The sequence below is a fragment of the Heptranchias perlo genome, chromosome 19 (genome assembly GCF_035084215.1).
Source record: "Heptranchias perlo isolate sHepPer1 chromosome 19, sHepPer1.hap1, whole genome shotgun sequence".
Taxonomy (NCBI): Eukaryota; Metazoa; Chordata; class Chondrichthyes; order Hexanchiformes; family Hexanchidae; genus Heptranchias; species Heptranchias perlo.
The window spans coordinates 27137226-27267994 of NC_090343.1; the positions used below are offsets into that span (position 1 = coordinate 27137226).

Below are 130769 nucleotides of genomic sequence, written 5' to 3' on the forward strand. Positions count from 1 at the left end.
TGAAGGATTTGTCCACCAGCCACGCCAGTCACCATGGACTTGATGCGACCTCTGTCGACAATCTCGATCATGTCCTCTCCCTGTGGGGATAGGACAGGTAAATCTGATCTCCCTCAACCTGTGAGCATCGTCTGGCTTGTATTGTGCGCCAGCTTCTCCTGCAAGGAAGAAAGGAGTGTGTAAGTGGTGGCCTAGTGAGAGTGTACATCATGTTGCATGGAAGATGGCTGAGGGACGGGGAAGTGAGGTAAGTAATTGTGAGGAGAGTAGTAGGTACAGAGTGTAGCAGCAGAAGGAGGTTCCCTGAAGTGTGCTGCAGCGATTGGAGGTGAAGGGAAACGGCGGAGGGAAGGCTTGTGAGTACGGGCTACACATGGTGCAGGGCTCAGCAGAAAGCAACAGATAATCGATTTAGGAGTCTCACATTAGCAATCTGTAAACGTCTACATTGCTGCTACTTCATGACTGCAAGGCTCCTGGCATTGTCCTCTGCCACTGCTTACCACTGCTGCCAGGATGCTTGTTGGGAGACCCTTCGTTCCCAGCAGACAGAGCACCTCTCTCCTCCTCTTGACCACCTATACCAGGACCTCCAATGCAGCATTAGAGAATCTGGGGGCCCTTGCAGTACCAGCTCTTTCTGCCATTTTGACTGTTGTAAAGCAAATTCCAGTTGCCTGTAACCAAAGAGCACCTTCCCTTTAAGAGGTGCAAGCTGCCTTTAAATCGTGTCAGGGATGCCCGATTTTCTCGCTTCCCATTAGGCGATCTGGTAGTCAGCAGCATGAGTAACGCTGGCAGCTTGCCTGCTGTAACCAAATGAGGCATAAGCAAGAAAATCGCTCCGTACATTTTCCTATCAAATGCAGCTTAAATGAATTTCACCCCCTTGTCTTTACAAATGCTCACAGACCTGTGTTTTTGCAATATTTTCTGTTTTTAGTAATATCACAGGTGTATCTTTTGAGTTTAGAGTTATCTCAACTGAGAGATCAGTTGCCACATAGCAACTGCTCACTGCTCCTCCAAAGATTTCCAAGTGATTTTGATGTGCTTAAGGTTTTTTTTCCCTACAGTTACACTTCCCAATTTATTTCATCCACCCCAGGCATAAGGCTGAGCTGGAGACTTAAGGGCTAATTCTGCATTCCCAGTGGGGAAGCTATGCTAACAGGAAGCATGGATTGGAGCTAGAGCTACAGTCTGAAAGCCCTGATTCTCTGACTTGCATTCTGTGTAAATAGGATTGTTGAATTACTTTCATAATTCCAAGCCTCTGCTAATAATTTTTAAAAATGATTTGTTGACAGGATGTAGGCGACGCTAGCAAGACCATATTTATTGCCCTTTCCTACTTGCCGAGATGGTGGTGGTGGACCTCCTTCTTGTACTGTTGCAGTCCTTGTGTTAATGGCACTCCCACAATGGAATTCCAATATATTGACCCAGTGATACTTGATGAAATGCTAATTGACAGGTTAGATGTATCCTATTTTTGTGGATGGGGCACATCTGGGCAATCTTTCACATTAGTGGGTAGATGCCAGTATCATAGCTGCAATGGAACAGCTTGTCTTCAGGGGAGACTAGTTCTGGTGCACAGGTCTCCAGATCTATAAGTGTAGGCCATGGTAACAGAGTCTCTGATCTTTTTTTCCTCCCACACAGTGAGAAAGCCACTGGGCTTCTCTTGGAACTGAAACTCCTCTTTAAACGAAAAACAGGAGAATGGTGTATTATTTTCTGTAATTCTCAATCCTCTAACTGAATAGTATTTTCAGAAATCACATGTTTAAAAACTGCGTTCCCATGCGATGCTAATTAAAGAGAAAAACAGGCATTCTATTTTTTTTTGCTGATGCTCATCACAGGTACAAAAAGAAATCAAAAAGGTTAATGGGATGTTGGTCTTTATCTCAAGGGGGTTGGAATACAAGTGCGGAAGTGCTGCTTCAGTTGTAGAACCTTGGTCAGACCCCATCTGGAGTATTGTGTTCAGTTTTAGGCAGCGCACCTCAGAAAATAAATATTGGCTTTGGAGGGGGTAGAGCGCAGATTCAGAAAGACATTGGGCCCGATATTAGGAGGGAGGCAGGTTGGCAGTGGGGGGTCGACTGCGCCCAGTGAATTTGGGGTGCTCCATACGCAATCGCAGCCTAATTGAAGGTACGTATGCGTGCCTCCGGGTTTCCCATTCCAGACCTGCGCAGCGGGCGCACTGCGCACCCGCATCACAGGCTGTCAGCAGGAGGAGCCCTATTTAAAGGGGCAGTCCTCCAATGCTCCTCCTGCAGCAAAGAACCAATTTTGGAGTATGGAGCAGGCCAGAGGCAAGGCTGCTCCAAGGTTCTCTGACTCCTCACTCCAGGTGCAGCTCGATGGGGTGAGGAGGAGGAGGGAAACTATGTTCCCATCGGATGGGAGGAGGTGGCCTCCTTCCACCACGAAGAAGGCCTGGCTGGAGGTGGCCGAGGAGGTCAGCAGCAGCGGCAATGTGTGCAGAACCTGGGTCCAGTGCAGGAAGTGCTTTAATGACCTAACCAGGTCAGCCAAAGTGAGTATACTTGTGCATTCTCCCACACTCCGTCTTCCACATCACCTCTACCACCACACAACTCCTTCTGCACTGCTCTCGTATCACTCCTCACATCCACTCAACCATCATCCTTACCTTGCCTGCACTTACTCACCGCCCCAGTTTCCATTCGAACGCTACCATGCAACCCAATCCTCATACAATCTCATGGCTAGGTCTCACACACACCCTCCCATGCATCTCCCTCACGCTCACCCCCACCCACACCTATGTATGCAGCGGGTCACCATGCAACCATCACTCAATCACGCCTCTGTGTTTTGCCTTGATAGGAGAAGAGATGCCAGAATGCCCGGGAGAGGGCAAGGACCGGAGGGGGCCCGCCACACCAGGTGGCATTAACAGACGCGGAGCAGCAGGCACTGGAAGTAAGCTAGACGCTGGAGTGCCTGTCCTTGGCGGACGCAGAGACTGGGAGTGCACAAGTGGCTGGTGACAGAAATCTAACACTCAGCACTCATGATAGTGAATGATCTTAGCATCACTTAGCATCTGCAGCACCTCAACATCTGTCCACCTGCTTAATATTGCTTTCTGTTCTCTTGCAGGGCCATCTGCGAGTGCCGTGACTGCGGAGGGCGATTCCTCAGAGGACCTGCCGCCCTCACATACATCACATCTGAGCCAGCCATCCACCAGCGCAAATACACACACCTCGGTGGGTCCCCGTCCTCACTTAGTTGGGCTTGCACATGGTGAGTCACCACGCACGTGAGCACGAGCAGACCCTGGTGGCAGGGGCAGCCGTGGAGAGTCCGCGTCGGTGGGAGCACTCTTCTCCAGGCTCTGCTCAGTTGGACCCAGACGCTGAGCCCTGGGTGCCAGCCATGAAAAGGAGAGTCATCGAGAGCCAGCAGCACATTGCCGAGGTACTGGAACAGTTGCCATGCGCACTCTCCACAATCGCGCAGATGGAGGAGTCCAACTCCTGCATGAGTGGAATGGTGGCACAAGTACAGGAGGGTATCTCTGAGATACTGTCACAGGGATGTGAAGGCATCTCTGAGATAGTGTCGTGGGTAGGTGCGGGAATGTCTGCGATGGAGGAAAGGCTAGCCTCCATCGAGCTTCAAGCACGGCACAACAATGAGTCCATTCAGGCCCTGACAATGGCCATTTGGATTCAGGGTGAGCAACATTCTGCCACCTTAAACAGGCTGAAAGATACCTTACAATTGGCCTTCCAAGGCTTCACACAAGTCCTCCAAACTGTCGTCCAGCAAGGTGGAAGGAGTGATGTGGGCCACGAGAGGGATGATGATGGTGAAAGTGGACATGGAAGTGGGGACGCCACTCAAAGCGCTCCCACGTCTCGCCTGTTGCCCCCCTCTCGACCAGTACCCGCAATACTGCCCCCTCTCCAGGTGGCCGAGTCTGCCCCTGCACAGGTGCAGGTGGAGCAGTCTTTGGAGGGGCCCTCACGGGCACCAAAACCCAGAGGACGTCTGCGTAAAGCACCTCATCAGTCAGGGCATGGACAAGAGCAACCTGCCACTACCTCTGCTAAAGCCACAGGGGTAGCACCACATAGGGGTTCCCGTAAACGTAAGGCAAAGGTTTTATGAGCACAAAGGGGATGCAGAAGGGTGTAAGTCAAAATGCCATGTTTTTGATTTACTTTTGTCTGTTTTGCAAAAAAACATAAAAATTTGTTGTCACCACGACTGCCACGTCTTTGCAAATCTTGTCTGGTTTGTGCAATAATGCCCTTTCCTGAGGATCACCATGAAGACCCACACCTGATGCCACTCATTGTGTCACTGCAGCGTGGGTGCAGGTGTATTTGCAGGGCTCTTTTGTGCAGACGACTGAGACGCCGGCGATGTCCCCGGTGGCACCCTGGAATGATCTGGAGACGTTGTTGAGGGCAGTGGTGACTTTGACAGCGACAGGTAAGAAGATGGTGCTCGGGCCAGCCGGGAGCAGCTCGGCACGAAGGAGGCCGCAGATGTCCACGACTACATGTCGAGTGACTGAGCCTCCATGTGCACTGCTGCTCAGAGAGGTCCAGGAAGCTGAGCCTCGGTCTGTAGACCCTGTGGCGAGGGCAGTACCTTCTGCGACGCATCTCTCTCCGCAGTTGCCTTCCCTCCTGCTGTGCAGATGGATGTGACACAGCACTGTGTTGTGGAACTCCACGTGTCAGAGGTGGACGGCGTTTCGTCCTCCAAGGTCATGACTGCAACAATGGCGGCCCCCAACCAGAAGATGTATGTTTGAGGGGTCCGCAAGGTAGGTAAATGTGTCTACACACCAGGGTTGAGATTGCAAGTTTGTGATTTTTTGTGTTAGGAGGAGGGTGGTGGAGGCCAAACTTTGTCCAAAGTGCCAAAGTAGCCTCCTGCAATGAGTGAGGGTCTCCCCGCCTCCCCCCCATTTGTCAAATGGACCTTTGCTGCTGCCACAGGCCAATGGCCGCAACACGTCCGTTTCAACTGGGAGTGTTTCCCCCAGTACGGGAAACACGTTCAGTTGACCTGAAAATCCCACCCCTCCTAAAATATCCTCCAAATCAGGTCTCCTAATGACCTGAGCTATCAAATTAATTACCTAAAGTGGGATCCCGCCGGCTTTAATAGCCGGTGGGAGTCCCGCATGCAGGGGCTGCGCGCGCATCTAAGCGCATCACCAGGGAACCCGGGAGTGGGTGGGTTGGAGCCGGGCTCCAGACCCGCCCCGGGAATCCCCAATTTTCAGAGCCCCCCCCCCCTGCCACGAACGCACCCACTCGGCCATCCTAAAATCGACCCCTTTGTCTCGGATTTGGCTATATGAATACTGGTGGTTCTCTGCTATCTCTCATAACTAGCCACTATTCATGTGTGAGCTTTGACAGTGAATAGTGACTGTGAAAGGAGGATGTCAAGACTGAGCCAATCCTCAACAGATGTCCGCACATACTTCTAGAAGTGGGGGGGCGGTCACTAGATAGTAAGTAGCAGTGAAAACCCTGACTAGTGTTCCCTCCCCCCCTCCCTCAGGGATGCTGAGGTTAATTAAAGGACCCCTTTTGTCACCCTGCCAGAGATCAGCTAACTCAGCACAGACTGGGGATTAAATCTGGCAGCTTCCTGATCTGTTTGGTTTAGCTACTCTCTGGTTAGACTTGCTCAGGCATTAGGGAAGCTCACAGTGTCAACATTTAACAATATTTGAAATGAAAAGATTTCATGACATTCCAGAAAATCCTTGGGTAGAATTTACAAAAAGTAACAATGAAAATCCGGCAGGGGACACTGACCTCTGCAGCCAGATTCCCGATATATGCACCTGATGGGTGAAGCTATATTTCCACAGTTCTATCCTGCATTCAACAGAGGACATTTATTGAACATTTTTCTGAAGATGACAATGTATGTACACATTTTAAAATTAGTAAATGCTACAAGAATCCATTTGAAGATTTTGAACAAATGATCAATACAAAGAATCCAAAGAAAAATGTTTATTTCAAAGCAGCAGTGAAGAGAAAAATCTGTATGAATTTGAAAAGAAATAAGAAAACAGATTAATATCTCCATAAAGCAAACCAACAAGATTATAGTTTTAGTTTTGATCAGTGTTTACAGTGCGCACACCATCTCCGTAATCTGTAGGGACTTACTTGAGGCTTATTTTTCATCTGGAAGAAGGTTTGGTAATGCAACGTGATTTTTCTTTCATCGCACACACATACATATATAAACAAAGTAACTATTGTTTGGGGTGTGAAGTTACCAAGAATATAAATTATCTGTGCTACTCACCAACCTCACGTTTTATGGGGGAAACTTTGTGGTTAAGTCCCAGCTTTGGCATCACTTGTCTTTACTATGTGTACAGCATTCTCGCTGACTGGCACATATATTTCAGCAATGTCAAAATCCTATCTAATCCTGACCTACAAGATCCAGCTAAATCCTATCAGATATAACAAAAATCCTACGGAGTTTGAAATTGTTCTGTCATATCTTATTAAGTCCTATGCGATGTAATGTAGATCTTATTAAATTTACATATGTTGCTTCATTGGCTTTCTTCCAAAAATCTACAAATATCCTCACTATAGGAAGGATGAGCTAATAACTTTCAATCAAATCTGACCCAAGGCTGAACTGATAACACCAGTGATCTCAGCTCAATGATACAGTGAAAACTTGATGTAGCCCCAAGTTTCCATTAATCCAAAGGAAAACTAATGCAGGCTTTTCCGACTCTACCCCCAACAAGTTTTAATTTTTGGAAGTTTTACCAAACTACCCAAGTATTGTTAAGGTCACTTCTCAGGTTTAGATCTGAACTCATTCCTACCTTGTAGGTTATTTTGTTAAAGAAAGATTTGCATTTATATAGCGCCTTTCACAACGTCAGGACGTCCCAAAGCGCTTTACAATCAATGAAGTACTTTTGATGTGAAGTCACTGCTGTAATGTAGGAAATGCGGCAGCCAATTTCACACAGCAAAGTCCCACAAATAGCAATGTGATAATGACCAGATAATCTGTCTTAAAGACTTAATTGTTGCTCTATTCAGGTATTAATAAAATTAACTGATGTCGGACCTTAGAACCTCATAACAAGAAATTAATGTTACTTTTAATTAACCTCATAATTTACAATAGCTTTACTCATACAATGATTTATTTTAGCCATCTTTAGAAATAATGAAACTGAAAATCCTGATAGCCCTAGCTATTCTTCGCAGAATACATGCAATACAACCAGTTTAAAGAAACAGAGGCCAAATACAGTTAATATTAAGTTAAATCCATGTTTAGTTCTATCTGTAAACGTCTGCAGGTTGTGCACCAGAGTGCTTTATGTCACTGCAGTTTTTAGCCAGGTAAAAGCACAAAATGTACATTGCTGTTGTCCAGAGCAAAATACAAACTGGTATTGGACTCCACTAGGATTTTTTATGTATGGAGAAAAACACACACATACAACATAGACTGACACTGCAGTTAAATCGAAGTGTCTCGTGGTTCCTGCACCTCATGTTTCCTGTACAAGTGACAAAAGCCTTGTCCTGTAACAGGTGAAAATAAGTTCAAAACATGATTAAAGTTCATAAGATCGAGCATAAGTGGAATGTGGACCAAAAGTAGTTTTTGATGTATATATTGTAACAGTAACTTAGAGAGAGCAAGGTTTAATTGCCTATTTATATAATAAAAATTCATATCATTATATTATAAAAGTGTCTAAATGGCTGACGCATTCTACTGTAAATAAACAAGGTTACATTTAAAATAGTGCAACATTTTTTCTGCAGTGTAACTTTGAGAAGACTATTGAACAGTGAGTAATTGGATCTTTGAGTATCATGAAATACTTTGTAAATTACATAAAATAATGAGCATACATGGATATTCCTTTCAGCATCACTTTAATATTAATTGTTGTATGTTCATAATCATTAAAAAATTATATGGAATCATTTAGCCAATGGTAATATTTAACTAATTTAGATGTAAGATTCTCTTTTTGCACTCATTGCTTCTTGTTACTTTTCAGTGACGAATATTGACTACAGCAGGCTCACTGGAGGATCTACGTTTACACCAAAACATGAAATTATCTTTAATTCCATGTTCTGTGTCCTAATCTGATTGTGTTGTGTTAATCCTTTTGTAGGATATAATGAAAGTCATATTTTCTTGTTAAGAGGGACCGCTTGTATGAAATAGAAGACATAATAATCCTGTAAAAATATTCCAATGATTTTTAGCTCAAACACATTTTCTGTTCTTGTAAGCAAAACTAAATAAAATCTCATTGGAAAATCTAGGCTATATTTTTAAAATCAGTTACAATGGATTACCACTGGCCCTAAAATAATGCTGATCAGAAAGTCCAGGTTTATATGTCTAATTAAAACATTCATTGGCCCACAATTGCTGTTAAAATAACGGTGAGGCTGATGGCGCTCACTGTTATTTACGCGCAAATCGCACAACAACTTCAGGCGAGAGCAGATGCGTGGTTAAACGCAGAAATCCAAAAGTTGCTGTCCGAGGTGCGTCACTTGACCGTTAGCTTTGTGAAAACGGGATCTCGCTGTCTGCCTCACCATTGAAATGCATTGAACGGCGTGAAGTTCCTGTATTTGTGCGGTAGATAGGAACTAAACTCACCACAGAAGGTTAGGACTTGTCCATTTTAGTATAAGTACCCTTTTCATGATGTGATAAGTGTTAATTACAAGTATGGAGTCTCCCTCAGGTTTTAATTGTTGTTAGGGATTTTTTTTAAAATGTGAATTAAATTTTTAAAAAACTTTTGCTGGGTCCTGTTTTTTCTCTCTCTTAATCCAATCTTTCCCTCTCTATTTCTCTTTCTGTACCTGATTTGACATTGAATTCACCCACTCCAACTTACACTTCCTTCTCAGTCCTTGCGCTGTTAATTTCACAATCCTTCAATCTGATTGGTTAAGGAGATACACAGTTGCTTGCTCTGTTCACTCCAATCCCAGATGCCCTGTAGAGGGCGGCGCGCCATTTCCATCTCATACTTCCAGCAACTTGCTGCACAAAATATCATGGAGATTAAATGGGTAAGGGCAAGTCTAACTATCATCGGGCACCGTTCGTTGACTGGCTACAGCAAAGTCTGGGCCAATATCTTTGTAATTCAACTACCAGATCAAAAATGAAACTCAAAGATTGTCAGCCTGTTAAAATAGTTTACATGTTCAATCACAACTACCTCAAGCATTAGTGCAGTTGATTGTGGGTCCCACAAAAGGGCAGTAAGTATATTTTCTTTAAATATTCCAGCAAAACTGCTTTGACATTTTTAAGTATACAAAATTATGGTTAAAACTCTAAGTTGTTTAGTTTTCTATCAGTCAGCCACAAAGCCTGTGTCTACTCTTACTTCTGCATATTGCTGAATGCAAAGGATATAATTGGTCTTGTAGAAAAATCCTGATTTCTTTTTCAACGTTATACATTCAATTGCACATTAAAAGAAAAGCATTTTAAAGTTAGATTCCATGTACAGAAACTTTGTTTTTAGCTTTAAAAAAAAAGCTACACACAGTATTTATCAATCATAGCAACATTTACAGTTGGCTTGGCAAAGATCTCTACCACTTCACCTCGATTGACAATTATCGGGGTAATTTTCAACTTCGGAGGGTGTGGAAAATTAGCAGTAACAGATTTTTTAAAATTGAGCCATTAAAATGTGTCTAAAACTTAAGTATAATCTTTGCATCATTTGAAAAATTCTTCTCAACAAGAAAATAAAGGAAACAAAAAGGGTAGATTTTAAACTTGCCAGCCACGTGGCCGGTGGTGCACCCTGACCCCCCATTCCCCCCCACCGTTTTTGCTGGTAGGAGGCCCGAGGCATTTCAAGGCCCGGGTCTGGTTTTCAAACCGCCAGTGAGCTGTACACCCTGAATGGGTATCCTGCTGCAGCTTGCTGGTTTTGGGGTGGCACAAATCGCAGGTGGCACAGATGCTGCGCTGGCCTGTGGGGAGAGGCGAGGCGAAGCGAAGGGTTGGGGGGACGAGGCGAAGCGAAGGGTTGGGGGGGGGGGGGGGGGGAGGGGACGAGGCGAAGCGAAGGGTTGGGGGGGGGGGAGGGGGGGAGGCGAAGCGAAGGGTTGGGGGGGGGGGGGAGGGGACGAAGCGAAGGGTTGGGAAAGAAAAGCGAAGGGTTGGGAGCGGGGGGGGGGGGGGGGGGAAGGAAGGCGAAGGGGTGGGGGGGGAAGAAAGGCGAAGGGGTGGGAGTGGGAGTGGGGGGGGAAGAAAAGCGAAGGGATGGGAGCAGGCGGGGGAGGGGCGGAGAAAAGTGAAGGGGTGAGAATAGAAGGGAAGCAAAGCGAAGGTGGGAGGGGTGGAAGTCCAGGCCAGCAGCGGTCTACAGTATTTTTCTGGAGCTGGGAGGAGCACCCCTGGAATGGCCAGCAGCGGTCCCTTTACAGACCACCGGTTAGGCTGCCCAATGGCAAGACACATGAGTGGACTATGTGCAGTGAATTCTCCCCCAATGTGTCCTTTAAAATTGCGATTGGGGTCCTAACTACGTCATAGACCCCGATTTGCATAATAAAGAGGTCTCCCGCCTGAAATTGGCAGGTGCTTTGGCGCCCATGGGAAGGCCCTTTAAAAATCGTGGCAGTTGGCATATTAGTGTTAATGAGGCGGTAAATCTACCAAAACAATTTTGAGGACATTACCACCTCATTAATGCCAATTTCAGCGAGTTAAAAATCGGCCCCAACTTTTCTCAAGCTCTTTGATTATGACACAATGAAAGAGTCACCAAATTAAACAATAAAACATCTGATTTTAACTTTCGGCGACGGCAGAAAATGGGCAGTGGCAGATCGGCCGCCCGTTGTACTCCCCGCCCGATTTTCTTTGCCATTGGAGTCAATAGCAATGGAAATTAGGCAGGTTGTATCACAGGCAGCCAATCTCCTACTGCCCATTTTCAGCAACAATGCCAAAAGTTAAAATCAGTCCTACTATTTAAAATTGAGAAAATAAATATTCTAGAAAGTACCATGCATTGCAGAGCTCTGGAGTCCGCTGAGTTCATTGCAGTCCATTATAGTTTATAACCTTTACCAGATAGTGTGTTTTCCAGGATACTATTACTTCAGGTTTTGTCATGTTATCTGTTGTATCTTTAGATCCTATGTCATAAAATTATCATACACTTCATTCAATATGAAGCTTTTAAATTCAAACAACATCAACTATATGAAAAAAAACAATTTTAAATGAAAATTCACTATCTGAAGTATTTTTTAAGTGATGACAAATATCTGCAATTTAAGGCACAAATCCTCAAGGTTCTGATAATAAATGTGACTGAACTAAGCTTATCTGTCTTGAGTTATGATGTTAAAACTGCTTAATGCAACAACTGTCTTGCAGATCAGTGACATTAATTTCTATTCATTTCACTTCAGTTAATTATCTCAACATGAGGCAGTGAAAGAAACCACACTCAGAGAATGCTATATACTGTCTTGGATATTCAACTTATGAAGAAATTTTTCTTAAATATTATATGCTGTAAGTTATAAATACATTTTGCTTTACTTAACTATATTCCACAAAATCCTCAATGTGGTAATACCCAACAAGGCAGTATTTAATAACACTTATTTATGGAAATTAATAAATATCTGGAAGATAAATGTTTAGTGTGGCTGGTGAAATTATTCACATTGTAATAAGACCTGAAAATACTAAATAAGCATTTCAATCAAAATTTTGGAGAAGCATGCGTCTCTGAGGTAATTTTATCTTTTTATATATAAATCTTACAAGGCAAAAACAGTCCTGAATGTATATCCACACAAAAGCATACATACCTTGTTATATGTAAAACAAAGCTTAAAACCATCTATGCTAACACTCTACAAAGTGCGCACATGCAGAGAAAGGGAAGATAAACAGCTCATAACATTTTGTACTTTAGCACAAAAAGGGAAAATACTACTCTGCAATCAATCTAGCAGCAAGTGCTGTGTGACGTTGCTGGTTTAAGCTGACTAATGCACTTTGACTATACTGGCAGAAAATACTGTTAGGTGGTTTTTAAATATCTGAAAGAAGAAAAAATGTATATGATTTGTACCTTAAAGATGTACAACTACTCAAAGTGCCAAAAATTCTTGTCAAAAATATATGGTTACAAACTGTAGGTATACAATTTTTTTTAAACTAATATGGACTTCAAAATGTAAAGAAGTGTTAATTTTTTTTTGCAAAGAAGTGTTGGTCTTCCTTGAATTTTTAATCAATTTAATTCTGACAACATTATGATGTTAAGAGCAGATTTGTGCATTTCCCTTTTCACCATAGCTTATTACAGCATTGCTAGAAAATGCATACTGACTGTTTATAATTATGGTAGGATGGCATAATTAGTTTTAAAATGTGATTAAAAACAGCTCATTGATAAACATGCAACAAACATGAATCGTAATTCTCTTACTCATCTGATCAGGATAGTAATACAGAGAGAGAGTAAAATGTATTAAAAATTCACAGTAGACCAATATTTCCCTACATGACATATAAAAAACCCTATGAATGCAGTGCAAAGCATCCATATTCTCTTTTCCAAAAGACAATTTCTGAGGGAGTATTTTCTTCTGTTAACTATTTTTAGTGGTAAAAGATGTGTATAAAATGGGGAACACCCACTCTACTTTTTCCACCAGAAACAGTGAACAGACGAAAATCTACCCCTAAATCTTTTAGATTTAAGTGTTAAATACATACAGTAATATCCATATTGAAAACCTTTTTCGTTTTACGCAGTTTAACCAAAAAAGTCATCAAGCTACAAAAATATGAGAGCAAGATCTCCCTGAACTAACTCAACTTTTTCTTTTTTGTTTATGAAATAGAACCATAAGAATCTTTTTTCTCTCTTTTTCTCCCCCCTCCCTTTGTACAATAGAATAATTCAAGCTTTCAAGCACAATCCTTGGCAGCTAGTACTGTATAATATAAACACAGGCAAAAGGTAAGGCAGCTGTTAGTTTCTACAAATAAATTCAGGTCAGATGTACATCTTTCAATGTATCTCATTTTCAAAATAGTAGGGCACAAACTGGTGACAGAAAACAGATCAGGGAATTCTTCAAAAGGGGCCACTGTAATCAAACTCTGCAGTGTCTCTGAGTGTCAAGTCTTGCAGGATGTACAACTTCCCAAAAGTCTTCTTCCTTATTCTCAGCAGGGAAAGTTGCACAAGGGCTTCTGCAATGAGCGCAAAGAATTTGAGTGACGTCACTCTTGTTTTATGTATAAAATTCTAAAAGTACTGTTATAAGAAAATCTTTGGTTTATATTTTTATTTTTACTATTGTATTAAATTAGTAATTTTTACGATCAGAAATTCTGTGGTGCTTAGTTAACTGAGTAAAATTTGCTTCTTACCTCAGAAATAAGTCATGTGAGGAAATGCACAAACAAGATGGCTAGGCCAATGTTCAGTAGAATGACCATGGCAATCATAATGGTGTTAGGTCCCTGAAATAAATACACATCATTTGTAAACATCCTGGTTTTAGCACACAACTAAAGCTACAGCTTCTAGACTGTAACATTTTTTCACTAATTATTTCAAGCAGATGCAAATATTATTTTTAATTTATAAATTTCACAAGTGTCTTTGGAATTTTTCCAATAATTTTTAGAAGTGTATTTAAAAATGTTTATTTCCTATCAACATGAATTCTGTAATGAGAAAAGCAATTCAGAAATCTGGAATGGATGTCTTCCATTTTATACATCCTCCTATAGGATTAATAACAGTCTGACATGCTTGCAATGACATTTTCTGAGGCAGCAGATATATCACATCACAGGCTAAATTTCTTTAAAAAAATATTAAAATATTTTTGAAAAGACCCATGACCACTTTGTTCAATGGAGATGAGAGGGATTCAATGCAATGCTACTCTTAGAAGATTTTTAAACCACATATGATATCAGTTAAAGTAATGCTGCATTTTAAATAGCTTTCAACACAAGTATAATGTACTTTCAAAAAATACCTACTGCAAACACTGTGAAAATAATTCCACTGTTTACTTTAATGACTTGATGCCACTAAATATAATAGTTTACATTCTACTAATAGTATACATCTCCTATAGGATGGGGTTAACATGGATTGAGGTAACCACCATTGAACAGGGTGTGGTGTGTGTCCATGCTGTGATCAGGAGGATGGTGGCATTGCACTCACATACTTTATGCTTCTCACTATGTCACTCGTCATGAGCTCCCAGCACTTCTGTCCACCCAGCAAGGGCTCAAATCCATGCTTGTCTAATGATTAACTAGTGACTATTCTCCTGGAGGAAAATGTAGATGGGGTATTTTTGAATTTGGAATAGCTCCAGGATAACCTGCCTGGCGATCGAAGCTTAGAACCAAGTCAACCCTCCATGCAGATTTGGTAATCTGACCTGGCAAGTCCGCAGAACACCACTTTAGAGGGGTAGATCGGTCATCGGGGACTGAGATTCTTCCCAGTTAGCTCCACGTAATTTGAAAACGAAAGCATAAATGGGTATCGTGGCTATAGCTAGAAACAACAACACAAAGCTTACCAATGATCTGTTCTGGTAGGCTGCATGATGTGTATTGGTTAAACTCCATCAGTACCACCAAACATAGCCAAGATCTCCCTAAGCCTTGGCTCTGCCAACTTGTATTTAAGTTCTCTGGACTTGAGTAAATGGTGTGTGTCTCTACATAGAGAGTCTGTACTGCATATTGAGCAAACAGAAGCCTTACAGGTGGGTGTAGATTTGGGAAGGGAGTGGACTTATTTATTTTTGGAGGCTTTTATCCCAAACTTTTGCGAGCAAGATTTATCATTGTTACAATCAACATTCTAGAGACGGAAAGTTGAATCAGTCTTCTCTTTTTGTATTATTTGGAGAAGAGGATGAAATGAAGGATGCAAATCAGGTTCCAGTGCATCAGAGAAGGTCTGCCCTTATCCAATCATACACACAGTTGTGTCCATAGATCCAGGTACCTGAGCATGTCCAAGGCAAAATGCCTTCACAAGCTCCACTTCATGAGGGAGGCAATGACAAAGTTGTGGTTTAGCACCAGGACAAGAAAGTCTACCCTTGGCGTTTCTAAACAAATTCTCAGTATCTCGCTGCAGCTGCAGTCGACTTTCCTCCCCCACTTCCTGGCATAAAACCCTGCCAAGGACAGGCCTACACGGTGGATATAATAAACCATAATAATGATCTGGCTCACCAAATTCGGGCATTCCAAGGCCTGGACAGGTGCAAGCTCACTGAGTACACTGTGCCTGGTGCAAGGCCCTCAAGAATATGGGCCCCTAAAGATATTAGTAAAAAATAGGCAGGAATAGATAGAGCGTCTTCATGTGTATTTTAAAGAACATAATTCTGAAAATCTCACAAGACTGTATTTGTGAACCTTGTTTGAGTATTTGTTAGTTCTTTACAAATGAATTTTCAAAGTGCGACAGCATGCTGGAATGAGACTAAATTACATGGGAATACTGGATGCAACTCTAGCATTACACTGACTTCAGCGACATATCCAGAACTGACTTAAAATAATTTTCCTTTTACAACAATGTTGTAAAAATGTCCTATAAAAATTGCTGACTAGCCACTGGCGTGGTTATGGCAACACTGTTTTAGCCACATGCACTAATATTAGTTATCACCTATGTTACACACTATTTTAATAGATAACCAATAAGCAGTAACCAAGGAAGCAAAGCACACACAATGATCATAAAATACTCTGTTTTTCATCTTACCAATTTACCAACGAATGCAGTGAAAGGGTAAAATACAATGCATTGGCATGCAAATATGAGCACTGCAATCACTTGACCAACAATGGGTCTATTACTCATTTTATTATTTACTAATTAAAAGTGCAATTGGCCACACCTAAATTCCCAATTAGCCACATGTGGCTAGTGGCTAACATATTAGACAACACTGTTTTGCAACAGCGTACTACCTTCTGACCAGGCAGTTCTTTTACATTCTCATCTAAATAATGTTTAATTACATGTTTCTTTTTGATTCCTGCCTGAAATCATTTGTGTCACTAGCTTGTTTTTTATATTGCAACTAATTGATCTCAAGGGATGATGGTCCCATGCAATTTTTTAAACTGTATATCTTTCCTGCTATTCTGTTGCTTATGTGCTTCTACTCGATTCATTTTGTAATATAAGTGCTCAAGAAACACTGAGCAGTGTTACCACAGCAACGCTCACATGGTTACCAGGGACTGATCCGGCATTATAATAAATGGGATGAGATTGTTGAACACCCTCCTTCCAAATTAATTTCCATTTAAGGCCGTGGCAACATATTTTTGGAGGCAAGTTGCTATATGATGTTACTCAGTCATTGGGTGTCATGGTAATGTGACTACCAGGGACTAATGAGCAACAGGTACCACAGTCCAATGAAAAGATGAGATTATTCAGTGAAAATATTTCAACAGAACAATCACGTGCTCAAAAACAATGAGCAATGCTTACCATGGAAACAGTTGTATTGTTACCAAAAATAAGCAGAAACCCACAGAATCCCAGTCTCTACTTTGGCGTGGCTATACCAGCATGTGTCCAGAACTTTATCAATCAAATAGCAATCAGATCGGTCACATGATTAGTTGCAGGCAATAAGATTGCTAGAAAGTGACATTAATACAATGACTAAGTGATCACAATTGGCCAGTGAAAATGCTTAAAAGCAGCATGAAAAGTTGAAAGGTCACATAACCAATTTTGGACAATAAATTGCCAGATAGTGTTGTAGAAGATCAGGTGATCACTATAGCACAAAAGAAACATATATAGATATGGAATTATAGATTTATTTTTGAATCTCTTCTCAAACTGCCAGTATTCTTTGTCTGCTGTGATTGTGTCACAAAATTAAGCACAACTTCACCAAATGTTAGGTTGGTGACAGAAAGTGACAAGCGAGTTATGGTTTATCATACAAGTGGGTGTAAAAATCATCCTTCATTGTCCATGATACCATAGCTTTGTTTCATGAAACTTGTGTGGGCTGCTAATAGACTAATTTTAATACTGTTTAATTATATCTTATTTTGTTTTATTGTGGATTATGAAGCACAGGGATTGTTTTATATCCCCATTGTTAGGCAAACTGCCTTTATCCTCGCTCCTGGCTGCTATATGGAAATTAAATAAGATTTATTTAATATTAAATTCATAGGCTGGTTTTGGCCTTTCATAAATGAGTCACAGTGCTAATAGGAATCTATCACTGAATCAATACGAGCAGAAAAAAAATAATCAACTTTCTCAAAAATTATTAGTGGCTGCTGACGAACGGAAAGAAAAGCTGTACTTGTTGCTTCACTTAAGAACAGTGATGTTGCACAGCTTCACTCCCTCAGACCTCCATGCCCTTTTGGGAGGCATTGAAGACAAAGCAAAAAGACTTCCTCACTCCAGGACTGCAGAACAGTGTAGCAAGAAGTTCCACATCCTCAGGACAGGCAATGCAACTCACTGCACCCCTCTCCCTTTTCTTCCTTGCCCATCTTGGGCACCAGCACACTCATCGCTTTCTTAAAGAAACACTTCAACTAACCTTTCACAATGCTCTCTGGTTAAGGGCACTTCCAACTCCCTATCCTACACTATGGCTGCACAGCTCCCCAAACATACAACTGCTTTGCACAACCCCAAAACCCCTTCCTCCACTTTAACACCCTCATACCCCACATCTCTTACTTAACCACTCCCATGCCACTTGTCACACACTCCATAACTGCCATTCCTTACCCTCTTATCTCTTTGCATGAGAAATTGGCGTATAATGTCTACCAAAGGCTGGCCAATGGAGGGGACTTTCTTATCTTTAAACCCCTCACCTCCTCAAGAACAAGGCCAGGCAAGACATAGGGAGGTACTCAGCTCCTGCTATGACAGATACTGAGGTTGGCAGCACCAGGTAACTAGCTGAGCACCTGCAATGTCGTTATGACATCTTTTTGAAGGACCACACAGACAGAACCTTTCATGCCCTTCTGTCTCCTTAGTCGAAAGAGGTGATACTCACCTATTCTTGCTTTCTACCCTCTTTTCCTAAAGATCTACCACAGCAATGGGCAGCATAGGAAGATGATGATTATGGTGAAGAGAATGAGGATTAAGCCACCCTGGAGTCACAGATGCATGATACTGCCATCCCTCAAGACAGCAACATATGCCACGCCCCCAGCTGTCCCCCTCAGAGTACCATGCCAGTGGAACATGGGAGGTGAGACCAAACTGCTCAGGAGCACTCATCCAAAGATGCAGCTAGCTGCCATGTAATGAGGGTCAACTCAATCCCATGACCCTTTGTGCAGTATGAGGAGCCAACCATTTTCTGCAATCCTGTCCCTCAGGTGACAGGTAGTGGAACCTAGAAGAAGGGATAAGCAACAAATGCTGGCCTTGCCAGTGACACCCACATTCAGAGAATAAATTTTTAAAAGTTGAAAAATTCCTACAAAACTGAAGAGAAATATATAATTTTTTAAAAATACTACTGTATATAATTAAAGGAAGCAAAAGATCAGGAATGTTGGGGGGAACTAATTTATTTCTAGGACATTCAAGTTATATGGGGGGGGGGGTGGGGAAGGGAAGAATAGTCATCATAGTGAAATTGTAAACGCATTCCTTATAAACCGATTCATGATTTAATTATACATAAAAGCTGATTTTTTAAAAGCACATTCGCAGTTTTCCAGAAATTCAATTGCAGCTCTCCACTTTATGACACCCAGTCCTATAGAGCAGAGAGAAAATCATCGCCCACAGTTTTCCTATTTGTGACCTAAAAGACAAGTTAACACAATTTTCATGTAATCGGGAATGAAATGAACCATAGCATAGGGTTGCACTGAATATCCCCCATCTACTCCATCATTGTTTATATGATATTTGATCAGCTGTTCCCTTGCCCTCAAATACAACAGACATGTTTGACCGCATTATAATTTTAAAAATCATGCCTTTTCCAGAAAGATGATAATTGACTTGCAAAAATGTTAGATGTACATCAGATACCATATGGACATTGATGGAGCAGAACCCCTTGCAGTTAATGCATATCACTGGACTTTCGTATGACATCTTGAGGAAATGGGCTAGTCCATAGAATTTCACCTTCTCTGTTGCTTCTGATGGTAGTTGCAGCTGAGGTTAATATATCAGTTATCCCATTTTACAAAGCTTCAGTCACATCTCTGTGGCAACAGTTGACTGCATAGTGAAGGTTTGTTCACGGAAGAAGACAGAAAAATGAAGGCTGTGTTTACTTTTAGTTATTCTGATGGAACAGTCCTGGTGGTAGGCTGTCCAGTAGGCCTGGTTGCAACATACTGCAGAGTTCAATCACAACATCTTTAAGTCACTTGCAGCCTCTTTAAGCACTACTTCTCTGTGAATTCAAGGAAACTATCATCAGAGTACCGACAAATGGATATAGATAGGAAAGACTATTCTGGCCATCTTAGCTCATTCATCCAGAAAGAACCTAAAGTCCCCCAGGGATTAGTTTCCCTAAACAGAAATGTATTATACATTTTGAAGTCTACTCTATTTTCTTGTCTTGTGGTAATTAGTTGGCACAGTGGTGCACCTACTGTGCCCTGAACTCTCCAAATCAGACACAAGAAAACTTTCTCACACTTTTATGCATGGTGGAAAATACAGGGGATAGTGGCTTCTGCCCTAACATAGTAAGAGTTCTGATCCATCATTTAACACAACACTTAAATATATCAAACTACTAATAGCACCATATGTGGCCTTGATCCCATAACATGTCAGGATTTTAATGGCAACAATGTAAAAATGTACTAGGAGGATATTTATAAAGTGGAATATTATCTGGCTGTGCTAAAATCTACATTGTGTCATAGAAGATAATTGTTTGTGTAAAATGTCAGTTTATAAATCCATGCATCATCTCTGCACCCTAATGATATACTCACCTGATCAAACTGTACCACCTCCTTCCCTTCTGCTTCAGGTTGTGATACTGATTTTGACACTGGTTTAGGCCCAGGCTTGGGCTCAGGCTTGGGCTGAGGTCTGGATTCTGGCTGGGGTTGTGGCTGTTTTTCCTGTTTGGGACGTGGTGCAGTTACTTGCACGTGAGGCTCTAGCTTTGGTTCTGGTTCTGGTTCTTTTACTTTGACCTCTGGTTTTGGCTCTGGTGTTGTAAGTTTTGCTGGGATTGCTTCTTTTTTGACTGGTACTGGTGGGATGGGAGCTTCATCATCCATTAAATCTAAAGGAGGGGGTCCTACTTGCTGCCGCACAGCGTAACTGTGATAGTTTTCGTGGAACTTAGCGTCATGCAGCTGGTGGGGTGGGATAGGCTCTTTTGACTTGCTCTTTTGATTTGTACTGGGCTTACTTTCAATCCTTTCTAGAGGCTTTATGTCCAAATCATAGTTGTTCTGTAGTTGCTCCTCCAGTTTTGTTGGTGTTCTTCTGTTGCTTTGATGACTGGAGGTCCTAGATGGATTTCGGTTGTTGGCAGCTGACCTGTTCTCGAACTGCACGGTCAGTAATCCAGAAGGTGTTCCAGGATGACTGTTGGACCGGCTACTTGTGCAGCTTTTACTCTTATTTTGCTCCCCGTTCCAATTGCCAGGACTCAAGTAGCTGGAGTCCTCTATGGGATTTAATTCTCTAACCTTTCTGACTTCTGGCGGTGTCTCCATAGGACTTGGTGAAGGAGTGCCGGCAGGAGATGACTCAAGTGGGGTTGTGGCTTTCTCATGGAGTCCAGGACTCTCTGGAGGGGTGGGTGGAGGTTCTTCTATTGATGGAGGTTCCTGGTCTGTAATTTCCACATTATCTCCATTCTCTAACAGTTCCTGCAGCAGTCTTCTCTTCTGATATTCAGGACCTGGAAAAGAATAATTGAGTTATTGCAGCTATTTAGTACAATTTCAGGATGTGGAGACTGCTCTACGTTAGTTCAGTACAGTAACAAGCAACCCTGCTCATTGCCTTTTCACCAAAAAAGCTTAATGTGACCACTAACAAAGATTAATCAATGATAAATCTACATTAAAATGGAACTGTATTGTACCAATTTGTTAAATATTCCTAAATGTTACAGTATTAGGGGTAGGAAAACTCACCCGCTACCAGCACACATTGGAGAATTGTCACAATTGCCACGGACCAAAATTCTGTATATCTGCAGTATTTGAATACACAAGATTCCCCGCCACAAGTGCATCCTCTGAAAATTACTTCCATTATTTGTTCTTGGAATGTGGGCAACATTGCCAAGGTAGTATTTATTGCGCATCCTTGGTGTTCTGAGGTCATTAAAAGTGAACCATGTCGCGTGGGAAGGGATATAGTGAACCAGTAGTGTCTTTTATGACAATCCAATAGCTTTCATGGTCATTGTCTCAACCATCAACTGGATGGTTGGTCCTTTTGCCCCACAACTGACTGAACACCCTCAGTCACAGGAGATGATTGCTGTGGATAATGTTGAAGAATAGATGCAACCAGTCTATATGTGTACCTTGCCAGGTGGATGGTGGGTCCACAGGGTTAAACTTGTATTTGAACTTTGAATATGCAGCTCATAAACAATGCAATTTATTGAATTCAATTTCACAACTTGCCATGGTGGGATTTGAATTAACAACCTCTGGGTGTCTAATTCAAGTACATATTCACTAAGTTGCCATACCCAGCACTAGCATACAGTCACTGGTGTCTTTCGGTCACTCCTTGTCGACGCAAAGAGGCTTCAAGGCAATTTAGACAAGTTGAGTGAGTGGGCAAACACTTGGCAGATGCAGTATAATGTGGATAAATGTGAAGTTATCCACTTCAGAAGGAAAAACAGAAAGGCAGAGTATTATTTAAATGGTGATAGATTGGGAAATGTTGATGTACAAAGGGATCTGGGTGTCCTTGTACACCAGTCACTAAAAGCAAACATGCAGGTGCAGCAAGCAGTTAGGAAGGCAAATGGTATGTTGGCCTTCATTGCAAGAGGATTTGAGTACAGGAGCAAGGATGTCTTACTGCAATTATACAGGGCCTCGGTGAGACCACACCTGGAGTATTGTGTGCAGTTTTGGTCTCCTTACCTAAGAAAGGATATACTTGCCATAGAGGGAGGGCAGTGAAGGTTCACCAGACTGATTCCTGGGATGGCAGGACTGTCGCATGAGGGGATATTGAGTCGACTCGGCCTGTATTCACTCGAGTTTAGAAGAATGAGAGGGGAGTCTCATTGAAACATATAAAATTCTGACAGGGTTAGACAGACTGGATGCAGGGAGGATGTTTCCCCTGGCTGGGGGGGTCTAGAACGAGGGGTCACAGTCTCAGGATATGGAGTAGGACATTTAGCACTGAGATGAGAAGAAATTTCTTCACTCGGAGGGTGGTGAACCTGTGGAATTCTCTACCACAGAAGGCAGTGGAGGCCAAGTCACTGAATATATTTAAGAAGGAGCTAGATAGATTTCTAGACACTAAAGGCATCAAGGAGTATGGGGAGAGAGCGGGAATATGGTATTGAGATAGAGTATCAGCCATGATCATATTGAATGGCGGAGCAGGCTCGAAAGGCTGAATGGCCTACTCCTGCTCCTATTTGCTATGTTTCTATGTTTGTTATTTAAAATTGCAGGTTAGAAACCACCTTGAAAAATAGTCCCTGTGTAGAACATTTGTGCAATTAAATAATGAAGTTCACTCCAATGATGTCATGAGTGAAAAATGTTGCCCATTGCCCACTTACTCCATTCATCATATCACTGGTTCAGAATTTCAAGATTTCACTGGAAGTGGAGTGTTACATAGATAACTGTCCATGATGGATATCTTCCGTGACAACATCTGGGATTTTATAACTATTCTACAGAATATGCATTCAATTAATGAAATAAAGTAGAGCTGCTCCATAGAACCAGCACAGAAGGAAGCCATTTAGCCCATATCATCCATGCCGGCTGTTTTTGAGCATTGCAAAAGTGATCATACTGCCTCATTTTCTCTCCATAATCCCGTATCTTATTCTGCTTCAAATATTTAACCAATTTTCCCTTGAAAGATGCAGCGGTCTCTACCTCAACTATTCCGTGGCAATCCTTACCCAGTCTGACCTATATGTGACTCCAGTCCCACACCAAAGGCCCTCTGAAATGGCCTAACAAGTTGTATCAAACTACTAGAAGGCCCTCCATCACCTCCTCAAGGCAACTAGGGATGGGTAATATATACCTGCCTTTCTAGTGAAGCCCACATCCCAAACATGAATTTAAAGAAAAGCCTGGGTGGTTAGTTGTTATTAAATTCCTTAAAACTCAACAGTAGTCCCCTACTAGCAGGGCTTGAAAGCAAAGCAATGAACAGAAGCCAGCAGTAGTCTGATTTTACTACTATTGCCAATTGAATAATCATTCTACCAACAAGAAATTTAAGACAACTGAGCTTGTACAATTTTCAGTATGGGAGTATACAATATGCAGTTATATCTATTCCATAGTCATATATTTACATAGCTCTCTGGAGCATTATCAGCAGCAATGAAGAATATACACTGTTCCTTGAAAAACTACCTAGAATTTCAAAGGGAGTATTCTGTAACCAATATTTTCAACAGAAAAAAAAACTTGTCCTAGCATGGAGTAAATATTACTTCACAAAAACTATGCTATCTCTGCACAGAACACACATTTAAGATTACTAAGTCGGCTCTTAGACTTTTGTGCACTCATTTATATTTTTAATTATATTTTTAAAAATCAAAAGCAATATAGACAAACTACAATTTTGATTATTTTTGTTTAGTGAGTAAGGGATGCTTTACTTTGTTTGCTAATTTTAGAGAAAAAGTAGATACAGGTAGAATCGTAGAATTTACAGCACAAAAGGAGGTCACTTGGCTCATCATACCTGTGCCAGTGCTAGCTCTTCAACAGGAACTATTTGCTCCAATTCCATTTCCCTGCCCTTTCCCCATATACTTTTATATTCTTCCTTTGAAATACTTATCCAATTCCCTTATAATGACGTTTGAGACTCTGCCTCAATAGCTACTTTTGGTAATGCGCTCCATGTTGTAATAACCACTACATTCCTTAATGGTGCCCAAGGATGTTTGCCACAAAGATCCTAGTCATCTGCAAGGTGCATGTCAGGAAGCAGCATAGATAAGGCATATACCTTTCAGAGTTGTGACCCAATCCAGCCGTGCCACTTGGAGCCGGCCAGCACTAGGGCAATCTCGTGATCCAGTGGAAAGAGGGGATTCGTCACAGCCAAGTCACGAAATCCCCACTGCGGAGCAGCAGTCTGCCACCAAACTTTCACAGAAGTAACACTTCGAAGAAACATGGGACTAGGAAGTAGATAACATACATCCTACACTCCCGCAAGCACTGGGAACTATCAGCAGCAAATAGTAGAAAAAACATTGTTGGAAAATCAATAATGTAGAAAACATATGGCAAATCAAAAGAGGCAACAAAGTCCAACTTTCAAAGTAATAGTTAATTCCAGCTTTAAGGATGGACACTCTCAAACAAACTGTATGGAAGCCATCAAGTTCCAATTTTAAATAGGTGAGCAAAGACATCAGAAAACATGGGGAATTCTTCATGGAACTATTTTGCATTATTAATTTCTGACCATATTCAGGTTCACAAATGCTCTCATGGTGGCCTCAAAAACTCTCACGAGCACTGAAGCTGCAGCGTGGCACCATTGTGGGCACTCTTGCCTACCTGCCCAATTCTGCAATTCATACCATGAGCACAACACTGGGGAATCACCACTATAATGTACTCCCAATAGGGTAACAGATTCCTTAATGTTTCTAAACTCAATTCAGGCAGACTGAGCTAGATTTTCCTCTGGGACTGTTTAGCCGCTGGAGGTGGGTCGGGTTCGAAATTCCACCCGTCAACACAACCTTGCCATGACCCTGGGTCAAGATTAATTATGCATGCAGAGTAGGCTTTTGGCGGGATCCCCGCTCTACAGAGGGAACCCATCACTGCCATTGTATAAATCCAGCAGTGCGGCAGTGGGACATTTGCTGAAGCACCAGACGGGAGAGAAGATGAAGTTAAAAGGCACCTGAAGATAAGCAACAAATTATGTTCAAAAGGCTCATGAACAGCCTACATCACTGTATCACGCTGGCATGGAGATTGCATTGGAGACGGAGAGGTGACCATTAGCAGGTCCTCTCTCTCTTTCGGTACCTTCAACAATCTTTGTGCCACTGCTTAAGCAATTAAAGCCATCCATCTTCTGTTCTTTCTTGGGGTCAGTGGTACCATGGCAGTAAGGCAAAGAAATCAGGTTATTTCCATAGCTGAGCTCCCCTGCTGTCATTTAAATGCAGCAGGGTGGTCAACAGGTAGGATGTGCGATCCCTACTGGGAGGGAGGAGGAAAAAGTCCACTGTTTTTATAGACAGACATCCAACAGCAGGCTTTCCTGTACCATTTTCCCTGCTCTACTGCACTACCTAATTTTGTGCAGTATTGCTGAAAAAATTCCAGGCCAATCTGTCTGCACATTACCATCAATAAGAACTTTCCTTTCTATGGCTGTAATCATGTCCTTAATTGACAAGCCACCCCTTCTCCCCTTTTTTCTTTTATATCTCTCCTGAACACTTTATAGCCAGAAATATTTAAGGGGCAATTTTAACCCAATGGGATGGCTGGACAAAGTACTAACGCCACTATTCCTGCTGAGTTGCATTTTAAAGCGTGCCGTTTTTTTCAGTTGGCCGAGACGCCTACCAGACTCGGGGCACCTCATCAGTACATGCAAAAGGGTCCCATGACATTATTAGGATCCCAACATAATATTAACACAAAATTGAGGCAGTCTTGCCCAGTACCCAACCCGCCAATAAAACCCAGCGGGATTGGTCTAGCACTGAAAGCACCATTTAAAGGGGCACTCACCTGCAGGTAATTGTACTTGGACAACCAGAAACATTACGGAGCACACTATAGGGCTCTTGAAGCAGAGGTTCGAGTGCCTGGATAGGATGGAGGCTCCCTACAATATGCCACAGACAAAGTTTCCTGCATCATTGTAGTATGCTACATGTTGAACAGCATGGCAAAACAAACAGGAGCAGAAGAAGGAGGGCCAGCACAATGCCTTGCGGCCAGAGATACCAAGGATCAGTTGAAAGTACAGCACCTCCGCTGATCTGCTCATTCCCCTCCCCTGAAAAGTTACACAAAGCCCCTCTGCATTAACAGTCCTTGTTACCTTCTTCACCACTCCCTTAATCCTGCATTAAAGAATATTGAAACCATTCAGCCAACTTCTATATCAATGATGTACTGACAATGCAGATTCAGAAGCCGCTTTGAAAGGACACTGCAGATCAAAGTGCCAAAACTGATAAAAGTGATGAATTTAATGCCAAACACAATAATTGCCTTCAATTCATTTCTCACCTAAGTGTCAACTCAAAGGCCAGAATTTTGACCTGGAGCTGGGAAGTGGGGAAGCGAGGGGGAGGGGGGGGGTGGGGGGAGGGTTTGAATTGCTAATGGCAAACCTGGAAGTACGGGTTTCCCGGACGTCCTTACAATTTTGACGTAAGGATGTCTTTTATTTTTTTTGGTCGATTTGTCGTCCGACCAGCCGGCCTGATTGACAGGCTGGTCTCAGTCAGATGGGAGCAGGGCAAGGAAGAGGATGTAAAAAGGTAAGTGTTCAGGTAAGTCTTAGATTGTATGATGGGGCGATTGTGGAAGAAGATAATTGGCCCCAGCAATTGAAGACGTTAGCATCTTGATAGCAAGACAGTTACAAATTCAAGTTCCAGTCTGTCATTCAACTCACTTGCTTCAGTTGAATTAAGTATGTCAGTTTTCAATAGAACCTCGGAATATTACACCAAAGCAAGGTATTCCATCTCAGGGAAGATGCAAAGATGGTATTCTTCAAATTATCTAATTTCAAAACCAATCACACTTCTTCATTACAAGGTAGCACTGTCAAATGTTAAAGTTAATTAAATTACTTTGTAACTGATTTACAAACCGGGTATTGATGGCAACAGTCCCTCGTGAAATATAAATTAACTTTTAATTTTTATAATCTAATCCCAAACCCTATATTTAAAATGCTTCAAGTGTTTTAATCATGATCAGTAATTGCATTAAAGAAAGGTCAAAGCACCCATCTGTGGTATTCCACAGCACTGACTTTCAGAACAGTTATAATTCACTAATCTTCACAATCGTCACCTCCACAATTTTTTCATTATCACAGTTGCCAGCAATAGGATTCTGCAGTATGTCCCATATCTGAAGCCACTGGAAATTCTTAACACACCGTAACAGCAATGGTATAAACTAGAATATTTCTTCTAGAAGAGGTACTTTCTAATGCAGTAGTGAATTTGTGTGATCATCAGCACATCCTTTATGCTGCTAGGTTGTTTTTCATAATACGATGCATAAGTTGGCCTCTGGGGACATATTTTCCTCTGGTCATTAATTTAAATGAAAGTAGACATGTGTGAACAGCTGACCAACACCATCAGAAAGCGGGAGTGAACTTTTTATCCACTATCATTATTTTGAATCTGGCTCTCATCGCTGTCACACTTTCACCATATTTCGTTGATTGGTTCACAGTAAAACAGCAACAAATTAAAACTGAGGAAAGGAACCGATGGGAAAAAATGTACTTGTTAAGGCCTTGTGAAACATCTGTCCTAAAAGGAAATCACGTGGAAGTGCGCGTAGGGTACATCAGTGAGTTCATCTAGAATGGGCTTGATTATATATATTTTGTCCTGTAACTATAGAAAGTTACAGATAGCTTTGGTACATTTTATAAAATGATTACATAAGGAAAATAATCTAATGGCAATATTTTGTTACACATATGATACAATTTTATATGCCTCATAAAAATTCAATTATATTTTATTTGAAGGAAATATATAAATTAATCAATGTGATTTAGCAATGAGCCAATTGCACCAAATGTGATAGAATTTCTAGAAGTTTCAAACCACTGTTTCTTACATAATATGAAGATACCCATAGTAAATGGAAGAAATCTGAAGTGTTTGGTTAACATCAATTTTAAGGTTCTGCAAGAAGAAATACAAACTCAAAATAGTAGAAGCAAATCGGTGCTCCATCTACTACTAGAGCTGCTGGTCACTTTAAAGCTGTACTGCAACTGAAGGATAAAAAAAGCTGCTGCAAGACCAAGATGGCAAACAACTTTCCAAGATTCAACTTTGCAGGTCCTGCTGCAGAAGATAATGGAGAGAAAAAAGTGCCTTTTTTGAGAAGACAGCATCTGAAGAGCCACATAACACAGGAATTTCTGAGTCAGCATGTGCCACAATGTGAGGCCTGAGGAAAGGGAGAGCTGTCCACATTATTGGGCTTCAGGTGTATAAATGGAGGGAAAGTAGTTTGGTGGAGCAATGCAGTCCCTTTCATTCTAGGCACTACCACTTTAATTGCTGCAAAAATAACTGATTAGCAGCCGTACACATAGTACTATTTGTATAAGGCAGGTTTCACTACACTTAGTTTATTTCTAAAGTTTCTGAAACTCTAATTTCCAGTTACAACAGATAAGAAAAAGAGAAAATTGAATCGGAACAAGGATTTAATTTATTTCCAACATTTGAATACCTAGTTCTGTGATATAGAGCCCATTCCATGCACTTTTGTGTTAGGCCTTAAGATCATTTCAGTATCAGAAGGAAAGCTTATGTATTTCATTGTTTAAAAAGCTAGCACAGTACATTGACATTATGTCAACAAGTAGTAGAAAACAGATTTGCATTGAGATTCCCACATAATAGGTTCCCTGTCTTAGCTATGTCAGCGGAGGCAGACAATAAGCAGAGACCAGAGTCCTGAAGTTTAGCTCAGGTCGCCCCGCCAGCGGACGAGTGGCAGAGTGGAATCTATTTCCGCACAAGCAGAGAAACAGAGCCCATCCCAAATTGCAGGGACTGGGTCATTAGCATATATGGGATGGGTACATCATGCCAGTAAGGTTGCTTTGGTGGCATCCATCCCAAACCAGAATGTCAGGGCGGTGCTATGTGACAGCAACAGAGAAGAGGCCCAACTAAAAATAAGGTAAGTTTCTCTTCAACTCTAATTGGAATCAATGGACCATTTTCAAGGTTTTTTTTGGCTGCAGTAGTCTTTGGGCCTTTGCTGGGGCCCCAGAGGGAGTAATGCCAGCTGTCAGGCCAGGAATTCCCCAGACGTGCCTACTTGTCGTAGGCAGAAGATGGAAGGTTTATCCATACTACTCCACTGGGAAACCTTTGTACAGTGCAAATAGGGGAAAAATGTGGCAGAACAGGCTTCCATCTCATTTTCCAGTTTTCCAACTGGTGATCCACCACATTTACACCTTGGCCCCAATCAGAATTTTGGGGCCCAGATATTTCCTCACTTAGTCACTGTGTACTTTTTAGTGGCCATCTTGGAAGCAGGACACTTTCTTGTCCTCAAGATCTGAAAAGGTTATGTAGCACAGGAAGGGAACGGGGAGCAACCAAATGGGAGGAGACCATTATATTTTAAAATGGAGTTAAAAGATAACATTTTTAAAAAATCAGTCTAACAATCTTTTATACAACCTTTATATAATCTGCATATATCATGACTGTTAGAAAGTTAGTGACGTGAAGGATTCTCTTAAGTAAGCCTTGGTCATTCATGATTGTTTTTATTGGCTGAACACAGAACAAATTAATCAAGGTCCAGTTTTCCAGTCAAGGTTGTCTGTGAAACCAAGTGAAGCCCAATACTGACAGAGTGAGAAGGCAGTTCCATTTCAGATGGCTGAATGCCCGGGATTCACATGCATGCCAGTCATGAATAAACCATGTGGTCAATGTTAAAACTGTCCAGTCTGGATTAAAAACCGACAACATTTACACCAGCTGTCAGTTTGTTGAAAATGGAATAAGCTCGCTATAGACTGCCATTTACTGTCTATTTTAATTACTGTTTACTTCCCAATTTACTATATATTAAAATGGATTGATGAATTTATATTTAATTTATGCTTGACATTTAGTTTATTAAAAATAATTTAGTTTCTCATTATAATTATCTGTTATTTAATAAAAATGGTACATGGTGGCAATATTCCAAAGGTATTGCACCTGCAGGTAGTGCTGTGAACATAATGTTACAAGATATGATGTTATGTGCCAGGGCTACCTAAAACGTAAAAAAGAAATCCAAAAGTTTAATCAAAAAAACACAATCTAAAAAAGCACAGAGCATATTAAGAAAATCAATAAAATGATTGAACTGGAAAAGAATGGGAAACAACAACAACTTATATTGATATTGTGCCTTTAATGTAGTAAAATGCCCCAAGGAAGTGTTTGACTGAAATGACTGGAAGCCATGCTTGCCCCGGCCGAATGTGGCATTGCAAAAGACAGCCCTGGATATCTGGAGCAAAACCCAGAAAAAAAATGAATCCTCCCCTATTCAGAAAAGGCTGCTGAGGATCAAACTGAAGCCTACTGCGAGGCAGTAAAAGTGCTCCACGCTGCAAAAATGAACTTGGGGGTGAAAAAAAATTCCCACCAACTGATAACAACCCAAACATAGCACAGTCTACGGATTGAACTAAACACAGCATTAGGGAAATAGTAATCACCCCCCACAACTGAGATAAAAATGGGTGCCCGCACACCCCTTTGCTCCTCAATTTCCCCCCCCCCCGCCCTTGTCCCTCTCCATCCTTACCCTCTCCCTTCCTCCCCTCTGATCTCTCCCACTCCTCTCCTCCCTCCCATTCTCTCCTCTCCTCTCAGAAGGTGATGAGAACTTCTCACAACCATTCCCCTCTTCCACCATGGCATTACTTAAAGAGGCAGAATTACCAAATATAATACCAGTTCCATCTTTACTAGAGCCAACTGAAAGTATGCCTACATGAAGCAGTGTACTTAGTTTACCAATGTGGCAGTGAAGGCCTAATGCCAGTTTCCCAGCGACATTCAATTGCAGAATCATCGATTGCCATTAGGAAAACAGCAAAACAGCATTTCCAGCAGTATTTCAAAAAGATATTATCTACGGCTACATGGGCCCACACCCTGATGAGCAGTAAGGTGCTGCTTTGATTTTCTTGTTCCATGGGACAGATATCCACGCAGCACCATGGTGAAGCAGACATCCATCTCTTTTATGCTAATGAACCCATTCCCAGGATTTAGGACGGGGTTACTCGCATGCCAAACTGTAGCTGGAAGTCCGGTCCTGTCGCACTTTCAGCAGCAGAGCAGGGCTTAAAGAATTTCAGCCCCTTTGTTTCCAGCAAAAACCCGATAGTTATATTGTCCTTGATTACATAAGGAAGCAGAAGTCAACGTGAATTAAGTTCATCTAAATGTTTATTCTCTATTTGTCAATAAAAAATACAAAGACAGAATTTGTGTCCAAACCATAATTGTACCACTTATGTTTGATGTCACTGGCAATAATCCTCTTAAAAAAATTTATCGACACTGGAAATGCCGGCGTGGTTTATTATTTTTTGCAACATAACCTATCAGTTTTTATGTTCATTCAAATTCATTAATAACTTCTAACCAAAATAACAAATAAAAAGCTCCATGTTTGCTTCATACAGACGTGCTTCACAGACTTAATACTATTGATTTATAAGAGGTTTTTACTCCTTAGAGTATATCCCAGAATCCCTGCAGAGTTTTACAAAGAAAAACCTGAGAGATATATTGTCCTTGATCACATAAAGAAGCAGACGTCAACGTGAATTAAGTTTGTCTAAATCTACTGACTCCGTTTCATTCAATTTAAATTTGTTGATCTGAACTGAACTTAAGCAACTCGGCAATTATCTGACAAATCGTTTCATCCACAGGACAATGTCAAATTACAATGGCCCATTTGCTGTGGCAGGGCATCTAACGGAGTCTGCCGTTAGTTAGACTTGCCTTTGCAAGTTTAGATTTTTAAAATTTTTGGGTGGAAAGTTGCTGAAAACGTGAGCTGATAACGTCACAGCAAGGGAAACAGGGCATCTGGGACCTGAGTGGACAGGGCAAGCACTGTGTATCTCCTTAACCAATCAGATTGATGGATTGAGAAATAAACAGCGCAAGGACTGAGTTGGTAGTGTAAATTAGAGTGGGTGAATTCAATGTCAAATCAGGTACAGAAAGAGAAATAAAGAGACAGAAAGAAAGATTGGATTAAGAGAGAGAGTAAAAAGAGACCAAAAGGAAAAGTAAATAAAAATTTAAAATGTGACATTTTTAAAATCTCCAACAACAATTAATACCTTAAGGAATGAGACTCCACACTTGTAATAATTAGTTTTCAGTGCCAAAGAGGTTGATTAGCAGTAATTAACACTTATCACATTGTTAAAAGGGTACATACATTTGAAATGACAAGACTTAACTTTCTGTGGCGAGTTTAGTTTGTACCTACCGTGCAAATACAGCAACTTCATGCCATTTAATGCATTTCAATGGTTAAGAACTCAGTGAGATGCCATTTTCGCGAAACTAACGGCGGGATGGCGCAACTCGGACAACAACTTTAGAATATTTGCATTTAACTGCACATCTGCCCCTCACCTGAAGTTGCTGTACCGTTTATGCATAAATAATAGTGAGTGCAATTAGCCTCACTGTTATTTTGACAGCAAATTCTGGCCCATTCTGGTGCGTGTAAACTGGTATATAACATGTGGCAGGATAACAGGATGGATTCGTATTTGATTGCTGACACCAGCACCATCTGAGTCCCTTTACTTGATAGATGTATACTGTAATAGTAGGGTTGATATTCTAGAAGGATGACATCAATTTGGTTGAAAAGCTTTCTTCATCTGAACATTATGACTTTGTGACAGCCCATTTGAAAAATACCATCCAGAGGTAGGCAATTTTTATTCTAATCCAAGAGTAAGTGTGCTTGTTAATTCTAAACAGCATTTGAAACAAGCCTGGATTTCTTCTTGTAGTGTAATCAGTATTTCACTGCGAGAAAACACTTGTTGAAAGAATCAACTATTATATAAACACTGGACACCTGTGTGTAAGAACATAATAAGGCTTGCAATGACAATGGGCCATTCTACCCATCGACCTGTAGCATATTTACCTGATATTTAAGTTTATTTAACTGTTACCGGTTTTTCTATGGAAGAATCTATTTTTGTTTTCTGTCATTTTTATATCTGCATGATATCTTACATCATTTTAAATCATAAAAATACCTGGCTGGTAAAAAGTTGGAGACAGCTCCCTGGCGATCGCCCTTGCAATACTGGACTCATTGCTTGCAGCCTGTGAAGCTTGATCTGCTGCTTCAGCCTTGGTTTTTGCATGTGAAGACCTGAAGGGAAATGTTAAAAGGTACTTAGAAACTGAGATTTAAAGCACAAAATGTAATTAAAAAATATAAAGTTTGATTCTTAAACAAATCAATGTCATTTTCAATATCACTTTAAGAGGATGCCAACTTGCCTAAAGGTCCTAAGAACTTTTAGAAGTTGATACCATTTCTAAAGTACACCATTATTCCACAGCAGTTTTTGCCATGGGAAAAAGACTTCTTTTCATTATCTCTCTTTTATTCTGGAATAGGTGACTTACTGTCGCTTTTCCTTCTCTCTGGTGATTTGGGGCGAAAATCAGGAACTCACCATGTGAGGAACTGCAGGCGCAAACAAATGTCATGCAGATCTAAGCACAATCCACTGGGAAACCATTGTAAAACCCCTTTTGCTTTTGTAGTAAAAATATTGCATGACACCAAGCTAAAATTACTGCTAGCAGCTACCTTTCAGTATGTCACAATGGAGAAGCAGCCTGATCGACATCAGCTAGCCTGATGTTTAATAACGCTTCATGTACAATGCAAAGCTTCCAAACTTTCTCCCCCATTAAATAAATATGTAAAGTCACTTTTTAATGCATTTATTTCAAAGGATACAAATATATAACATTTAGAGACCACTGAAGCTTTAATTATTCTGTATTCCTTCTGGGTACAGTTACTGTCATGCCTTATACTCTTTCACATAGTTTTATCTTTACAAGTTTTTAAATAGCTGGTGATGTTTACATTTTGTTAGCATTCTGTAGCTCTGGCTGTAGAGTTGGTGAAGAGAGCATTGGATTTCCGTTCAATGGGCTGGAGTTCAAAACCCAGCCTTTGCCGACATCCAGACTCACTAACCTAAGTATGGGGGCTTTCCCGAGTTCATGGGCTCGATTTTAAACCGGAACTGTGGGTGCGTTGGGGCCGGGGCGAAGAAAATCGCAATTTCCAGGGCAGCATTCCCGGCTCCAACACACCTAGGAACGCGCATGACCCAGAGTCAATTGTATGCGTGCGCCGTTCCCGAACACGGAAGTCCCGCCAACAATTAAAGCCGGTGGGACAATATTTAAACAAGGAATTCAAGTACTCGAAATACTTGAAGAGCTGCGTCAACATGCTTCCCGTGCTGTGTGAAACACGCCATGGGGAACGAGTCGTGTTTCAGCCGGCAGCCATTTGGACATTTAAATGCCTGTCTGGCAGATGGGCATAAAAGGTGAGTTATTGCAGCAGGGCACTTAGTTCTCTCAGACAAACTTTTGGCTGGAAGATCTTTGTGTTTAGACTGAGAATTCTTGGTTTCCACTCAGAATTTTTCTGTTGACACATATTTACCAACTTTTCGGACCCCCTCAAACTGACACCATCAGGATGGGGGGGGCGCGATGGCTATTCACCAGTACATCTGAGGACGAGCAACATCACCACCCTCGCCAGGCACGGCATGCACTTCCACCACTTGGAGCTCCACAACACAGTGCTACGCCACAGGCACCTGCACAAGAGCACAGAGGGGAACAACAGAGGAAGCGACATCGCAGGAAGCACTACCCTGGTCAGAGAGTCTACTGACCGAGGCCTCAGCTTCCTGGACCTCTCTGAGGAGCAATGCATATGGAGGCTCAGGTTGAGTCGCCAAATGGTGGCAGTCATCTGCAGCCTCCATCATGCCGAGCTGCTCCCGGCTGGGCTTGGCGGCATCTCATTAACTGTCACAGTTAAGACGGCCACTGCCCTCAACTTCTTCGCCTCCGGATCGTTCCAGGGTGCCACCAGGGATATCGCCGGGGTCTCTCAGTCGTCTGCACACGTGCATAAGACAGGTTACTGACGGCTTGTTTCACAGAGCCTCGCGATACGTCAACTTCCCCATAGACGACCACCCTGTACACGTGGCTGGCTTCCCACGTGTACAGGGTGCAAAATTGCACGCATGTAGCAATCTGAGCACCTCCACACGAGCCAGGACTGTTCATCCACAGAAAGGGGTATCACTCCATCAACGCTCAGCTCATTTGCGACCACTGTAAAAGATTTCTTCATGTGTCTGCCAGATTCCCTAGCAGCTGCCATGTTTCATTCATTCTGAAGGAATCCAACGTCCCAGGCCTCTTCCACGCACTGAACACCCTTAAGGGCTGGCTCCTCAGGGACAAGAGATACCCCGTGCACATGTGGCTCATGATACCTCTGAGGAACCCAATCAGTGAGCAACAGTGATGATACAACGACATCAGGTCTATAATTGAATATGAGCTAGGACCGCTGAAGATGCGATTTCGGTGGCTCAATCATTCTGGGGGAGCACTTCAATATGCACCAGTGGGAGTGGGTCACATTGGGCTCGATTTTAGGGTCGGGTTTCCTGCGGGTTTCCAGCGGGGAGGCCCCGAAAATCCCGATATGAGGTCACGTGACCGGATCGCGCCGCGATCCCGACCACTTCTGGGTTCCCCGATGACGTGCGGGGCTGCGTGCGTGGCCCCCGCTGGTGGGAATCCCGCAGGCAATTAAAGCCAGCGGGGTTCCACTTGAGAGTACTTACCTTGCTTGTTGAGGTCAGTTAATGAGCTGAAGCAGCTGTCAAAAGAGGAAGTGTGGGATTTCACCTGCATCGCAGCGTGTTTCCCACACTGGGGGAAACAGTCTCTCTCCAACCAGGCGTGTTGCAGCCAGCAGCCTGTGGCAGGTGCCAAGGTGCACCCCACGGGGGAGAGCCCTCACCCACGCAGGAGGCCACCGCGTCACATAGGGCAACCCCTGCCCCCCACCACCCCCCGCCAAGCCAGAGGACAGACCGACACGAAACTGCAGCCCCAGTCCGAGGAACCACCCACCTACCCTGCACAACCCCTCAGACCAACACCTGCCAGATGGGTGGTGCGTGGACATCCTCGGAGGACGAACAGCATGACCAGCCCCAGCAGCCTCGCAGTCCACGCCGTCCGCCGCAGAGCCCCCCAACACGGAGTTGTTGCACGCCCACCTGCACAGCAGGAGGGAGGGCTACCGCAGAGAGAGACGCATCGCAGAGGGCACTACCCTCGCCACAGGGTCCACAGACCGAGGCGCAGCTCCCCGGACCTCTCAGAGCAGCAGTGCACACGGAGGCGCAGATTCGCTCGACATGTAGTCGTGGAGATCTGCAGGCTCTTTCATGCCGAGCGGCTCCTGGCTGGCCCCAGCACCAACTGCTTACCTGTCGCTGTCAAAGTCACCACTGCCCTCCACAACTTCTCCTCCGCATCCTTCCAGGGTGCAGCCGGCTACACCTCGGATGTCTCTCAGTCGTCTGCGCGGAAGAGCCATGCAAATACACCTGCACCTACTCTGCAGTAACACGATGGGTGGCATCAGTGGTGGGTCCTCATAGTGATACCCAGGAGCGGGCATTATTGGACACAACGGACAGGATTCGCGGAGACATGGCAGTGGTGGTGCCAATATAATGTGTGCTGTTTGTTGCTCTGAAATTCAATATAGGTAACACCCATGGCAAACCCTCCGACACCCTTGTGCACCTCCTTCATGCTCACGACACGTTTGCCTTACGCTGCCTACTGCACATATGTGATGCATGCCCTGTGGCTGCAGCACAGGTGGTGGCAGGTTGAGTGAGGCTGGCCGTGAGGGAGATGCACGAGAGGGTGAGTATGGGATAGAGCCATGAGATTGTATGAGGATTGGGTCGTGTGTTAGTGGCAGGATGAGTACTGGCGAGGTGAGTAGGTGGAGGTAAGATGAGGATGGGGTTTGAGTGGGTATGAAGGGTGATGTGACAGAGTAGTGTTGGCGGTGCCGAAGGAGATGTGAAGGTTGGGGCAGTGTTGTGGCAGATGGAGTGTAGGGGAAAGACTTCGTGTTCTCACTGTGGCTGACCTACTGAGGTCATTGCAGCGCCTCCTGCACTGTATGCAGGTGGGCGATATGTTGGTTGCGCAGGTGACCCCCTCTGCCACCTCGAGCCAGGCCTTCTTGGTGGCAGAGGCTGGCCGCTTCAACCCGGCGCTTTTTCCCGCCCGCCGGGTGGAAGATCTCTGTCTTCGCCCTCCTCCTCACCCCATCTGATGATACCTGGAGTGAGGCATCATTAAACTGGGAGCAGCCTTCCCCCTGGGCTGCTCCATGCTGAAATTTGTTCCATTGGTTGCAGCATCTGTCAGTGGAGGACTGCCCCTTTAACTAGAGAGCCTCCAGCTGACAGATCGTACTGCGCATGCGCAGCCCGCCCGACGCGCAGACCAGCAGCGTGGACCCCGGAGGAGCAGGTAATTGATTCCTATTAGTGTGTTGCCTGCTACGATCGCGCGGGCAACCCACTAATTTCACCGAGCGTGTTGACCACGCTCCCGAAACCCAACCAGCCGGAAACCCGCAGGCCTGGTAAAATCAAGCCCATTATACTAGTGTGTTGTGTCCTGCACAACATGGCACAAGAGAGGGGTACTGGTTGAGGAAGCCCATGCCCTCATCGACCATCCACATTGAGGAGGAGCAGGAGTAGAAGGAGGACGAGGAGGACAACCCTAGGGGCAGAGCAGCGGCTCACCTGGCTACTCGTGAGGCCAGGGAGTCACTCATATGTGAACGGTTCTCATAAGATCAGAAAGTGAGAAGAGTGCAGTCCTCACAACACCTGGAAAAAACAGCGCCAACACCACCCACCCCCACCACCCGGAACAAAACAGTTGTGCAACTACACATATACCCACTATAAAGTGACCCACTGGGTGGCATCAAGTGTCACCGTTCATGATGAAGCATATGAAAAGGCGCTATCATAAAAGCCAGTCAAGAATGGGCAAGTCGTGGCAGTTGTGGTGAGAATGACAACATTTAATCTGACTTTTAACAGAAACCAAATATAAATGAAAAACATGTCAGTCACCCTTGTGCATACCCTTCGTGATCACAAAACCTTTCTCTTCCAACCGCTTCCACGTGGTGCATCCCCTGTGGCTGCAGCAGAGGTAGTGGGAGGTTGCTCATGTCCATGGCCAGACCGCTTAGATGCTTTCAGCCGACCCCCTCTGGGTTTTGGAGCCCTTGAGGGCCCCTCCAAAGACTACTCCACCTGCACCTGTGCAGGGGCTGACTCGGCCACCTGGAGAGGAGGTAGCATTGCGGGTACTGGTTGAGAGGGAGCACTTTGAGTGGCCTACATTCTTCCATGGTCCCTTTCGCCATCATCCCTCTCCTGGCCCAGGCCCACACCGCTCCTTCCACCCTCCTGGAGAACAGTTTGGTGGACATGTATGATGCCTTGGAAGCCCAGTTTGTAAAGTTTCTGTCTGCCTGTTTAAGGCGGCAGAATGTTATTCACTGAGTCCGAACGGCTGTTGTCAAGGCCTGAACGGACTCATTTGTGAGCCGTGCTTGAAGCTCAACAGAGGCTGCCATTCTCTCCATCGCAGACATTCCCGCACTCACCTGCGACACTATCTCAGACATTTCAGCAGTTACGTGTGACACTATCTCAGACAGTTGCTCATGTCCCTGTGATAATATCTGAGATTCCCTCCCGTACCTGTGCCACCATTCTACTAATGCAGGAGTTGGATTCCTCCATCCTCTGCGCTATTGTGGAGAGTGTGCGTGGCACCTGTTCCAGTACCTCGCCAATGTGCTGCCGTCCCTCAATCATTTTCCTTTTAAAGGATAGCCCCCGGGGTTCAGCATCTGCATTCAGCTAAGCAGAGTCTGGTGAGGAATACGCCCACTGACGCAGCCTCTCCACAGCTGCCCCTGCCACTAGTGTCTGCTCATGCTCACTTGTCTGTGGTGACTCACCAGGTGCCAACCCAACTAACCGACTGCTAGGACCCACTGAGGTGTGAGTATCTGCGCTGGTGGATAGCTCGCTAAGATGTGACGGTGCGCCCTCAGAGGCCAGGAGCTTCTCTGAGGAATTGCCCTTTCCCGTCACTGTGGTCGTTGAAGGGCCTGTAAGAGAACAGAAGTCTATTTTAAGCATCATCACAGATGTGTCATGTTGCGATGTTACTGAGATGTTCAAAATGCCAATCATTGTTAACATCAATTCATGCTGTGCGTGATGAATGTTAAAGTTGTGTCACCAGATATTTATGGGGTGCCAGTCTCGGCGTCCCCGACGGACAGGCACTCGAGGGTGCGGCTGATCTGCAGGGCCTCCTCCTCCGTGAGGACTACTATTTGTTGTGGCCCCTCTCCAGTCCTCACCCTCGCGCGTGCATTTTGCGCTCGCTTCTCCTCGAAGGGGAGAAAGTACAGACGTGTGAATGAGTGATGGTGAAGTGGCCAACTGATGAATGCATTGCTTTGGGTGAGGCTGACCATGAAAGAGGTGCATCAGAGGGTGAGTATGAGACAGAGACATCACATTGGATCAGGATTGGGGCGAGTGGTAGTGGTGGGGTCACAAATGGGGAGGTGAGGAAGTGCTCAGGAAGTGCAGGTAAGTTGAGGATGAGCCTTAAGTGAGTGTGAGTAGTCGTCTTGGCAGTGCAGAATGAGTTTGGAGTGGGGGGGTGGGGGAAGTGATGTGCACCACAGAATGCAGGAGAATCAGTAAGTGTAGTCACTTTTGCTGACCTAGTTAGGTCATTGAAACGTTTCCTGCACTGGGCCCAGGTGCGGGAGATGGTGCTCCTGCTGGTGGCCTCCTCTGCCGCCTCGAGCCAGACCTTCTTGGTGGCAAAGGCAGGGCGCTTCCTCCTGTCGGCCGGGTGAAATAGTTCCCTCCTCCTCCTCCTCCTCACCCCAGCCAGTAGCAGCTGAAGTGAGGCATCGCTGAATCTTGGAGCAGCCCTGCCCCTGTGCTGCTCCATTGGGTTTTCTTGCTCTTTGCTCCAGCAAAATCCATTGGAACAGTGGCCCTTTAAATCCGGATGCTCCAGCTGACAGCCTGACATGCGGATGCGCAGTCTGCCCACTGCGCAGCTTTCGGAAGGCAAATCCAGAAACAAGATTAATGGCCACCAATTAAGTTGGGAACGTTAAGTTTTTATTATTTGGGTTTGCTGCCCAATGACCCCTCCGCTGCCATCCCACCGCCCTTTTAAAATCGAGCCGCATGTGTGGGATATTCGATGGAATATTTCAGAGGAAGCAAAGAGGGCAGACATGATATAGCTTGAACAAAAATATTTTAAAAATCAATACAGTGGATACTTGGTAAATATTATACATGCTATGTTCAATTAACATTAACTTAATTTTTCTCTTTAGATATTACAAGCTTTCATAGGTATTAATATAATGCTGACATTGCTTTTTTAAAACTGGTTACATTGAACAGTCTTTGATCAGATATTCTACAAAATGAATGATAATGACAGGACCAGCCCTTATATTCCAAGTTTATTCCACATTAGCACCTGTTGTCATACAAATATTTACACACTTCCAGTCTCCAGATCATATACAAGGAATGAAAATTATTTTCAGGACATACTGAGAGATTCAATTTTATCAGTACACCAATCCAGTTGATAATTCTAAAATCATTTCACTAAGTTTTCACATAAATCATAAAGATATGGAAAATACATGTTGTTGACCTGAGTCACCATGTTATAATGTTATGCCCACCCACTAAGTAGACATTGTCCCAAGTCTCACTATTTATATTTATTATTATGGGTACAATAAATAGAAATATATCTTTTAAATTACGAGTTGGGAAATAGGAATAGACAGGAGACAATAGTCTACAGATTAAAGTATCATTGTAAAGTGACATCCTGACAAAGAAAAACAATTGGTTCTGCCCTTGCAATAGCTATGTCCACAGGACCCATCCTAATTAGTTAGTTTAGGCCTACTGCTCACTGATGGCAGTGTAGTTTCCAGAGGGAATATTTGTTTAAAGCACAATTTTCTCTAGTGTGTGAATAAGAAGAGGAAAGCTGTTAAGAATTTAAACACTGATCATATTCTGTTCTAACATTTGGTTTCACAAAAATTGTGCCTCGCAGATGGTACCTCGTGATATAAAAAGCATTTCAAGTTAAATATTTTCAATTTCTTTTGGGATGGACTGTGGTGGAACAGCCCTGTTTTACCACAATTAGATAAATTGCTGTGGAGTTAACAATAAGTGAACAACAGGCTGTTGACTGACTTTGCTTGATGAATGGTAGTTTCACCCAATTTTATTTTTTTTCAATAAAAGAAAAATGAAAGACCTGAATTTGATGCAAATTGTTAAAAGTAAACATTGAACTCCCACCCTCAGAAATTCATCAACAGGAAAAAAAGTTAAATGCTGGAGATTCTAAGTATAATTCCATTTACTGCTCCTTGATAATAATAGTTATATTCATCAGGCATCATTTTCTGCCTTTACAATGTTGGCAGAGAACTTCACCTGCCAGGAGCATATACAGGAAAATCAGATGCGCACTGCGCATCATTTTCTGCGCATTTGAATTAATGGCCAGAAGATTATGCGCACAGTGTGCCTAAATATCCAGAATGAGGTGCATGCAGGTGATGCTCCCCATTGGGAACATGAAAGTCTCATAACTAAGTTTGCCGATGACACAAAGATTGGTGGCATTGTAAACAGTGGAGATGAAAACATAAAATTACAAAGCGATATTGATAGATTAGGTGAATGGGCAAAACTGTGGCAAATGGAATTCAATGTAGACAAATGTGAGGTCATCCACTTTGGATCAAAAAAGGATAGAACAGGGTACTTTCTAAATGGTAAAAAGTTAAAAACAGTGGATATCCAAAGGGACCTAGGGGTACAGGACATAGATCATTGAAGTGTCATGAACAGGTGCAGAAAATAATCAATAAGGCTAATGGAATGCTGGCTTTTATATCTAGAGGACTGGAGTACAAGGGGGCAGAAGTTATGCTGCAGCTATACAAAACCCTGGTAAGACCGCACCTGGATTACTGTGAGCAGTTCTGGGCACCGCACCTTCGGAAGGACATATTGGCCTTGGAGGGAGTGCAGTGTAGGTTTACTAGAATGATACCCGGACTTCAAGGGTTAAGTTACGAGGAGAGATTACACAAATTGGGCTTGTATTCTCTAGAGTTTAGAAGGTTAAGGGGTGATCTGATCGAAGTTTATAAGATATTAAGGGGAACAGATAGGGTGGATAGAGAGAAACTATTTCCGCTGGTTGGGGATTCTAGGAGTAGGGGGCACAGTCTAAAAATTAGAGCCAGACCTTTCAGGAGCGAGATTAGAAAACATTTCTACACACAAAGGGTGGTAGAAGTTTGGAACTCTCTTCCGCAAACGGCAATTGATACTAGCTCAATTGCTAAATTTAAATGTGAGATAGACAGCTTTTTGGCAACCAAAGGTTTTAAGGGCTATGGGCCAAAGGCGGGTATATGGAGTTAGATCACAGATCAGCCATGATCTTATCAAATGGCAGAGCAGGCACAAGGGGCTGAATGGCCTACTCCTGTTCCTATGTTTCCTATGAAGTCAGAAAATTACCTCTCGTGTTCATCTTCAGAGAAAATCAGTGAAAAATATTTACAAATAGCAGCCAGAAACACAGCATGGGAGAATTGACCTAGCATTTCAGCCTATCAATAAATAGTTACATTTACTTTTTGAGAATGACACTCCCTCGACAGAGGAATTTTTATATTTTCTCTCCTTTCCCTTGATTGAGGATGGGGTGAGAAGCTGTTTCCAGGCCTTTAGTTATGCTGCTCCAAAATTGACTATTGAGAGGTGCGCACGAACAGCTCTGGGTGACAAATTGGGAAACTTCTGTTTTTATTTCATACAGTTTTTAAATTAGCTAGAATTAAAATCAAATCTATTGTCTCACCAAGATTTAAAATGAAGGACCACATATAGTAGGAAATGTCAATGTTCAGAAACATTAATTTAAAGTTGCTTTGAATAGTGGAACATCTTATTTGAAATGTTAATAGATGCAGATTAACAGCCAGTCTTCTTTCTGAAGATAGTGAGCTAATAGGAAAGTCTATTATAAAAGACTTAACCCCTTCAAGTACAAAAGAAATAGCAATTTCCATACACTAACACGTCACCTCACAACGTGTAAAAATCTGTTAAAAATTGGTTTGTTTACTTGAAAAGAATGTAATGGCATAAATCTCCTTTCCCTTGATTGAGGGAAATGGTTTCAGTTTTGGCAAAAACATCCAAATTCTACGGGTGAACTTAATCTCACATCATCTACATCTCATCTTGAAGGCCTACTAAAAGGCAAGCCTGTTTCATCCAAAAGTCCTGTTGTTTGTCAATGTCTATGAGATAGAAGTTGACAAGCAACAGGACTTTTTTCTAAGCTGACCTTCTCAAAAGGGTATATTAACCACTTGTGGACTGATAATAGTTTTATTGCTTTCTTTTAATGTTGGATTATGTTAACAGTGTCTTTTGCATTTTATTTCACACAAATAAATCTGACCAAGTACACACTGGTCTGCTAATGTGTGTTATTTTCCACCTTTAGAAATGTTAGGAGAACATAGTGGACATTCTCCTGTGAGAGTATACCATGATTAGGAATTAATTGTTAACCCAATTGGGCATGCTAACCAGTACACAGCATGAATAAGAGACTCAGATTTTGATTGAGAATTAAATATTGGCCAGGACACTAGGGAGAACTCCCCTGCTCTTCTTTGAATAGTGCCTTGGGATCTTTTATGTGCACCTGAGAGGACAGACAGGGCCTCGGTTTAACATCTCATCTGAAAAGCAGCACATCCAACAATGCAGCATACCCTCAGTACTGCACTGATGTCAGCCTAGATTATGTGCTCAAGTCTCTGATTTGGGATTTGAACCCGCAACCTTCTGACTCAGAGGCAAGTGTGCTCCCACTGAGCCAAGACTGACACCTAATTAATTAACTATAGCATGAGAAGCAATGTCAGATTGTTGAAATGAAACTTAGCAAGCGGAAAACTGCAATGGTCTGTCAACAGTTATCAAAATTAATGAGTATCTTAAGTGCAAAATCAATTAGCTTGTGGCTTCCTTCCACAAATGGGTTTAGCAGAGTCTAGTGTCAATTATGAAGATAATACCATCAGAACATGTGCTTTCAGAATTCAGTTTTAAGCAACAGCTTTTAATCATCCCAAGTATCTTCTATTATTAAATTAATTTTGATAATGTTTTTCCATTGATTGTTATGGTTGCAAGAAAAATTAGGTCTTATTGTATGGGGGATGAAATGGGAAGTGTGGATAAAAAATTAGCCAAGAGCCCATGAGCAAGGAATGATTTTAAATGGGGTAACTTCCCAATGGGGTCTGGTCATAATTGATTCAGGATTCAGTGCTAGGTCTCCTTCTGTTCATTATATTCATTAACAATCTGGAGGAGAGCATAGGCAGCATAATTCAATTTGCAGATTATACCAAATTGTGTGGCACAGTCAGTAACCTAGAAGAGAGAAATAGATTGCAACTGGATGTGGATAGATTGGGGAAGTGAGATGAAGATTGGCAAATGTTCTTCAATGCAGATAACTGTGCAGTTAGGCACATAGGCATAGAATGTAACATGAGTAGGTGTTGATTAAAGGTAATGGAGAAGGACCAAGATTTGGGAGTGATCATTGACCGTTCCCTCAAAGTTTCAGAGCAGTGTCAGGAGGCCACAGGCAAGACAAACATGATCCTGGGCTGTAGAGTCCGGATTATTCGTTGCAAAACTAGGACCACAATAATGTATACCATGTGTATTAATATGAAACCACCAGACAGTTGACTGAAATTTCCTGAAGTCGACTAAAAACTAGAACTGAAATTATATTAACACCCTGTCCCACTAACACTACCCCATTTGCAAGGAGTCGCACTCCAAGCGTGGCAAACACAATAACATTACTTAAAGTGGGAGAAATTTAAACAACCTGTGTAGCAACATCCTAAACAATTTCATCATTTTTAAGAATTAATTAATAAGAACTGAGATTATCTTTATCTTTTTCTATCTATTTCTGCTGATTGTTTTCAAAACAGTCTTATTGACATGGTGAGTGCTGCTGATATCAGGGGAAACTGGCCATTAGCAGTCAATGAGCTTGATAGTATGGGAGGGCTGAACTAACGTATAAAATGACATGTCACAAACTGTTAGAGCAACCAAGGTTAATGATTGTTTAAAGATGATAATTCAGTTCTATCACAAGTTTTGTCTTTTGATACCATTTGGGCTAAAGCATCTTGAATGGACATTTTAAACTCAGTAATACTCGGGCTATTTCTATGCTTTCAGTGGGGAGTTGGACTTATAGGTTATGTAGGTTGGAGAACTGGGGCTATAGAATTGTAGTCCTATCTCTGACCTGCACTCCCTTTAAGAACAATTTCCCTGCTGGGACTGTGGGGTTGTGGGATTGTAAAATTTAAATGAGTTTTAAATAGAATGTCTGGGAAAGAATTGAACTCAGAAAACATCTCTCTTACCTGTAGTTAGTACTAAGGGTGCACGCATGGCAGCTTTGATAGTTTAAGCCAGGAATTTATACCTACACTATTTTAAACAGGTTAATGCCTCTGTTAAAATAACAGACGAAGTAACTGGATATGAACATTTTAAGCATTTGCATGACAATATTGTACAGTATATTTTCCAGGAATATGGAGTTCCAGAAATTTACAAAGCTAAAGCAGGACCTGTGTAACTCCTTCACATTGATGGCACCTGCAAGTCATTTTTCCTCCTCATGAAGTTCTATATTCAGTAATTATTATAGAGTATCCTGCTTGGCCTTGACTAACAAATCTAAATGCTCACACTGACTCTTTGACTCAGAGGAACTAATTCCCTTTTAACCACAGATAGCTCATAAATCTAATTCTTCAACCCAACGACAATGACTTTCAAAATTACGCAAGTTGACAACTGTGTCAGTTATCTCATGAAGTATACATTTAACAATTTAAAGATCCAGAATTATTTTTTGTGAATAAAACTGGTAAAAATAGAAACCAGACCTCAGCTTGCTTTAAATTATGTTGCCGTCTGTTGATATCTTTTTAATATTTAAATAATGGCTCCCACTAAAAAATACTGCAGCAAATAACAGCACAAAAGCTGGTGTTAAGTGCACTTTTAGCATATCTATACTCTTTCGTGTTTATACCAGTCACGGTAGATACAATACTGTGCATCAATCAAGGACAGTGTAAATATTACAGCGCGTAATGTGCCACAGCCAGTTACTTTTTTGAAATTGTAAGCATTTCACATTGAATGTGGAAGTATGCATGTACTTAAAGTTAAAAGTTTTGTTTGAGAATTTTCACAGCATTTTGCTCTCAGTCTCTCAACACTGAATGTGTCTTTGTAACTTGAATTTCCTACAATGTCTGATCCTCTGCTTTTGAGGCAGTCTGTCCTACGTAAACATTTCACCACATTTAGCAGGTTTTGGCGAGCGTCAACCCCAACCCATAACAGCAACAACTTGAGGCCTGGAACATTTTAATATCTGGTCCTCATTTGCATCCCGATTGTCAGCTGCTCACCCAAAATGGGCAGAAATAGGCAGCTAACCGGTGACCAGATGGTTAAAATTGCACAGCCTAGAGGCCACCCGCTGGTTGGAAGGTAATTAGCAGGGAGGAAGTATCGTCAGGGTTTCGAAGATGGGGGAGGTGGGGGGGGTGGAGGTGGGGGTGGGGGTGGTGGAGAGCAAGGCAGCAGACTTTCCTTGTGGGGCACGGAGGAGCACTCTTGCTCCTCTTGGCCCCACAAAGGAAAGTTTAACACTTATCTTTTGAGGAGTCTTCAGTCTTCAAAGCAGCATTCAGTAAGCGGGGTGGGCCCTTCCATTCAGACCATGATTAGAAGACCAGCAGGGTCCTATTGACCGAACAGATCACGATTTAGATACCTGTAAGAGGCTCCTGCCCGATTTAGGCAGGTGCCTCATCTGCCTCCAAAAACAGTGGTGTTAAAATCCACACGGAGTGGGTGATGGACTGGCTCAATTTTAATGGCCCTCACACCTGCTTTCCACTAGACAGGGGGTGTTAAAATTCTTCCCTTTGTGACAACAAGGTTTAACTGAATTTATCTCTCAATGTTATATTCTTCTATTAATTACTAACTAAAATTGCATCCGTTATATGTTTGATATAAACAGAAATATAGACTAACATTGTTTGGAGTATAATTCATTAAAACCACAAAAAAGTTGTGTTACTGAAAGAGTTAAGTGGTCTCCTCCACTAATTGTATTGAGTTAGCAATCTTCAACAGTAGGGATGTTAAAAATAGCCACTGCACCAAAGATCAGGGAAGTGAAAACTCAGCCGTATTTCCCTCTATTATTATCCAATGACTCCTGATGGAAAATCTACGCATGTTGGCATCTGGTGCGCTCAGCTGTGATGCCCTCTGTGGTCAAATGGCTGGTGGACAGCCAACGTCTACGCTCACACATAAAGAACAGGTACAGGTGAAATACTGAAGGATTCCAGTGCCCACAAAACCTACATAATACAGTCAGCATCATAAGCAAGGAAATGGAGGAAGTTGGAGGAAGAAAAGTAGCAACCCTATCACACAGCAGACTCCTGTTTGCTGGAATGCTGATTTGTGGCCATTTCCAGCAATGTTCATCAGTATGATGATAACAAACTTACGTTTGAGTATTCTAAAGCTTTGGATGCAGACTATGCTTGAGTTTCAAAGCTTTAATGTCTGATTTGGAACTAGAGAGCGTGAGAATGGGCTGGGGTAACACAAACTGAGCCATACGAGCAAGACAACTGGCCAGTAACCAAAGCTTAAATCTCAGCATATTAGCATCAAAGCAAAGTAAGAAGGGCACTGTAGACCAGGAAAAGTAATCTGCATGTCATTTACATAGGTCTGTAGAGACTCGCTCCATAATAGAATTAGTGGCATGATAATGTCATCGTGTCCCTGACCATGCCCAACACAAAAAACATTTTCGTTTTATATAATGTTTATTTAGAAACTAACCTCAGACTAGCAGCCAATTTACTGCAGCCACAAGGAAGAAACATCCATAGGCTGCTACACGATAGCATTAAGCTCAATAATGAACATGGATTTGATAAGATGATGGGGGCTGTGGTATACATTCATCAGTTGCTGACATAAAGAGAAGATATGGGAAAGTATGAAAACAATTTCTATAATACTGATGTATTAAAGCAGTAAATGTGGGTGAAAGAACTGCTCCAGAATTAGTCTAGTCTCTAGCCAAGTTGTTCCAGTACAGCCACAACACTGGCATCTACCCGACAATGTGGAAAAATGCCCAGGTATATCCTGTCCACAAAAAGCAGGGCAAATCCAATCCGGCCAATTACCGCCCCATCAGTCCACTCAGCAAAGTGATGGAAGGTGTCACTGACAGTGCTATCAAGTGGTACTTACTCACCAATAACCTGCTCACCGATGCTCAGTTTGGGTTCCAACAGGACCACTCAGCTCCAGACCTCATTGCAGCCTTGGTCCGAACATGGACAAAAGAGCTGAATTCCAGAGGTGAGGTGAGTGTGACTGCCCTTGACATCAAGGCAACATTTGACCGAGTGTAGCACCAAGGAGCCCTAATAAAATTAAAGTCAATGGGAATCAGGGGGAAAACTCTCCAGTGGCTGGAGTCATACCTAGCACAAAGGAAGGTGGTAGTGGTTGTTGGAGGCCAATCATCTCAGCCCCAGGACATTGCTGCAGGAGTTCCTCAGGGCAGTGTCCCTGGCTCAACCATCTTCAGCTGCTTCATCAATGACCTTCCCTCCATCATAGAAATGGGTCAGAAATGGGGATGTTCGCTGATCATTGCACAGTGTTCAGTTCCATTCTCAACCCCTCGAATAATGAAGCAGTCCATGCCCGCATGCAGAAAGACCTGGACAACATCCAGGCTTGGGCTCATAAGTAGCAAGTAACATTCGCGCCAGACAAGTGCCAGGCAACGACCATCTCCAACAAGAGAGAGTCTAACCACCTCCTCTTGACATTCAACAGCATTACCATCGCCAAATCCCTCACCATCAACATCCTGGGGGTCACCATTGACCAGAAACTTAACTGGACCAGTCACATAAATACTACGACTACAAGAGCAGGTCAGAGGCTGGGTATTCTGCGGCATGTGCCTCATCTCCTGACTCCCAAAGCCTTTCCACCATCTTCAAGGCACAAGTCAGGAGCGTGATGGAATACTCTCCACTTGCCTGGATGTTTGCAGCTCCAACAACACTCAAGAAGCTCGACAACATCCAGGACTAAGCAGCCTGCTTGATTGGCACCCCATCCACTGCCCTGAACATTCACTCCCTTCACCGCCGGTATCCTGTGGCTGCAGTGTGTACCATCTACAGGATGCACTGCAGCAACTCACCAAGGCTTCTTCGACAGCACCTCCCAAACCCGCAGCCTCTACCACCTAGAAGGACAAGGGCAGCAGGCACATAGGAACACCACCACCTGCACGTTCCCATCCAAGTCATACGCCATCCCGACTTGGAAATATATCGCCGTTCCTTCATCGTCGTTGGGTCAAAATCCTGGAACTCCCTACCGAACAGCAGTGGGAGAACCTTCACCACACAGACTGCAGCGGTTCAAGGCGGCGGCTCACCACCACCGTCTCAAGGGCAATCATGGATGGGCAATAAATCCTGGCCTTGCCAGCGACGCCCACATCCCACGAACAAGTAAAAAAAATATTTAAGGAGTTTTTGCCCATAGGCAGCTGAGAAAGGGGGCTATATATAATAATTACATACCATTTGGACATTTAGAAAGTATTAAGAAATTTGAGAGGGTTAACAGTGGAAGCTCGCAACGGTATGTCAACCTTTTGCAACCTGCATACTGGGCAATCCAACAATGCGAAAAACCTGGATGGCCCTATCATGCTACTGACCTGGATGAATTTTCCAGCTCTCCTAAAAAGTGAGTCAGTTACCTAATGAATACGTGCTTCAACGGCACCCGAGGTGATATCGCACTTGCCCCCTTGGCTGCTTGAAATGAGCATGTGCCATAAAAGTTAAGTGCGGTCATGATATTCACAGCCACAGGAATAGCTATCCAGGCAGACGATCATAGCCGCGGGTCTAACACAAAACTCCCCACTAAGGTCTTCATAGGTTCTACATGGCCTGTAACTTCTTTGCTGGGGGGCGGGGGGGGGGGGGTAATATCTTGTAAGGCACTGTCTCCTCAAAAGCTGCCTCATTCTTCTTTCTTCCTTCCTGCACTGCTCCTCCTCCTCCTCCTTTTAATTGCATACAAGGGAATGTTCATTGGGAATCTCCTACTTGGTACTCAGGATCTGTTACTGTGAGTGAGCGCAAAAATTTCTCAGTGGTCTGAGGTCATCAGGCTGTCAGAGGCAAGTGATGTAGGGAAACAGAGCAAGGTCACACAAACAGCAATGAGATAAATGACCAGGTAATCTGTTGTGGTAATGTTGGTTGAGAGATAAATATTGGCCAGGACATTGGAGAACTCCCCTGCTCTTCTTCAATGACTGCCATGGGATCTTTTATGTGCACCTGAGAGGGCAAGTGAGGCATCGGTTTAATGTCGCATTCAAAAGACAGCATCTGCAAAAGTGCAGCAGTCCCTCTGTATTACATTGAAGTATCAGCTCAGATTATGTGCTCAAGTCTCTGGAGTGGGGCTTGATTCCACAACCTATTGACTCAAAGGCAAGAGTGCTATCACTGAGCCATGGCTGACACCTATATAGCTAAGAGGTTACCATTAATAACCCCATCTACTTTAGGAAATACCACTGTGTGGTAAAATTAGGCAATCATGTCAGGCTGCTGTTTGTCTTCAGTAGGAAAGGAGATGAAAGAGCTGGCCATGTAGACCAATGCATCAATCTCCTGACTGATGCATGTGTGGGCTGATACTGTAAATGATCTCTATACTAGCCTAGAAAGAAGTGAAGGTAGAAATATTGAGGGACACAGTGTCTTTGTCTGCCACTGACAGAGCTATGTCTACAGTGCAGGTTGGCTACAGGTCTCCTTGCAGCAGATGGCAGCTATGAAATTGGCTCTGTGCTGATCTGTGGCAGCAGTTATCCTTGGTCACTGACAAGTAAGTGTGCCAAACACCTGCAGATGTAGTTAGTGGCCATAAAGGCAGGTGCAGGCTCTCTGCCTCAAGTATCTGCTGCTCTCCCTGTCGTGCTTTCTTTCATTTTGTACCACTTCAACCATGAAATAGTGACTGGGGAACTGCAAAAGCAACCCACATCGTGATTTTTAAAACTGTCCTGCCCATCAGCATAGGAGTCTACAGCTTGCAATTATAGTAGGTGTTCCAGTGATTTTGCAGAAATATTATTAATCCGTTTTTGTTTCCACGTAAATATTCCCAACATGTTCTGATGCTAAAATAAATCAAAAAACAAAAATGAAAAAAAGGAAGAAAACAAAAAGGAAAATAAGATCAATCATTACAAAAAAGGAGTAAAAAGTAACAGAGAAATATTCATTCAACAGCTTCTGCCCTTTAGGAGCTCCTTTACAAATAGAGCTTCACCTTTTGCCCACTTCAGATGTATGGGCTAAGTGCACAGCATGATCCCATCATGAACAGAAATTGTGTGCATTTGTATGTACATAAATCAAGGCCTTGCATATTAACATTTGCAACTCAGCACCAAGCTTCCTCATCCCTGCTTACTTGAATCACGGTAACAACAATCCCATCCCATGGGTGTAATTAATGTGTGACAAATTTACATGGGCAGTTTCTATTATAAATGTGGTCATAGGAATTTAAAACCGGAATGGAAAACAAAAAGGGCCAAATGTATGACTTTAAATTGGGGGAATAAATTACGTCTACATGCCCTGGTCCAATTATCTCCTGCCCTCTAACCCTGCTTTGCCTGAAGACTACACTTGGTCTCAACTACCCATGTGCAATGCCATGGCAGATGCACTAGTCTGTATCATACACAGAGGGTTGTCTTATTTTTACTTGAATACTTAAGGATAAAATAATTGTTGGATCTTATACATGAGTATTCCATTAGGAATAACATTACCTTAGAGAAAGCAAAGTAGGTCATTTTGAGTTCAATAGTTAACTTTGATTTTCAGAATTGCAATGCAATCAGGTTATTATTCAGGAAATTAAGAATTAACATCATCACTGATTCTGACCTGTTTCTATTCTGAGGAGACTCCACAGCAAGTTTTGTGATATAAAATCGAATATCATGAAATTAAAGCACTGCTCAGAATTGTACTAATTAATTTACAATAACCACAATACATTGTGGGAGTGTGCAGAATTTATTGAAACATGTAACAGGACTTTTGCCAGCCTAGTGTTTCCAACTGTTGACAGAATGGAAGAGTGCTATTCCAGGCATTGTCACAGCAATTATAGCAGCAAGTATTCTTGGAAATAGCAAAACCAGTTTTCACAGCGGTTTGGAAGATCATGGAAAAACTCAAATCGATCATTACTTAATTATGCAGATCCAAACTAGCACCAGTAGAAATTTCTCAATTACTTTCTTTTTATTCGTTCATGGGATGTGGGTGTCGCTGACAAGGCCAGCATTTATTGCCCATCCCTAATTCGCCCTTGAGAAGGTGGTGGTGAGCCGCCATCTTGAACCGCTGCAGTCCGTGTGGTGAAGGTTCTCCCACAGTGCTGTTAGGAAGGGAGTTCTAGGATTTTGACCCAGCAACGATGAAGGAACGGTGATATATTTCCAAGTCGGGATAGCGTGTGACTTGGAGGGGAATGTGCAGGTGATGTTGTTCCCATGTGCCTGCTGCTCTTGTCCTTCTATGTGGTAGAGGTCGCGGGTTTGGGAGGTGCTGTCGAAGAAGCTTTGGCGAGTTGCTGCAGTGCATCCTGTGGATGGTACACACTGGAACCACAGTGCTCCGGTGGTGATGGGAGTGAATGTTTAGGGTGGTGGATGGGGTGCCAATCAAGCAGGCTGCATTGTCCTGGATGGTGTCGAGCTTCTTGAGTGCTGTAGGAGCTGCATTCATCCAGGCAAGTGAAGAGTATTCCATCACACTCCCGACTTGTGCCTTGTAAATGGTGGAAAGGCTTTGGGGAGTCAGGAGGTGAGTCACACGCAGCAGAATACCCAGCCTCTGACCTGCTCTTGTAGCCACAGTATTTATATCGCTGGTCCAGTAAAATTTCTGGTCAATGATGACCCCCAGGATGTTGATGGTGAGGGATTCGGCGATGGTAATGCCGTTGAATGTCAAAGGGAGGTGGTTAGACTCTCTCTTGTTGGAGATGGTCATTGCCTGGCACTTGTATGGCACGAATGTTACTTGCCATTTATCAGCCCAAGCCTGGATGTTGTCCAGGTCTTTCTGCATGCGGGCACGGACTGCTTCATTATTCGAGGGGTTGCAAATGCAACTGAACACTGTGCAATGATCAGCGAACATCCCCATTTCTGACCCATTTCTATGATGGAGGGAAGGCCATTGATGAAGCAGCTGAAGACGGTTGGGTGTAGGACACTGCCCTGAGGAACTCCTGCAGCAATGTCCTGGGGCTGAGATGATTGGCCTCCAACAACCACTACCATCTTCCTTTGTGCTAGGTATGACTCCAGCCACTGGAGAGTTTTCCCCGATTCCCACTGACTTCAATTTTACGAGGGCTCCTTGGTGCCACATGCGGTCAAATGTTGCCTTGATGGCAAGGGCACTTACTCTCACCTCACCTCTGGAATTCAGCTCTTTTGTCCATGTTTGGACCAAGGCTGTAATGAGGTCTGGAGTCGAGTGGTCCTGGCGGAACCCAAACTGAGCATCGGTGAGCAGGTTATTGGTGAGTAAGTGCCCCTTGATAGCACGCTCGACGACACCTTCCATCACTTTGCTGTTGATTGAGGAGTAGACTGATGGGGTGGTAATTGGCCGGATTGGATTTGTCCTGCTTTTTGTGGACAGGACATACCAGGGCAATTTTCCACATTGTCGGGTAGATGCCAGTGTTTGGCTAGAGGCGCGACTAGTTCTGGAGCACAAGACTTCAGCACTACAGCCGGGATGTTGTCGGGGCCCATAGCCTTTGCTGTATCCAGTGCACTCAGCCGTTTCTTGATAAGACGTGGAGTGAATCAAATTGGCTGAAGACTGGCTTCTGTGATGGTGGGGATATCGGGAGGCAGCCGAGATGGATCATCCACTCGGCACTTCTGGCTGAAGATGGTTGCAAACACTTCAGCCTTGTCTTTTGCACTCACATGCTGGACTCCCCATCATTGAGGATGGGGATGTTTGCAGAGCCTCCTCCTCCCGTTAGTTGTTTAATTGTCCACCACCATTCACGACGGGATGTTGCAGGACTGCAGACCTTTGTTCTGATCCGTTGGTTGTGGAATCACTTAGCTCTGTCTATGGCATGTTGCTTCCGCTGTTTAGCATGCATGTAGTCCTGAGTTGCAGCTTCATCAGGTTGGCACCTCATTTTTAGGACGCCTGGTGCTACTCGTGGCATGCTCTTCTACACTCCTCATTGAACCAGGGTTGATCCCCTGGCTTGTTGGTAATGGTAGAGTGAGGAATATGCCACGTCATGAGGTTACGGATTGAGCTGGATTACAATTCTGCTGCTGCTGATGGCCCACAGTGCCTCATGGGTGCCCAGTTTTGAGCTGCTAGATCTGTTCTGAATCTATCCCATTTAGCACGGCGATAGTGCCACACAACACGTTGGATGGTGTCCTCAGTGTGAAGACGGGACTTCGTCTCCACAAGAACTGTGCAGTGGTCACTCCTACCAATACTGTCATGGACAGATGCATCTGCGACAGGTGGATTGGTGAGGACGAGGTCAAGTAGGTTTTTCCCTCGTGTTGGTTCGCTCACCACCTGCCGCAGGCCCAGTCTGGCAGCTATGACCTTCAGGACTCGGCCAGCTCGGTCAGCAGTGGTGCTATCGAGCCACACTCGGTGATGGACATTGAAGTCCTCCACCCAGGGCACATTCTGTGCCCTTGCTACCCTCAGTGCTTCCTCTAAGTGGTGCTCAACATGGAGGAGGACTAATTCATCAAGTGAGGGAGGACGGTAGGTGGTAATGAGCAGGAGGTTTCCTTGTCCATGTTTGACCTGATGCCATGAGATTTCATGGGGTCCAGAGTCAACATTGAGGACTCCCAGGGCCACTCCCTCCTGACTATATATCACTGTACCACCATCTCTGGTCAGTCTGTCCTGCCGGTGGGACAGGACATACCCAGGGATGGTAATGGAAGAGTCTGGGACGTTGGCTGAAAGGTATGATTCTGTGAATATGGCTATGTCAGGCTGCTGCTTGACTATTCTGTGGGACAGCTCTCCCAATTTTGGCACAAGTCCCCAGATGTTGGTGAGGAGGACTTTGCAGGGTCGACTAGGTTTGGTTTGCCTTTGTCGTATCCGGTGTCTAGTGGTCCGATGCCGGCTGGTCCATCCGGTTTTATTCTTAATACGACTTTTTTTAAGCGAGATTGTACAACTGAGTGGCTTGCTAGGCCATTTCAGAGGGCAATTAAGAATCAACCACATTGCTGTGGGTCTAGAGGCATATATAGGCCAGACTGGGTAAGGACGCCAGGTTTCTTTCCCTAAAGGGCATTAGTGAACCAGATGGGTTTTTACGACAATCCGGTAGTTTCATGGCCGCCATGACTTGTTACTAGTTTTTTTTTAATTCCAGATTTTATTTAATTAATTGAATTTAAATTCTCCAGCTGCCATGGCGGGATTTGAACTCATGACTCTGGATTATTAGTCCAGGCCTCTGGATTACTAGTCCAGTAACATAACTACTATGTTACCGTACCTTCTTGTATTTAGTGATAGATTGGGAAAGGGGGAGGTGCAACGAGACCCGGGTGTCCTTGTACACCAGTCGCTGAAGGCGAGCATTCAGCTGCAGCAAGCAGTTAGGAAAGCGATTGGTATGTTGGCCTTCATTGCAAGAGGATTTGAGTGCAGGAGCCGGGATATCTTACTGCAGTTATACAGGGCCTTGGTGAGACCACATCTGGAGTATTGTGTGCAGTTTTGGTCTCCTTATCTTAGGAAAGATGTCCTTGCCATGGAGGGACTGCAACAAAGGTTTACCAGACTGATTCCTGGGATGGCAGGACTGACGTATGAGGAGAGAATGGGTCGACTAGGCCTACATTCACTAGAGTTTAGAAGAATGAGAGGTGATCTCATCGAAACATATAAAATTCTAACAGGAGTAGACAGACGAGATGCTGGGAGGATGTTCCTGATGACTGGGGAGTCCAGAACCAGGGGTCACAGTCTCAGGATATGGGGTATGCCATTTAGAACTGAGATGAGGAGAAATTTCTTCACTCAGAGGGTGATGAACCTGTGGAACTCTCTACCACAGAAGGCAGTGGAGGCCAAGTCATTGGATGTATTCAAGAAGGAGATAGATACATTTCTTAATGCTAAAGGGATCAAGGGATATGGGGAAAAAGCGGGAACAGGGTACTGAGTTAGTCGATCAGCCATGATCATTTTGAATGGCGGAGCAGGCCCGAAGGGCCGAATGGCCTACTCTTCCTCCTATTTTCTATGTTTCTATATTTACTTGGTATTTGTACTGTCGGCACTTGGTCACTCATTTTTCTTATCTGCCTTAATTCTTTTAGAAATAAATTGTTGTGAAATTGCATCATGCGTCCATTATCTCACCCATAAATTTTGAAGTCTTAACTCCAAGTCTGACAGAAGGACACATGCAGACTAGGAGTTAAGACTGCAAAATTTATGGGAGATAATGGACACATGACGCAATTTAAAACATTTTATTTCTAAAAGAATTAAGGCAGACAAGAAAAATAAGTGACCAAGTAAATGAGGCTCGGGCCTCAAAATGGCCTTACTGCAGTGAGAACAGGCAGGTGGTGGGTGCACTCCACCCACCGCCTGGCCGTTCTCCACATATGGTTAAAACTGGCTTTACTGTGAAGGTTTGTGCTGAAGTAGCAATGCTTATCTCAAATCAGTGTGATTGTGTCTGATGGAGTCTAAGAGTATAGTTACACTGTCATTTTGTATTTTAGAAAGAAAAATAAGTTGCTTGTGGATTTTTAAAATTATACTTGAAAATTCTATTCTTGGTACAACTAGCTAAATTTGTTCCATCCGTGATGCTTTACCAAAATGATTTATAAAGCTCATACTTTATGTATGCATTTAAAACTCGGAGATGGTAAAAAGAAAAAAGTTCAATTCTGATGGAGTGCAGGTTGAGGAAAGTCACAGTATTAGAAATGAAATCAGAAGTCCAAACTTAGTAAGAAACACAATGTTTGCATTAATCAGGGGGAACACTTAGGTGAGTGTCTTCGAATCTCCACATTCTTAGTACACAATTCATAAAACAATCACTTCACATAAACAATACACTGATTAGGGCAACAAGCTAACAACAATTCAAATTGCTCTTAGGAAACAAATATTTGGCAGGAGTAGAGCAGAATTATTGTCTCCGACAACAATGGTAAATATGCTAAAAATTATCAATGTAACAGCAAGTTCATATTAGTCAGGATTGCCTATCCCAGACTAATACTATGTTTGCCTCTACTATATAATATGATGTAGGTATCCGACTTGCAGTATCATGAGGGTAAATTCAGCAAGTCCACCAATGAGCTGCACTAGAAGGGGGCACAGTTCAGGGATAGGACAACAGAACATTCTCTGACCTGTGCTTGCTTCAAGCATAGCTCTACGCTCGAAGTACAAGATCACTAAATTTACCCTGTTATGTCACATTTTTCTGTAGAATTATATATTTTCTTATGTCCCAGTTATACTGCAGACATGTGTGGATGAGACCCAAATTGTGTAGCATACCCAACCAATCTCCCACAAATATGGAGTTTGGCACTGTTTGAGGCCACTGGACAAACCAGCTGTCTTCTCGAATTCTGAATTTGCTGGTGGGGTTTTGCTAGTAGAGTGCTTTCAATTTGTAGCATGCACTTGGGCTTTCTAATATTAAGGAGTATTGTATCCATGGATTGAATGAAAAAACTCTAATGGATCCAAATTATAAATGCACCCCAAGCAATTCACTAACATTCCAGGTTGGAGTTAGTGCACCCTTCCTATGCAACAGAAGAAACCTATTTCAGATCTGCCCAAGAAAAGTTAGATGGAACCAGAGAATTAAAATCATGGGACAGAGTGAGAATCATAGAACCTGTGACAGAGATAGCCTTAGTGATGAAGATAAATGGGAGCATATCTTAGCAATGCCTTTCACTTTATGTTTCTGTTATTCACACGACTGTTCTTTTTTGCATTTCATTGTTAAAGATTTAATTATACAAAGTTTCTAAGTATTATGCACAATAAATCCACAAATGCCATTATCATCTTTAGAGATCTAAATGCCTTGCTATGTGCAAAACACACTTAATATACAATCTACAACCTACCCCTCCAAATCAAGACAAACAGACTTTTAGTCTACCTTAACCCCTACATCATTCTCAAAATAGTACTGCTATGATACTGGTACAAACTGTGTAACTGTCCTATCAAATTCACTCTTTTCTAACATTATAAAAAAAAGTTATGTCAATTATCAAAATAGAAGGATATGGAGAGAAAATGACAATTGAATCTGTTCACTTAAACTCATCTTTGAAAGGAAAGGCATAATGGAATCTTAAAACATGAAGTGGGTCAGAAAAGCTTCTCCAAACTTGCATATAACAAAAATGGCTTTCCTGGTGTAAATGGAATCAAAGGCTGCATTTATATTGTCACTTTCTCGTTGATACAAAATGAGTATGCGTCAACAGAAAAGTGGCAATATGGAGGTAATTTTTCGATTTTGTGCTTCCAATAGAGAGCCTCACCCAGTCAGAGTGCATATCGGAAATTCAAACTTGCACTTACGTGCTCTTGGTAGGTGAGGCTCCCCACTGGGAACGCAAAGTCAGAAAATGATCCCTTAGAATTCAGAAAGATTAATGAGTGTACCAAAGCCCTGGGTGTGAGACTCCCAGCAGTAGGCTAAAGTGTGTAGTATAAATACAGTCTATAACAAATTGGTTCTTGTTAAATGTTTATTGACACCCTAAACATACTTTTGAACAGTTTCAAAGCTGCAATTTACAAATTAACATTAATTTAAGACCATCTGCCTATAAGAGCAAAACACACTGAAGCAGCCCAGTAATGCAGTAGTGAACTGCCACAGAGTGGTAGAATGCAGGTTTTCTTCTATGATGTTCAACAAACTGAGTTTCAAATCTCAGCTGAGCTACTGGGGCAGGCAAATGTATGCAAGGAACTAGGGCCTGATTTTACCAGGCCTGCGGGTTTCCGGCGGGTTGGGTTTCGGGAGCGTGGTCAACACGCTCGGAGAAATTAGTGGGTTGCCCGCGCGATCGTAGCAGGCAACACACTAATAGGAATCAATTACCTGCTCCTCCGGGGTCCGCGGCGCTGGCCTGCGCGTCGGGCGGGCTGCGCATGCGCAGTAAGATCAGTCAGCTGGAAGCTCTCTAAAGGGGCAGTCCTCCACTGACAGATGCTGCAACCAATGGGACAAATTGCAGCATGGAGCAGCCCAGGGGGAAGGCTGCTCCCAGTTTAATGATGCCTCACCCCAGGTATCATCAGATGGGGTGAGGAGGAGGGGGAGGACACAGATCTTCCACCCGGCGGGCGGGAGAAAGCGGCCTGCCTCTGCCACCAAGAAGGCCTGGCTCGAGGTGGCAGAGGGGGTCACCTGCGCCACCAACATATCGCCCACCTGCATACAGTGCAGGAGGCGCTCCAATGACCGCAGTAGGTCAGCCACAGTGAGAACACAAAGTCTTTCCCCTACACTCCGTCTGCCACAACACTGCCCCCACCCCACATCTCCTTCGGCACCGCCAACACTACTCTGTCACATCACCCTTCATACCCACTCAAACCCCATCCTCATCTTACCTCCACCTACTCACCTCGCCAGTACTCATCCTGCCACTAACACGCAACCCAATCCTCATACAATCTCATTGCTCCATCCCATACTCACCCTCTCGTGCATCTCCCTCACGGCCAGCCTCACTCAACCTGCCACCACCTGTGCTGCAGCCACAGGGCATGCATCACATATGTGCAGTAGGCAGCGTAAGGCAAACGTGTCGTGAGCATGAAGGGGGTGCACAAGGGTGTCTGAGGGTTTGTCATGGGTGTTACCTATATTGAATTTTAGAGCAACAAACAGCACACATTATTTTGACACCACCACTGCCACGTCTCCGCGAATCCTGTCCGCTGTGTCCAATAATGCCCGCTCCTGGGTATCACTATGAGGACCCACCACTGATGCCACCCATCGTGTTACTGCAGAGTAGGTGCAGGTGTATTTGCAGGGCTCGTCCGCGCAGACGACTGAGAGACATCGGCGGTGTAGCCGGCTGCACCCTGGAAGGATGCGGAGGAGAAGGTGTGGAGGGCAGTGGTGACTTTGACAGCGACAGGTAAGCAGTTGGTGCTGGGGCCAGCCAGGAGCAGCTCGGCATGAAAGAGCCTGCAGATCTCCACGACTACATGTCGAGCGAATCTGCGCCTCCCTGTGCACTGCTGCTCGGAGAGGTCCGGGGAGCTGCGCCTCGGTCTGTGGACCCTGTGGCGAGGGTAGTGCCCTCTGCGATGCGTCTCTCTCTGCGGTAGCCCTCTCTCCTGCTGCGCAGGTGGGCGTGCAACAACACCGTGTTGGGGGGCTCCACGTCTCTGCGGCGGACGGAGTGGACTGCGAGGCTGCTGGGGCTGGTCATGCTGTTCGTCCTCCGAGGGTGTCCACACACCACCCATCTGGCAGGTGTTGGTCTGAGGGGTTGTGCAGGGTAGGTGGGTGGTTCCTCGGACTGGGGCTGCGGTTTCGTGTCGGTCTGTCCTCTGGCTTGGCGGGGGGTGGTGGGGAGCAGGGGTTGCCCTATGTGACGCGGTGGCCTCCTGCGTGGGTGAGGGCTCTCCCCCGTGGAGTGCACCTTGGCACCTGCCACAGGCTGCTGGCTGCAACACGCCTGGTTGGAGAGAGACTGTTTCCCCCAGTGTGGGAAACTCACTGCCTTGAACCTAAAATCCCACACTTCCTCTTTTGACAGCTGATTCAGCTCATTAACTGACCTCAACAAGCAAGGTAAGTGCACTCAAGTGGAACCCCGCTGGCTTTAATTGCCTGCGGGATTCCCACCAGCGGGGCTTGCGCGCGCAGCCCCGCACGTCAGCGCGGTACCCGGAAGTGGCCGGGATTTCGTCGCGATCCGGTCACGTGACCGGATATCGGGATTTTCGGGGCCCCCCGCTGGAATCCCGCCGGAAACCCGACGCCAAACTCGAGCCCCTAGAGTGAGGAAAGACATGAGGAGAGTGAGTGGGGGTTAAGTCAATGGAAAGGAAAATCGAGCAGGGTATATAACGGGCAGCCAATCCACCACCGTCCAAAGTTGAATTTCACTTCCAGTGGATCTGCATTGCCTTCATGTGCCTCCTGACAGCTGCTTCAAAAACAACACTGGCCAAGGCCTTGGAACAGATTGCCTAACGACTATTTCAGTTATTGATTGGTAAAGAGACTTAAAATGGGAGAATAGAACATAAAATGGGAGGCGATGTAACATACTTTCTTAGATTATATCTCCCACAAAGTTGCTCATGGGCTGAGGTAGAGGAGCAGGAGGTGGAGCGCTGGGAAGCAAACATGCTGATCCTAGGAGGTGAAACTGGGCAGTTAGGGGAATGGTGGAGACAAGAGCCCCAATAATTACGGGGAGCCGGGGAAGGTTTAGGGGAGGCTGGAAACGGTCAGGGAAAGTGTCGAGGACGTGGAGATCCTGCTGAATTTAAATGGCAGGACCGCATTTGCACTTTTTTCATCCATTTCCCGCCCGGCAGGCAGCCAAATTGACAGGCTGGCCGGCTGTCAGGCAGAAAAGCAGTGGGCAGGAGGCCACAGATGGGGACCCTTGGGGACGGTCCCCGGCAATTGCAGGGGGGCGGTGGGGAAGGCCGGCGATCCTGGCTTGGGATGGAGGGGGAAGAGAGGAAGCCCGGAGATCGGGGCTTGGAGATGGGGGGGGGGGCGGGGAAAGAGAGGAAGTCTTGGAATCGGCAGGTGGGAGGCCGAAGGCTTCCTTGAAGCGCCGGGGGGGGGGGGGGGGGGGCAATCCTGCTCCTCCTGACCCCTGGGAAACCCGTGTGGCAGCTGTTAAATTTAAATCAGGCTCCCAATTGCACTGTGGGAGCCTGATTTAAGTATGTTAATGAAGTGTCCTGCCTCTCCACGGCAGGACACTCGCACGCCATGCTACCTGCCACCGTAAAAATGGCGACAGGCGTTAGTAGACACGATAGCAGCACCAGCTCCTGCTGAGGCCTACAGAACACCCAAGGAGGCACACAGCACTGGATAATGCAACACTAGAAACACCTCAGTGCTTAAAGCCTGTGCACCACTGCACACTATGCTTATTAAGGTCCTGATTTTCATGCAAATGAGGGAGGTTTCCATAATATGAGTGGAGAACCTGAATACCATTCTATAGGCTTAACTGCCCATACACAACAGGCGCTGCAGTGACTGTGAAGATTACATCTGTGTTGAGATTTTATGCAGCAGGCTACCACTGCAGATCTCAGGCACATCTCCCAACCTTCAGTGTGGACTTGCATCATACAGATCATTGACGCAATGTTTGCTGCGACCAGTAAATTGACCAGTTTCCCTTTGGGAAAACAGCCAGCAGCAGGAAACAGCCCTCTATTTCTGACCTACGGCAGGATAGAAGTGTTGTGCAATTTTGATTGTACTCATGTGGCCACACGTGCCTTCGCCCCCCCACTGCTGCTCCATTCATGAACATAAAAGGCTACCACTCCACAAATGTGCAACCGGTCTGTGGGCAGCATCCATGATTCCTTCGTTCTACTGCACTCAACAGTTGCAACATTATTTGAAGGGCCACAAAGACCAGATGAATGGCTTTTGAGCCACCAAGGATATGCACTGCAGCCATACAGATGACACCACTGTGTAACTTAAAAACATGAATAGAGAAGTACAATGCAGCACATGCTTCCACCAGGGTCTTAATCAAGCACACCATCCACATCCGCAAACAGTGATTAAGATGCCTTGCAGATCAGGAGAGTATCACAGTATAGCTCGGTCAAGGTTTCGAAGATCACTGTATCCTTCACAATTCCACTCTATAAAAAGAGGCCGAGACATGGAGGAGAAAGGGGGGAAAAGGCTGCAGCAACCAGAAGAAGATAAGCACGAGAACAAGACAGAATATCAGTCTGTACAATGAACAGCTTAGTGAGCAAGAGTTACACCTGCAATGCACAGCAGTTATCTCCAAATAACTGGAGATTTATTTGGAGAAAATCTTTATTTGTATAAGTATCACTTTCGATTGGGTCCAGCTGCACATGAAGACCCAGAAAACTGCAACCGTCCTGCCCAATGACTTTAATGAGCTTCATACCAAAAGAGCTTTCAGGATACATTCCGGAATCAGTCAACCCAACTTTTCATTAACCCTGACAGTGTCTGGTGCAGGTGTTCAACATGTTTTGCTTTGGTGCTTTCCTTTAGTGAAAGCATACTGCATGTCCCTTCTACTTCCCAACTACGTGCTCCTCCTAAGTGTTCCCCAGTATGAGGTGGATGGGAGTTAATTGCTGGGTGTCAATGTCTGCACCTTGGGATGAAGATAGTCCAATAGCACCTTGTGCTGTGTTAATATACAGCCCTACGACTGCAGACACCACTGGAATTGACGTAATAGACCTGTATGCTCAGAAAAACATTTGAGTGAGGTGGCTATGGTGTCACCATAAGAGAAAACTCCATCACCTTGAATGTCAGCTCCTGCCATTTCACTGCTACTATGCATTGCTCAACACAGTTAGAAATCTTTGTAAGAAATTATTGCTGGATAACAATGTTGAAACTATGGCTATCTCAGTTTGATTCCCAATATGGTGAATGCAGACAAGAGACACTGCTGTAGATTGAAGCCCAAGGTCTGTAAAGCCCCAGTCAAATCATTTCTGATGTTAATTTTGCCCAAGCTTACATCCTCGGCCAATGAGGACTTCTCTGCAGAAGGTCCAGACGTGACTACGCTGGCACTGTGAAGCTGGGATGCTGCTCAGACACTCCAGACGCATTATGGGACAGGCATCTCATTAAATAGAAATTATGGGCCTAATGAGCCTGGTACACAACTTTTATTTTTAATTCATTCATCGGATGTGGGCGTCGCTGGCGAGGCCGGCATTTATTGCCCGTCCCTAATTGCCCTTGAGAAGGTGGTGCTGAGCCGCCTTCTTGAACCGCTGCAGTCCGTGTGATGAAGGTTCTCCCACAGTGCTGTTAGGAAGGAACTTGTGGGCTAGCTCCCAGCTTCTTTGCACTTAGAACCCTCACTGGAATGTGCTGAGTGTCTTGGAGATATTCTACGCCTCAGGCCTCTATGTTGAACTTTCCAGGAGTAGGAACCCGATGAGCTTCTATGCATTGGATACTCTCCATCATTATTGGCCCTAAGCAGTCAAGGATCACAGCTTTGGTGGCCTCCCTCCTGTCTGTGTTCAATGCCTCTCATTGTGTGTAGTCTTCCCTTGCATATAAATATAAAAGAGGACAGGCTGCAAACACAAATGTGAAAAAAATGCATGCCACCGATTGCATTAGTCTCTGCCACCCTTTAAATTTTAAAACCCTCCCTCCACTGCCTTATCAACAATGGACACCAAGGAAGCAATCAAGGTCATGATAGCAACATGAATAAGGCACTAACGGCAGAAAATACATCCAATGACGTATTTCCATCAGTACCATTTCATTTGACTATGTCCATCCAAGTAAAGGGAAAACCACGAATGTGGCGGTGGAGGTCGAAGAGCCGGTGAAAAATCCTGATCACTTAGTCACAGGGCCACACAGTAACTAAAACCAAACCATAGTTTCCTATTTCAAAAAATAGCTTTTTATAACAGTTCTTCCAATGAAAAATCAAAAAAAAATTTGGAATGAAATCTGTAATCCTATTAACAAAAGGTTTCTCATAATGGTCATAGCTTTGCAAATTTAGCTTTCCTTTGTTCTTTCTTTTAAATATATATTTTATTGGTGATTTTTTGTGCATCCTTGTGGCATCTATGGATGAGATTGCAAATCAGTACCAAATTGTGCTCAATTTTGTACTATGATTCTCTGCCCACTATGAATTGTGTTGATATTGTTCAATTGTATTTCGTACAGGAACTTTACAGGTAGCAGAGAGAATGTGGACTGGAATCGTTAGCTAGGAACCAAAGGTGTTCAAACCCAATGCACATCTGTGGATTTCTATTAATAAAGCTTTAATGCTGCCTAATACTTTTTCTTGCAATTATGCATTGACAACATATCCTCCCCTATGAATAACCATAAAGGGTTGACCTCAGTGACACAATAGAATGCAATTTAGTTTATTTTTTGCAACATGTAGCATGGAACAGCTATATTTTAATTCCACAAAGAATTACTTATGATCACTCTGCAAATTTTTCAAATATTGTAACGTTACACGTGTCCATAAATAAGTGTGCCCACTTAGATCAGCAAGTAAACGATATATCCCGATGGAACAATTAACAGGTCTTAAATCTCCTAGCAGTCAGCTGATCAACAGCTTTCATAACTTTTCTGGATGCAAATTTGGGTTAAGGCAATGCTACTTCTGAATCTGAATAAGGCAATACCGAAACTCCTAACTTGGAACCAAAAATCAAAGAAATATAAAAAGCCCTGTATTCCCTCGAGTGAAGATGCTGCCAAAATTCACTGTCATACTAAGTGAGGTAGATAAGTTACAAAAACCAGTATTAGCTAGAATAAATACTCCTGGAATCTTTTCATTACTGATGTACTTATATAGCAAGATAAATGAAACTTCTGAACTGGGGGCCTAACTGAAGATATTGGGATTGTTCAGTTAAACTGAAGTATAAGTCTTAATTCAGTGCAGGTGCTTTTTAATTTCCTTTCTCCCACTTTTCTCCCCACTCCTTTTCTTATGAAGATATTGGGGTCTAACTTTATCATTCCACCAATTTTATGGGCCTAAATTGGGCACAACGAAAACCAAGTTAGCAGTGCAGAGGCCCGTGCTAAATTTGCATGGGAGTTTGGACTACTGCTAAATTGGTCGGGCCTTTATTTAAGCAGCCCTACTGGTCACCTGAAATGAGTGCAGGCCTCATCTTAATACTGAAATGAGGCTCCTGCACTCATTTCAGACCTGGACTTCTAAATTTGTTTACCCTAATCGGAGCTTGCAATGCATAAGCTCCGACTGGCATTTCTGGATCTTGAAAAGCATGATCAGTGGTCCTTGAAGGGGCTACTGGAGGCAAAAACATGGAAACTTTATAGTTACCTGTGGAGTGGGAAGGAACAGGAATGCTCCTCCTGGTTCCACAAAACAACTGTGACCATTATCGGTCTGCCCTCTCCCCCTACTGATTACCTCCCTCCTCACCCCCCCCCCCCCCCGCCCCCGCATTTACTTCTGGGCCTTGGTGTGGGCCGAAATTTGTTAGTTCCCAACAGGTGAGCTGCACCGGGGCGCCTGATAGGCACCTGTATCTGGCATGACTTATTCTAATGAGACCAGAGGATGAATTTACTTCAGTCCTCGAGCCTCTCTGTTCTGGCATACCATTTCAGCGTGCCACCGGAATTGCACCAGCTTTGGGGCGCTAAGGAATTTAGGCCCCATCAACTTCTTACTGGGATGTGGTTCCATGGGAGGGTGGGGGGGGGGGGATGCCAGTACCTCACCTGAATGGCCTTAATTCATGTATGAGCCTTGACAGTGAGTGTATTTAACCATGGGGAGCATCACACCAAAGTCTGATTCTGGCCTCAACTGATATCTACACGTGAACTTCTGGCACTGAACAGCGATCAGGAGAGGAAACTCCAGTCAATTTTCCCTTTAACCCAGGGTGCTAAGGCCACACATCGCCCTAGCTGAGATCAGCTAATTTAGCACAAATCAGAGATCTAACCTAGAATCATCTAGTATCTCAGCTAGATAAACTGGCTGTTTATCTAGGGAGCAAATTCTTAACTGATAGATTTATCATGCATCTATTCATTCTGTATGTTTTTGTCTATGGGAAACAAAATGAAGAGTATCATCTTTGCATCCACAAATTACATACATGACGTCACTAATGGCATGGGAACCCATTAACATGTCCACAGGGACTAAATTGAGTACATTATGTTCTTAGACTGGTCATCCAACAAAGACAACAGCGGTTATACCAGCTTAGCTACTGTTCTATTTTTCTTATATTAAAATTATTTTGTTCCAACTATGTTAATTTGAATTGAAATCGTGCAAAAATTAGTTCCTGTGCTGTTTCCTTTATATTGCTTAATTATTGCTGGATTATTTGATTTTTTTTTTCAAACAAAAAGCAACTTTGAATTAACAGCCGACTATTTTTAATTTGCATGCAGCAGTAAAATTTGTTGAAAGGCAGCACTGCAAGCATTGTCAATGACAGTTTGAGTGTGCCTTACTATATGAGAATACTGCAGTAAAAATCTTCTCAAAGTACAGAAATTAAGCATAGCCTGGATAGACAATTTATCAGAATGCTGAATTGAACTGTAATTAATTTTTTATATAATCTCAGAACAATTAAAGATCAAAGGGGGGTGAAATTCAACTTCGGCGATCGCAAAAATTGGGTGATAGCAAATCGGCGGCCCATTTTATATCTCGCCTGATCTTCTTTTCTACAAGAAAAGAAAATAGGCCGATGCTCTTCATTTTGCCCGTTTTGCGCTATCGCCGAAGTCAAATTTCACCCCCAAAGTGCTATCAAATATTCTATCCAGCCTTTGCTGACTAAACTGCAGCAGCAAACAGTTTTAAAGGTGCTGCATAGAATTGATGATTCTTCTGTCTCTATTACACCTATTTCCAATTATTGCTGATTTGCTAATCTGTGACCCTGTAATGACAAACATGAGTAATCAGAAATATATTGATAATAAACGGTTAGTTAATCTGCTTTACTATTCCACAGCTACCTTTACACAATCTTTGCATTTCTACTATTTCCATGTGACCTAACTCAAGCTTCTTACATATATCTGTTTGCATTCTTAGAGTTCGAGCAGAAATAAAATCTGCCTGTGACTCATCAGGTATGTTGATGTCCAAAAACACTTTAGGATGCATGTTCGACTGGCAATATCTCATTTGTCAAGGTCCCTATCGAATTCAAGCTGTGGCAGATGGCATTGGTGGGACAGAGATCCCCAAGAAAAATGGGGAGAAAATAGCTGAAAACGGGAGTTAACATTGAGCTGCAGAAATGTGCTTATATAGGAATAGCCCAGCTCATGAAAAACCAATGAGTGGGTGCTCATACCAGGGTTAAATTCAGGTTAGGTCTTTTTTATAGTGTAGTAGGAACATAGCTTATACACCTGTGCCATGCGTGTGACAAAGAGGAAAATCCTATTGACTATATATATTTGTAATTTCCTTTTTTTTCCCCCAAATGAAGCTAACAATAAAATAAAAAGGAAAGTGAAAAGGAAAGGAGTGAAAAGTGAATTGCAGCATGTAGACAATTTAGGATTAAATCACTTAGATTTTCCAATAGGGTGTGATACCCACAGGAAATGGCACCCACCCAAGGTCATGAGCGCTAATCCCTTCTATAATCTCCAAGGTCAGCCTAATTTGAATAATGAGGGCAAGCCCCTGGTGTTGAAATGCCTCTTGACGAGGAGCTCAACCAGTGTGGGGCAGAAATAGTGTACTGATGCAGATTAAAGGCCTGCAGCAGTTTAAAGCAGCAGACACTCACAAAAAATGGATTAGAAACACAGCATCAAGTTCAATTTAAAAATAATAACTGGCAGGTCTGCAGGAAGGCAGACAGCACCTCAGTAACAGGATATAGTTGCGGAAGTTCTGCTGGATTGTCTACATGCTGCAATTCACTTTTCACTTCTTTCCTTTTCACTTTCCTTTTTATTTTATTGTTAGCTTAGAAGTAAGGCAGAGGAGGGAGGCCGTGCTTGAACTAAACAATGTAATTTCACGTAGTTCTTCAAATACCATCCGTTGCCATCTTAAGTTGAGCTCCTAATGTTATAAACAATGACAAACAAATTTTCAGCACATTGTTCAAACCAAGTGCAGGTCGATTGTGTAGTGTGTGAATCTTAGCAGTTTGAGTAGCATGCTAGTGCTTTGCTTCAGGCGCAAGTTACCAACCGATCTTTCTAAGTGATTCTCTATGGAAGGAATGTGTGCTGGTTGGCTGCAAGTTTCACTGACAGCTTGCTGGGATTCTGGTAGCTCCAGATCTCTTTGAGCTATGCATTGTGAATCACTGCATATGAGTCAGCCACATGCAGAACTCTGGTGGCTAACTGATGCTGCCTGTTTTCACCAGGCTCCGCCCATGCCTGATGCATCTGATGTTTCTGGGGCAGGACATGGTCATCAGTTCCATAAATTGCATACCTCTTCTCTCTGACTCCCTGCAGCAAGATTTTCAGCACCGAGCTACATCAGGTGCTTAACTAGTTGCACTTCTGAGCTGAATGAGAGGATTACTATTCCTCCCTTTTCATTAGCTACCCTTCTGTGCGGGAGATATAGCTCACATTTTGATCCATAAATTGAAAATAGGAAATCATGTGTAAACCAGCAGACTTTGTTACTCCTAAAAACTTTTAGTAACCCACAGTTAAACTTGATGTAGCACCAGAGTCAATTATGAGCTCATAAATTTATAGTATCATTGTTTATCTATTTGTTCCCAAACATGGAAGCATTCAAGGGGGAGATTCAAGGGGCTCAGAGTAAATATGTTCCCACAAAGAAAAAGGGTGGGACTGCCAAATCTAGAGCCCTCTGGATGACAAGGAGCATACAGAGTAAGATAAGGCAAAAAAGGGAAGCTTATGTCAGACACCGAGAACTCAATACTGCAGAAAGCCTAAAGGAGTATAGAAAGTGCAGGGGTGAAATTAAAAAGGAAACTGGGAAAGCGAAGAGGGCATGAAAAAATACTGGCAAGTATAATTTTTTTTTAATGTTCTATAAATACATAAAGAGCAAGAGGATAGCTAAGGAAAGAGTAGGGCCTATTAGAGAACATAAGGTAACCTATGTGTGGAGGCAGAAGATGTGGGTATGGTTCTTAATGAATACTTTGGGCTCGATATTAGCAGGGCGGCGGGTTCTCAGCGGGGGGTCGACTGGGCGCCTGGTGAAATCAGTGTGCTCTGTACGCAATTATAGGCTAATTGGAGCCACTTACCTTCGCTTCCGGGTTTCCTGCTGGTAAGCTGCGCGGCGGGCGGACTGCGCATGCGCAGTAGATCTGTCAGCTGGAGGAGCCCTATTTAAAGGGGCAGTCCACCAATGCTCCTCCTGCAGCAAACAACCAATGCTAAACCATGGAGCATGCCAGAGGGAAGGCTGCCCCAAGGTTTTCAGACTCCTCACTCCAGCTGCTGCTGGATGGGGTGAGGAGGAGGAGGGAAATATTTTTCCCGTCTGATGGGAGGAAGTGCCCTCCCTCCACCACAAAGAAGGCCTGGCTGGAGGTGGCCGAGGAGATCACCAGCTGCGGCAATGTGCCACGAACCTGGGTCCAGTGCAGGAAGAGATTTAATGACCTAACCAGGTCAGGCAAAGCGAGTATACTTACGTATTCTCCCACACTACGTCTTCCACATCACCTCCACAGCCACACAACCCCTTCTGCACTGGCACCACAACGCTCTCGCATCACTCCTCACATCCACTCAACTATCATTCTCACCTTGCCTACATGTACTCACCGCCCCTGTCCCCATTCGAACACTACCACGCAACCCAATCCTCATACAATATCATGGCTTTGTTGCACATGCACCCTCCCATGCATGTCCCTCATGCTCAACCCCACCCACACCATGCAACCATCACTCAATCACGCCTCTGTGTTTTGCCTTGATAGGAGAAGAGATGCCAGAACGCCCGGGAGAGGGCACGGACCGGAGGGGGCCCGCCACACCAGGTGGTCCTAACAGACGCGGAGCAGCAGGCATTGGACGTCAGCCGCACGCTGGAGTGCCTGTCCGTGGCAGATGCCAAGGCTGGGATTGCACAAGCGGCCGGTGTCAGAAAGCTAACACTCAGCACTCATGACAGCGAATGATCTTAGCATCACTTGGCATCTGCAGCACCTCAACATCTGTCCACATGCCTAATATTGCTTTCTGTTCTCTTGCAGGGCCATCTGCGAGCGCCGTGACCGTGGAGGGCAATTCCTCAGAGGACCTGCCGGTCTCTGAGGGTCCATCGTCACATCTGAGCCATGCATCCACCAGCGCAGATACATAGACTTCGGTGGGTCCCCGTCCTCATTCAGTTGGGCTTGCATGTGGCGAGTCACCACGCACGTGAGCACGAGCAGACCCTGGTGGCAGGGACAGCCGTGGAGAGTCCACGTCAGTGAGAGTACTCTTCTCCAGGCTCTGCTCAGCTGGACCCAGATGCTGAACCCTGGGGGCCAGCCACAAAAAGGAGAATCATCGAGGTGCAGCAGCACATTGCCGCGGTACTGGAACAGGTGCCACGCGCACTCTCCACAATCGCGCAGAGGATGGAGGAGTCCAACTCCTGCATGAGGGAAATGGTGGCACAGGTACAAGAGGGTATCTCCAAGATAGTGTCGCAGGGACGTGAAGGCATCTCTGAGATAGTGTCGCGGGTAGGTGCGGGAATGTCTGCGATGGAGGAAAGGCTAGCCTTCATCGAGCATCAAGCACAGCTCAACAACGTGTCCATTCAGGCCCTGACAACGGCTGTTCGGGTTCAGGGTGAGCAACATTCTGCCGCCTTGAACGCGTTGACAGAAACTTTACAGGTGGCCTTCCAAAGCCTCACACAAGTCCTCCAAACTGCCGTCCAGCAGGGTGGAAGGAGTGATGTGGGCCTGGGCCACGAGAGGGATGATGGTGAAAGGGGACATGGAAGTGGGGACGCCACTCAAAGCGCTCCCACATCTCACCTGTTGCCCCCCTCTCAACCAGTATCCGCAATGCTGCCCCCTCTCCAGGTGGCCGAGTCTGCCCCTCCACAGGTGCAGGTGGAGCAGTCGTTGGAGGGGCCCTCACGGGCACTGAAACCCAGAGGGCATCGGCCCAAAGCATCTCATCGGTCAGGGCATGGACAAGAGCAACCTGCCACTATCTCTGCTGAAGCCACAGGGGTAGCACCATGTAGGGGTTCCCGGAAATGCAAGGCGAAGGTTTTGTGAGCACAAAGGGAATGCACAAGGGTGTCTGACGATTTGTCATGTTTTTCATTTCTTTTGTTTTGTTCCACATGCACAATAAATATTATCAGCACTACTGCCATGTCTTGCCCATTCTTGACTGGCTTGTGGAATAGATCCCTTTCATGGGGTTCACCATGGACACGCACACTTGATGCCACCCATTGTGTCACTGCAGAGTGGGTGTAGGTGTATTTGCAGGGATCTTCTGTGCAGACGACTGAGAGACGCCTGCGATGTCCCCGGTGGCACCCTCGAAGGATGCGGAGGAGAAGTTGTTGAGGGCAATGGTGACTTTGACAGCGACAGGTAAGAAGATAGTGCTCAGGCCAGCCGGGAGCAGCTCGGCATGAAGGAGGCTGCAGATGTCCATGACCACATGTCGAATGACTCTGAGCCACCATGTGCATTGCTGCTCAGAGAGGTCCAGGAAGCTAAGCCTCGGTCTGTAGACCCTGTGGCGAGGGTAGTGCCCTCTGCGACGCATCTCTCTCTGCCGTTGCCCTCCCTTCTGCTGTGCCGGTGGATGTGTCACAGCACTGTGTCGTGGGGCTCCACGTTTCAGAGGTGGACGGCGTGGCGGCGAGGCTGGTGATGCTGTTCACCCTCCGAGGAGGTCATGACTGCAGCTATGGCGGCCCCCATCCGGAAGTTTGAGGGGGTCTGCAAGGTAGGTAAATGTGTCTGGACACCGGGGTAAGTGTGCAAGTTTATGCATTTGATTGTTAGGAGGAGGGTGGTGGAGGCCAAACTTTGTCCAAAGTGACAGAGTGGCCTCCTGCAATGAGTGAGGGTCTCCCCCCCCCACCCCTGCCTGTCAAACAGATCTTTGCAGCTGCCACATGCTGGTGGCTGCAACACGTCCATTTCAACTGGGAGTGTTTCCCCCAGTACGGGAAACAGTCTCAGTTAATTGCAAAATCCGATCCCTCCTAAAATATCAGGTCAATCAGGTCTGTAAACAACTTGAAGTGCCTGTTCAAGTACTTTAAGTGGTACCCCGCCGGCTTTAATTGCCGGCGGGAGTCCCACATGCGGGGGCTGCGCGCGCATGTGAGCGTGTCACTGGGGAGCCCGGAAGTGGGGCGGTTGGAGCCGGGCTCCGGAGCCGCCCCGGGTATCCCGGATTTTCGCAGCGCCCCCGCCACGAACGCACCTGATCACGGGTGCGAAAATACAGCCCTTTCAGTCTGTCTTCACAAAAGAGGGGGACGATGCAGAGATTGTAGTTAAGGACAAGGGGTATGAAATATTGGATGGGATAAATGTAGTGAGAGAGGAAGTATTAAGGGGATTAGCATCCTTGGAAGTAGATAAATCGCCAGGCCCAGATGAAATGTATCCCAGGTTGTTAAGAGAAGTAAGGGAGGAAATAGCAGAGGCTCTGACCATCATTTTCCAATCCTCCCTCACTACAGGCGTGGTGCCGGAGGATTGGAGGACTGCTAACATTGTACCGTTGTTTAAAAAGGGAGAAAGAGATAGACCGAGTAATTATAGACCAGTCAGTCTAACCTTGGTGTGGGCAAATTATTGGGATCGATTCTGAGACACAGCATAAATCGTCATTTAGAAAGGCGCGGGTTAATCAAGGACAGTCAGCATGGATTTGTTAAGGAAGGGTCGTGTCTGACTAACTCGATTGAATTTTTTGAGCAGGTAACAAGGAGAGTCGATGAGGGTAACGCGTTTGATGTAGTGTACATGGGTTTTAGCAAGGCTTTTGACAAGGTTCCACATGGCAGACTGGTCAAAAAAGTAAAAGCCCATGGGATCCAAGGGAAAGCGGCTAGTTGGATCCAAAATTGTCTCAGTGGCAGGAAGCAAAGGGTAATGGTTGACGGGTGTTTTTACGACTGGAAGGCTGTTTCCAGTGGAGTCCCGCAAGGCTCAGTACTAAGTCCCTTGTTTTTTGCAGTATATATTAATGATTTGGACTTGAAGGTGGGGGGCTTGATCAAGAAGTTTGCAGATGATACAAAAATTGGCCGTGTGGTTGATAGTGAGGAGGAAAGCTGTAGACTGCAGGAAGGTATCAATCGACAGGTCAGGTGGGCAGAAAAGTGGCAAATGGAATTCAATCCAGAGAAGTGTGAGGTAATGCATTTGGGGAGGGCAAACAAGGCAAGGGAATACACAATAAATGGGAGGATACTGAGAGGTGTAGAGGAACAAAGGGACTTGGAGTGCATGTCCATAGATCCCTGAAGGTAGCAGGACAGATAGATAAGGTGGTGAAGAAGGCATAAGGGATACTTTCCTTCATTAGCTGAGGCATAGAATACAAGAGCAGGGAGGTTATGCTAGAACTGTATAAAACATTGGTTAGGCCATAGCTTGAGCACGGCATACAGTTCTGGTCACCACATTACAGGAAAGACGTGATTGCACTAGGTAGGGTACAGAGGAGATTTACGAGGATGGTGCCAGGGCTGGAGAATTTTAGCTGTGAAAAAAGATTGGATAGGCTGTGGTTGTTTTCTTTGGAACAAAGGAGGCTGAAGGGAGATTTAATTGAGGTATATAAAAATATGACAGGACTAGATAGAGTGGATAGGGAGGACCTATTTCCCTTAGCAGAGGGGTCAGTGACCAGGGGGCATAGATTTAAAGTAATTGGTAGAAGGATTAGAGGGGAGCTGAGGAGAAAATTTTTCACCCAGGGAGTGGCGGGGGTCTGGAACTCACTGCCTGAAAGTGTGGTAGAGGCAGAAACCCTCAGCTCTTTTAAAAAGCACTTGGATGAGCGCTTGAAGTGCCGTAACCTACAGGGCTACGGACCAAGTGTTGGAAAGTGGGATTAAGCTGGATAGCTCTTTTTAGGCCGGCACGGACACAATGGGCCGAATGGCCTCCTTCTGTGCCATACCTTTCTATGATTCTATGTATACATAACATTATTTTAATGCACCAATTCATTAGCAGGGACTGTTTTTGTTAGTTAGCCTATCCCTACAAACCTAGCGTTAACACAACTGCTATTCTGATACTGTATATTTGCATACTCGCTATTCAAATGTGCTGTTAATTATAAGACAAGTCAAACTTTAGGATGTTTCAGTTTATTGCATCTACTGTCACTAATGTTTAAATAAATATTTATGAAATAATATTTACAGATTCAATCTTTCCAAAGTGAAAACAAATGTGAAATAACATTACTTACTGAATGTTGCAGTTTCTGTGTTGTAGTTTCAGTGTTATTACACATATTCTATTAATCTTAGTGTTTTCTAAATAGTCTAAATCTTTCTGTATTTTGTATTTTATGTTATTCAGAACTTTTTCATTTCAAAATGACTCTTTTTTGGAACCAAATGACTTTTAAATGACTCCAGAACACCCTTTAAAAATTTGTCCAGAACTTCTCAATCTAAACTTTATATTGTTCCATCAAGAAAACCTTAAGAATTATGTCTTTTCAACATATGCCAATCAGTCTCGGTCTATGGCAGGAAATGCTCCAGCTATTCTGCATTCCCTCCTTGGATATATATATATACACACACAAGAGCTTCCTCAGCAACTCCACAGCACATCCCCAGAGAGAGGGGAGGTTAAGAGGGAAGACAGGAGCTGTGACTGCTGAAAAAAATTGTGCCAAACCTATTTCCAGATTTCCCTGCATGCAGCTAAGGATCCCTTTCAATACTGCAGGAAAAGGCCACATCCTGACCTGTACCACCCATGGTTTGTGGGCAAGTTGAGAAACTAGTGGTAGCAATGTGGGTAGAGATGAAAAAGCATCCTGATAATGTTATTTGACCCTGATTTTCATATATTAATGAGGCCCCCGTCTGTTTACAATGCGAGCTCTGGCTGCCTAAATCAAGATCCACCCGAAAATTGGAACAGGCGGAGCTCCAGGGGGACTGGAGGTTCCAATTTTGGTCCTGTTAATGCCCTTTTTAATGCCTAAAAACGAGGCGGTAGCAAATCAAATATCAGACCCATATTTCTTTTAGGGTACAAACACTGCACAAATGCATAGAGTTCAGATATATAAAAGACCGCATGGATTTAATTTTAAGAAGAATGACACTGTTAATTTGATGAAAAATGTGGAACTCTGCTTTGTTTAATAGTGGGCAAAAACTCAAACTAGATCAATAAAATGGATTGTTTGATTTTGGCTTTAGCTTTTGAATGCTTTGTGGCTTCAAGTGTTCACCAATCTGATCACTAGAGCTACAAAGAGGAGATGCCTCGGTGTTGTACTAATCGGGGCTAGGAGCAGACGTCGACTATCAGCTGTTGCATTCTCTTTCAGCAATGATAAACTAGCTTGTGCATTGCCTTATTTAGTAAGGGTTCACTGCTGACTTTGGGAATCATGTGCGTCATTTTCACCCTGCTTGACTAGCCCAAAGAGACTCTCATTTCTAGCTGTGCAGAGAGCATGTCTGAGCATTGGGCGTACGATGGTGATCAGAGAATCAAATGGACAGGCACAACTGTGGTTTGAAAGAGCTGACAAAAGTAATGTATAACATGTTATTTGTGTTGGTCAAACTTTACCCCAGCTTAGCATTTATTTTACTTTTGAAAGTTTTTCAAAGCTTGTTATTGCCAGAGTTTGATTCAAAAATAAGTCAAATTAGCAAAAAAAAATTTAAGACTTGGCAAACAGACTTGGCATCTAACCAAACCCACAGTTTGAAAGTATAAATAAGTTAGATAACTGAATTAATCTCTGCTTTTCACATTCTATTTATCTGTAACATAAAATAAAAGATTTATGCTTAAACTGCACATACAGTGTCTTGCTAGACTATTAAACTGTTGGAATCCTAAAATTTATCAGGCTGACTCTGATTTGTCACAGGGAGTAAATGCTGCACTTAGTCTGCTTCTTGTCTTTATTTGGTCTTATCCCTCATGACCTTTTATTAAAACATCTGCAGAATGCACTGCATTACAAACAAGGACAACTTTGGTACTACTTGAATAGTCTGCATTTCCTTAAATCCAGTCCTGTCTCTCCAAACTCTCACTCCTCTGTCCAGAGCCACAATATCTAATCTCCCAATGTTGTTCTCCATTTAAAGAAGCCAAACCACACGAAGCTGTTTTCTATTCAAGCCTCTTTTTATCCAATCTGATGTTGACACTCACTTTTCTCCCTATAGGGCTCAAAGTAAAGTCACAGAACCAACACACACAGTCGGAACATCAAGCAGCAATAAACAGTGGTCCATCACCATATCAGAAATTGAAAAATGCACTTCTTGTCCCTTATATACAAAGATATCTGTTGTACAAGAAGCTTCCTGAATGTAAGAATAGAGGGGATTTACTGGTATTGGGATATATTCACTAATTTATTTGACTAGTCACACTTTCAGTGCCACTGATCCAGCAACAGTTTTACTGGTCTGAGTTTGGTGGGCCGCTGTTAGCTCCAAGCTCTTCACTGCTAATCAATTTAATTTAAAAAAAGAAAATTCTGTACCAGTTCAAAGATTTCTGACATGACAGAATAAGAAACATTTAATGTAAACATTAATTGAAAGAATTATTATACATACTAGCAATGTTATTTTCTAGTAATGAACTGTAAATTATCATTTGATAAACCTTCAGTATCACAAACATCAATCATTCAGTGAGGACAATATTGTATTTCAACTGCACGGAGCATGTTATTGATTTTTGCCTGACACCCATTTTTACATAAAGGAAATGGCCTTACTAACTTACCAGTATATCTTACAAAATAAAGTTACCTCAAAGCGATTGCTAAGCAGACTGCTCTTTCAAGAGATAAACATCAGCTAATATTGTGTTTGGATCACAAGGACTGTGGGATTTCATCTGCAGCCTCTGGGCAAGACACTTAGATAGCAGTAGTAGAGAATGATAGATTTTCCAAGCCCTCATCTGTGGTAAGGTTCCTCACCCACCTCTAAAGCATATCAGAAAATCATGGAAATGTTATCTACGATTTTCCAATACACGCTGGCGGTGGGCAAGGACTCGGAAAACATACCCAGATTTTTTCACAGTATTTACAGGAAGTGCCAGTTTGGTAGCAGCCACTGTACTGCGTGGCAATCCACACCATGAACAGGAACTGTGTGATAATGCAGAGGGAGAAAAGGGAAGTTGACTTTTATCAGAATGTTTCCACAGATGGAACTGTTGACTGATAAAAGCCAGCTAGACCAGATGTTGCAGGGTCAGGTCTTCAGCAGATCTCCAGCAATTTATTGGTGAGCCAATCAGACTATTGCAGCATCAAAGTTAAAGTCCAACTTTAACATAGCCGAGAGGCAAAAACTGCCACTGAGATAGCCCAGAGCACAAAGTGTCACCGATATTTACAGAGCCATTCATCCAAGCGTACACCTTTTGATCTGTCTTCATTTGTCAGGATACTGATTTGTGCAAAAAGGACTCACCAGAGGCACTAAATGATTGAAAATACTATGTGCTTTTTTTCCCCCCATTTACATATACTTCAAATTAAAATCTGAGAATTCAGAAAAAGTTTGTTGATTATGTTCAGAAGATGTGTTTTGGCCAGATGTTCCCAGCTGAGACATGAAATTTGGGGGGGAGAGGGAATCCTACTTTACGGATGCAATGCATTCTATCGACACTTAATTCACTTTGCTACCTTGTCATTTCTTAATTAACTTAGCATTGGCATGAATGGAACTCAACAGCAACAACAACTTGCATTTATATAGCCCCTTTATAAAGTTTAATTTATTTTATGTCCAAAAAAAAATCGTAGTTTCCAACCTTCACCTTTAGGCAACCATTCTCTGCTACCATATCACCGGGTGGTAAAGGATAGAATACTAAAGCCTGGTCTTCAGTTGCTTCCCAGCCTTTATCCACAGAGTTCCACATTACCCACACAGTGCACCCCCTAGATAAGCTCTCATATAAATGGATACAAGAGAGTCCCCAATTGATACACACCACCTGAATACAATTAACACTAATTGATATAAATCATATGGATGCAAGTAACACCTTTAATATAGAAAAACGCCCCAAAGCACTTCCCTCTGATTTATAAAATAATTGACCCTCAACGAATAGACATTCAGGCACAGAGACCCAAGATTAATGGCAGGGATGATGCGGCAGATTTTGATCTACTTGCTTTTGAGAGCAATGGTAAACAATTTTACAACACCAAGTTATAGTCCAGCAATTTTATTTTAAATTCACAAGCTTTCGGAGGCTACCTCCTTCCTCAGGTGAACGATGTGGAAAATTTTGAGAGCAATGAAGGAAGTCAAACAGTTAAGACAGTCTACTACAGCACTACCCACTTAAAAAACCTTGTATCTTTTTCATCTGTGCAATCTCATTGGCCCAGAATTTACTGGGAAAATAATGGTGCGAGTTTAATGCGGACACCGTTATTAGTGTGTAAAAAAACTCAGTAATTTGTGGAGAGGAAGATATACCCCATGAGTTGCGCATCGCCATAAATTGCTAGAGGATTTGCACCACTCCAGCATTAGCCTCGCAAAAACTGGAGCTCACCCTTAACCTCTCCATGAGTTTCAAGATATTGTTGCATTTGCACTGTTAAAATTCATTAAACTCACCGGAGAAAGTTAGGGCTGGTATTTAATGATGTAACGACCCTTTTAATGAAGAGATTTATGTTCCTGCAATTCCACTCAACCTCGGAGGCCCGGAAAGGGAACAATTGAAACTGTGGAGTTTCACTCCTGCATGCAGTAAATTGCTCCTAGAGGTTTTTAAAATGTTACATTTTTAATTTTTTTTTCCTACTTTTCCTTTCTGTATCTTTTCTCTCTCTGTCTCTTAATCCAATCTTTCTTTCCCTCTCGTTATTTCTCTTTCTATATCTAATTTGACACTAATTCACCTTATTTCCTTCTCCATCATTCCTGTTTCCTTATCCTTAAATTTCATTGGTTAAGGAGATAGAGATTGTTGGTCACACTGTTCACCAAGGTCCCAGATGCCCCATTGCCCTCGCCATGCCTTTAACAACTCGCACTTCCAGCAACTAGCGGTACAAAAAATTTTAGAGCTGAAGGGTGAGGGAAAAAATCCAAATCACGGGGCACATCATGAGATGCCCTGCTCCAGCAAATTCTAGCCTCAGTTTTTATCAGGGGTTTCATTAGAAATGTGCAATTATAGAATTCATCATACTCTCAGAAACTGTTGATTACCAAGCATTCACTTTTCATGAAATTGCAGCCTTACATTTTAGGAAAATTTGTAACTTGTGTATCCTCCCTCCAGTGTTAGCAAAGGTGTCTTATGTTAGTAATCTTAGATTGCCTCCAGCTTCAACACTCAATAATGCCCTGGGACCAAATCTTATAGACATGTCTTGCTGATTCTCTCAGCACTGCGATAGAATCAAACTTTTAAAGTTCCAACTAACCTACAAAACCTTGATCTTGAAGAAACTACTATTATTTAAAAAAAACGGAATGGGAATTGGTTAGACCTTTTCAAAGAATATTGAAGCCATCAAAACTTTAGCAGAGATTAATTCCCAGGGTTCTAATGTAGGTTGCATCCTATGAAATGCAAAGCTATACCATTTTTGTGCAGTTACGAAAACTAACAGTGGTATAAGCCACAGACAACAATTTGATAATCAGTTGATTTTGGCCATTAAAACAGCACAGACACGTCATTTTTGGCCAACATAGCACTGATGTCAATGTTTAGGATGCCAGAAATTTGCATTTGTCATAGTTATCTGCTTTGTTCCACTTATTCTAACTAGACTTTTCATTCCTGCTACATGGACCTCTATAAATTTTAACTATTAATATTTGCTCAAATGAAAAACTGATGAATAAAAGCTGAAGTAAACTCAAAATGGCAGTTTTTAAAATATATATTGTAATAAATTCTTCCACAGCTTAATAGCTGCTTTAAAAGATGCAAATGGGGCATTTCAAAAAGAGTTGCCTGACATCTTTCCAGGTGGCACAGCATGAGGGTAAAAGGAGCTTGTGCCAGAGAAAATGTGCAATATACGCCTTCCACATTATAAATAAATTTCACGGCAGCAGAAATACTCCAACATTGCCTAACAACTGTGAAAGACAGTTTAAAATGTATTCCATGGTGAAAATAAAGAATTTGGATGACGACAGGTGAAATTAAGCAGAGGATACTTTCAGTTTTCAAGTCAGCTTCAACAATTACATCATAGAACCCCGATTTATATTTATTCAAGGAAGTTCTGTTAAAATGTAGATGGGGAGGGAAGAGAGTGGTAAGTCCACCACTTGGATTTTAACTCTCGTTCCATCTGGCACTAACCGGCCTGAGGGAGTTAAAATGCCTCTTATGGTGTTGGTGGTAAGATAGTGCATCTGCTATGGCATGTTTTCTAACTATAGGATCTCCCTGAACTCATTATTTTAAGAAAACAGTATCTCTGATTTTGTTTTTTCAATCATTCAAGGGTGATCTGTTGTAAAGAGTAACCAAGATAATGTATGGCTAATTCAGTAACGGAACTGTGCAGCCATCTATTCAAACAGTTTTTTTTCATTAATGAATAGTTTCCTACAGACACTTCATTCCATGCTCTTGCCAATATCATCTTTGAATGTCTGTGGATAAAAGTTCCCTGCCTTATTTTGGTAATTTGAAGCATTTAAGTGGTTACTAAATAAGCTTCATGAATATGTTAACTGCACATATGTAGTTCTTATAAACAAACCAGGAAAACGGTTGTAATGATTAATTATAATTATAAAATGAATCTGACATAATCCTATTAATAACTGCAAGAGGCATTACGACCAAATTTTCAACTTCCAAATAAACTGTACTCATCTATTACCCAGTAGCTTTCTTGGTACAACTGCACTACAAACCAGAGAGTCATATGTTGAATCTTAGCATGTGTCCCCTCACTGAGTAAGTTTCAGAAATTCTCAGCATGGTTAATAGATGGAATTGTCAAAGAAACTAAACATTGGATGGAAGAAACAGCATCCTGTCCCACAAATCTTTACCTCCTGTTGGGGTGTTATTATGGTGGTGATGCTGAAGTCTGCAGCCATGAATGTGCCTCTCCCCTGGTTAAAGAAAAGAAAATGGCAATGGGAAGCACTGGGTTGGGGGGGTGGAGGGGGAGGGGCGAACTGAAAAGGGAGAAGAGCAAGAGAAATTTTTCATTGGTGTCCATCTTATTAAAACAACCCATCAGTATCTGGTTTCCAGCTACTCCAGTAAATTCTGCATCACTGTACTTCTTCATACCGAAGTGGAAATATGGATATATGTGACTTAAGATAAGACACATTTACATGCTGTATATGACAAAACTAATTTATGCAAAATCGAAGCACAATTAAATTGCTTATGACTTAAATCCCCATTCAGAAGATTACTAAAAATCTGATCTTGGTGATTTTTCCACCAATTACATCATTGGAACATAGGAACCAGAGTAGGCCATTCAGCCCCTCGAACCTGTTCCACCATTCAATTAGATCATGGTTTATCTGTATCTTAACTCTATTTACCCGCCTTGGTTCCATTATCATGGCTGCAAAAATTCTGCAATTGGCTTTTTGTACATCAGCAAAGATTTTGTGAAATGTTGATTTTATATACATGTCTGATGACAAGCAACATCTTTAATTGCCCAGACATATAACAGGATTCTGTTGCACAGAATAGCTTTCATCGTAAGTACAAAGGATTGAAAATACTGTGGTAGCGTAGCTTCCTTTAATGTCAAAGTAGTAATGGTGGCTGAGACCTTTCAATGCTCGTTAAACACTCAGTGAATGGGAGTCCAAACATCAAGTATTGTAAATAGGCAAATGTCACTCAATTACCTTATAAAAATCTATGTTTTAAGCACACATTCACTACAGCTGGCAAATGTTGATGGATGGCAACTTTGAAAGTTTGTATGCACGTTACTGAGAAGATACCAGCCAAGCAAAGGCATAGTGGTCTTAATGGGGACTTTAACCTTCACATAGATTGGGAAAAGCAGACTAGCAACTGTCAGAAAGGTAGTGAATTTCTTGAGTGTGTCCGGGATAGTTTTCTACAGCAGTATGTCCTAGAGGCAACAAGTGGGCAAGACGTACTAGATTTAGTAATGAGTAATGAACCAGATTTAGTTAACAGCTTAACTGTGCGTGAACATTTATCCAATAGCGATCATAACATGATCGAGTTCAAGGTTGTGTTTGAAAGGGAACAAAGTGAATGAGGTGCAAAGATTCTAGACTTGGGTAAGGCCGACTTCAATGGGATGAGACAGAGACTGTCCACAGTAAACTGGGCAAATCTGTTAAGGGGTAAAACGACTGATGATCAGTGGGAAATGTTTAAAGAAACATTTAATGTGATACAGAGTCGATTTATACCCCTGAGGGGCAAGAACTCTACTTGCCAAAAAAAAGCAGCAATGGACAACTAAAGAGGTAAGGGACAGTATAAGACATAAGGAAAGGGCATACAAAAAGGCAAAAAACGGCACAGATCCTGGCAAATGGAAAAGATACAAAGATCAACAAAGGATCACAAAATAGATAGTAAAAGCTACAAAAAGAGAGTACGAAAAGAAACTTGCAAGGGATATCGAAACCAATACGAAGAACTTTTTTAGTTATATTAGGAAAAAGAGGGTGGTCAGGAGCAGTGTTGGCCCCTTAAAAACTGAAAGTGGGGATATTGTCATTGACAATGGGGAAATGGTGGACATGTTGAGTAATTACTTTGCGTCAGTATTTACAGTAGAAAAAGAGGATAGCATGCCGGAAAGCCCAAGAAAACTAATACTGAATCGGGGACAGGGACTCAATAAAATTAACATAAGTAAAACAACAGTAATGAAGAAAATAACAGCACTAAAGAGTGACAAATCCCCAGGACCAGATGGTTTCCATCCCAGGGTTTTAAAGGGAGTAGGTGAGCACATTGCAGATGCCCCAACTATAATCTTTCAAAGTTCTCTAGATTCAGGAACTGTCCCTCTAGATTGGAAAATTGCACATGTCACTCTGCTTTTTAAGAAAGTAGAGAGGGAAACCTGGGAATTATAGACCAGTTAGCCTAACATCTGTTGTGGGGAAAATGCTGGAGTCTATAATTAAGGATAGGGTGACTGTACACCTCGAGAATTTTCAGTTAATCAGAGAGAGCCAGCATGGATTTGTGAAAGGTAGGTCGTGCCTGACAAACCTGATTGAATTTTTGAAGAGGTGACTAAAGTAATGGACAGGGGAATGTCAATGGATGTTATATATATGGACTTCCAGAAGGCATTTGATAAGGTCCCACATAAGAGACTGTTAGCTAAGATAGAAGCCCATGGAACAGGGAAAAGTAGTCTTGGTTAGGAAGTTGGCTGAGAGAAAGGCGACAGAGAGTAGGGATAATGGGCAGGTACTCACATTGGCAGGATGTGACTAGTGGAGTCCCGCAGGGATGTCTTGGGGCCTCAATTATTCAAAATATTTATTAACGACTTAGATGAAGGCATAGAAAGTCTCATATCTAAGTTTGCCGATGACACAAAGATTGGTGGCATTGTAAGCAGTGGAGATGAAAACATAAAATTACAAAGCGATATTGATAGATTAGGTGAATGGGCAAAACTGTGGCAAATGGAATTCAATGCAGACAAACGTGAGGTCATCCACTTTGGATCAAAAAAGGATAGAACAGGGTACTTTCCAAATGGTAAAAAGTTAAAAACAGTGGATGTCCAAAGGGACTTAGGGGTTCAGGTACATAGATCATTGAAGTGTCATGAACAGGTGCAGAAAATAATCAATAAGGCTAATGGAATGCTGGCCTTTATATCTAGATATCAAGGGGGCAGAAGTTATGCTGCAGCTACACAAAACCCTGGTTAGACCGCACCTGGAGTACTGTGACCAGTTCTGGGCACCGCACCTTCGGAAGGATATACTGACCTTGGAGGGAGTGCAGCGTAGGTTTACTGGAATGATACCCGGACTTCAAGGGTTAGGTTACGAGGAGAGATTACACAAATTGGGGTTGTATTCTCTAGAGTTTAGAAGGTTAAGGGGTGACCTGATCGAAGTTTATAAGATATTAAGGTGAACAGATAGGGCGGATAGAGAGAAACTATTTCCAATGGTTGGGGATTCTAGGAGTAGGGGGCACAGTCTAAAAATTAGAGCCAGACCTTTCAGGAGTGAGATTAGAAAACATTTCTACACACAAAGGGTGGTAGGAGTTTGGAACTCTCTTCCGCAAACGGCAATTGATGCTAACTCAATTGCTAAATTTAAATCTGAGATAGATAGCTTTTTGGCAACCAAAGGTATTAAGGGGTATGGGCCAAAGGCAGGAATATGGAGTTAGATCACAGATCAGCCATGATCTTATCAAATGGCGGAGCAGGCTCGAGGGGCTGAATGGCCTACTCCTGTTCCTATATTCCTATGTTCCTACGCACTCAGCTGGGAGCCTTGGCTGCTGGGTGTGTCATATGATATTTTTGAGCGTTTTTTCTTCACCGAAGGATTGTAGGATTGAGTTTTGTTTAAGAGTTGTACTCAAAAATAAAATTAATTTCCACAGGTTTAAAAGAAAGAGCACATGCTACAAGCATTGGACGTGTACTGAAACCAGACAGGCTGGTGTCACAACCGATGAGGGTAAATTGTCTCATCCCTTGCACGTTAGCCAGCAAGTCCCCCATTCATCTTGAGAACAGTAGGAAATGCCCTCACACTCCCAGGGGGGAGAAAGTCCACATCTCAGCCACTTCCCCTGGCTGGGAACACACAAAGGTACACCTGAGCAATCAAGTTTAGAACAGAGGACTGCGAGACACATCTCTTGTCCAAAGCTGAAAGCTAGAAAAATGAGGTAAGCCTGTTTTTTTTGTAATTAGAAGTAGTCTGAAAGAAAGGTAATACCAAAAACAAGTAAATCCACCCATGAAAGGGACAGGGTGTGTAACTTATCATTTTTCCTGTGAACGCATCTTCTCTGAGAAGAGAAGATTGAGCTAAATAAATGGAATTTGCTTTGACTGTCACTCTGTATATTCACTTGCTGTCTGTGAAATAAAGCAGCTTAACGATTCATATCTGGTCTCATCTTTCCAAGCCTCATCAGTCCGCCTTCATAAAGATTGAAGAAGAGCACGTGAGGGCAAGTGTGAAAGACAGGATATCCAGTTCAGATCACAATGGGATCCCATTGTTACACCCCTGGGTTATGCTATCATATAGTTAAGATATTTGGCAGTACCAGCACTCCCCTAAACATAGAACGTTCAGACTGCTTACTGGAATGATCGGTACTGCTATACCCAAAAGAATAAGTATGGTAGTCCCTAAACTTGTAACAGAGCACATACTAAGAAATTGTAGGCACGTTACCAAAATTTCCCAATATGCACTCCTGGCAGTCAAGGCTCCCCACCAGGATTAGTATTGGGAAACTGGTAAAACATTCCTCTGATGACTAAAGTTTTTTTTTTGTCCATTTTCTCCTCCTCTCCTGAAGACACTGGGCGTGAAATTGGTCTTTGATAGTAGTGCAAAACAAGTGATAGCGAATCGGCGGCCCGTTTTACACTCTGCTTAATTTTCTTTTCCATTGAAAATATATACACACACACACACACACACACACAATAAGTATTTCCCAGCACATAAATGTCAAGCTCCCTAGGGATCTATCTTTATGGAGAAAAATAATTGGCTTCAAAAAGTGCCTGAAGTCTTTTCAATTCTGTCAGTCAGTTTCTTAACATGGATAAGGGAACTAATCGCTCTGCTTTCTAGAAAATGATTACACTAGCCTATATTCAAAGTAATGAAGAACTGTTATACTGAAATATCTAAGACAACAGTTATTCTACCACTTTTATGCAAAACAGTTTTGCATTGATGAAAAACCGACAATAATAACTCAAGAGTCGCATCCAGACCCTTACCCCCAAGTGCCTAAAGTGAGCCTACTTGAAGAAGGCAGTTTCATAGGGCCCGATTTTACCAGGGGTGCGGGTTGGCAGCGGGTGGTCGGGCGGGCTCGAGGAAAACGCGCCGGCCAAATTGAGTGCGTTGCGCACGCGATCGCGGGATGATTGATGTGATTAGCCGGCAGTTACGGGTTCCGCGCTTCTCAGCTGCGTGCCGGCGGCCTGCGCATGCGCATTGACGTCTGAGCGATGGTTGCGCTCTATTTAAAGGGGCAGTCCACCAAAGCCCCTCCAGCCACAAACTACACTCCATCAAGGATGGAGGAGCACAGGGGTAAGGCTGCTCCCCGTTTCACGGACCACGCCCTCCAGGTGCTGCTGGACGGGGTCCGCATGAGGAGGGAGACGCTGTTCCCCACGGATGGAAGGAGGTGCCCTGCCAGCGCCACCAAGAGGGCATGGGAGGAGGTGGCCGCGGAGGTCACAAGCAGGGGAAACACCACCCGCACTTGGATTCAGTGCCGCAAGAGATTCAATGACCTCACCAGGTCCGGAAAAGTGAGTACACTAACGCATTCTGCATCACTCCGTCTTCCACATCACCTCAAACACCTCACAACCCCATCTCCACTGACAGTACTGCGCTCCCGCACCAATCCTCACAGCCACCCAACTATCATCCTCACAGTGCCTGCACGTACCCACCGTCCCTGTCCCCACTCGACCACTACCACACACCCCAATGCCCATACAATGGGATGGCCATGTGGCACACGCATCCTCCCATCCATCTGGCACACGTTCAACCCAATCACACCAATGCTTGAAGCGTCTCACATTGTAATCATCACTCAATAACGTTTTTGTGTTTTGCCCTCACAGGAGAAGAGGGCCAGGAACGCACGCGATAGGGCATGCACCGGAGGGGGCCCGCCACACGAGATGGCCCTGACAGACGCCGAGGTCGAGGCACTGGAGATCAGCCGCACGCTGCATTGCCTGTCGATGGCGGATGGCGAGTCTGGTTCTGGCGAAACGGCCGGTAAGGGAAAGCTGGCACTCATCACTCATGATCGTGAATGATCGTAGCATCACATGGCATATGCCGCACCGCCACATTTGGTCACATGCCTGATATTTCCCTCTGTTCTCTTCCAGGACCGTCTGCGATCGACGTCTCGGTTGAGGGCGATTCCTCAGAGGACATGCCCGTCTCTGAGGGTGCATCGTCACACATGAGCCTTGCATCCACCAGCGCAGATACACACACCTCGGTGGGTCCCCCCCCTCAGCTAGTTGGGATTGCACATGGTGAGTCACCGCGCACACATGAGCATGAGCAGACCCTGGTGGCAGGGTCAGCTGCGGAGGGTCCGCGTCGGTGGGAGCACTCTTCTCCAGGCTTTGCTCAGCCGGACCCAGATGCTGAACCCAGGGGGCCACCTGTCAAAAGGAGAGTCGTCGAGGGGCACCAGAACATTGCTGAGGTACTGGGAGAGGTGCCACGCGCACTCTCCACAATCGCACGGAGGATGGAGGAGTCCAACTCCTGCATGAGGGGAATGGTGGCACAGGTGCAGGAGGGTATCGCCGAGATAGTGTCGCAGGGACGTGAAGGCATCTCTGAGATAGTGTCGCGGGTAGGTGTGGGAACGTCTGCGGTGGAGGACAGGCTAGCCTCCCTCGAGCGTCACGCACAGCTCACCAATGAGTCCATCCAGGCCCTCACAACGGCTGTTCGGATTCAGGGTGAACAACATTCTGCCGCCATCAACAGGTTGACAGATACATTGGAGGTGGCCTTGCAAGGTCTCACCCACGTCATCCAAACTGCCGTCCAGCAGGGTGGAAGGGGTGATGTGGGCCTTGGCCATGAGAGGGAAGATGGTGAACGGGGAAATGGAAGTGTGGACGCTACTCAAGGCGCCCCCAAGTCTCACCCGTTGCCCCCCTCTCAACCAGTGCCCGCAATAGTCCATCCTCTCCAGGTGGCCGAGTCTGCCCCTGCACAGGTGCAGGAGGAGCAGTCTGTGGAGGTGCCCTCACGGGCACCGAAACCCAGGGGGCGTCGGCCCAAAGCATCTACCCGGTCAGGGCACGAACAGGAGCAACCTGCCACCACCTCTGCTGGAGCCACAGGGGTAGCACCACGTAGGGGGTCCCGAAAACGAACGCCTAAAGTTCCGTGAGCACACAGGGATTGCAACAGGGTGTTTGTCGTTTTTTTTTAATTTTCTACTCTTTGAATGTCACCACAAAATAAACTCACTTTTTCTCACCAATGCTGCCACCTCTTGTCCATAATTCTGCGGCTTGTGCAATATGTCCCTTCCCTGCGCCTCATCATGACGACGACCACCCCGTCCCACCCATTGAGCATAATCCAGTGGGTGCAGGTGTACAGGCACCACTCTTCTGTGGAGGGAGCCTGTATGGACCCTCGTCTGTGCACGTTATGACATGTGAACGCCTCACACAGTGTGATGTTAGGAGAACCGTTGGCATATGAGTGCCTCCCTGGCCTGACGAGCACGCAGGTGAGCCGGTGTTCGGCGCATGGGTCGTTCCTCCTCCTCTCCCTCTTCCTCCTCCTCCTCTTCCTCCTCCACCTCCTCCTCATTGTCGTCCTCAATGTGGGTGGCGGGTGTGCATGGGGCCTCCTCCAGCGGCACCCCTCTCTGTAGTGCCATGTTATGCAGGGCACAGCAGACAACTATAATTCGTCCCACTCGGAGTGGCGTGTATTGGAGCGCTCCCCCGGAACGATCAAGGCACCTGAAGCGCATCTTGAGCAGCCCTATAGCCTGCTCAATTGTAGACCTGGTAGCAATGTGGCTGTCATTATACCGACGCTGTGGCTCGGTAATGGGGTTCCTCAGAGGTGTCATAAGCCACGTGTGCAGGGGATATCCCTTGTCGCCGAGGAGCCAGCCGTTGCCGGCGTTGGGTGCGTGGAAGAGGGGCGGGACGGTGGACTCCCTGAGGACGAAGGCATCGTGGCAGCTGCCAGGGTATCTGGCGCACACGTGTAGGAATCTCTGGCGGTGGTCACAAATGAGCTGGGCGTTCATGGAGTGATACCCTTTCCTGTTGATAAACAGCCCTGGCTCATGTGGAGGTGCCCGTATTGCTATGTGGGTGCAATCGATTACACCCTGCACCCGTGGGAAGCCAGCCACAGCATGGAATCCAACCGCCCTCTCCGTCTGGCTGCGCTCATCCATGGCGAAGTTGATGTAGGTCGAGGCCCTGCGGAACAACCCATCGGTGACCTGCCTTATGCACTTGTGTGCAGACGACTGACAGACCCCGGTGATGTCCCCCGTGGCACCCTGGAAGGATCCGGAGGCGAAGAAGTTGAGGGCAGTGGTGACTTTGACGGAGACGGGTAAGAAGATGCTGCTTGGTCCATCCGGGAGCAGCTCGTCATTGAGGAGGCTGCAGATGTCGGCGACTACCTGGCGAGTGACTCTGAGCCTCCGTATGCACTGCTGCTCAGAGAGGTCCATGAAGCTGAGCCTCGGTCTGTAGACCCTGTGCGGAGGGTAGTGCCTCCTGCGACGCATCTCTCTCTGCGGATGCCCTCCATCCTGCTGTGCAGGTGGATGTGCCGCAGCACCGTGTTGTGGGGATGCATGTCTCTGAGGCGGACGGCGTGGACTGCGAGGCTGCTGAGGCTGGTCATCCTGTTCGTCCTCCGAGGATGTCAACGCAGCACCCATCTGGCAGGTTTAGGTTTGCGGGGTTGTGCACGCTAGAAAAGTGTGTCCTCGCACAGGGGTTGGACTTCCACGCCGGTGAATCTTCTTGCTTGGAGGAGGGTGGTGGAGGGCAGGCGTTGCCCAATGTTACGGAGTGTCCTCCTGCGTTGGTGAAGGCTCTCCCCCCCCCCACCTGTGGAATGCACCTTGGCAGCTGCCACAGGCTGCTGGCTGCAACACGTCCGTTGAGAGTGTGAGTGTTTCCCCCAGTATGGGAAACAGTCTCATTTCACTGTAAAATCCGACACCTGTTAAATAAACAGCTCAATCAGGTCATTTAATGACCTGAAATACCAAGATAAATACACTCAAGTGGAACCCCGCTGGCTTTAATTGCCTGCGGGATTCCCACCAGCGGGGCCAACGCACGCACCCCCGCACGTCAGCGCGCAACCCGGAAGTGGGCGGGATCGAGGCGCGATCCGGTCCCGCTCCTCGAAACCGGGATTTTAGAGGCCCCCCCGCCGAGAACGCACCCGGAACCGGGTGCTAAAATCGGGCCCATAATCTTTTAACCTTGCGCTGGGTGCCGTATAACTTTAGCCTAGAACAAAGCTATATTTTGAAAATACCCAAGTGATCTATTGAATGTCCTGGGAACTTTATAAACATACTCATCAGAAGTATACAGACCAAGGGCTCGATTTTGGGATCATGTTTCCGGCGGGTTCCCAGCGGGGCGGCCCCGAAAATCCCGATATCCGGTCACGTGACCGGATCGCGACGAAATCCCGGCCACTTCCGGGTACCGCGCTGACGTGCGGGGCTGCGCGCGCAAGCCCCGCTGGTGGGAATCCCGCAGGCAATTAAAGCCAGCGGGGTTCCACTTGAGAGTACTTACCTTGCTTGTTGAGGTCAGTTAATGAGCTGAATCAGCTGTCAAAAGAGGAAGTGTGGGATTTTAGGTTCAAGGCAGTGAGCTTCACACACTGGGGGAAACAGTCTCTCTCCAACCAGGCGTGTTGCAGCCAGCAGCCTGTGGCAGGTGCCAAGGTGCACTCCACGGGGGACAGCCCTCACCCACGCAGGAGGCCACCGCGTCACATAGGGCAACCCCTGCCCCCCACCACCCCCCGCCAAGCCAGAGGACAGACCGACACGAAACCGCAGCCCCAGTCCGAGGAACCACCCACCTACCCTGCACAACCCCTCAGACCAACACCTGCCAGATGGGTGGTGTGTGGACACCCTCGGAGGACGAACAGCATGACCAGCCCCAGCAGCCTCGCAGTCCACGCCGTCCGCCGCAGAGACGTGGAGCCCCCCAACACAGTGTTGTTGCACGCCCACCTGCACAGCAGGAGGGAGGGCTACCGCAGAGAGAGACGCATCGCAGAGGGCACTACCCTCACCACAGGGTCCACAGACCGAGGCGCAGCTCCCCGGACCTCTCCGAGCAGCAGTGCACAGGGAGGCGCAGATTCGCTCGACATGTAGTCGTGGAGATCTGCAGGCTCTTTCATGCCGAGCTGCTCCTGGCTGGCCCCAGCACCAACTGCTTACCTGTCGCTGGCAAAGTCACCACTGCCCTCCACACCTTCTCCTCCGCATCCGTCCAGGGTGCAGCCGGCTACACCGCCGATGTCTCTCAGTCGTCTGCGCGGACGAGCCCTGCAAATACACCTGCACCTACTCTGCAGTAACACGATGGGTGGCATCAGTGGTGGGTCCTCATAGTGATACCCAGGAGCGGGCATTATTGGACACAACGGACAGGATTCGCGGAGACATGGCAGTGGTGGTGTCAATATAATGTGTGCTGTTTGTTGCTCTGAAATTCAATATAGGTAACACCCATGACAAACCCTCAGACACCCTTGTGCACCCCCTTCATGCTCACGACACGTTTGCCTTACGCTGCCTACTGCACATATGTGATGCATGCCCTGTGGCTGCAGCACAGGTGGTGGCAGGTTGAGTGAGGCTGGCCGTGAGGGAGATGCAAGAGAGGGTGAGTATGGGATGGAGCAATGAGATTGTATGAGGATTGGGTTGCGTGTTAGTGGCAGGATGAGTACTGGCGAGGTGAGTAGGTGGAGGTAAGATGAGGATGGGGTTTGAGTGGGTATGAAGGGTGATATTACAGAATAGTGTTGGCGGTGCCGAAGGAGATGTGGGGTGGGGGCAGTGTTGTGGCAGACGGAGTGTAGGGGAAAGACTTCGTGTTCTCACTGCGGCTGACCTACTGCGGTCATTGCAGCGCCTCCTGCACTGTAAGCAGGTGGGCCATATGTTGGTGGCGCAGGTGACCCCCTCTGCCACCTCGAGCCAGGCCTTCTTGGTGGCAGAGGCAGGCCGCTTCCTCCCGCCCGCCGGGTGGAAGATCTGTGTCCTCCCCCTCCTCCTCACCCCATCTGATGATACCTGGGGTGAGGCATCATTAAACTGGGAGCTGCCTTCCCCCTGGGCTGCTCCATGCTGCAATTTGTTCCATTGGTTGCAGCATCTGTCAGTGGAGGACTGCCCTTTTAAGTAGAGAGCCTCCAGCTGACAGATCGTACTGCGCATGCGCAGCCCGACCGATGCGCAGGCCAGCGCCGTGGACCCCGGAGGAGCAGGTAATTGATTCCTATTAGTGGGTTGCCTGCTACGATCGCGCGGGCAACCCACTAATTTCGCCGAGCGTGTTGACCACGCTCCCGGAGGACCACACGCTGGGAACCCGCAGGCCTGCTAAATTCGAGCCCCAAGTGTCAGGTCAAACAGTCTTGTAAAAATGTCAGTCAGTTTATTTTTACTTTTAATTTATTTTATATTAACTCCCATCCCACCATTTTTGAAGTTTATCTCCATTACACACAATTCCTTGGTTGGGAGTCGGGCAAGTAACCTATTCTGCCAATAGCACTCTGTAATTTGTCGTTAGGAAGTGCATGAGAGCAGCCCAGGTAACATCTCCTATGATTTTCCTTCCTTCTCTTTTAGCAAAAGTTTAGCCTCCATTTTGTGCCTCTGCTGGACAACAGTGGTAAAATCAGAAAGTCATTATTTAAGGAAATGTAAAACCTTATCCAAACTCTCTGTTGCACATCGCGTTGGTACACGTTGATTCCAATGTATTACCCGGAGTCAAGTTTAGTTTTGGCAACTTTATATCACAAATAATGTGATGTAATATTGCTAAGGGGTCAAATAAACCGGGGAGAAGAGGAAAATGTCAAGTAAGCAAGAGATATATAAATCAATGAGATAGGAATAGTGGAATCGTGAACATAGCTGAAGGAAAGGGACTGATAAATGGCAGACACGAGGGTGGAACAAAGAAGAAGTAACAGATAGCAATACCTAAGAGAGAGAGCAGCGCCTGAGAGATCGAGTAGTATGGAAGAGAGGAACAGATACCTTAGAAGGAAAAGTGTTATTTAAAAAGGGAAGGATGGATTAAAAGGGATACAGAAAGAAGTAGCTTAGTAAGGGACAAGGCAGATGACACAGAGAGATTATGTCAAAAAAAAACAAATAGATGAAGACGCAAAGGAATTTCAATAGAGGTTGACAAGGGAATAGAAGAGGCACAGAATACACAGGAGAGAAACAAAAAGATGAGAAATACATATTCAGCAGTACAGGGTAAGGAGAGCAAATGGGTGGGCAAGAGAGACAGCAATAGAGATGGACAGGCGGATGACAGTGATGCAAAGTGCCACTTGAGGAGACAACTGAGTGATGGAGATCCAATCCAGTGCTGGAGAGATACACCAAAATAAGTTGCTACACCAGCAAAGAGACAGGTGGATGACAGGGATATCAATAACACTATGGAGAAAGAAGGCAGATAGACAAGACATTGCAACGAAAAAGATGTAGAAAATGGTACCCAGGGAAGGAGCATCGAGTTAATGGCAATACAGAATAGTAAGGGATTAACTGGATGAGATTCAAAGTAGTACTAGCAGCTGAACAGGTGACTGACAGAGATGCAGAATGTAGCAAGGAGAGAGAAGATAGAGGAAATCAAATAAGAGAAACACTGGGGCAATTTTAACCCATCCCACCTCCGAAAACTTACCGTCCTGTTCCTGCTTCATTCCCACCTGGTGCCACCTTAACTAGGCCCTTTTTAGGTGGCTGAGACACCTGCCTTACTCATTAATACGTGCAAATTCGGGTCCTATTATGTCATTAGGATCCCAATGGAATTTTAACTGCAGACTGAACCGGGTGCCAGCCGCCTCGGACCCACTCAAAGAAACCTGGTTTTCAGGAAAAAGAGGTCCACTCCCATCATGTCGATCATGGATAAGGCTATCTCTGATCACTTCCTTGTATCCCTCTGCACCCACACCCCCCTTCCCTCTCCCAACCCAACTTCCTTCTGTGTTCGCCCCTGGAAAAAAACTTTCCCCCAGGTCACTTACAACTGCACTTCCAAATTCCCAACTGTCTATTCACCATGACATTTCTGCAGCTACCGATCTGCTCAATCACACCCTTGTCTCCATTAAAACCATTACTCTCTCTCTCACCCTGCTTGTGCCCCCTGTGCTGCCCTCATCTCCACTCAAGTCCAGGGGATGCAGACTTGAATGTTTATGGCAGACAACTGGTTTCGCCATTCATCGCCAGATCTGGCTGAACCACATAAAGCATTGTCGAGTCCTGCTCTCCTCTGCCAAAACTGCTCACTATTCCAGGATCATCCTGGAATGCAAAGATAACCTCCAGCTTCTCTTCTCCACTACAAACCAAGTTCTTGAACCCCTCTCCCCTGCCTCCTCTACCAACGTGTGAGGAGCTCATGGACAACTTTGTCACTAAGATTAAGACCATCCATTCAGCTGCCTCTGCTATATCCCTCCCTTCCCCAGGCCCACCAAGCCAAGTTTCCCCTAAGGTTCCTCCCTGTCCTTGCCCTGAACTCGCATCTTTCTCTAGTTTCTCTCCTATATCCCCTCATGCCCTCTCCGAGCTCATCTTGACCATGACACCCACCTCCTGCTCCCTCGACCCTATTCCCACCAAATAACTGACCACCCAACTTCCCTTCCTGGCCCCCATGTTAGCTGATATTGTTAACGGTTCCCTCTCCTCAGGTACTGTCCCCCTCCCCTTCAAATCTGCCATCATTAACCCCCTCCTCAAAAAACGCACCCTTGACCCTTCTGTCCTTGCAAATTACCACCCCATCTCCAAACTACCTTTCCTCTCCAAAGTCCTTGAACGTGTTGTGGCCTCCCAAATCAGTGCCCATCTTTCCCGCAACTCCATGTTTGAATCTCTCCAATCAGGTTTCCACTCCTGCCACAGCACCTTATCAAAGTCACAAATGACATCCTACATGACTATCCCTCCTCTTCCTTCTCGACCTGTCTGCAGCCTTTGACACAGTTGACCACACCATCCTCCTCCAAAACCCAGCTGGGTGGGACTGCACTCGCGTGGTTCCATTCTTATCTATCCAGTCACAGCCAGAGAATCACCTGCAATGGCTTCTCTACCCGCTCCCGCACCATTACCTCTGGAGTCCGCCAAGGATCTATCCTTCGAACTCTCCTATTTCTCATCTACATGCTGCCCCTCAGCAACATCATCCTAAAATACAACATCAGGTTCCACATGTACGCTGATGACACCCAGCTCTACCTCACCATCACCTCCACCTCACCATCACTGCCATCCAGGACTGGATGAGCAAAAATTTCCTCCAACTAAATATTGGGAAGACTGAATCCATTGTCTTCGGTCCCCGCCACAAACTCCATTCCCTAGCCATCGACTCCATCTCTCTGTCTGAGGCTGAACTAGACTGTTCGCAACCTTAGCGTCCTACTTGACCCCAAGATGAGCTTCCGACCACATATCTGCTCCATCATCAAGACTGCCTACTTCCACCTCCGTAACATCATCCGTCTCCCCACCCCACCCCGCCCCAGTTCATTTGCTGCTGAAACCCTCGTCCATGCTTTTGTTACCTCTAGAGTTGACTATTCCAATGCTCTCCTGGCCGGCCTCCCACCCTTCATAAACTTGAGCTCAACCAAACCTCTGCTGCCCGTATATTAACTCGCACCAATTCGCCCATCACCTCTGTGCTCGCCAGCCTACAATGGCTCTTGGTCTGGTATCACCTCGATTTTAAAATTCTCACCTTTGTTTTCAAATCTCTCCATGGCCTCGCCACTCTCTATCTCTGTGGTCCTCCAATTCTTGCCCCATGCGCTTCCCTGATTTTAATCGCTCCACCATTGGCAGCCATGCCATCAGCTGCCGAGGCTCTAAGCTCTGAAATTCCCTCCCTCAACCTCTCCATCTCTCTCTACCTCTCTCTCCTCCTTTTAGACGCTCCTTAAAACCTACCTCTTTGACCAAGCTTTAGGTCATCTTCCCTAATATCTCTTATGTCAAATTTTGTTTGCTAATGCTCCCATGTAAGCGCCTTGGGGCGTATTACTATGTTAAAGGTGCTATATAAATGTGAGTTGTTGTTGTTGTTGTTGAGCAAGTTTTCCAGCTCCTCCTGGCCCCACTTCCAGAGGAATGCCTAGGCCGCTGCTGCCCAGAGCTCCCCCACTTCCTACCCACGATACCCTGGCCGGCAGAATGTAAATGAGCCAGGGAGTTAAAAGTAGCCCGGCCCTCAAATTGATGATGACGGGAGGTTTGATGCTCACCCGCCCTCTGCCCTCCTGAAACATTCTCCCAGTTAAAATCTCTCTCAATGAGTTTGATAGATGAGAGAGTTAGCCAAAACTCCCCAAAGCCAATAAGAGGTACAGAAATATACCCCAACAAAGGCATAATTTATCACTTTTCATTAAAAATGTCTCCATTCTAAAGTGCAAATGGAAACTTTAATTTGTAACAACTTAATTGACATTAAAATTAGAATATTCAAAGATTTAAAATAAGAATTTTTTCAATAGATCTGCACAATCTTTCCCTCTGCCAATTTTGTCAAAGTTATGTTACTTCCCTGCCTTAAATGCACTGTTCTGCGGATGACATTTTACAATTGCTTTAAACTCTGCTACATTTCTTACTTTGTATGTTCCACTCATAACATCACTTAATGAAACAGTTCATATATAAAGTGTGGAGCAACACAATTCTGGCAATAAAAAATTAAATTTTGGCCATCAACATGGTGAAAAATTGAAGACCAAGTAGTTATTGCCTTATAGACAACATTAGGATAATGCTGTTCAGAATTTTAAAAGTTATTTTTCCATAATTAATTTTTTTTTTAAATCGAAGAATATTCCAATGATGACTGAAGCATTCATTGTTATATGACACTTGACCTCTGCCAGTCATTGTACATGATGTGGAGATGCCGGAGATGGACTGGGGTGGACAAATGTAAGGAATCTTACAACACCAGGTTATAGTCCAACAATCCAGTCATTGTACAGTTCTATTCTGCATGAACATTTCTGCATTGTGCTGCATTCAACTATCATAGTAACTGATGCAGACGTGCTAGCTAAAACTGTTCCTGAAAAATTGCTCTCGCTGAAACATGAGAGAAATGTGCTAGGAAAAATCTTTTTAAATTATCTGATTGGTTGGAGGATGAAATGGAACTGGAAATACATTTTCCAACTCCACAACATGTCCAACAAGTGATCACATAACAAGTTGAAAATGAAGGCTCAACATGTATGTCTTAGCAAGCTGAAATCTTTATCTCCCCTCCAATCCAAATGATAGTGGTGAAAAATACCCTCAGTGGTGAACTTCTGACTGTTTACCATCCCCAAACCTTGGCATCACCACAGCTGACCTGAAAAGTGTCACTTATTCTAGAGGCATTCTGTACCATTCTTGCTTGTCTGTACTTATAGAATCATAGAATGATTACAGCACAGAGGGGGCCATTTGGCCCATTGAGCCCATGCCGGCTCTTTGTAAGAGCAATCCAGTTAGTCCCATTCCCCACTCTTTCCCCATAGCCCTGCAAATTTTTTCCCTTCAAATATTCATCCAATTCCTTTTTGAAAGCCACGATTGAATATGATTCCACCACCCTTTCAGGCAGCGCATTCCAGATCATAACTACTCGCTGCGTAAAAAAGATTTTCCTCATGTCACCTTTAGTTCTTTTGCAAGTCACCTTAAATCTGTGTCCTTTGGTTCTCGACCCTTCCGCCAACGGGAACAGTTTCTCTTCATTTACTTTATCTAAACCCTTCATGATTTTGAACCTTCTCTGCTCTAAGGAGAACAACCCCAGCTTCTCCAGTCTATCTTCGTAACTGAAGTCCCTCATCCCTGGAACCGGTCTAGTAAATCAATTCTGCACTCTCTCCAAAGCCTTCACATCCTTCCTAAAGTGCGGTACCCAGAATTGGACACAAGTGCCCTTTATGCCAATGGTTGGCAATCCATTTCACCATTCCCAATGTTGGGACCTTGGCAATGGGACCTTCGGACTTGGTGCTGCTTACCTGGACAGTGCGATCTCTGACTTCTGCCTGGCTATAGCCGCTGCCCTCTGCGCCCCTTCCATGCTCCTCTCCACCTTCTCCCGCAGCTTGTTGGTCCTCAGGGGTATCAGGTGCTTCTTCTTGCCCTTGACCAGCACGTTGTTCTTGTACTTGCCCTCCTCCTTCCTGCCGTCCGGGAAAGTGGTGCACCCGTAGCCGTGCCTCAGGTTGTCGTGCCACTCGCCCTCGTACTTGAGGCCGCTCGACCGCTCGCTGACCCCGTAGCCCGAGCGCTTGTCGCTCTTCCACTCGCCCATGTATGTCTCGGTGGTGGTGGCGTCGATGTCGGACTCGACGGGCGGGAAGTCGTCGCCCCCCTCGCCCAGGCTGACGGTGGAGTTGGCGTCGCTGGCGGCGGAGCTGAGGCCGGCGTCGCTCTTGAGGAAGCTCAGCTTGCTCTTCTGGCTGGACAGGGAGGTCTTGGACTCGCTCTTCCTCAGCTTGCCCAGCAGCGAGCCCCGCCGGAACAGACCCTTCTTCTTGGGTTTTTGATCGGCGTCGCCGGCGCTCTGGAGGCTGAGCGCGAAGCCGCCGCGGCTCGGCCCGATGGTGGCGGCGGCGGCGGCCGTGGCCGCGGCGGGTGTGGCGAGGGCCAGGGAGTCGGCGGGCGGCTCGTGTTGCAGCACCGCGCCGTTGCTGTGCTCGCTGCGCAGGGAGGTGAGGGAAGTCCGCAGAGGCGAGCGGATCATGGTGGCCATCCCGTAGGGCACACTCTGGCGCACTCCATATCCATGGCGCATCCCTCCTGTAAACTGGCCCTGGTATGTACCTAGAAATACAAACAAAAACCTTTACTCATCAGCCACAATAATTGTCACCAGACTATTTAAAATCATGTAAAATAGATAACCCATGTCTGCGGATGATATCGCCAACCAGCACCAACAAAACAGATTATCTGATCATGTACCTCATTGCTGATTGTGGGACCTTGCTGTGCGCAATTTGACTGCTGCCTTGCTGATACAACAGTGACTGCACTTCAAAAGCAATTCACTGGCTGTGAATTTCTCTGGGACACCCTGAGAGGGTGAAAGGTGCTATATAAATGCAAGTTCTTTCTTTAACCCAATAACAAGAAGGGGCAATTTAGAATGAAGACATCCTTCAGAACTTAGTCCTCATCGTAATTTAAATGGTACAACAATTTCCTTCAGAAGAAAAGGCTGATGTCAACGTGGTTAAAATGTTACAAACCATGTGAAGTTGCTAGAGAATGAAGTGGATGGATAAGGTAGAGAAAGAATTGAAAAATCGAGATACATTATGTTAATGTTAATGGCATTAAGTTTTATACCACACTTAAAGAACTGAATAAATGCCAATACAGCATTATTATTTTAAAATAAATAAAACACAGAATAGGTACAATGATTTGAATTGTATCTGAATATATGATCCATAAATAAGTAATTTGATTGTTGCAAAAAAATACAGGGCAAAAACTGAGAAAACGAGAAATCCTCTAATCTGTCCTGGTGCCTGTGATAAGCAAATCCACTTAGCTTTTATAACCCCAACTTTGACTCTCCCAAAATTAGTCGCCCTTCTAAAGCTAAGCATACAGATATTCACAGAGAAACATCGTAAATATGAAATACTTAGAAAACAAAGGTCGTCCCAAAAAATTATTACCTGAGACTCATCTAGGATAAATACTTTAAATTCATAGCACATCACAATAAAATTCTCTTTAAATTCTCATTTGCCAGAATCAAAAAAATGTCTTGTGTTTATATTTGTTTATAATATTTGTAAAAACCCTCAGTTGGGTTGAAATTGTGCTACACATCAGTAACGTACCCGTTAAGGGTTGATATAAAATTTCTATTTCTGCTATTTTAATAAAGGCCTTAATCCGCTTAAAGTAAAATAAATAGTCAACAACTTCCTTAAAATAGCAAAGACATTTTATACCAAGGATTAAACCCTGCATTATTAACATTACACACAGCAATCTCAGGTGTGCTGGATTGAATGGCATGTCAGCTATGTTTTAAAATTTTTAAATCTTTAATATAAAAGGGAAAACTGCAAATACTGGGGATACGGGATCCTTCTGTGCGAGTAACCTGGGTGAGCAACAGGCTCGCATGGTGATGCCCAGAGAGATTTTAACTCCCAGGCCTTATTTCCATATCCAGGCACCGACTCCCACCTGAACCCGGCAGAAATCACTGCCTGGCAGGTGGGCAGGAGTGAAAATCCGGGCGGCAGGAGGCTGCCGCAAGTGGGGGTCAGGTAAATAGTGATAGGGAGCGATTGGCGAAGGGGTGGAAACCCATGGTAAAGGAGGCCCAAGATTTCCTTGTGGGGCCCGGAGGAGCACTTTTGCTCCCTCTGGCCCTCAAGGAAACCTAAAAAAATGTTAAAAAAAACTTACCTGTCTGGGCCTCTTCTGGCCCACGATCCAGCTGCCAGCAGGTTTAGCCGGGCGGGGAAGCCGTTACTGCTTCCCCACTCAGGTCTCCAATTAGAATGGCAGATTGAGCCCCAGTGACATTGTCGGAACCTAATCTGCATATTTAAAGAGGACCCCGCCAGCTTGTGGTGGGAAAGGAATGGGTAAGTCCCCAGGCAGGGGGTGGGGGAGCAGGAGGAGTTAAAATTGGGGCCTATGATTCAATTGCTTATTAAGAAGAGTTAGTTGTGGCTATTCCCAACAGTGCCTGACACAAACTTTACAATGTGCCCAATTGTCAGTGTGATAAAGACAAGGACTTGTTACAGAGTTAGACAAGTCAGATATTTGGCCTAAATGCTGTAAAAAAAGATCATTGTGACTTTTAGATTGGAAGTATGTGTGGTTTTAAATGATGAGTTCCTAACTAAAAAGCTTTTTATCTATGCATAATGCAGGAACAGTTATACCAATAAAAGTTGTAAAATTTCAAAACACAATGATTCTAAAACAGTCAACTTAAGCACGGGCACAAAGACAGCCGCTGATAGATTCCGATCATTGGCTGATGTACCCCTTTGTCATGAGAATGAATGCTTTATTTATGGAAGATTGTGTGACAAAAACTCAGAAGGACAAAATGCCAAACAACTGGATGTTGGTGATATTTACACTACAACAGTCTAAGATTTTAATTGAATGAGAGGTGGTGGTGTCATAAAGCACAGAGCAAACCTTTGGAGCCTACCCATGTTACACACACCGTTGGTCTAAAAGATTGGGCTGGAGCTCTCCATTGATGCCATGTTATAGTCAACCACTCGGAGTTGTACAAGAACAGTCACTCCTCCTTGTGGAGAAAGGCCTGGTTTTCACAATAAGATTGCAAACTCACTGGGGTAGAAATGGATGGGTTCACCACTGTGATTTCCAAAAAAGAAAGTGGGGTAGAAATTAGTCTTGGATGGTAGTGCGAAATGGGCGGTATTGCATCGACCACCTGATGTACTCCCTGCCCAGTAATCAGTTGTATTGAAGTCAATGGAATTGAATATTGGGCAGGAAGTGTAACAGGCAGCCCATGCGATACCATCCATTTCGCACTATCATCCAAGACTAATTTCTACCCCACTTTCTTTTTTGGAAATCACAGTGGTGAACCCACATCCCACCCCTGTTTAGCACAGCACATTACAGTTCCAATGCCCTGAGTTATCCTTTTATGCATGATACAAAACTGCAAACTCCTCAAAGTGTTTAAAGACTGTATACTGCAGCAGATTTATTTTGATCATAATTTAAATCAGTACTAAATCTTATGAAATGCAGAATTTCATCCTACAAGTTATGCATAATAACATAACTATTTTCAGTGATTCAATCTGTTAATTTATACCAGAAATTGAAAGTGTTAGAGATAATATAAAATGCAACATGCCAAGATATAATAAATGACAGAAAGTAAGAAAGAACTTGCATTTATACAGCACCTTTAATGACCTCAGGACATTACAACCAAAGAAGTACTTTTTGATGTGTAGTCACTGTTGCAATGTAGAAACATAGCAGCCAATTTGCAAACAGCAAGGTCCCACAAACAGCAATAAGATAATGACCAGATATTCTGTTTTTAGTGATGTTGGTTGAGGGATAAATAATGGCCAGAACAATAGGAGCACTCCCTTGCTCTTATTCATGAAGGTATCATATATGTAACATGTGATCTTTTATTTCCACTTGAGAGGGCAGATAGGGCCATGGTTTAAAGCCTCATCTGAAAGACTGCATTTCCAACAGTGCAGCACTCCCTTAGTAATACACTTAAATGTCAACCTAGATTATGTACTCAAGTCTCTGGAATGGGACTTGAACCCATAATCTTCCAACTCAGAGGCAAGAGTTCTACCACTGAGCCAAGGCTGACACCTGAATGGTACAACATTCCTGAGTGTGCTAAAACCAATCAAAACTAAATGTTAAGATGGTCTCTGGAGTTCCAAAAGATGGAAACTGCATACCTGTGAATTGATTATTGCATTGGTATTTTTTAAATTTAAGTATGTTTATTTGCTGACTGTCTTGATTTTGTGTAACCAGCAGCTCTGGTGCAGAGTAATTCAAAACAGTGTTAGGTTCTGAAACTGAACGAAACTATACATTAGGGATGACATTAACAACTATTTAATAGATAATAAAATAGTATTTGTTACTTCCCCAATACTAACTATGAAGTGTAAAACTAAACAACATCTGGAAAGAGTGGTTTGGCCACTGAAAGGCAAATTCATCTGATACATTATCCATCACGGTTTTCATTTGAAGTGTTGAATTTTCAGAAGGTATTTTTTAACTTTGGTGAAATGAAAATGAAGGTGTTATCTTGTGTGAAAGTGTAATCTTGTTGTATGGGAGCTAGGTTGGTTTAGGTAATCCGAACTCGTCTTTATCCGTAACCAGGACGTCACACTGATTTCAACATATTGTGCTGCATCTGAAATAACTTATGGATTTACCTATTGCAATGTTTTCAGTTTTGTTAAAAATATATATGAATAATTTCCTTCAAAGATATTCATTGCATATTCTGCAGTGTAATATTGCAGTTAAGAATTGAGCGATGCAGTGTGGTTTGCTTTGTTACTATGGAAACAAGCCAACACCTCCAGCAGCATCACTGTTTAGTGCACACGGTACACAAGATGGTAAATTGTTATATAAGTTAGAACATTTTATTAATTTGGACTCATTGAATTGCATTAACTGTCACAATAAAAAGCTGATACATACGGGGACTAATGTTTATTATGTGCTTATAACCAATAACCATTGAAATGTATCTCAATGGGAGATACATTTTAGAAATAGCTTCAATTAAAAATATTTACAGAAGTTCAGGCAAAGATTAATGTACATTCATGTGTAATGATTCTATAGCTCTGTGAAAATTTCAAAGGAGGAAATAGAAACCTTTCCATCAATCGTTTTAACCAAGATCCAAGGATCAATATCTTAATTATGATTGAGATTAACAAATGTTGAATAGATTTTATAAAGCTCAGTAATTGTTATTTCCCCGATGCTAGCTATAAAGTGTAAAATTGCATTGCGGACAACAGTTTGGCCACTGAACAGCCCTACCTAACTCGTCTGATACATTTTTATTTGAAGTGTTAGTTTTGAGAATGCTGACTTGTAATAATTTGATCAAAAAAAATGAAATTGAGATACAGTAGTTACATGAGAATTTATTTCAAATTGAGTCCGATAAAACCTCATAGTCCAGATTAGAATCATTCTAACAACTGACGATAGTTGTTCATTTATTGCTGGCTGTACATTAACCTGAAGGCTGCATGCTCAGCTTCCAAAATATCAAGGATAATTTTAACAAAAAAAAATCAAGTTATAAATAAAGGAATCAACTGTAACATTAGCCCACGAACTAGTGACGACATTTAGAGATGAAGTATCCTCCCATTATCAATATCCAGTTATGTATGAAAATTTGGCCTTGGAATAAAATTCAGATAACTGAAAAAATGTAATTTGCATTTCATAGACTATGTTTAAATACATTACAGCTTACACGTACGAAGCCTACGAGATCAGGTTAAAAGGAGGTCAAGATTCAAGAGGAAACACCTACAGTTATAGTATAAACAGCACACTGGAGACTTGGCGGAAAGACAGCCCACTGTAGCAGTAGTAGAACTCCTATTAGGGTAATAGTTATACTGATCAGTATCTAAAGATTCAGACTGGTTATGTTTTACAGGAGCTACTGAAATTTTTCTCCTCTCCTGAGATCATATCGTTCAATACACTTTTAGATATATTTTGAGAATTTGTGTATTTCTTTCAAGTAGGAAACAGAGTCGGCCAATACCTGCAACCCAGATGTGGGGAGAGGAGACCCCTCTGGGATTGCAGGATTGGAGAGTGTCCAATGTAGTACCTGCTTTTAAAAAGGGAGACAGAGCTAATCCAGGTAATTGCAGGCCACTTAGCTTAACATCAGTGGATGTGTGTAGTGTACATGAATTTTAGAAAAGCCTTTGACAAGGTACCACATGGGAGAATACTAGAGAAGATTAAGGGGAATGGAATTAGCGGGAGGATAGCAAACTGGATTAAAAATTGTATAGAAGGGAGAAAATAGAGTAGTAGTTATGTGCAGTTTCTCAGAGCGGTTGGAAGTGAGTATACATATCCCTTACAGTTCGGCTCTGGGGCCACTCCAGTTCACCGTGTATATCAATGATTTGGATATAGGCCTAGAGAGTGGTGTTGAAATTGCAGATGATATCAAAATAGCAGATATAATTAAATCTTTAGAAGACAAAAAGGAAACTGCAAAGGAATATTGATAAGATGGGGGGAGTTATTATTAAGAAGGATTAACAACCCTTGGTAGCATTAAACCAAACAATATTTATATAACAAGGGGAATGGGCTAAAAAGTGACAGATGGAATTCAATGTCAATAAGTGTGAGGTGATTTTTTTAAAACCAAAATATAACAATAATTATACTTTGAATGCAAGGAGATGTGGTGCTGTGGACAAGCAGAGGGATTTTGGGGTACAAGTTCACGGAACATTAAAGGCAGCACCTCAAGTTGATACGGTTGTTTAAAAAAAGCTAATGAACTTCTAGGTTTTATCATGAGATAGAGAATATAAAAGCCAAGAGGTAATGATGAGCCTATGTAATATCTTAATAAGACTTCAGTTAGAGTACTGTGTGCAGTATTAGGCCCCACACTATAGGAAAGATATTGAGGCTTTAGAAAGGGTACAACACAGATTTACTAGGATGCTGCCTGGTTATGAGGAAGTATAAATACGAAAAAAGACTTGAAAAATTGGGTCTATTTTTATTAGAACAACACAGATTATGGGGCGATATAATAAAAGTATTTAAAATAATGAAAGGATGGGACAGGGTAGATAGGAACAGACTGTTTCCAGAAGTTGGGGGGTCGAGAATGAGGGCCCATAGATACAAGATTAAATGTAAGAGATGTAGAAATGTAAAAGCAAGAGAAACCTCTGTACATAGGGAGTTGAGAAGCTGTGGAATTCACTTCTTGGGTTAGTGGTTGAGGCAGAAATTATGCCAACATTCAAGATTAGGTTGGATAGATGGATGAAGAAAAAGGGGTTGAAGGGATGTAGGAACAGGGTAGGTAAGTGATTAGAACTATTTGCTCACATGGAAGTTAAACGCTAACACAGACAGGTTGGGCCGAATGGCCGACATCCATGTTGTAATTTCTATGTATTTCTACATGAGGTTGCTAGGAAAAAAATGGAAAACAAAAGGTTTACCTCTAAAATGGATACTTGTTCTTGGTCTGCCAGGTGTCTGACACTGCTCATCACCATGTTCAAGAATTTTCAAATGAAGTTACTGAGAAATCTACATCCACTGGTAGAGTTTCTATTTGCCCAAGGTGTTGTGCACATACTCTTTTGTAAGGACACATCTCACTTGCCTAAGTCCAGAAATCTTAGGCATACGTTGGCAAATTCAAGAAAAGCTTAGTGTGTGCAGGGGTTCTGTTGGAGTTTAACCAGTTATAACTGTGCAGCTTACCAGAGCTGTTCCCCACCCCACCCCCCGTCAAGTTAGCATCACCCTACCATTAGTGCATTGGCTTGGATGGATATCAGGAGCCAGGTGGGAAGAATTCCAGCTCCAAGTGAAAGGCCTACTCCTCTAGGTTCCACTTGTGGGCCAGACTGGCTGGTTAATTATCAGCAGTGATCAGGATGGAGAACTGTGGGCCTGCCTAGGTCAGGTACTGGATTACCAAGTCTGCTACAGAGAGTCGACTTGGTCCTGAACTTCCATCTCCAGGCATATTTTTCTGGAACTACCTTGACCTCAAAGAAACCCGGATTAGCTCCTCCACAAGGATAGTATGCTTTTGAAAAACTTCCAAACGTTGATGGAACATGGCCTTCTCTGGCCCATGATTACATACACTAGAACATACAGCAGTGACAGGAACTCTTTCCCCCAAACGATTGACTCCTTTTTCCTCAACAAGGTATAAATGTTCATATATAAAATCATGACATGTTTTCAAAGTTTATTTCTGGTAATTTTTTTTCTTAACAATATGATGTGTTCACGTGAGATGAGTAAAGTAACAAATCCTTTCTTCACACTAACCTATTGAACATGTTAATTGTAAAAAGTCTTTAGTTTACATTCAGTTCTGTACTCGTGATACGTGTTGACATAGTTACCATGACAACCGGAAAAATCACAAATAACGTTGACAAGAGGCCAGGAAACAATTCAAAACATCTGATCCCAAACCAAAAAAAGGCATGGTTTAAAAATTAGATTTAAAACTGACGATTAAATATGCTCCCAATGTCATGCAGCATATTTATGATCTGGAGAAATTATTATAAAAATTTGAATGTCGCCGTATTATAATTTAAAACTCGATTCCTCTTTTAATATAAACTAACATTTGTTTAATGAGATTTGCTTGTGACTAAGGCCGGGGTGGGATCTTACCTTCATCCGCGTACTTCTCAGTGCCGTAGCCGTCCTGGAGCCCGTTATTCCAGGTGCCCTCGTACCTGGCCCCGCTCGCCTGGCTCTGCCTGACCCCGTACCGGCCTTTGAAGCCGTGCGTCCATTCGCCTTTGTAAACCCACCGCCCCTTGGTCTCCAAGCCCAGCCCGTGCCTTTTGCCCTGAGACCAGTAACCCTCGTAAGTGTTACCACTTGGCCAGGTGTAAACGCCGACCACCTCAAAGCCGTAGTTCCAGGAGCCCGAGTACTCGCCCTGGCCCTTGGGTCCGGTGCAGATGCCGTGGCCGTGCGCTTTGCCACCTTCCCATCCTCCACAGTACGCCCCTCCATCGTCGAAATCAAATCTTCCTCCACTCATGCATGAAACGGATGCCGCCCGCCGCCAGGAACAAAATAATCAGAAAGGGTTGTTTTTTTAAAAAAAAAATAAAAATCTGAATTAATTAATTAATCTTAAATGGGGTGGGGGGAATATCAGGGCTCCCTACACCAGGTAGCCGAGTGGAGCGTCTCTCCCAACCGAACAGCCAGACGTCATTGGGGGAACGGGAGGCAGCTGTGTGACCCCCTTCCCTCCCTCTCCCTCTCACAGAACCGGAATGTTATAACATACCTAACAAGGCTATCAGATCCCACTCGACTCCAAAAATAAAACCCAATCAACAATCTCCACAAACGCTGTTTTTAAAACATTACCAGCATCCTTGGGGGCTGGACTAATATTTCAAACAGTGAGCACATAATGTAATAAATGAAAAGTCTTATTTACTTAAAAAAAAATACGTAATACTATTATAAGCACAGCCTTACATATCGTTACGTTTTTTTTATGCGTCTGTACAATTCAAGAGCCAGGATTAATCATTTCCTCCACGGATTCATTTTTTAAAAAATTCCCACCACCACCCCAATATCACATTTGATAATTAAATGTAAACATTTTTGTTAGCTCACGATAAGATAGGCAGTTATCAGAACCTAACAGTGCAACTCAGTTTTGTTTTTCAATTGGCCTCCCAGAAACTTATCAGCAATTAAATGTCCCAGGAATAGTCTGCACTGACAGGTCTGTTTCCAAGGCTTTCCTGTAAATTTTTCCAGTGTGTCACTGAAATCGTTTTTTTCTTGATTGGACGTGTATTGAAATAACCTTTGCTCCTTAAAGCTTGTGAAATCTCCGAAAGCTTGTGAATTTAAAATAAAATTGCTGGACTATAACTTGGTGTTGTAAAATTGTTTACAATTGTCAACCCCAGTCCATCACCGGCATCTCCACACCTTAAAGAGGTGAACGAGGCGTTGTAGATGCAATTGTTTTCGTTGCTAATTATGTTATTTAGATAGTTGTTTCAAATGTTTAGGGATGTAAACAGATGTCCCGAGTCGTGGGTGGGTAGACCCTGCAATTCCGGTCACCACAAGGCGACGAAATGTGTCATAAATAAATGCGATACACTGAAGCTTCAGACATGATGACAGACTCACGTCCGAGTCAAAATATAATAGTCACCAGTCAAAGAAGCTATACTGTCCTACTCACACTACATCCACCGTGTTATACTTTTCAATTTTTTTACATTAAATAGCTTTGTTTGTTTTCAAGATCACTTACTGCACTTAAAACGAAAATTTTGCTACAATTACCATGTTTGCTTCAATCCTTAATTGGTCTGTCTGGGTGCACCGGTGAGTAAGTTAGTTATGTCGTGGAACTGAAGACTTCCAGGGACACTAAACTCATATGTTCGTGCATGTGGGCGTCTTGTGTATTAAAGGACAGATTCCTAGTTATATTATATGCAAACTTACAAGGCACATAAGCAGTTAACATCTCTAAATATTTTTCTTCTCCCTCACGCGGTGCTAGCACTGATTACAATTTTGTTCTTTTCAGGGCGAGGAAAAGACCTCCAGTTTAAGCACAAATCGGGAAACCCTTTTTTATACACCGCCATGCAGGGAGCCCCCTCTCGAAAAAGAAGAAAATTGCATCCGAATTTCTAAAATCCAGCAGCAAAACAAGTAAAATGATGCACCACCATTGCAAAAGACGTCCAAGTGAAATACTTCATACATGTACATATATTAAAATAGCTCCAGCAATCGTGCGTTTTTCTCTATTAGCAGTGCCTACAAAGTGTGTTAGGTATTTCTCAAGAAATCAAAGTGGTTGCATCACAACATAAGAACTTAAGAGACCATGGCCAAAAAATTAGATCGCGCTGCGCCCGTTTTACAGGCGTAAAACAGGCGCCCAAGGGTCCATTATGGCGGAGGGCATGCATGCACTCATTCTGCACCGGAAATATGCCACCCGCTATATTGGTTAGGGCACCTTTGCAGGCATCCACGGCGTGGCAACCTATTACCATGTTTCACCACTACTGAGAAATCCACACAAGTAGAATTTCAGCTTGATTGCTACTGAGAAGGACCTACCCCACTTACCCAAGTCCAGAGACCTTAGGTGCAGGATAGGAACCCTCAAGTGTTCACAGGGGTACCGCTAAGTTTAGCCAGCTAATATGGACATGCTCCCCAGAATGCTAACTGTCTATGTTAAACATGGATGGTTAGTGGCTCCAAAAGCACAAGATGGTAAATGACATAAGTAATATGAGCTGCCATTTTTTCATGAAGTTCATAAGGCTCTCTGGCAGTGAGTGTAATTATGAGCTTTTTTTATACTATACTGTTATATTATTAGTTGTTCATTTTGGAACCAAAGCCTAAAAATTACTATTGGTAATATTAGCTGATAAATACTTAATGTATTTCTGTGACATTATTGGACAATGATTTTTAATAGAAGTATTAACTTTTTTAATAATTCACTGCAAGAAATTCAAAATGAGGATTCATCTGGGATCAAATCAAATTATACAGTGTAGTGCACTGGAAAATACTAAACCGGTAAAGTGCCACTAATAATATGTCTCACCTGGGACAATTTTACGTTGGAAAACCTGTTCACAATCAAATCAGTCTACTGAAGGTAAAATATCACTTCTCATGTAGTGAAAAGGGCGAAATCATCACCATCTTGCAAAGGGAGGTTGAGTAAATAGCCATGACAAATATGACACACAATGACATGTGCAAGTGAAGCAATGTGATTTCTGTGATGCAAAAATATCTTGTAATGCACCTCTACAATATCAGGTTGCATGTTTGGATAACAAAGAAAACTTTCCAAGCTAACTTTAGAGGTGTTGATACCCTTTTAATTTCCTTTCCTATTCTTCCTTATGACTAACAATCCAATCTTGCTTTCCCAACTTTTATCTACATTCTTAAAGGATAAAGGAGTCTGAATACTGAGTTTTGCTACCATAAAATGTCCTTTCTCAGTCAAGGATATGTAGCTAGAAATTAATATTATAAATCAACACCCCTGATTCTGAAAACTAAAATGAATAAAAAATGTCAAATGTATTAGGAACATAGGAACAGGAGTAGGTCATTCAGTCCCATAAGCCTGTTCCACCATTCAGTGAGATCATGGCTGATCTGTATCCTAACTCCATCCACTCGCCTTGGCTTTATATCCCTTAATACCCTTGGCACGCAAAAATCTATTGATCGCAGATTTAAAATTATTAATTGAGCTAGCTTCTACTGCTTTTTGTGGGAGAGTTCCACACTTCTACCACCCTTTGTGTGAAGAAGTGTATCCTAACTTCTCTCCTCAATGGCCTGGCTCTGATTTTAAGGTTATGTCCTAGACTCCCCCACCACAGAAAAAGTTTCTCTATCCACCCTATCAATTCCTTTCAAAATTCTAAAAACCTCAATAAAATCACCCCTTAACCTTCTATATTCCAGGGAATACATGCCAAGTTTATGTAATCTCTCCTCATAATCTAACCCTTGGAGCCCTGATAACATTCTGGTGAATCTGCGCTGCATTCCGTCCAAGGCCAATATATTCCTCCTAAGGTGCAGTGCCCAGAACTGTACACAGTACTCCAGATGTGGTCTAACCAGAGCTTTGTATAGCTGTTTCAAAACTTCCTCCCCTTTATATTCTAGCCCTCTGGTTATAAAGGCTAACATTCCACTATCCTTTTTTGATTATTTTTTGTACCTGGCTACCACATTTTAGTGATCTGTGTACATGGACCCCTAAATCTCTTTGGACCTCCACTGTTCCTAGCTTTTCACCATTTAAAAAATACTCAGATCTATCCCTTTTTGGTACAAAATGGATCACCTCACACTTACCTGCATTGAAATCCATCTGCCACAGTTTTGCCCACTTATTTAATCTATCAATGTCTCTTTGTAATTTTGTGTGCCCGTTTACACTACTTACTATGCTACCAATCTTTGTGTCATTATCAAACTTGGTTATATGGCTCTCTGTTGTGTTACCTAAGTCATTAATAAATATAGTGAATAGTTGAGGCCCTAGCACAGACCCTTGTGGAACACCACAAGTCACTTCCTTACAATTCAAGTACATACCCATTATCCCTATTTCCTGTCTTCTGCCACCTAACCAATCTCCTAACTAGGTCAATAATTTGCCTTCAATTTCATGAGCTTTAATTTTAGCTAACAGTCTCTTATGTGGTACTTTATAGAATGCCTTCTGGAAGTCCATATAAACTACATCCATAGATATTCCGTTGTCCATTACTTTAGTTACTTTCTCAAAAAATTCAATTATTAAAAATTCAAAAATTCATTAGACATGGCCCACCCTTTATAAATCCATGTTGGCTCTCTCTAATCAGCTCAAATTTCTCTAAGTACTCAGTCACTCTATCCTTAATCATAGATTCCAATAACTTCCCCACAACAGATGTTAGACTAATAGGTCTATAACTTCTTGGTTTCTCTCTCACACCTTTCTTAATAGAGTTACATTTGCAATTTCCCAATCTAAAGGGACAATTCCTGAATCAAGAGCTTTGGAAGATTATGGCTAAAGCTTCTGCAATTTCCTCACCTACTTCCTTTAAAACCCTGGGGTGGAAACCATCAGGTGCTGAGGATTTGTCAGTCTTTAGTGCCATTATTTTTCCCAATACTGTTTTCTTTCTTACGCTAACTTTAGTGAGTTCCAGTCCTTGATTCATTATTAGTTTCCCTGGAATGTCAAGTATATTTTCCTCTTCCTCTACTGTGAAGACTGACACAAAGTAATTATTCAACATGTTTGCCATTTCCTTATTTTCACTTGCAATATTATCCGCATCTATTTTTAAAGGGCCCACATTACTCTTTTTCTTCTAATATAATTGTAAAAACGTTTCTTTTCGTATTCCTTTTTGCAGCTCTTACTCTCTTTTTTGTCTTCCTTTGCTGTTCTTTTTATCTCTTCTAGTGCCCTGGATCGACACTATTCTTTGCACTTTTGTATGCTCTTTCCTTTAATTTTATGTTATCTCTCATCTCTTTTGTTGACCATGGCTATTTTATTTGATAAGTAGTGCTCTTGCTCTTTAGGGGTATATACTGGTTCTGTATTAAGCTAAATTATTTTTTTAACACCTCTCACTGTTCACCTGTAGTTTTACCCAATAACAGTTTTGACCAGTTTGCTGTCATCAGTCTCTGTCTCATCCCATTAAAGTTAGCCTTACCAAAATCTTGAATCTTAGTAACTGTGTTAAGTTTCTCCTTTTCAAACCTAATATTGAGTTTGATCATATTATGATCACTGTTAGATAATTAATAATCTAACAGTAATGGAACATTTAAGTTTGGCTCATTATTCATTACTAAATGTAGTATGGCCTGCCCTCTTATTGGTTCTAGAACATATTGCTTCAGAAAACTATTTTGAATGCACTCAAGAAATTCACTATCTTTCTGCCTTGAGCTACTCTGCTCTTCCCAATCTATATGAAAATTAAAATCTCCCATTAAAACAATTGCTACAAGCCTTTCTAATCTCTGAATGAATGCATACTGCCACTTCATTGCTGCTATCAGGAGGTCTGTAGACAACTCCCATTACAGTTTTAAGTCCTCTCTTATTCCTCAATTCTAACCATAGAGTCTCCACTGATTGCTGTCCCTTACCTATATCCTCTCTTACTAATGTTGCAATAGTATCTTTAATCAATAAGGCTACCCCTCCCCCTATTCCAGTTTCCCTATCCTTTCTTAAGACCTTATAATGTGGAATATTTAACTCCCAATCATGACCAGCTTGCAGCCATGTCTCAGTAATGGCCACCCTCTAAGCTGTATTTGAGCCTCTAATTCATTCAATTTATTTCTTATACTCCATGTGTTAGTATATAGAACTCTTATTTTGGCAAGAGACCCGAATCTGTCCTTCTGCCCTGATACTGTCTTTCTCACACCATTTAATTTAACATGTTTCTTATTTGTCACTCCTGCTGTAACTACATTTAGTTATTTTAGTCTTCCCTTCACCTGGAGTATCTATATTAATGTTTGCGACCTGAACTCTGCTCTTACCCTTTATTTTTATCTTTAAACTCATTTTTACTATTGTTTCTTACTGAGCACCCCCGCCCCCCCCTCCATTTATTAGGTTAAAGTCTTTTTTACCACCCTATAAATCCTTTCCGCTAGGACTGTGGTCCCAGCCCGGTTCAGGTGCAGCCCGTTCCAGCGGTACAGCTCCCTCCTGTCCCAGTACTGGTGCCAGAGTCCCATGAAATGGAAACCCTCCTTCCCACACCACTCCTTTAGTCATGTGTTCATCTTCCTGATCTGTTTGTCCCTATGCCAATTAGCAGATGGGCTTGGTTAATAATCCTGAGATTACCACCCTTGAGGTCCTACTTTTTAATTTAGCCCCTAACCCCTGATACTCTCACAGAAGGACCACCACCCTTTTCTTATCTATGTCATTGGTCCTGACATGGATCATGACAACAGGATCTTCCCCCTCCCTATTCAAATTCCTTTCCAGCCGTATCGAGATATCCCTTACCCTGGCACCAGGTAGGCAACACACCCTTCATGACTCTCGATCGAGGCTGCAGAATGCTATCTGTCCCCCTAATTATTGAATCCCCTACCACTACTACATTTCTATTCTGCTCCTCCCTTCTTTGGACAGCTCTCTGCTTCACAGTGCCTAGGTCAGCATTGTGGCTGTTCTCCCTGCAGTCTTTCTCCTTATCCTCACAGGTATCAAGTACATTGTACCTGTTGAATAGGACCAGTGTCTGTGGATCTCTTCCTCTATCTCCCCTCGGTTCCCCCTACCCTGCTGATTGACAGTCATACTCTTCCCTTCCTGCACCTGTGCTTTCATCAAAGGTCTGACTGTACTCTGGTGAAAACTATCCCAAAATTCCTCCCCCTCCCATGTCAGAGTCTCTCTAACTCGCCCTCCAGCTCATAGACTCTGAGCATGTGGCAATCCGGGACAGTCTCACTGTCCACAAACTCCCACATATCACATTCCGACACATAGCCTACACTGCCATTTCTAGTTTTTATTTATTTATTAGTAGTAATTTAATTCTAGATATAATAGAATTATTTGAGATCTGGATTATATTTAGTAGATGGATTTGACTTGATTTCAGGTTAATTTGTAACTAATTAATCTTGTTCTTTTTTATTAACTTTTTTTATTTTAGTAGCCCCTTAACTCCTATTTGTTATCTGTGTATTGATTTATAATGTCCTGGTAATAATTTCTTTCTGGTGCAGGCCACAATAACTATGTGAAACTAAACTATAGTACAGACTATAAATGGAAAGAAAAGTAAACCTTGAAGCATAAAGTGTGCACACCCGTGAAACAGGTTAGAAAATTATTTGTGGCCGATTTTCCTCTACTTGTGGAAATCATGTCTAAAAATGTTAATCTCACCTGAATGGTAATATTCTAATAGCACTCAAATCTCTTGAGTCAACTTATTTTCATCATTATTCATAGGCCCATGTCTAGACCAGGGCGAGTGTGAGGAGAACATTAGTGACGGGAGTGGAAAATTGCATGTTTGAGAAATTTAAAGCGATAGGGAACATTACAGGAAATGTCCCAATGGGGGGAGGGTACAAAAATTGTCAAATTCTTTAGAAAAAAATCAAAAGTAATCTGAACTCATTAGCAGTATGTATCAAGTTTGACGAACAGAGAATTAAGAAGCGACAGCCCAAAAATGAAGGGAAAGGAAGTCTCAAGTGCAGGCTTGAGACTGCAGCTGACTGATTCTGATACATGTTAGCAGTAGGTATCCTTATGCCAGATGGTACAGCTTTGCAATTGGCTGTGCCGGTCCAAAATCTGTGAAAACACTTGCCCACGGCTGTTGTCAGGTAGGTTTGACAGTGCCTGCAAATATGGTTGGTGGCATCTTGCTAATATGGCCAATCAGGCTTTGCTGGCTGATAATCACCCTGGCATGTGTTCTTTTGTGCAGTAAAATATAACATGATGTGATTAGGGTGCTTCTGAAGAACCATCCAGCATAACAATTAGTCAGGCCTTCACACACATCTGTCATTGGGCATGCTGCCCATATCATAACTCGCACCAAGTCCCGTTCACCTATCACCCCTGTGCCCGCTGACCGACATGGGCTCCCAGTCCGGCAACGCCTCGATTTAAAAATTCTTATCTTTGTTTTCAAATCCCTCCATGGTCTCTCTCCTCCCTATTTCTGTAATCTCCTCCAGCCCTGTATTTCTCAGAGATCTCTGTTCTCCTCCAATTCTGGTCTCATGCACATCCCCGATTTTAATTGCTCCACCATTGGCAGCCGTGCCTTCAGCTGCCTAGGCCCTAAGCTCTGGAATTCCCTCCCTAAATCTCTCTGCCTCTCTACCTCTCTCTCCTCATTTAAGACGCTCCTTAAAACCTACCTCTTTGACCAAGCTTTTGGTCACCTATTCTAATACCGTATTATATGTTCAGTGTCAAATTTTTTGTTTGATAATGCTCCTGTGAAGTGCTTTGGGACGTTTTACAAGGTGATATAAATGCAAGCTGTTATTGTTGTTATGGTCCCTCTCTTTCATTTCAGGTGCTAAAAATGTGGAAGCCCCTCTGCCAGTGCAGGAGGAGTGGGCCAAACTTCCGGAAGATGCACCATCACTCGATCTCAACCTCACAAGCGCCAGCTCAGATACTGGCACCACATATACTTTAGAGGCTAGGTTAGGTGAATCACCGGGCACAAGTGGACAGAAGCTAGGGCAGGGGGATAGGAGGCCCCACAGGTGCCAGCTTGCCGGAAGAAAAGATCTGCATGCTAGTTCTGCCGCAGAGGACTCAGATACTTCGAGGGACCAGGCTACCGAAGGCGGCTGATGGGTATATACCAGGAAATGCTCGGTGCACTGGGCAGCCTGCCAGTGAGCTTGCGCACAATGCTGCAGAGCATGGAGGATTCCAGCTCCAATTTGTCTCCAGGCTTCACGCAGACCATGGAGACCATTCTGTCCAATATGGACTGAGTAGTCAGCTCCATTAAAACTACAGTGGTGTCCCAATCGTGGAGCATCTCCTTATAGCTCTGACAGCTGCCATAGAAGCTCAGACAGCTGACACCTTGGCTTTGAGAGTACTGTTGTCAGGGGCTTCCAGAGCCCCTGCACTCTGCACTCTGTTCTCGAGCAGAAGCATAGGATTGTGGAGGTGGAGTCCCAGGAGAGTAGCCCTGGCTCCATGGCAGAGGCACTTGCCATCATCTGTCAGGATGACAATATGCCTGTTCCCCCACTACCTACGCTGACAGTGCCCTTGTTAATGCCACACTGACAGCTCAGCCAGTCTACCCCGGCTCACGCCAAGATGCTGCAGTCTGCAACCAGACCCTCAAAGCCCTGAGCTGCTCGAGATCATCCTCCAAGGCCATCTGAAGTGTCCTCAATGAAAGCTCAGAAGCTTTCCACCTCCCAAGCTGTAGCCATTGGGGAAAAACTTTGTAGGAGCACTTGGATTGGAAAACGAGTACACAAGATAGGCACTAGGGGCTTTCACAAGGGTGATTAGTTACGTTTTTTGACAACGCTGATGTACCGTGAGAATATTTGTTTGATAACTTTGTTTTTTGTTCTGGGTTTAGTGTTTATCTTTGTAGTGAAGTGATGGCACGATGCATAAGTCTGCACTGGAGGAAGGCAATCGGATGGTGGTAGTAAGGACAGTGGTAAGGATTGTGGGACCATTGGTGTATGGGGGATGGATGGGCTGATTTAGGTGAAGTGCTCCTTGATGAGCTGGTCTCTGAAAGCTCTGGCAAATTAGGGGCATTGGTGATTGGTGCCTCTCCTCCTAGGAACATAGGAACATAGGAACAGGAGTAGGCCATTCAGCCCCTCGTGCCTGCTCCGCCATTTGATAAGATCATGGCTGATCTGTGATCTAACGCCTTTGGCCCATATCCCTTAATACCTTTGGTTGCCAAAAAGCTATCTAAGATTTAAATTTAGCAATTGAGCTAGTATCAATTGCCGTTTGCGGAAGAGAGTTCCAAACTTCTACCACCCTTTGTGTGTAGAAATGTTTTCTAATCTCGCTCCTGAAAGGTCTGGCTCTAATTTTTAGACTGTGCCTCCTACTCCTAGAATCCCCAACCAGCGGAAATAGTTTCTCTCTATCCGCCCTATCCGTTCCCCTTAATATCTTATAAACTTCGATCAGATCACCCCTTAACCTTCTAAACTCTCGAGAATACAACCCCAATTTGTGTAATCTCTCCTCGTAACTTAACCCTTGAAGTCCAGGTATCATTCTAGTAAACCTACGCTGCACTCCCTCCAAGGCCAATATGTCCTTCCGAAGGTGCGGTGCCCAGAACTGGTCACAGTACTCCAGGTGCGGTCTAACCAGGGTTTTGTGTAGCTGCAGCATAACTTCTGCCCCCTTGTACTCCAGTCCTCTAGATATAAAGGCCAGCATTCCATTTGCCTTCTTGATTATTTTCTGCACCTGTTCATGACACTTCAATGATCTATGTACCTGAACCCCTAAGTCCCTTTGGACATCCACTGTTTTTAACTTTTTACCATTTGGAAAGTACCCTGTTCTATCCTTTTTTGATCCAAAGTGGATGACCTCACATTTGTCTACATTGAATTCCATTTGCCACAGTTTTGCCCATTCACCTAATCTATCAATATCCCTTTGTAATTTTATGTTTTCATCTCCACTGCTTACAATACCACCAATCTTTCTGTCATCGGCAAACTTAGATATGAGTCTTTCTATGCCTTCATCTAAGTCGTTAATAAATATTGTGAATAATTGAGGCCCCAAGACAGATCCCTGCGGGACTCTACTAGTCACATCCTGCCAATGTGAGTACTTACCCATTATCCTTACTCTCTGTCACCTTTCGCTCAGCCAATTTCCTAACCATTTCTGTACTTTTCCCTCAATTTCATGGGCTTCTATCTTAGCTAACAGTCTCTTATGTGGGACCTTATCAAATGCCTTCTGGAAGTCCATATAAATAACATCCATTGACATTCCTCTGTCCATTACTTTAGTCACCTCTTCAAAAAATGCAATCAGGTTTGTCAGGCACGACCTACCTTTCACAAATCCATGCTGGCTCTCTCTGATTAACTGAAAATTCTTGAGGTGTACAGTCACCCTATCCTTAATTATAGACTCCAGCATTTTCCCCACAACAGATGTTAGGCTAACTGGTCTATAATTCCCTGGTTTCCCTCTCTCTCCTTTCATAAAAAGAGGAGCGACATGTGCAATTTTCCAATCTAGAGGGACAGTTCCTGAATCTAGAGAACTTTGAAAGATTATAGTTGGGGCATCTGCAATGTGCTCACCTACTCCCTTTAAAACCCTGGGATGGAAACCATCTGGTCCTGGGAATTTGTCACTCTTTAGTGCTATTATTTTCTTCATTACTGTTGTTTTACTTATGTTAATTTTATTGAGTCCCTGTCCCCGATTCAATATTAGTTTTCTTCGGATTTCCAGCATGCTATCCTCTTTTTCTACTGTAAATACTGACGCAAAGTAATCGTTCAACATGTCCGCCATTTCCCCATTGTCAATGACAATATCCCCACTTTCGGTTTTTAAGGGACCAACACTGCTCCTGACCACCTTCTTTATCCTAATGTAACGATAAAAGTTCTTCGTATTGGTTTTGACATCCCTTGCAAGTTTCTTTTCATACTCTCTTTTTGTAGCTCGTACTATCTGTTTTGTGACCGTTTGTTGATCTTTGTATCTTTTCCATTTGCCAGGATCTGTGCCATTTTTTGCCTTTTTGTATGCCCTTTCCTTATGCCTTATACTGTCCCTTACCTCTTTCGTTGTTCATGGCTGTTTTTTTTTGGCAAGTAGAGTTCTTGCCCCTCAGGGGTATAAACCGATTCTGTATCACGTTAAATGTTTCTTTAAACATTTCCCACTGATCATCAGTCGTTTTACCCCTTAACAGATTTGCCCAGTTTACTATGGACAGTCTCTGTCTCATCCCATTGAAGTCGGCCTTGCCCAAGTCTAGAATCTTAGCAGCTGACTCACTTTTTTCCCTTTCAAACACTACATTGAACTCGATCATGTTATGATCGCTATTGGATAGATGTTCGCGTACAGTTAAGCCGTTAACTAAATCTGGTTCATTACTCATTACTAAATCTAGTATGGCTTGCCCCCTTGTTGCCTTCTGCTGCAGAAAACTATCCTGGACACACTCAAGAAATTCATTACCTTTCTGACAGTTGCTAGTCTGCTTTTCCCAATCTATGTGAAGGTTAAAGTCCCCCATTAAAACTACTATGCCTTTGTTACACGCTTGTCTAATCTCTGCATTTATACAATCTAGCACTTCAGAGCTGCTGCCAGGGGTCGTATACACAATTCCCACTATAGCCTTAGATCCTTTCCTATTTCTCAATTCAACCCATAATGTCTCTGTTGGCTGGTAACCTCTCGTTATATCCTCCTTTATCAAGGAAGTGATTTCATCTCTGATCATTAAGGCTACTCCTCCCCCTCTTCCATTTTCCCTGTCTCTCCTGTAGACCTTAGAACCTGGTATATTTAGTTCCCAATCCTAACCATCCTGCAGCTATCATGTCATACCCTCCAATTTGAATTTGAACCTTTAGTTCATTTAATTTATTCTTTATACTCTGTGCATTTGTATATAGAACTCTTAGTTGGGCCACACACTCCAGCCTGACCTTCAGCTTTGATGCTGAGTTAATCGCCTTGCACCTTCTAGTTTTCACTTTATCTGTAGTGTCTAAAGTACACTTTCTTTCTGCTGCTCTACGCTTTTCCTTTCACTTGTTCTTGAACAACTGTTTGTACTATTTGTATTGTAAATTTCCCCTGGGTCTTCCCCTCTCTTGCTGCTCTCAACTTTACTCCCTTCTGACTCCCTGCTCAGGTTCCCATCCCCCTGCCACTCTAGTTTAAACCTTCCCCAACAGCACTAGCTCCTCCTCCTGTACCTGCTGCTGCCCAGGTGGTGGTAAAGACTGCTCCTTCATGATGGTGCAGTTGTGAAGCATGCAGCAGACAACAAATCTGGATACACACTCAGGTGTTCTGCAAAGCTCCTCCGGAATATTCCAAGCAGCATAATCGTTGCTTGAGAATGCCGATTGTTTGCATGATGACATATCTGGTTTCAGCATGTCTTTCATTGTAGGCCTGCTCTGCAGCTATGCATGGTTTCCTGACAAGAGTCATGAGCTATGTCCGGAGGGGTAGCCCTTGTTGCCCAATAGCCAGCCTGTAACTTGCAAGCCTGGTAGGAATAAAGGTGGCATAAAGGACTGCTGCCAGGATACCTGGCATGATGCACTGCCTATGGTTGCAAACCAGCTGTAAGTTCAGGGAGTGGAATCACATATGTTTGATAAAGGTGGCAGGTTGGTGGTAGAGAGCATGCAAGGCAATGTATGTTCAGTCTACGGCTGGGAAGCCTGCCATTCAGATGAAATCTAGTGCTCATCCTGCTTCACTCTGTCACTGGGGAATCAGATGTAGGTGTTGCTCCTGGTGTAGAGAGCATTGGTGACTTCCCTGATACATCGGTGTACTGCGAACACATTACTTATATCATCTGCAGCAGCCTGTGGCATAAAAGTTGAGGGCCATGGTGACCTTGACAGCCATCGGCAGTGCTGTCCAGGCCCTGGTGTGAGGCTCGAGTTGTGGCTGCAGCAGGTGACATTGCTTGGTGACAGCCTCCTTGGTGAAGTGAAGGCATCTAAGACATTGCTCCTGAGTAAAGTTAATGTAGGAGAAGTGTTTCCTGAATACCAGCTGTGGATATGGCCTCTGGCGTGGTACCCTCCTCCTCCTCCCTTTTATGGCAGCTGCTCCTAGGAACATAGGAACAGGAGTAGGCCATTTAGCCCCTCAAGCCTGTTCCGCCGCTCAATGAAATCATGCCTGATCTGTGACCTAACTCCATATAACCGCCTTAGACCCATATCCCTTAATACCTTTGGTTAACAAAAATCTATCAATCTCAGATTTAAAATTAACAATTGAGCTAGAATCAACCGCTGTTTACGGAAGAGAGTTCCAAACTTCTCCCACTCTTTGCGTGTAGAAGTGTTTCCTAACTTCACTCCTGAAAGTCCTGGCTCTAATTTTTAGGCTATGCCCCCTAGTCCTAGACTCCCCAACCAGCGGAAATAATTTCTCTCTATTTACCCTATCAGTTCCCCTTAATATCTTGAAAACTCGGATCAAATTACCCCTTAATCTTCTAAATTCCAGGGAATACAACCCTAGTTTGTGTAATCTCTCCTCATAATTTAACCCTTGGAGTCCAGGTATCATTCTAGTAAATCTACGCTGCACTCCCTCTAAGGCCAATATATCCTTCCTAAGGTGCGGGGCCCAGAACTGAACACAATACTCCAGGTGTGATCTAACCAGCGCTTTGTATAGCTGTAGCATAACTTCTACCCCCTTGTATTCTAGTCTTCTAGACATAAAGGTTAGTATTCCATTAGCCTTTTTGATTATTTTCTGTACCTGTCCATGACATTTTAATGATCTATGTACAAGGACCCCTAAGTCTCTTTGGACCTCCACTGTTTCAAGCTTTTCACCATTTAGAAAGTACTCTGATCTATCCTTTTTAGGTCCAAAGTGGATGACCTCCCACTTGCCTACGTTGAAATCCATTTGCCACAGTTTTGCCCATTCACTTAATCTATTAATATCTCTCTGTAATTTTTTGCTTCCATCTACACTGCTTACAATGCTGCCTATCTTTGTGTCATCGGCAAACTTGGATATGTGCCTCTCTATCCCGTCAACCAAGTGGTTAATAAATACAGTGAATAGTGAGGCCCCAACACAGATCCCTATATGACACCACTGGTCACATCCTGCCAATTTGAGTACCTGCCCATTATTCCAACTCTGTCTCCTGCCACCCAGCCAATTTCCTAACCAGGTCAATAATTTGCCCTCAATTCCATGAGCTTCAACTTTAGCTAACAGTCTCTTATGAGGGACGTTACCGAATGCCTTCTGGAAGTCCACATAAACAACATCCATAGACATCCCCCTGTCCACTACTTTAATCACCTCTTCCAAAAATTCAATCATGTTCATCAGGCATGACCTACCCTTTACAGATCCATGCTGGCTCTCTCTGATCAGCTGAAAATTTTCAAGGTGTTCAGTCACTCTACCCTTAATTATAGACTCTAGTAATTTCCCAATAACAGATATCAGGCACATTCAGGAGTGTGATGGAATACTCTCCACTTGCCTGGATGAGTGCAGCTCCAACAACAGTCAAGAAGCTCGATACCATCCAGGACAAAGCAGCCCGCTTGAATGGCACTCCATCCACCACCCTAAACATTCACTCCCTTCACCACCAGCGCACAATGGCTGCAGTGTGTACCATTCACAGGATGCACTGCAGAAACTCGCCAAGGCTTCTTCGACAGCACCTCCCAAACCTGTGACCTTTACCACCTAGAAGAACAAGGGCAGCAGGCACATGGGAACAACATCACCTGCACGTTCCCCTCCAAGTCACACACCATCCTGACTTGGAAATATATCACCGTTCCTTCATCGTCGCTGGGTCAAAATCCTGAAACTCCCTTCCTAACAGCACTGTGGGAGAACCTTCACCACACGGACTGCAGCGGTTCAAGAAGGCATCTCACCACCACCTTCTCAAGCGCAATTAGGGATGGGCAATAAATGCCGGCCTCGCCAGCGACGCCCACATCCCATGAACGAATCTATAATTCCGATTTCCCTCTCTCACTTTTCTTAAATAGCGGAGTGACATGTGCAATTTTCCAATCTAAAGGAACGGTTCCTGAATCAAGATAACTTTGCAAGATTATAGTTAGGGCTTCGGCAATGTTCTCACCTACTTCCTTTAAAACCCTGCTCTCTGATGTCTTCCTTCCCCCTCGTCCTTCAGCCCCGAAGGCAGCCTTATGAGACCATCTATGACTACAGCCAAACTATCTCTGAGGCAGCCAACAAGAGTACAACACCAGCAAAATCTTGCTCTGCTTAGACAAAGTGAACTTTCAAGAATGATAAAACACATCAAGAAGTGCCCAGACGTTAACCAGCAGCCTGAAATGACAAACCAGCAACTAACCTGCATGATCCCTTTAAATAGTGCTGGTATGGGGTCCTTCCTGCTGCTTAGTGCCATATGTTGCTGGAGCATACCAATATAAAAAACAGGTCCTGCAAGAAGCATAGGACCCTAATTTAAGTAAGTTATTCTGCTGTTCGCATAATTCTAAAGTGCGCTCCTGACACCACCGCATCTATCTACACCAATATGACAAGTTGAATGTTCTGAGTGAGTGTACCAGGAGATTTAAAGTGCTGTGTTAGCCAATTATAACACTGACTTTGTTTCAACAATAGTTCGATTTGCCTCACCTATTAGTGTCATATAGAAACATCAATATAAAATAATTCAGGGCAAAAGCCAGGTAATTCAGAAGGCACTGATATACTCCACTAATACTTTGTAATACAATTTGCCAGAAAGTTTATGGTACAGTCAGTTATTGCAAACTTTGAATTTCTAACACAGTTTCTAAACATTCTGCTCAACAAATAAAACATGGTCTGCCAAAATCACAAACTGAGCTACAGCTTACAAATGCTAAAAATATTTCCCAAAGCATCAGTTGTCCGATAACAGTCTTCTACTTCTGTGTTTGTAACATTTATAGCTGTGTCAAAAATTATATTTTCATTTTCAGCATGAACCTTAAATGCTCTATAGGCAAATACAAGACAAGCATCAAAAATCAATGTCCAAATAAAGACTATGGAGTCTCTTTTCTGTTCCTTATTCTGGTAATATCGTTAATGATTCAGGAGCAGCTCTAGATATCAGTATGCAGTGTGATTTAAACCTGCAGCAAATGTAGGTTGAGCATATTTTGGCAGACTTTCGAGTGCCATAGGACATAATCATCATATATTTGACATCAGTCATGTAAATATCTTGACATTCAAATTATGCTGACACTTACTGTCTAGCAGACATGAAGAATATTAACTTGGGTGAGGTACCAGAAAGCTGCCAGTGCCTGTGGGCTCATAAGAATCAGCGGCCTGGAAATTGGATCATGCTGTGCCAGTTTAACAGGTATAAAACAGGTGCCAAAGGTTGCACTATGGAGACTGTCGTGCACACGCTCATTTCATGCTGGAAGTGCGTCGGCCATATTGGATTAGGCTGGTCAGTAGATATCTAGGGCACGTGTCTGTAACTAGCGTTAGGCCCAGTGTACATGGCAAATCCCCTTTGTGAAATTGGCCCGCGAGTGAGTGCAGCATGCGCCATCCATGCTGCAGTCAGTTTTTTCAGGCACTCTGCAGCCAAACCAGTGGTAAAGGGACCATTGGAGGCTGCCATCCAAAAGGTAAGCTTTTTTACTCACCTTATTGAGGAGTTAGGAGGAGCAGAAGTGCTCCTGCCGGCTCCACATTAAAACTGCAGGCTGCTGCTGGTCACCACTCTCCCACCTCCCAATTTCCACCCTCCCCCACACTCCCATGAGGCCCTCAGCTGGCAAGCGAGCCAGTTCATCTCGCGGCTCACTCCCCATGACCGACGAGCTGCCTCTGGGTCCGTGACTGGTGCCTGCAGCTCGCTGGTATTATCCAAATGAGGCCATAGACCAATTTACCATGTTCCTGCTGCCAGCCTGGTTAGGCTAATGCATTGCACTGTGATCACGCCCCGAATTGAGCGCAATCCAAATTCTAGGACTTTTGAATGTTATCCGATAATCAGAAACTCTAGGGTGTAGATCTTTGGTCAGTTTCTAAGGAAGGGTCTACCCTCAAAATGAGAACCTATTTTTTCTTTGTACAGATGTTTACTGACTTGCCGTGTATTTACAGCAGTTTCTGACTTTACTTCAGATTTCCAGCATTTGTTTGCTCCAATGTTAATTTTAATGTAGAATGATATCCTGGAACTGATGCTCAATTATTTCTGGGGATAGGGAAAAATTTCATAATTCTTTCTTCTTGGAAATCTTACCTGTGGTTATTCATTTTATATAGGAGGGCTCATTACAGTGTAAATTCTATGTGGTTTGTTGGAAGGGATAGGCTTGATGGGCTAAATTGCTTTTCTCATCACATGCTTTTTTACATTCCTATAAATTGAAATATTCCAATTCAAACACTTTAATGTCTACATCAGTATCTACTGAGATTACAGAAGTTGCCCTCTTACTTTTTCATGGGACATTCTCTTGTGGTAAACACTCTACCAGCTTGTTAATGCAGATATTTAAATGAGGAGGCTAACAGCATCTAACACATTTTAAAAACTTCTCATAAATATATAAAAGTACAACTGATCACTAAGGATGCAATGATTTACCAAAATACACTTTGTGAGAAATCAAAAAACAATTATTTTTTTCTTTACAATCTGCCAATGCACATTGCTGCATACATACAGGTGATACAGAGCAAGTTATTATCTTAATGGCGAGTAACTGGAAAGTCCTGCAGTACAAAGGGATCTGGGGGTCCTAGTACAAGAAAATCAAAAAGTTAGTATGCAGGTGCAGCAGGTGATCAAGAAGGCCAACGGAATGTTGGCTTTTATTGCGAGGGGGATAGAATATAAAAACAGGGAGGTATTGCTGCAGTTATATAAGGTATTGGTGAGACCGCACCTGGAATATTGCATACAGTTTTGGTGTCCATACTTAAGAAAAGACATACTTGCTCTCGAGGCAGTACAAAGAAGGTTCACTTGGCTAATCCCGGGGATGAGGGGGTGGACATATGAGGAGAGGTTGAGTAGATTGGGACTCTACTCATTGGAGTTCAGAAGAATGAGAGGCGATCTTATTGAAACATATAAGATTGTGAAGGGGCTTGATCGGGTGGATGCGGTAAGGATGTTCCCAAGGATGGCTGAAACTAGAACTAGGGGGCATAATCTTAGAATAAAGGGCTGCTCTTTCAAAACTGAGATGAGGAGAAACTTCTTCACTCAGAGGGTAGTAGGTCTGTGGAATTTGCTGCCCCAGGAAGCTGTGGAAGCTACATCATTAAATAAATTTAAAACAGAAATAGACAGTTTCCTAGAAGTAAAGGGGATTAGGGGTTACGGGGAGCGGGCAGGAAATTGGACATGAAGCTGAGTTCGGATCGGTGAAGGCCCTGTGAGTGGCGGAGTGGGCCCAGGGGCTGAGTGGCCGGGTCCTGCTCCTACTTTCTTGTGTTCTTTAGATTTGAGGTTAGGATCAGATCAGCCATGATCTTATTGAATGGCGGAGCAGGCTCGAGGGGCCAATTGGCCTACTCCTGCTCCTATTTCTTACGTTCTTATGTTCTTAAAACTAGAGTTTAAAGGGAAAGTTAATTTTCTGTAAATTTGTAATGGATAAACTTTATTGCAAAATGTGTTAAGTTACATACTTTATCAGCTTGTCCTGCCTTTTATTTTCAATATTCTCTCCTGAAGATGGTGACACATGCTGGGCTACGGTTCCATGGGCACTGGCAGTTTTCCAGTACATCACCCAAGAAGCCATTCTTCATCTCTGTGCCTAGGTAGTGAGTATCGGTGACTTACTTGACAACAGGAGGACATTGCAGTTGTAAGAAAAGAGATCTAAAATGGTGTTTCCAACAATTCTACTGAACTTCAGGAAAACAGATGGATTTAATGCTGAGAACCATTGATACCTCAGACTGGAGTCTTAGAACAAAGTACTTTTTTCACAACCAGCATCTGGTTCCAATTCTTGGCCAGAGTTAGGTACACCCAAGTTTGTCACGGTTGAGTGGAGGTTATGTTGTCTGATCAAGAGAAGAAGTACCTGAGATAACTTAAAGGCGAGCCATTCTTATCTAGTATTCTCTTATTGCTATTATTTAAGGCCAGAGAAAATAAAAGGAGTTTACCAACTAATCAGCAAGTCTGGTTTCAATCAAGTAATTAAAATTTGCATATTATAAATTCTTGACCTATGTCTTTCTAAGGGGATTGACACCAAAAATTAATCCTTGCAATAAAATTAGTCACATTGATTGGTCAGATATTGAAATAAGTAGGAAAGGGGGTTTTACTTTGTATTTTATTTTTCATACCCAAACCAGACAGTTTTAGAAAGAGGAAGAAGTATTCAAAGGTTCAGAGAAACTTGGATAAATCTGGAGGAAGGTTCAGAAGGTTAAAGAAAAGAAGTGCTTAAGGAGCAAGTCTTCTAAGCACTACGTACGTGCTAAAGTAAAAGTTAGAAGTTTAAGAAATTACTGATAGCGGCAAATGTTTAAATTGTATCATCTGTTATGCAACAGTTCTGTTTCTCTGAGAATGGGGAAACAAAAATTAGAATTAGCCATAGTCCAGACATAACAACAGACATGCAAGACTGGATTTTCTAGGAAGAGAAGCAAATGACTTAAGAGGGAACAGAAACCTGTGCCAGAAATTTCAACTTTGGTGGGGTGTAAAACGATCGATATTGGATTGGTCGCACATTATATGCCCACTTCAATTTTTTCACATTGAAATTAATGGAAAGAAAAATCAGGCAGGATGTATAATGGGCGGCCGATCCGATATCGCCCGTTTTACACCCCCCAAAAATGGAGAATCACCACACTGATGTCCCCAAAAGTAACTCAAGCGTTCCAGAAGCAGGACAGCCAACTTTACTATAACTGACTTAAAAGGACAAAGTTCTATGAGATCAAGGAATAATATTCTTAAATCTACAAGCTCATCAGAAATGCACTGAATTAGACTATAGACATACACTGAAAAGACTTGTTCAAAGCTGCTCACAGTGTTCTTACATACATGAGTCCAATCTTGCCCTCACCTGACATCTACAGCAGGAGTCATTGCATAGAGATCAGGAGTGGAAACCTTGGCTTCTTTTTTCCATCTATGGCCCACAGATACTGAGATCAATTGTAATGCCCTTATCACTGGTCCATCAGTTATCAGCTAATGTAGCACAGACCAAGGATCAAACCAGCGACCTTCCTGATTTGTATGGCTCAATACCATACCAGATGGTGTATTTAAATACTAAGTCATCTGGCACTTAGTCTTGGTCCTTTTCTTAACATCAAAATGTTTTCAGATCTGGAAGTGATTTCTTAAATGTGGATGTTCTTGTGCTGTGCTGATCATTACAATGTTCTATATGTTAGAAGATTCTGTCTGACTCATCTTGGACAAACTGTTCTTTACTATTTCATGCAAGCATAACTTAAATAACAAAACAACCTATCATACAACAACAACTTGCATTTCCATAGCACCTTTAACGTAGTAAAACATCCTAAGGCCCTTCACAGGAGGGTTATCAAACAAAATTTGACACCAAGCCACATAAGGAGATACTAGAACAGGTGATCAAAAACTTGGGCAAAGAGATAGGTTTTA

General features: G+C 43.7%; 1 protein-coding gene across 2 annotated transcripts; it reads right to left on the reverse strand.

Annotated features, from left to right (window-relative positions):
• Positions 1–11815: 11815 nt before the first annotated feature.
• jph2 (junctophilin 2) lies at positions 11816–109538 on the reverse strand. 2 transcript variants are annotated; one of them, XM_068000541.1, is made up of 6 exons: positions 108913–109537; positions 99936–100743; positions 33419–33537; positions 20110–21035; positions 13498–13590; positions 11816–13317 (listed from the first exon to the last, which is right to left on the reverse strand). In XM_068000541.1, exons 1-5 carry the CDS (start codon positions 109289–109291, stop codon positions 13510–13512), a joined length of 2313 nt encoding a protein of 770 aa, XP_067856642.1. In that variant the 5' UTR covers positions 109292–109537; the 3' UTR covers positions 11816–13317; positions 13498–13509. The 2 variants fall into 2 exon arrangements, with proteins under 2 accessions (XP_067856642.1, XP_067856644.1); XM_068000543.1 differs by lacking the exons at positions 11816–13317; positions 13498–13590 and adding an exon at positions 18691–19553 and having other exon boundaries at positions 108913–109538.
• Positions 109539–130769: the final 21231 nt, after the last annotated feature.

What these genes read in the sequence shown, in the direction of transcription:
- jph2 (XM_068000541.1), bottom strand. Translation starts at nt 109,291, where the DNA reads ATGAGTGGAGGAAGATTTGATTTCGACGATGGAGGGGCGTACTGTGGA. An exon ending in TCAGAGATCGCACTGTCCAG is followed by an intron (nt 33,538 to 99,935) that starts GTAAGCAGCACC and finishes ATTTCCCTTCAG; the next exon opens with GTCTTCACATGCAAAAACCA. An exon ending in TCCAACTTTTTACCAGCCAG is followed by an intron (nt 21,036 to 33,418) that starts GTATTTTTATGA and finishes ATTCTTTTCCAG; the next exon opens with GTCCTGAATATCAGAAGAGA.